General features: G+C 39.8%; 1 protein-coding gene and 1 long non-coding RNA gene across 9 annotated transcripts; one reads left to right on the top strand and one right to left on the bottom strand.

Annotated features, from left to right (window-relative positions):
• The first annotated feature begins 81,641 nt into the window (after window positions 1-81,641).
• On the top strand, window positions 81,642-109,544 carry Has2 (hyaluronan synthase 2). The gene is made up of 4 exons (XM_048457144.3): window positions 81,642-82,219; window positions 93,965-94,591; window positions 105,079-105,180; window positions 106,663-109,544. The coding sequence occupies exons 2-4, from the start codon at window positions 93,965-93,967 to the stop codon at window positions 107,590-107,592; spliced, it is 1,659 nt and encodes a 552-aa protein (XP_048313101.1). The 5' UTR covers window positions 81,642-82,219; the 3' UTR covers window positions 107,593-109,544.
• LOC125415025 (uncharacterized) lies at window positions 105,233-143,379 on the bottom strand. 8 transcript variants are annotated; one of them, XR_015735595.1, is made up of 7 exons: window positions 143,266-143,379; window positions 135,658-135,724; window positions 123,804-124,252; window positions 122,452-122,653; window positions 118,218-121,949; window positions 107,637-107,738; window positions 105,233-105,805 (listed from the first exon to the last, which is right to left on the bottom strand). It is a non-coding gene; the product is annotated as an uncharacterized LOC125415025 (long non-coding RNA). The 8 variants fall into 8 exon arrangements; XR_015735596.1 differs by lacking the exon at window positions 107,637-107,738; XR_015735592.1 differs by lacking the exon at window positions 105,233-105,805 and having other exon boundaries at window positions 105,877-107,738.
• Between the last annotated feature and the right edge of the window lie 800 nt (window positions 143,380-144,179).

Raw genomic sequence — 144,179 nt, 5'->3', positions numbered from 1 at the left:
ACAACTGCCAAACCTTACCAGTTGCCTTTCCATTTCTCCTCCTCACATTTGTTTGAACTCTATCTTCACCCCCACTGCAGCGGCAGGGTACCTAGTAGACTATATGCCCTTGAAGCACCCAAGCTATGCAATCAGATAAATTTTGAGGAGGATACTAAAGGAAGCAAAGTAACATTGAAAACTAAAATAAAAGAAGATTTTCTTAAGTAAGGTAGAATCCTCCATCAGAAGATGTTCTGTGAGATTGCTGTGAGGAGGAGTTACTGTCTTAAGTGAAGAAGCGGGTTAAGAAATAAAAGGCTTGTTTTGGGTCACCATGTGAGGGTATGGTCCTTCATGACTGGGAAGTCATTGCCACGGGAGCTTGGGTGACCGGTCATATCCCATTCAAAGCCAGGAAGAGGAGAAATTTGAGTACTAGTGTTCACGCTGATTTCTTCTTGTTCTCTCTGTGCATTCACTTACAGGATGGTGCTGCCATGTAGAACATTACATGAAGCCCAGGTTTCTACTTCCAGCATATAAAGAAAAAACAGAGAAATTACCTTATTTTTAATTCAATGTCATATGATTCAATAAAATAAGATGGTGGTGGTATATAAGCTGTATTTTTACTAGTAGTTTTGAGTCTTGGATGTAACTTACTAGTTGTGGTTTTCTTCTTCCCATCACAAACGCCCTGTACCTGTTTGTTTTGCTGTTACTTCAAAAAGACTCAGCAGAGCACATACCTCTTCAAGTATATCCATTCTGGGAATCTCGGTCTGTATTTTATTTCATAAAGATTACTATTGTAGTGGAGTGAACCTGAGACCTGGGAAGGTTGAATACCATATTGGAATTCTGCCTAAAGGATCAGGCAAGATTCTGCCAAATATTATTTATTGTTATCTTGTGAACATTTACGAAGAACAATAGGCTGGTAGCATAATTTGATGCTCCCACATTCTTTGGCATTTGTCTAAGCTTCTGACAGCCAAGAGTCACCTTTCAAGTTTTGTATTTGCAACCAGCAATTGCAGGTTTTGTGGAAAACTAAATAGAGCAGGATTGAAAGGTCATTTACACCTCCATGTGGATGAGCTTAAAGGGGAAGGAGCTGGACGTGGATGGAAAGGAGAAATCGTTAGCATTGCCAAGTAAAGGGCAGGGCAAAGGGGGAAATCCCTGAAAGTGGAACTGGCCAACATTAAACAATATCTCTCCAGCACTATGTGCAGGCCACACCATGCCTTGTGTAAACTCTTTAAAACATGTAGAAGAGTTTGTATAATACAACACTGTTGAGTCACCTTAGAAGGATAAAGGCTAACCAAGGAGGTTGGAGATTCCCTTTAGGCTCCAGCGTTCTACTTTGAGGATCTATCTGATCACTTTCTGCTTATGCGATTACAGGCAAGCAATGGAGGTATTTGGAGCTTCTATTTTCTAATTTAAAACTGGAGTTAAGACCTGGCAGCATATTTATAAGAGATAAAGATGAACAAATCTATACCAGGCTTCTATAATACTAAACACACTCAAGAATTCACTGCCACAGTAGATGGGGTGAAGGTGAATAAATGAATAAAAGTGGGAGAGGAGTGTCTTGGTGTAACCACAAATTTCATATCAGAGGGGAAATTCGGTTGCAGTCCCTAGACATCTATCTACTTTTATATGCAGCATATTAGACGTTCACTTGTATAAAAGATGTGGTCCCTTCCTTTATGACCTTTATGGACTTTAAGGAGTCATCGTGTAAACAAGACAGATGGTAATGAATGCTTCAGAAAATATCGGCAAAACCAAAGTCAGTGTCAGACAGGAAGTATGTCTAGACTGTAATTAATTAGAAATTTGGGAGGCGGGAAGTGACTGCATCATGGAGGGAACCACTCTATTTCTAAAAGGAGAGTTATGCTACCCTTTTAGTATATCCCCAGAGGGCTATACCAACCTTTGGGGATACAACATGCTCTCAAAAGTAATGAGACATTCAGTGTCTTTCTCTGATGCTCAAGAAGAACACATGAAGACTGAAAAGTTGGCGAGTTAGACAACCTTGGTCTGTCATGTATAAGGGACTCATCATCACTTATCAAGAGCATATAAGCCATGGATATTCAGGACACAGCTAAGGTGGGACAAAGCGTAGCATGCAAAGGGGGACTGGCAATCCTGGGTCTCTGCCACGGGCAGGCATGTTTTCTTTAACGCAGAACTCTCCTTTCTTTGAGGCAAAACTAAGCTGCAAGGGAGCTGAGCAGCTCATGAGCTGGTGGATACCCAATGGGAGTAGCTCCCACGCCAGATGCGGTTCTAATTGCTCTGCATCTAAGGTCCAGCTGCAAAGAAAAGCAATCAGAGGCATTTGTGTTTCCTATCAGAAATCAAGGACTTGGCACCGTCTGGATACAACTTCCTCATGAGTGGAATGAAGACGTTGAACTACGGTGTCACTACAAACACTTTCATTTCACTACGGCAGTTTAATTATTTTCCAGGTCCTTTTGAACATTTTCTCCAAATTAATTGTTGCGCATTGTCTGGACAACCCTGGATCAAGGAAACAATGAGAAATAAATAATAAGAAAAATGAGAAGAATTTTTTAATGAGCACAAATAATTAGAGTATTCAAGCTCATGTATTGTATTAATGACTTTGGGGTGACACTGAGAAAATTCTGAAGTCCCTGGTGCACAGAATTGATGCCAGGAAGGTAATTCTGTCTTCCTACAGGTTAGATGACTGGACAAGGGGCAGCAGTAAAAGAAAATGTACATGGGAAAAAAAACACAAAACATCAGAAAACAAAATGTTAATGAACTGAAAGCACCAAGAAACTTCTGTCAGCAAGTGTAGCTCTTTCCTGGATAATGTCTGTGTCTTCTATTACTGTGAAAAAGGCATAGTATCTGCAAGGACCCCTCAGAAGACGAGCAGATAAATAAAATATGAGGTGTCACTTTGAGTGGTAAGCTTTGACCTCAGACCCGGGAAGCCTGGTCTGCATCTTAGGGCTCTAGAAACACATTTGTTTTGCTCTGTGGTTTCATTTTTGCTATCTGATTTGCTGAGTCTTAGAGTAAAGACCTGAGCAAGAATGTTTTCGGTTTTCACGTATGCTTTAAAACGCAGTTCTCGAGGAATTAAATGAAGGTACTTTGGCCATCCGATGTTTACAAAGGAAATAATTAGGTCCTTCCTTATGAGCAGAATCTTTCTCCAGCAGTTCCCCACTAGGCATTGTTCCGAGGTGTCTAAGGTCATTTCCTTTCCCAGACAGCAACCCCAGGCTTATCTGAGATCTTAATCTTAGCCAAACACTCTCCCAAGAAGCCAGGCAGCTTCAGGTTCTCTATCCTTAGCCCCGGACTTCTGAAGAGCTTCTTCAAAGGCAGTCGGTTGCCACACCACATTTACAATAGTTGATCCTCCAGAAAGAATGATGAAGCCCAAAGAATAGAGTAGGCTTTATTGACTGAAGGAGCTGAACCATGCTTCATTCAATAAGGCTATTGAGAGAACAGAAGAGAAAAGAAATGAAGGAGTCTTTTGAAAAGTCTTGTCCTTGTAGATTCAGGATTTCCTCAAACTCACTCAGCTTAGCGAGACCTGAGTCCCAACAAGGCTTCTTATGTGTCTTAAGAGGGAGCGACAGCCACCGGATTTTGAAACAAAAACAAAAAACATACACCGATAAATATCAATATGCCTACTAATAAAGTTTTCATGGAGTAAGCACAGAGTACCTGAAACACTGAATGCCCTCAGTGAGCTCAGAAGTGAGCAACTCACTAGCTAAAATCACCTAGATCCCTCCATACCAAATAAGCTAATAAGACAACCCACTTCCTAGAAAATAGGCTTAGATATTATATACCTCTCCTACTGATGTCTCTGTTCATAATTACCAACTTAAAGTATTTCTTAAAAGTTGCAGCAGTAAATTCTTGACACATATGTGTGTGCTAAAATTAAGAATGCTAAGTAATCAAAGTGGAGGCAGTGAACTGTGTCTATAGAAGTCACACGGGGAACGAGGCTAACTGAGGCTAGAATGATGGACTGAGATGTGAGATTGCACAGTGTTAACCTTTCCCCTACAGTTGTGTTTCAATTGAAACAAGCTGAGAATTGACGCTGCCATTGCTTTGATTGGAGGTCTCAGTTTTCATCTCTATCTTCCACGCAGGGTGAAACCCATTTACCAATTTTGTGCATTCTGTCATGCTTTTATTCTAATGATTTCATAGGAACAGAATAATGTTTGCTAATAATAAAAAGCTGATTTGATAGCAATATTCCAGGCATTGCGTCTCACACAGATGTCAGGTGTCTTAAGTAGTCTAGGGTGTTGATAGTTTATAATTTAAAAAAGACACTGGAGGGCCAGCAAGATTTCTTGGTGGTTTGGGGAACCTGTAACTGAGCCCAAGGATGAGAGTTTGATCTCCAGGACTCACATGGAAGGAGTCTTGAAAGGTGTCCTCATATGTCCTCATATGCTCAGAATCATGTATACAGCCAACACACATGCACACACACACACACACACACACACACACACACACATACACACATACACCATTCCAGAAGCTTCTTCATTTCACCCGGTTGAGAGGTCTAATTGTCAGTGCAGTTACCCGGGGGGTTAATACAGACCCCGGATCTCAAAGGAGGGACCCTGATGGGGTTTGCCACATTAACTCAATCTTACGGACAGTTTTGCTCCCAAATCTGTCCCTTTTTTAATTGAGAATTCCCAGAGAAGGAATTTGCTTAGAGGATATTTCTGTGCTGGGTGTGGGAAAGTGGTTTGTAGAACAGATTGCCCCTTTTCAATATTTAGCTCGAGACATCTATGATAAAAGAATAATTTGATGAGAGTAGAATTTTATTCAAGAGATTGACTGTCATTGAAGTCTCCTTACTATATAAATGCATTTTTCATTTCGAACTCCGTCAAAAGTACTGCCTTCTGAAAAACAAGCTATGCACAGATTCTGTGGTGGGCATGTTCAGCATTTCTTCTTGAGTTCATTCTCCACCAAGTCCCTCCCCTTGCAGCTCAGGGTACCCGGCAAGAGTTGGGCAGGAAGAAATATAGGAGCCAGAGGGGTCAAGGACACCAGGAGAACATGCCCCCACAAACATCAACTAAGTGGGGCTCATAGGGACACACAGAGATGAAAGTGGGAATCACGGAGCCTTTCACAGGCGTGAACTAGGTACTCTGCATCTATGTTATGGTTGTTAGCTCGGCGTTTTTGTGAGACTCGTAACAACAGGTGTGGGGTATCTCAGACTCTTGACTGTTTCTAGGACCCTTTTTCTCCTACTGGGTTGCCTCGTCCGGCCTTGATAATAAAACTAGGTCCGTGCCTAGTCTTCTTGTAGCTTGTTGTGCTGTATTCAGCAGATGTCTGTTATTTTCTGAAAGAAAATGGAGGAGGGACATGGGGAAGAGGGGAGGGAGGGCTGAGAGAAGTTGAGGAAGGGGAAACTGTGGCATGTAATGAAAATAAAGCAAAAGGACACAAATATTATCACACAGGGAAAGGGGAAGCTTCAGCCTTTAAATCTGTTGATTTTTATCACTTCCTCACATAAAACGACGATCTCCCAGCAAGCGATGACATAGGATGACCTACATAACCAGGAAAGATGACTAGCCCGCACACAGAAAACAAGGAAAATAAAAATTCACAAAGGACAGTGGTTGTTGTTGAAATGGCTACTCTCTTCTGATCACTTAGTACAATGTAGTAAAAAAAAAAAAGAAATCAAAATGTAACTACTTCAAATGTAGGTAACTTTCTTTTTATCATAGTTCCTAAACTCCTTGCTTGTAATGCATTTCTGAAAATCCTTTTAATGCTGGGTGGCCTCTTAAAGACATTCTAAGTCATCCGTAAACTTCCTACCCTTTTCTGCCCAGTCCCTGCTCACATTTCATCCTGGTGAGCTTCTCTTGAGCAGCTCCCATCCCGTACAATACGGTTCCTACCCATTTTCCCTTGTTGACTTCCATGGTCACTTCAGCACCTTTGACCACCAACAGTCAGGTAATGGCTACCCATTTCTTTCCTGACTTCCCACTGGCCTCTAGGAAACATCATGGCATGGTGTCATTGACTCCCTTAGATGTTCCCAAGTAAATCTGGATAGTCAGATGCTAAATTGAAAAGATGTTTCAGCAGACATGAGATGCAGGCTTTCTTGTACATACACTACAGTGCTTATTGCTTGTTGGGACTATACAAGCTGGTGTTATTTTAAAAAAATGCTTAATAGAATCCCTCTTTTTCAAGGCCATGACCCAACCCTTCCTTTTGGGGATTTTCAATCAATCATTTCCTCCCTTTACTCTGAATCTAATCAATTTTAGCCTATATCATTTTGGGTTGAATAATGTGAAAAGGTGATGAAATCTGAGAAATTTCATAATTTCAATAAAAGAGGGACAGAGGAGTCTATATTTTAAGAATGGAGCATACAGTTGTTATGCCCAAATCGACGAAGTCCCCCGAAAGCTAACAAGGAGACTGAGTCCCACATGTAAAAGCAAAGAGCCTTGATTTTATGCAAGTTTGCAAACTCTGTCTCTTTGCATGTTCAACATGTTGAAATAAATGGGGAACCCCAAGCTCAGTTAGAGTTGGGTTTTTTATAGTAGTATAAGTGGGGGTGAGGCGTTTCTGAGGTTCAGAACCCCTGATTGGCTGACATTTGTCTAGGGGTGTCCTGGTGAGTGTTGCTGGCAGGTGATCCTATCTATAGTGGTTGGAACGTTAGGCATTTCCTCTGGATGGTCTGTTCTTGGGTGGTGCTCAGGTAATCTTCGTTTATGGTCCTTTCTGCAACCAGGTATTGCTTCAGGGTAAACTACTGAGACTCAGGCCTTCATTAAAATTATGAATGGCCCAGTCCTACTCTGGCAGGTGATAATGGTTGGAAGTAAAGAACTTCCTTTGGGAGATCTGTGCATAATTAGCTTATCACGCCTGGCTCCTACAACAGCCAGCCTCCATCCCGGTCCCACCTTAAGCACACAGCAACCAGGACCACTCTCACCTAGAGTAACCTACCTATCAACTTCTCAGTGGTACAGCATTGCCAGAAGGATTGAGATACACAGATGATGTCTTTCTCTCATACCTTAGAATTAAGATATTTGGATCTCCTCAACCATGCCAAAGGTTCTTTTCCACCCAAAATTACCTTTTAGTATATTTTAGCACCAACTCCTTCACTTTCAAAAGCATTTGTTTATTTTCATCATATCTTCTCATAGGTATATAGAAAAAGAAATCTCTACTGTATTTTCATTCAGCAAATAAGATACGTGAGAACGGTCATCTCCTCTAGGGAAGCTTCCTATTTTTTTTGTTAGAAAGTGATTTCTGCCTGGGAATGTGACAGGCTAGGGAATAGTAGCACAGTAGCAAGAGACCCTGTCTGTAACACACATGCACACACAGAAAGAAAGAAAGAAAGAAAGAAAGAAAGAAAGAAAGAAAGAAAGAAAGAAAGAAAGGAAGGAAGGAAAATAAAAATGAAGGAAGGAAGATATAAAGACAGAGGTAAAGGAAACCATTTCTGTTATATAACACGCAGTTTTAGTGCTCACCGAATCCTTTAATCCTCACCTACGAACACAGTGTTTCCAGTAATTTTTCTTAATGCTTTTATTAGAGTAATCACAGTTGAATAGAGACCTTCTCACCACTATGACTAATTATCTGACAGAAAGCAACTTAAGGGAGAATAGGCTTACTGGGCTCCAGGTTAGAAAGGATACAGTCCATCACGGCAAGGAAGCCATGAGAGCAGGAGCAAGTCACAGCTACGGTGGCAGGTTTGCAATGTTCACATCTTAGCAGGACAGGAAACAGAGAAAGCAGAGTGTGACTTGGGTATAAAATAAACCTCGTCCTGTCCCTGTCTTTGAGGAAGATTTCTCAAAGCCTGCACAGCCTCTCCAAACAGCTGCATCACCTGGAGACCAAGTGCTCATTCTCCTGCTGCAGAGAGAAGCATTTCACATGCAAATGCTAACACAATGACCATTAATAAAGGAATTCCTCACTCATACAGGATAAGCTCCCCCTACCCTGTAGTTCACTCAGGACCTAGCCTCTGCAGGCAAAACATCCATGTTTGCTGTTGCTACCACTGTTTGCTTTATCTGGAAGTTGAGGACTTATAAAACCTGAAAGGTTTTCTTAAGCAAAGTGAAGAGGATCACAGTCATGGTTCTTTCCAGAAAGTAATATAGACAACCAATTTGCTATGGCCAAGATCCTTTTGCATGATGTCAGCAGTTTACTCACTATTGTCTTACTGTTTTCAGGAAGAATATCATTTTACAAGGACCAAGAATTATATATATCTATAAATATCAACCATAATGTATAAGTTGTTACAAGGGCACTGTAGATAAATTGAAAATGCATTTGGTAGTTTCTTGATGTATAAGATATTATAAGGGCATTGTAAACTGCAAATGATTTTTTTTGCAGACTCTTGTTGTCTTTATTAATGAAGATGAAATGGTGGGCAGTGTGTAGATTTGATTGGCATGGCATAAGAACCAGTGCTGAGATGGTGTTGTTTTGGAATATAGAAACATAGATTCACGGTTGTAGGTTCTTTTCTGTTTTGTGGAGGGCTAGTTAGATTGTCTGGAGCCAACTCTGTGAAGATATACCATCTCCTGAGTTCCAGCATCTTTCCTGCTTTCTGGCAGTCATGAGGTGAGCCCTCTACCACGATGCTTGGCCTCACCAGGGGCACATAGTGATTGGATCAAGAGGACACAGATGCAACCTCTGAAGCTGGAGCCAAAATACATGTTTTTTTTTCTTTTAAATAGTTTATCTTGAGTAATTTGTCAAAAGAACAGAAAGAAGAAAAACATGTAAACTCTTCAATTTTAAAAATTCTTCCATATACTTAATATAATGATTTCTTGTTAAATATGTCTCTAACTTGTGTGGTAAATACACAGTGCATAATGAAGTCCACAGACAGAGTTTTTGCCAAATATCAAGCTAGAATTTTAAATAATAATAATGATTACATAAAGGACTATTGCTTTTGAGAACTCCCACCGAAAACAGGTACGTGGCAATGCTGTGCAGAATGACCAGAGAAAAAGATCTACTTTAGAGAGTAGAAGCCCTCATGCCTAAATCATGAAGAGTCCAACACAGATGGCCACTTAGAGGATCAAAATTAGAATCTAAATTCTAGACACACATCCAAGATGGGCCATCACAGATAACCAGTTTGCATGAAGAGTCAGAATGAGTTTCAAATCCCACCCATGCATAGGCAGTGAATGTCATGCACAGCCAAATCCAACACTCTGCAGGAGTACGCGAGTAATTTTTGGAATATAATCTTAGTAGCAAATAATCGGGCCTTTGAGTGTCATGTGTTTCCATGTGCATGAGTTTGTCTTTTATCTTCACAATACCCAGAAGGAAAGAACTGTGTCCAGTAATCCCTTCATCTTTGTAAGCCAGGCTGCTCACCTACCCACCTGTTGTTAGATGATTTGACTCTCTGGCATGGTCTTAAGACCTGGACAGTGTGAATGAAAGTTCCTAGAGAGAAGTGATGCTTTACCCCGAATCATCCACATGACTGACTAGATGATAAGAACCTCAAAACAGAGAGAGTAAAATGCTTTTATAGCTCCCTCACCTCACTCCCTAGTAGTCATTCCTGGGTCCCCTCTGGGTCTCACCTAACATCGCTATGATTATTGCAAAAAAAATCTTCCAGAATATATTGACTTAAGAGACCATTAATTTCCAACTGTCCAAAAGATGAGAATGCCATTAAGAGCTTCTGGGGGTGGGGGTGGTTTCCTCTTGCTGTGAACCTCAGATTTCTACCAATGCATTTAAAAATTCTAGATTGATGACTTCTCTTGTTCTGTAACTATAAAGACTTCAAAAATGTGCAGCACTTCGGAACACGGAATTTGTAACCTAAGTCTATATTCCCAAGCCACGGTCATCCGTGCTTGGCTGCAGAATAAGCTATCTTTTACTCCCTTTGATTTGTGAACTGTTTCATGGATAGAGAACCCATCCTGTGAGTTCCCGGAGAGCTAGGTCTAAACAACCAAACAACCAGATGCCCTGGACACTCACGTATTCTCCCTTCTCTCTCCCCTCCATACAGCGAGTGTGTCCATCTGTCCTTTGGAGGCAGCCCTCCCACCTAGGAAGACAACTTGTGCCTTGGCACCACCTTTGTCTGCAACCCAAACCCCAGTATTAACAGACCCTCCCACAACATCTTCAGTCAAACCTCCAGAGGAGCAAATCCCGAGAATTACTGAGATAAAACATGAAGCAGATGCCAGATGTCTGTGCCTCGTTCCAAATCCACTGACCCTTTCCAGACTGCAGACACCTACACCCTGTGTCTTCTGCTTCCTGGAACCCAATCAGCGCTCCCACCCTTCAGCTTGGCTGATTCCACGGGGGGGATCAGAGTGCAGCCTGCCCTTACTCACTCCTTCTGTTTTGCAGACTGAGAACCATGGGGGCTGCTTTTAAAGATACAGAAACTACAAATTCCTTCTGGGAAGAGAATCACCTGAGCACCTTAGAATTCCAGAAAGGTAAGGAAGACACGCAGTGCTCTCCTGGCCCAGACCCTTCCAGCTGGAAAAAGGAAGAATGTGCAAGATTGGAGCGGCCATCTCTCGATGTCCTTTGCTGTGCTTCTTCCAAGTATTGCCCATGATTCCAGGCACTGCAATTTGTCATTTATCTTCCTTACCTAGAGAGAAAAATAAACAAAAGCAACCCCAAAGTCTTGTTATATTTTAACCGTTTATCTGTGTTCTAGGTGTTATTTAGTAACATAAACAATTAGTTTTTAGAACTCAATTTTTTTTTTTGTCAATGACAAGCAAAATGTAGGAATGTCTTCAGTATTATCTGTTTTTACTTCTTTATAGGGAGGGAATTAGAAATAAAATCAAGAGTACAGAGAGATGAGAAATAGACAGAGACAGCAAACTTTCCTCCCCTTCCCTTTCCCTTCTGTTCTCTTCACTCCCTCTTGCCCTCCTTTCTTTAGCTATGGCTTCCAGACCTGGTTTCTGAGAACATCAGTGGACATGCTCCCCAGACACTCAGAGGAGAAGCCACCAGTGAGTGTTGTGCTAGGTGGAAATAGGGACATCCCATGTGCCCCTTCAAGAGTCAAGGTCTGCAGACTGGAGAGTCTATCTTTTTGTTTGGGGCTAGAGGATTTTACACCCCTCCACCTACTGCTGTCCCAAGTGAGTCAATGGACTTTTCTTCCCAGGCACAGCCTAAACACTCCCCACTTGGCAAGGATAGGGGGTGTTCCCACAATTGCTCACTGACCTTTCATCTCTTAAAGGAATGAAAGTAGCAACCCCGGACCCCTCCCATGCCGCCTGGGGAACAAAGCCTCCACACAGCAGCAAGCAGACAGAGTCATAGCCGCTGCAAACAGGACTCCCCCACTTGTTCATAATTCCTTCATCATGCAGTCCGCCCTCCTGCAAAACACAACACAGGAAACTAGGAAACGTGAGCGTTGCTGGCTGCCCAGCGTGTTTTCTCCTGGGGCCCCCTCTGATTGCAAACAAACCCATGTGCGCTGGTACACGGGGATCCCTTCGTCCTCCCAGTGACGCAACCACAGCTGAGGCGGGGTGGGTGTAGCAGCTGCAAGAGGCCACACAGCAGCACACTCGGGGTCTGGGTGGGATGACAGGTGGTTCCTCAGCTGGATGATGAATAAAGAAGATGCTAGCATGGCCCACACCCGCAAGCGAAAAGCAAACCTTGCTGGTCCCTGACTCAGTTCACAAGTCTTTGTCAGTCGCAGGACTGAGGGCTTGCTAGGAAAATCTTGGTGTAGAGGGTAGAAAGGTGGCAAAACCCATAAACCCTCCTCTGCAGGGACCTGGCCATCTAGATGGAAAAACAAGAAGGCAGAGAATGGTAACAGCCATGGAAGATGAGTCAGTCCTCCTAGGTCTCTGATTGTTCTCTTTTGTTTGTAACAGCATCTCAAGTGTCCTAGGCTGCCTTCAAACTCACTGAGCAACAGGGATGGAACCCAAGCAGACGCTCCCCTAACTGAGATACTTCACTGGCTAAATAGTAGATTTTATTAAAAGACACTCCTCAGGGCTCCCCTTCAGTACTGCCTATCCTGTGGACTTTCCTTAGGCTGCACTTGAACTTGGGCTGACATGGCTACTCTCGCCCTCTATAAATAAGATCTACTCCTTCCTTGGACAACACAGGCTGGTCCTCCTGACTGTGGTCTCCCTGCCTTCCTTCACTCTGCACCTGATACTCAGCAGGTGTTTCTCCTTGGTATTTCTTGCTTATCCTCTGACGTTTCATGTGTGCTTTTCTGTTTAATTTTTGTAAGTCTTTGTCTTCTAGTAGACTACAGTATTCTTGAAAGCAGACGGCTACAGCTTGCTCATTTAAACACTCTTACCTTCTACAGTGTCTGCTATATAACAGACAGAAGAGAAAGAGCTAGCGAGTCATTGTGTGAGGGTGCTGGTAAGAAGCACCCCAAAGTAACCTCCAGTGAATCATGACCTGTGTAACCCCCTCTACTAGGGCACCTAAAGAACAATTGACTTGCTTATGACCAATAGGTCAAAGGTTACAGAATGCCACCTGTATGTCTCTATGTGACAATTCCTTCAGTCCCTAAGTCTTGATTTGTGTCTGAATTCTTAGGGTTGACATTGTATGATTTACAAGCAATAAGAATCTTCAACGATGAGTTTGTTTTAGTTCCATCTGTTTTCTCATATGCTATGAGTTCATCTCATTTAGTAGATGTCTTGACCAAGTGTCGCTCCTGTTGTGAAATCTCCGCCTTTCTCTCCAGCCGAAACTATAACGTTAAACCTACTACGCTGATAGTAGTATAATCAAACCAACTTTATTTTGATTAATTTTTTTCATGATATACTTCTGGGTTCTGATACTTAACATATCTTTCTTATATGCAGAATTTCACAAGAAGTACAACAGTATCGTGTTTTAGAAAATACTGTTTTAATTTAATGAAATCAGTGACATAGTCCATATTCTTCCTATTGCCTTTTAAGATTTTTTCTCATTTCTTTCTTCTCCTTTTTTTCTTTATATTTTTGTAAAGAATGAGCAAGTATAATTTAGCTCTGTGGAAAACACGTTTTCTTTTTTTAATCATAAATGAGACCTCTAATTTGATCATCAATATATACAACAAGAGGGGAAAATACTTGAAGTTTTATTAGTCTGACTTGCAGTATTTATTGCTGTGAATCATGAGCACAGCATCTCTTATAAAGGAAAACATTTAATTGGTGTTTGCCTACAGTTTCAGAAGTTTTGTCCCTTATCCTCATGACAGGGAGCATGGTGGCTTGCAAGTAGACATGGTAGTTGAGAGTTTTACATCTAGATGTGCAGGCAGCAGGAAGAAAGCGACTCTAGACTTGGCAAGGGTTTCTAAAGCCTCACGGTCCGCCCTTCAGTGACCTATGCCTCCATCAAGACCACACCTTCCCATTCTTTCAAAGAGTGTCACTCCCTGGTGACCGAGCATTCAAATTTATGAACCAATGGGGGGCATTCTTATTCAAATAACCACACTTGATATTATTATAATGAATTCTACTCTTATCAAGAATTCTACTCTTGTCAGGCATAATAATATATCTCTATAATAACAGAACTCGGGAATGTGAGGCAGAAAGATCTGCTTGAAATAAACAGGAAAATCTCATCTCAAAAAAATAAATAAAAATTTTATTCTCAACTATATATTTGATTTTTGGGCGATAATCTGCTTTTTATTTCTGGTTTATAGATTCTGTATTTCCACTATGATCAAATATTTAATTATCCATTTCCTGTTTATTAGTTTACTACTTATTTATTTTCCATCTCTTTTCTTTTAATTTTTTGTATATATTAAGTAAAATCTACCTCAAAGAAGTACATTTATTATCTCTCAGATAAATAAAGAGTCAAACATTATTTTAAATCTTGCCAACATCATTCATGCCATCTTTTAAAGAAGTCTTGACAGAGATTTAGGTTATGTCCTATATCTTCTATTGTTTTAAAATTCAATACTTGTTAGAATTTACCCAAATATGAGTTCAAAATATTTACCCTTTTGCTTACAATACTTTAAAGGTTCTTAAACTTTACTTGGTCAAGTCTAAAAACGAATATGCCCACATTCCTCAATTCTGCTTGGTCGCTCTCTCTTGTCTCATTTTATTGTTAAACAAAGGACTTCGATTTTTAAATCCACAGTTGGTCATTATCTTGTATAGTTCATTATTTGTATTTATACCTTTTAAATAATTTTGGTTTTTGGTATGTCTTCTGTCAGTTCATTTCTTATTTCTGGATGCACGCTTTCTTCTACCTGAACTATTTCTATTACCGGTTTCCGCCCAGCGTTTCATAGTCTTCATAGAGATGAAAAAGTCTCTAAGCTTTGTTCCCATTTAAATTGTTTCTGTTTTTACAATGGTTAAAGAAGTTTAGGTTGGAATGCGGCTTCAAATGATAGGTTTGGAGGCAGTGGGTCATTTCAGTTGTTGATTTATTAGATTAAGTAATATTTGTGGCATTAATAAGACACATCTTAAGAAGCATCTATGAGGTCATTAACAGAAAAGTTTAGCTGAGCAGAGAGGCCCATCTTCAGTGCGAGCAGAGTCATCTGAGAGGCTGGAATCCTAAGAGAATAAAGTGAAGAAAATAAAGAGAAGAAAGAGAAGAAAACCAGTTTTGCATTAGCCTTTTCATTTTCTGCTGCCCAGTGCGTCATCAACCAAGCTCTTCTCTCCCTGCGATGTTTTCATCATGGTGCCTCTAAACCATGAGCCAAAATAAATATTTAAACCCTCAAGTAGCATTATCAGGTATTTGGTCCTCAGAAGGCGAAAATTAACTAGAAGATAAAATAGGTACTAGAAATGACAGTTTGGGTGTAATAAATATGATTTATGGTTTACAGGTCTTTAAGTGTAGGTAGAATGCAGAAGAATATAAGGCTACAGTTAAGAAGTCTGAAAATGCTGTAAACAGAGCACAGTGAACTGTGTTAGGGGGAGATCAGAAGGCCAGAACGCTGATAGACACACGGGTGGGGAAACAATGACTCTACCAAGAATTGGAAGAAAAGCCTGTGATGATACATCCTAGGGGGAAAAAAAAAAAACCAAAAAACGATCTGCTTGTGTCCTGCCCATTCCTGACAACTTGAACAAGATTTAATTGAAAAGTTATGGACTAAGTTATTTTGCAGAAGAAGTTGCAAGTGAGCATGACATTCAAGCTGGGTCACGGTGCTTTTTCGCTATGTCCATTAAGTTTATAATAAAATTCAAAGCAAAAGACAAAGTAAAAATGTGGGGGGAAAGTATGCTTTTGTGAATAAAGGTACATTAATACAGCTAAAGGTGCAGATGAATCAGAGGTAAACAAAGAAACCAGAATTCCTAAAGAGAAACCTGATACCTTGCTTTTGGCCAACCATAAAGTATTCTTCAAGCAAAACCCCACCAACTGAAGTGTGGAGGTCCTAAATTATAAGCCTATTTCCACACTGACCAAAGGCCAGAGAGTTGGAACGTAACTCTAGTTCCTTCAAGGTTTTTGTGCTTCTACCTCAAACAAATCTCCCACCCAACTGTAGACCAGAGAGTTCTGCTCGCTCAAGGTTATTGTCAACAGGTGTGACTAATAGCCAGACCTTGTACTTCATGAATAGAGAAGTAGATGCGTTCCTACCTCAAACAAAAGTCTAAGGTTCCAGTTCCTTTATGGAGATAACTTTGGATTCCACACAGGGAACACTTTGCCTACAGAATGTTTTGGTCTAGGGAATGTGCATGACTTGCTTTGTTCTAGCAAGAATGTTTAACTGTGGACTTAGCCTGCAACCTTCAGCTCGTCTGTTCATTTCCTTGTACTTGTTAATGCAGTCTTTTGTATTACTCCTAAGTCTTGAGGTCAGCGGCATTTTAAGCAGTTGGAAATTAAACATGGGCGAATTTCAGTACTCACTGGAATTCCCTTCTGATACTATCCTATGTGTTTCTCCGTTTTATTATTTTCAGTCGTGTCTTCACATTCTTTACTATATTTCTAAATCCCCATGCCTCTGGCAAGAGGTAATTTTTGTCAAGGCTGGTCCCGATCCTGAAGGCTACAGCTTGTGAACGTGCACATTCAGAAGGAAGGAAGGTGACTGAACTGGGAAAGGCGCTATAAGGACTCTTTGCTCTAGAATGCCTTCAGGAGAACTGTTTTCTTGCCTTCAGGGGCAAAGGTCCCCAGAGGCTACTGCACATGTGGTCCAATAGAGACAGGTTAGATCCAAGACTGATATCAGAACTTGGGGTTGTCCACAGAGCTGGTTTCTCACGCATGCAAAATTCAAGGGTTAACGAGACACCCAGGCTCACGACAGATTTCCCTAAAGCAACTGAGGCCAGGGAACAAGTAATAGCGTCAGATTTTTAACCTGAAGCTCTTGAGTGGTCTGTGAACAAGCTACAAAGATGAAGTCTGTGTTGAGCTGGATAGTACCCAGATATGGGAGATGCCAGGAAAATGGTATGTTCTCTGAGGAAGCTTCAGACTTTGCACCACGCCTACTCAGAAGAGGGACACATGGGCTCACAATAACAGAAATGGGGGGTGGGGGGCATGACTACTAAGGAGTTTGGATGTGTTTGACATGGAGCTGCAGAGTTTGGGATTTTCCATCTTCTGACTTTTAATATTGTTTGGAACTGTTTTTCCCTTGTTAAAAAAACCCTGTTGGAATATTTACTGTGTGACTTTGTTGGAAGTATGCAACATTTTTTAATGTGTGACTGTGTATTTGTGAACATGTGTATAGGTCCCATGGAGGATGGCAAATGGCATTGGACCACTGGGAGCTGGACTTATAGGCAGCTGTGAACCATAAGATGTTAGGTGCTAAGATCTGAAATTAGAGTCTCTGTAAATACAGTGAGTTCTCTTAACTGCTGAGCCGTCTCTCCAGTCCACGATCATTGGTTTTTAAATTCTGTAGGGAATCGTGGTTAAGAGATAGTCTCTGGTCTCAAAAAATATGTTGGGGGCTATTGAACAGCATTAAAACCATTAAAGACAATGGGCACGTTTTGAAATTGATTGGGATGATTTTACATTAGGAAATGTTTGTCAGGCTCTTGGGCCCAGGGGCAAAACGATGTGTTTGAATGTGTTGACTTTGTAGATCAGGTTGACAAAGGATAAATCTATGATGAGTAATTTCTAATGTCATCTTAGATGAATTAAGAAAGAGCTCATGAAGCATTTCTGAAGGGTTTCCACAGAGATTTTGCTAAGGAGTGAAGACGTGCCCTAAGTGTGAGGAACTGTCCCATGCATGGCCCTCTGGATTCATGACAAGCGAGGCAGGGGACAGAAGGAAAAATCAGCTGAGCCTAGATGTCCCTCTCTATGAATTATGGTCAGCAACGAGTAATGGAACGCTTCTATTGCCGCATAGTTCTACAATGTATATATTCAATTCAACTATGAGCCAAGATGAACACTCTTCTTTTTAGGTGTCTTTTGTCATGGATTTGGTCATAACATGAAAGAAACTAATGTTTACTTCTATTGGTGCTTACAAATTAGCACGACATGGTATTGCTGTCTCTAATGGAAGTCTCTAGGCTTTGATTCTTACTTGGGGAGAAAATCTGATCTCAGTCCAATCCACTTCCTTTCAAGGCTCTTTATCCTGATTTTTTTTTCTGGTTAATTTTCAGATCTTGGTGTTGGGTGTTGAATAGTTTTAGCAAAACATATGCACTGGTGATTTATTTATATTGGTAATTTTGAGATATATTATGTAAAGTGAATGCTTTTCTGAAAAATATCTAGCAACGTCTTCAAAATCTTTCAATTTCTTTTTCCAGTGACATATTCTATATGTCCCTGCTCCCAAACCTCTTTCTGTGTTCATATTAAGTAGCACACACACACACACACACACACACACACACATGCACACACACACACACGCATGCACACCCTATTTTCATTCTGTTCTCCACAGTTCTAACCTTCATTTTCAAATTTTCTTTTACCATTATCCCTCTTTGGTGACTTCTTTAAAATTTCCATCTATAAGTTATTATTCCTCTCAACAGTGACTATCTTACTGTAAAACTATAACATCTATGATTAAGTTGAATTTCCTATAATAGAGAACACACACATACAAAAAACAAAAAGCAGTGTTTCAATAGTATAATCTTATTTTTTTTGACATAAGAGTTAACAAGGGATTTGTGTTCTCTGTGCACTAGGACAGTTTTATGAGCGCAGAAATGTTACTAATGGGGGTATCACACCTGGCTTCTGAGAAGTTGGCCAACAGGCTCTGCATGTATCTAGTTGGCTGCTTAGCCACATGGACAGATTGATGTGGAAGATTAAGGATGTTTATGTTTTTCTTGTTTGTATGTTCTTACTGAAATTACCTGGCATGAGTGAGAAGGAGACATGAAAATGCAACAAACCTGCTTAGGAGTTTATTAGAGGAGGCATGTATAGGCCTGGGAAGTCAGTGTGCAGAGAGAGAAAGAGAGAGAGACAGAGAGAGAGAGAGAGAGAGAGAGAGAGCAAGATGGCATGGTGCATCCAGCTTTTAAAAGCTGCCTAGTACTGGTTTTCTTTGCTTTAGGTTTAAAAACCACTTATGAGTGAGTGCATGTGGTAATAATTGTCTTTCTGTATCTAGGTTACCTCACTGAAGATGATGTTTTCTAGCTCCATCCATTTGCCTGCAAAATTCAAGATGTTATTTTTTTCTGCTGTGTAGTACTCCATTATGTAAATGTACCATATTTTCCTTATCCATTCTTTGGCAAGAAAACCAGCCCACAAATCACAATACCAGAGAACCCAGACAACAATGAGGACCCTAAGAGAGCCATGCATAGATCTAATCATCATGGGAAATTGAAAAAGACAAGATCTCCTGAGTAAATTGAGAACATGGGGACCTTGGGAGAGGGTTGAAGGGTAGGGGAGAAGCAGGGAGGAGAGTAGAGAAAAATGCAGAGCTCAATAAAAATCAATAAAAAAAGAAAGATTTTTTTTTAAAAAACAAAAGCTGCCTAGCATGTACACACAAGGGGTTGACGTGGCCATTTCATACATAGATGATGGGGCTCACACATGTGCGCAAAGGCTTAGCTGAATCATAAGTGGATGATGTAATCCACACTGCATGTGGGTCATTGGGGTCCTTTAACATCCCCAGAGGCCATTAGGCACTTCTATCTGAAGGCTTGTCTGCACCTGCATGACCCCTAGAACCTGGAAGTATTAGCCTTATGTGGATGAAATCATTACACTTACATCTTTGCTTATTATTCAGAATAATCAGTAACAAAAGTAATATGAAAGATGATGAGGGATTCTATACATTGCTATCATAATGTTAACTGAATATGCGCATGTAAACATATATTTCCCTTTTTTTAAAAAAATGTCATTTGATTTTTGTGTTAGTTAATGTTCTATGGCTTAGACCAATACAAATGACAAAACAAAAACAAAATCAAACAACAAAAATCTTAAGAGGAAAAATTTATCTTGGATCCTGATTTCAAAGACTTCAGCCATAGTAAGGTAACTCTAGCACAAGTGCTGGTGATCAGATAGAGCATCGTAGCATCCATGAATACAGAATAGGCTAGGCATCTCATGGTGGTAGGAAAACAGAGTATGAACAAGAGACCGAATACAATTTGTGTTCTCTAAAGCTATACCCCAGGGATCCACTTTCTTCAGTCAGGCTCCGATTTTCACTATTTACACCATTTCTGCGTAGTTTATTAGTTCGTTTATGAATCCACTGGTGCTACTTCACCATGACCCAATTCCTTCCAAACACCCCAGCCTCTAAGAATTACACTGAGGATCGATCAAGTCTTGAGCGCATGGCTTTTTGGCTCACCCCAAAACTACTTTACTTTTAGATAAATCTAGGTTTTTTGGGATGTTTTCCTTTTCAATAGTTTCTTTTCTAAAACATCATTTTTTCTATATTTATAGCTATTTTAATGGAGTACAAATAGTCTTTGGAAACTTTCTAGGAGATGAGATAAAAGTAAGATTTGGAATGGCATTTTAAATTTTATTTTATAATGAATATTTGATAGAAACAAACGTCTTCTGAGCTTTCAATATTCAAAACGTTTGCTTGTTTGAAAACAACTGGAAAGTTGGTATTAATATTATTTCTAACTTCATATGAGGAATAAGAATTACAAAAAAATAAAAAAAATAAAAATAAAAAAAGAATTATAATATAAATTCCTCATAGAACTTATTTCCCGTATTTAGAGCCTAGTTGTCAAGACAACTACCTCCTAATTGGCCCTTTGGCAATGCATAGGGTCATCTACTCATCTGCCGTGTGCTTGGGTATAGACCATTCTGAGTTAAAGTGAGGGTGTAAACCAGTTCCACTGAGACATAGATTGAGGATGTTCTGTCATCCATAGGTAGAAAGCAAAGACTAATCAGTTCCATTTTCTTAACTCCCAGAGAAACTATAGGACTCGAACAGCCCCAACTTGACATTTAGTCTTGCTTTGCTTCTAACCCATGAGGATATGCTTTACATTAATGTGAACTCAGTAGGCTGTTAATCATGAATATTATCCCCAGAGTTTACAGGAGATTTTAGTAGATAATGCCTTAAAATAATCTTGTCTGCCATAATTCTGTAGCTGTAAGTCAAAGATGGTATTTCTTAGATTGTGTGTTATGCAATGTATCATAATCATGGAGAGTGAGGCTCCGTGGTAGAGTGCTTGCTTAGCATGCGCAAGGCCCTTGGTTTGATAGCCAGCATCAGAAAGAGAAAAAGGAAAGAAGGAGGGGAGGAAGCAAGAGAGGGAGAGAAGAAGGGAGGGAAAGGAAGAGGCTGATATAGTGCCTATTTAGGAATTTGAAAATCATATTGTAAATATCCAAATCCCATAAAAGAAAATTTATGCTCTCATGAAAATGGGACCACCCTCACAGAGTCTTAACTCTTAATCACCATTTCAATCTCCAAGAAATCCCTCTAGTTAGGCCAGCCTCCGACCAGACTTCTATTTTGATGTCTCTTGAGAGGCCATCCTTGCCATGGCAAGGTTTCTTCCCTATTCTTGTCTCTCTTCTGGGCCAATATCTAGTTGTAAAGTTGGATTGTGTTTCTATTTTGGCTACAAAACTCACATTTTTAGAGGAACTGAGATTTAACAATGATAATAGTGTAATGTACTTTTGGCTTCTATGTAAAGCATAATCCTCAATACTTAGTCCACTAAATACTGCCTTACTTATACGCCTTGTGACTCATGAAACAATAAATTTTTAAATGTGAGGTTCAAACCAGCTCTTTGCAGAATCTGAATTATCAGAGAAAACATTAGCATTTCTACCCTTGATATTTTAAAGTGTGTACACTCTTATTTTTTATAATCATATCTGTATTTTCTCCTTTTCTTAAATATTAGTTTTTGTCAGTTTAGGAAGAATAACTGGTCTTCAGAACAACTCATGTAGCTAAGCATTTGACTTCAATAATCTTTCCGTGTTCCTGTATGTCTCGTCCTTTGCTTCACTTTTTCTTTTTTCTTTTTCCTTTTAATTTTCCCCCTTGGTTTCTTACCCAGAGGCATAATACCTATGTGTTAATAAAAACTGCCTACACATTTCTTTCCAAGATTCAATTCCAATCATAACGCTCCAGGCATCTTAAACCACCTACCAGTATTCACGTTTGTAATGGAATCACTGAGACCAGCATTAGACTCCACTTGTGTGTCAAAGGACCCTGAACAGCATTATCTTTCTAAGTCCATAAAGTAGCTTTGTTTTATTAGCACTCATGCGATCTCTTCAGCTTCTCATTTTCCAAAGCATGCTTATAAAATGTTTCTCATAGCCAAGACAAAAAAAAAAAGACTTTGACAAAGCATCCTGTTGTGGGAATAAAAGAACTTTATTATTTGCCTGATTACACAAATGTAGACATTTCTAGGAAGAGGAAATCTTCATTTAAACATGCCCCTGTTGGATTGATCTATAGACAAGTCTATAGGGTTGTTTTCTTGATCAATGACTGCTATGGGAAAGCCCAGTCCACTGTGAGCAGTACAACCCCTGGGAAGGTGGTCCTGGATGGTAGCAGAAAGCAGGCTAAGCCATATGGGACAAGCCAGTGATCAGTGTTCCTCTGTGGCTTCTACTTGAATTCCTGCCTCCAGGTCCTTGCCTTGAGTTCCTTCCCTGATTTCCCTCAATAATGAAGAGTGATAACTTGAGAGTTGTAAGCTGAAATAAATCCTTTCTGTCCCATGATGCTTTGGTATCACAGCAAAAGACACCCTATCTAAGACAAGCCTGGAAAGGAAAAGATTGTGCACCCTCATCTGTATTCAGAGAAAATAGGGTTTTCAGGATATTGAAGAATCTGACTGTATGACCGATTGACAAGCAACACACTGGAACTCCATTTCAGTTGTAGCGAACCCAATTTCATCTTCTTTTACTGTCCCATGACTCTTACCCCCATTACAGGTGACAGTTTTAGCTTATTCAGAGTCTGTGGTATCTGTCTTGCATTTCTATTTGAGTAAAGCAGGTTCAGGATGCTGACATACAGGGCAAGGAAAGCGCTGGAACTTCCTGTTTGTGGCTTGGGCTTTAGACCTTATTAAGAGTTTAGTCTCCTGTATTTGTTTATTCAGTCAAGATGGCTCCATGAACCTGGAGCACAGATTCTGCCCCCACTTGTATTTTTGTTTATATTATACAATAACAAAAACACAGGTGTGTTTTTGGTGGGAAGTAGTCCAAGATCTTCCTCTTGAGTCCTTAATTGGAATTCACATAGGATTTTAAGTCTGTGTACTGTCCCAGAAAGATGGGATCAGCAGAATCCCACACATAAAACTGATGGAGAATTTCACAAGCTTACAAGTGCTAAAGAATCTTAATACCCTATGATGCTGGGTTTAAAAAAAAAAAGACAACGCAAGGATCACATCAAGACTAAACATCACCTCCTGACACAGTTCACTGAACTGAATATTGTGGTCCTTGGAGATCAGTTCTGTTCTCAATTCTAAGTCCATCCTGGGCTATTCTAGGTATGTGCTATCAGAGTGGCATATCCTGGGCTATTCTGGGCTTGTGTTAGCAAAGTGGCAGTGTTTTATATTCCAATGTACAGTAGCTCCAGAAAAACATAGCAAAGTCAAAGGTAATAAGTCATCCTGTTATTTACTTGTGTGATAAATATTTTTATGTCTTCTGGATGCAGATACCTATCACATTCCAGATGTTATGCCTAACACACATGATCCTAAGTTTTGCAGTTCAGACATGGTTTAGACCCCATAAATACTGTGTTTTAAGTCTTCACAACTTGATTCCATGTCCATTACCCTAAATCTTAAAAATGATGGCCTGCTTCCTTTCAAAGTTGTCAAGGTTATTTTCCAAAGAAGCTTTAAATTCAGAGAATGTGAGGTCTCCCTCCTTTATTATTTACCTGGACAAAACACTATCAACTATTCTAAATAACACTTCCCCCAAAGACTGTGGTGAGTGTGCAGTCCATTTCCATTTTACAAACTAATCTGTATTCAGTTGTCAGTCTTGAGACAGGTGACCCAGAGTCTTGCAAAACCATGCATCTCTGCTCTGGAGTCTGATCTCTGTGGGGGAAGAACACTAATGCAACCTCAGGTACAGACACCCCAGGAGAGGGTAGACCTGCTGAATAAATCATTCATAGAAATGGTGTGATACTTTGTTACCTATGAAAGTTATAAGCAAAATATGTGGGTAATCTTCTCAAAACACAGCGTCAAAATTAAACTGGATCAAAGATCTCTTAATATTCACACTGTTTATGAGTGCAGAGGAAACAAAAGGAACACTATGGAGGATCTACATACTTCAGGTTCACTCTGTGTAAATGGTAGGGCTTTCACATAAGTCAAAGAAAATATACTGGCCCATTATTCATGAGCCAATATGAAAGTCATAAGAGTAACATTAAATGTTCACAGTGTGTAATGATGAGCAAGATCTCTTTCTTAAAAGGTTTGTTGACCCATCAAGCAAGAATACCAGATTCATCCTCCAGCCTGGGCAAAGCCTCGAAGTGCATATCAGTGCTCATGCCACTGAATGTATGTGTGGCCTATGCTAGGGTAAGTACAGATACCAAAATCTGGGTCCACTTCTTGAAAACATTTTGGGTGTGAAGATTACATTTCTCGCGATACACTAAACAGTATAAAAGGTTTAAAAGGACAGTTATGAGGAAAGAGTGTGACGCTGTGTCAATGACAACTCTTGACATGAATACTAACCATGTCAAGGACACCGGTGCCCCAGGATCATGGGAATGGCAAGGCCTTACCCTGGTCTGAGGGTGGATGTTAATGAACTGGCCTTTACACCCACAGTGTAACTCACAGTTTTGCTGTGAGTTATGGATCTACTTCATAAACCTAACCTTAAGAAGTTCCTTTCAGAAATGACGTTGGGGTAAAGGTTTTAGTTTACATGACTGCTACAAGGTTGACCCCAGGAACAGCCCTCACAGGCACAGAGGGGAAACTATCAGGCCAATAGTGTCAGCTCTACCAATATTTTAGCCTGGACACGTCCCTGTTATGGGAAGCTGTTCTGAGTTACCAACATACCCATCCTTCATTTATTAGACAAGAAGATTACCTCTCACCAAAACCCAATTAATGACAACCAAAACTCCAAGCACTACTCAATGTTCCTTGGAAAAGGGGGAATTCTTTTCCATCCCCTTTCTGAGCAATAACTGTAAATTTCACATTAAAATAATTTCATGAAAGGAAAATTTTTATCTTAGGACAAACTAACTGTGGCCCAAATAATTAAGAAAGGCTAAGAATGCAACGTGGGTCAATTGTTGGGAAGAAATATTTTCTTAATCTTTCTTTTTTTAAAATAACTAAATTCCTTGAACTTCATGAACATTATCAAATGTTTTTGCAAAAGATTTGCACACAGTTTCTATTTTTAATTTAATGTCACAACTTGAAAGGAGAAATGCAGATAGAGTTTATTTATTGTTTGCTGTTATACAAACATTCACAAAAACGATAAGTAAAAAAGAGAATATTTGTGGGCCAGATATACAAATAGATGGCAAAATTATTTTCCTTTCTTTTTTTTTCCTTTTAGCTAGATTTCTTTGTGTAACAGCCTTGGATGTCCTGGAACATACTGTTGAGACCATGCTGGCCTTGAATTCATAGAAATTCACCTCCCTCTGCCTCTCAAGTGCTAGGATTAATGTGTGCACCAGCATACCTTGCCAATGGCAGAATTTCTGACCTAATTCCAAAGGAATTACTATTAGGGCTGCAGAGGGGAAATAGCACATGAATTAAGTGGAGAGTGGAAAGAAGTAAGGAGAGGGTTTTTCTGGCTCACACATTGTGTAATATTGTCCTGATAACTTCATGTCTTCTAGGTCTTTGTTTTATTTTTATTTAATTAATTAATAATTTGGGGGAGGGACAAGTATGCACATGTGTTTGGTGCCTGCTGAAGACAGAAGAACACATCTGATATCCGGTGCTTGATTTCCAGGCAGTGGTGAACTGCCTGACATGGGTGCTGGGAATGGTCCCGAGACACCTGGATGGGCAGCATGCCCTTTGAGCTGCTGAACCTTCCTTACATCTCCCTATAGCTGTGTTTTCCAGTCGAAAAACAAGGAGTTCACACTAAGTGAATAGTGAACCCTTCTGGTTTGGGAGGTCTTCAGTGCTATATAATCTAAGTGGAAGAAAAGTAAAACACTGTCATAAATTGTGAAAAAAGATATAACTGCTGAATAAATATTTTACCAACTTCTCTACCAGCTGATGACAAATGAAAGGGAAGAGTGAGCTTTTTTTTTTCATTTTCTTTTTTTTTGTAATTTTATTAAATTATAAAAAGTTTCCATTTACACCCCTCCTCCCAACGCCCTCCCACTCCCCCCTCCCTCTCCTCCTCCCTCTTTGTCCCCTAGGGAAGTCAGGGTCTCCTGCCCTGTGGGAAGTCCAAGTTCCTCCCCCCTCACTCCAGGTCCAGGAAGGTGAGCATCCAAACAGACTGGATCCCAAAAATCCAGTATATGCAGAGTGAGCTTTTGAGTTCGTCTTGGATGCTTGGAAAAATTTTTTGGAAAGAAAGAGCCCAGAAACACAATGAAGAAGGACAATAAAGACGGATCAAGTAAAATGGCTGCTTTGACAAGTGAATTCCTCTATGGGGAACCACATGGCTCTGGGATCATCATTTGTGAAAGCAAGAAACACATGTTGTGTTTCAGACAAGAGGGAATGGATTTCAGTTCAGCATCATAAAACCCACTCCTTGAGTGGAGAGAAACTATGAATCCCAAAGCAACCCTTGAAACAATAGTAGCAAATTACAGTCCTCCTTTCAATTTGATTTAATGGGAGTGCCTTGTGTTCTCTCTTTTGCCAAATCCTCAGCAGCTGGACATCGAGTCAGACATCAGTCTTACACCATTACACTCCACCTAAGAGTGGAACCAGCCAACAGCCGTTGACATCAATGCAACAAGGAAACTGTTGCTGATCCCTCCTCTGTGATGTCATCGTTCTCTTCTCATCAGAGAGTAATCTCAGATTCCTCTGTTATGCCTTAGTTTCTACAGCAGAAAATATTTTTTTACCATTTTGCATAAATATATCACACAAAGATATTTCCTTTCACCAAAAATCTTATTAGATGGTTCACAGAGCTGCCTCCCCATTACTGATACAAAATATCACCCTCTTCTCATTTTCCCAGTAATGGACACAGCAGAAAAGGCCTCAAGAAGATCACTGAAAGGAAGCCCTGTTCTGTTCTAAAAAGAAAGATCATAAAAAGTAAACTATACAATTAGAACAAGGTGGTATGAATCATTCAAATACCCCATCACAATGTATTTATTTGATGGAGTTCATATTTATAGAAAGAAACACTAGTCACTAAATAGCAGAAATACATTTACACCCATCTACAATAGTAAGTAGTTAAATGACAGGTTCAGTTGAGGCATGTCCACCTACTATTCCATGTCTACTTATGGAAGACATGATTCTTCTGGTGTGCCGTCCGGGCAGTGGCTCCAGTTACCTGGAGACTTCACTATAGAAAAGGATGGCTGTGGGTTTCTGAATAGGGCTCAGCACTGGGTCAATTTCACTTCTCTGCTTCTTACTTGAACCATATTTTTTCCCAGCCTTTTTTTTTAATCAACTTACATGTCTCTTTTTCCATTTGATATTTGTCAGTTTATTCTAGAAACTCATAATAGGACAGAGAAGAAATCTCCTTTTGCTCCCACCCTGAGTAAATTAAAAAGATGCCCAGACAGAAAAGAGTCCCCCTCCTCAATGGAAAAACTTGTCCAAGGCTCTTCCATTATCTCTGCAAAGTATTTTATCATATAACTATGGTTCCACATAACATAAAGATTTGAAGTAGGAGCAGGCACTATGCATACTAACTCCATTTTGTTCTCTGAACTATTTCATCTCAAAATAATTTCTTCTATCTTGGATATCTCAAAATCCATAATCCATCAGCCTAATGGCAATCATCCCATAAGGAACCAGGAATGACCTTTAGAGAGAGCAAACATGTCACGATACTGTTGAATTCCCCTCCAAACAACACGGTTTTTCTGAGCCAGCAGTCTCCTGCATAATTAAACCTGAAACAATGATGCACAAAGACCGACAGATTGACCATGACCAATTATGTATACCCCTTTACTCTGGCCTAATTCTTTCTCTGTAAAATCCTGCAGTTTTATACACTAAAGTACCGATCCAGGACCTCTAGATCTCTGTTTTCACCTGTATGTGTTTGCAGAGTAAATCCCTTTCTTGTTTAGTCCCATCTCATTTCTCTTATTAAGCTTTGTGTGGTAAGAAGACAAGTCTAGTCTACTAGGATCCTCTACCATACAGAAAGAACTCTTGTCTATGACTCTAATAGTGGTGACTGGTATTCTGCCTTGATCAAGAATTGAGAAGTCAGGAGTTGATCTGTTTATAGTGTGAGCTTTCCTGGATCCTAGATTTCAACCATATAACATCATCCATATGTATATACCATACCTTGACACTAGCCATAACCTATCTCCAGTAACATGTATGTCTGGACATGAATAGCCCTAGGAATACTGGGAAATCTATTCATTGTAGAGTGATTTATTCTTTGATGTCAGTGGAGAGTCTTGCATTACTCTTGCCAAGATTTAAGGAAGGAGAATTGTGCTAGCCTACATATTTTGACTCCTAGAAGAGCCTGTGTTTTTTTGTTCACACCAAAGAAGAAAGAGACCAAGAAAGAAACAGGAAGGTGTAATGGATAAATAATTCCAAACATCTTGAAAGACATGCAGTTTAGACCATGTTTTCGTACATTTCTTATTGCTACTGACTTTTATGGGGCTTATTACATTTTCCTTACTTCGTTTGATCTTTTATTGGAGAATGAAACTATATCACTTCTCTGCCACTCTGGCTCTGTCTTTGTTGGTAGAGACTCAAAAGTACCTGGAGGTGTGTGTTGCTGAAAGATGGAGGAGGGGTGTTGGCCTCTACACCCAAAGGAGAGATGTGTCACTTTTATCTGGTCAGCTTTGATTGTTATCCCAATTTCCATAGTGATATTTTCATTATTTGTGTATCAATCATGCCTTGAACAGTCTTCCTTGCTTCCAAAATCTCTAATAAACAAGATTTTCATCTTATGCTAAAATTTCACAATTACTACGAGATTTCTGTAAGTTTTCCCGTCTACATTCTCATAGTTTTATGACTTGAGGATAGTTCTCTAGAAGCCTTTATCTGTGATGTCCTTGTTAACTATTCTGGTGGTCATCTGCCTGCTTGGACTTTAGCTGATTGTATCTGTCTGGATAGCACCCCAATACCCATTCACTTAGTTGAACTTCTGCCTACTGCCAGTGTGCTGCTTGATAATGGCTTGACAGTTTGAATTTCTGCTACCTGATATTTATCAGTCCATCTGCCAATGGCCCAGTCATGTTGTGAAAGAAACTGCTATCATTTGCAGAACTGAAGAGTACTTAGTATTCTCTTGAACACTTTATCTGGATTTTCTTAGCTGGTGCCTACGGTATTTTTGAGATGACAGGAACAATTTTTGCCATGGAATTAAGAACTGAAAGAATAAAAGAGGATATGTGCCAAAAGCCACTCTTCTGAGACAGATATCTATCACTGGTTTTATTTAAAATAGAGCCAACAGGATACATCTTCAACATGTGTATACAAAGAAATCCTCGAAATACTTGGCAAGAATGTATTCTATAATGGAGGAGATAAGCTGTATGTGGTATAAACCCTATAATACATTTACTTTTGGAAAGCCATAAATCCTTAAATTGCTTATTAAATGAATGATTGGTAGTGGCTTGCCCATTAACCATTCAGGAAAAGATAAGAACTAAGAAGTTTGGAAAGAGTTTCCTTGGGGACACACTGCTTTCCTTGGCAAAAGAGAGGGAACAGGGACAAGCAAAAAAAAAAAGTGGATTTCACTGCTTGAGTAAATATAAAATTAAAAACTCTCAGCAGTGGTGTTTTTAGATCGTTGGGGCCTCTGCAAATTGAAATGCATTGAGAGTTCATTATGCTACTAGAAAAAAAAAACCATCATCCCTTTACTAGTCTTTAGCCACATTAATCATTATGATGAAACAAGCTGTGCTCTAGTGCACGGAATTCATACTTAGACGATTACAGTGGTACATGGCGGAATGATTTTAAGCAGTGGCAGGTGAACTCGTTTCCATGTTGACTGAAATGAATAAGCACTGACTCTCCTCTCTGGGGACTTTACTCTTGACACACCCAAACTTCTATATACATAGACCAGTAATGTGGAGATAAGGTCCTTCTACAATTATGTTAATATCAAAAGCCTCCACAAGAGCTGGGCATCGTTGCTCTTGACACTTATAAATTACACACGGAAGGAATTCTGCCGAGCCTAGAGGATCAAACTTTCCAGGAATTTTACTGCCCAAAATTGAGATAGCGCCAATCAAATGTCAGCTTTCTTTGCAACTACCTGTTCACAGGAAAAGGGAATGGAGATGTCTTTCAGTAACACAATGGTTCCATTAAGATAAGTGGTAGTTTTTTTTAATTATTTATCACTTTGCTCTATTTATTTAATATAGAGCAGAGAATCTCACATGAGCTAGAGCTAAAAGATGAATCAGTTTTTCAGCCCTAAAATCCATCACTATGGAATTTGGGCTGAGTCACTTAACACAACAAAACAATTCGACTTAAAAGCACTAGTGTCTTTCCATCTCTGATGTTTACTAGTCATTGACAGAATGTCCTGGGTATTGACCAGGCAGCTATAATGAGTACAGGGAAAAACAATGCTTCTCCCCAAAATGCTTAGGATGGGATAACCTCCATCTTCCTCACTCAGTCAATTCCTGACCATTCCTCCTCCAATCCACCCACTGCCAGAGGACTACCCCTGGCTTGTCTTTTATAATGTGCACTTCTCTAAATTAGATCATCACAGTGTTGACAGTTTCTGTCCACATAATAGACCTGTTAGCTTGAGTTGAGGCTTCACCCACACTTGGTTTTCAGGGTTTAATTCTCTTTTAGAAATTTTATTATCGGTATTGGATATAAACAATTTACCCTGTACCTTTTAATTGGGTTTCAAGAAAAAAAAAATCTCTTCTCTCTACCACCAGGAGGCAGTGTTGAAGTAGCTCTTGGGTGAAGAAGACAGTTGAGAGCTTGTGGGGTTCTTGGCTTCTGGAATCTGCAGGATTCCCCGTGGGAATAAGAAAACCCAGAATTCAAATATTACCAGCGTCTCGAAAAACAGCATCCCTAAAATATATGTGCATACTTGTGCTGGAGACCACTTTTTTTCTGAATATCTTTGTGGTTTCTAACATTATCTTTTAAAAGCATTGAAGTTTAATATCTCAGTATCCAACACAATTCAAAAACTACTTACTTCCCTAAATTTAGCTATTCCACGAGTCTTCTGTAATTAAAAGAAAGTGCTAAGTGGTCAAAGGATGTAGGGTGCTTGCTCTTTGATTTTTAAGAGACCCGTCCGTTTCAAGACTTTCAATTTGCTAACTGCTCTCATTTTAAATATTTTAGGTTCTTCAAACTAGCAAGTCTACAGATTTTTAGGTAGACACAAGACTTGAAGAAGGAAGGCCAGAGATCTCTTTTAAGATAGTGTCTATCTGTACTGGACTCTCACAGCAGTATTGTGGAATAAATTATCTTCACTCATATTTATAAGGCAAAAGCGAAACACAAAAAAACAAATAAAAAAAAGTAATTAAGGTCCCTCGGTCTAAACTGAAGGCTGTCTGGTTCTGCAGGTCACTACTCCAGTGAATGTTCTAATAACCCAGCAGTAACAGAACAGAGAACAAACTGTGGGGTGTAGCAACATTCTTTCCCGCCATCTCTCCGTTCAGGCCAGGTTCCCTACCACAGTCTATGCAGTGTTACCTGAGGATCCCAGATTGCTACCAGGGAACAACCCTCACCTCTTATTGTACCTCCTGTCTTTAAAAGAATTCTCTTTGCAGATTCACTGGTACAATATTATTGCTTTGTTTCTTTGTCTAACTCACAGTTTGGGTTATTGGGACCTTATCTGACATTAAGCCTTCCTAAACCTCTTTCACCCTTGATTTGAAATACTATCCCGTTGTTGTCCTAAATTTCTCCTCCCGTATAGTAAGAATAAAAACCATCAAAGCTCTCACCTTATTAGTTCCCAAAGCCTAAGCCCTGGAAGAAATCTGAAAGGTAATTAGAGTGTCAGTTGTACCCACAGGCCTCCGGCATGTCCTTAGTCCCACAGAGTCAAGAGACTGAGCAAGTCCAGGCTTGTGAGTCTTCTTATTGTTAAGTTTATGTTAGTCCTTCACCAATTATCACTTACCTATGCCTACATTTTCATAATAGCAGCCACAATGTCTGAATCATTGCAAAGACAGAACATTATTGTTCTTAAGATATAGGAACTAAAGATAAGAACCTTCTGAAAGAGAATTTGGTTATGGAGACCATTTAGATCACCTGATTTATTGCATCAAGGGAGGAGGATATTCAGGGGATGGGATGAGAGTTTAGACAGGGAGCCTTATAGCCCATCCTTGCCTTGAACTTGCCAATATAGGAGACTGATGTTAGAGTCCTCTTCCTCTCGCCTCTACCTCCCAAGTACTGACATTACAAGGGTATGCGACCATGCTTAGTAAAAATATCACTTATTTAAATCAAGAGACTCTTTCTTTACCTCGAGTGTTGGTATTTCTTTAATAAATTTTCTGCTGAATGCTAACAGATCATTGTCCAACAATAAATGTGCACTTTGCTTTATTGGCATTCCCAGTTTTGTTGACTAAGATGTCAACAAAATTGTCAGTGCTTGATAATAGCTAAAGGCTCTTAGAACATAGGGAAGACAACGTGAGTCAGCAACCCGACTCTGAAGAAGTCATGAGTGAGTGCTTTTTGCCAAGATAGAGAAACACGCGTAGCTGACATCTTTCTCATTGTCGCATGCAGTGGAGAAAGGACGTGCATGTGCAGTGGAGGGAGGAGGGAGTAACAGAATGAAAGTAAAACAAAGGTGGACAAAGTCAAAAGCCCTGCTGGGGAAAGGCTCCACTCAGCAGGAGAGAGCACCACCCCTTGATTGGGACTGGCTTGCTTGGCAATTTAGAGAACTTGAGGAAGGGGATTCAGGAAGGAGGCTAAAGGTAACATCCTTCTTCGGAAGTTCACAAGCTACTCAGTACAAGGATGACTATTGGACATTACGATATCCGAGTATTTAAAACATGGAGCAGTTTCTTAAGGGAAACAAAATAAGTCACACACACACACACACACACACACACACACACACACCTTTTTAAGGATCTCTGCCACTCCCTGCAGTTGTCATGAAAAGCGCTGAGAGAGACAGTCAAATTATAGCAGCCCCAAACTCTGGTCCATAAAACACCCAGACAATGTTGTTGGGAAGTTCAGCAGCCATATGGCTACTTAGCAGACATTGGCTGCCTACCCAACCAATGAAAATTCCTATGGCGTTTTTGTTTTCCTTTTTCTTTTTCCAAAATGGTTTGCTCTTCTTATGCAAGACCATCCTAGTCACTGACAAATTCAACGGTCACCCTGGAGGAATAGTACCTCTAATGCAAACCTTAGGGCAGAATATTCACCCCAGTAAAGTGGCTCTCCAGTAAGGCAGAGGCTTCCATCTTCCTACTTCAAAGGCAGTTGCTAAAACCTCTTCGAACTGGCCTCCCCTTTCTGTGTTCTGTTAATAGTTAAGCAACTGGTGGCAGTACAATTGACCATTTGTGCTCCCTGCAAGGGGCTGGTCACGAATGTGGCTTCCAAGCCAAAAGTAGGACTCCACCCTGAGAGAATTTGGCTTTAAAGAGTTTAAAAAGAAAACCTATCTCTCTGTTGCCAAATACTCTAACATAAACATGATTCTGCTTTTGAAATTAAGGTGGATCTGAATCAGATCAAAGTACTATTGCTTCTTTGTACCCTTACTTCTGACCTGCCAGCGAACAAGGAGGAAAATGCCTTACATTGCAGGATACTTACACCACAGTGTATTTAGACCACAGAGTACTCACTAAGCAGATGATCAAGAGGTCATATTGCAATAATAAACAACAACAAATAAAGGTAGGATCAAATTTCTGGAAATCCCACTTACATATATTTATGTATGTGTGTATATTAAGTATATATACTTAATATATTTTGATTTACTTCATTTATATAATACATTTATTTAATATATATTAAATATATCAAATATATTTATATACATTCCAACTCTTACGTGAATGAACATTTATCTCTGTATTCATATGTATTTCTATCCTTGGAAAAATTTCTTAACATTGAAGAAATATTTTTTAAAAGTATTTTTTGCCAAAGAGCATTATCTAAACTAAACTATTTGCTATATTCCATTACAAAAAACTTTTTAAAAAGTAATATTTTCAAGTATTTGGAAAGGAAAGAAATAAGGCTTTTCTGGGATCAAATTATTTTTAATTTTTCCATTTTAAAGTTTACCTATTTACTAAACATGTACATAGCACTTAAGTTTGCTAAGCCCCTTTTTAAGCACTGTGTAAATATCAGCATGTTTACTTACCCAACAACCTTATAAAATCTGTCCTATTATTAACGCATGTGACAAATGAGGACACTGAGAATAAAGAGCTCAGATAAGAGTCACTGAAAGACGAGTGGCCGAGCTGGAATACTGGCCAGGCCGTCTGTCTGTGTGTTCTGTGTTCTTTTCCTTGCTTCATCCCTAACGGAAACCTTGTAGATGAGGAACTTCAGTTGTAGATATTCAAGTAAACAATTTACTGGACATGATGTCTCACCCTGTAATTCCAACAAGTATGACACCTATGTGGGAATATCTTTTTGAATTAGAAGTTAACCTGGACTACACAGTGAGTTCCAAGTTAACCTGAACTACAGTATCAAACTAAATACACACACACACACCATATATATTACATATATATTACATATATATAAATATTATACATACACATATGAGTAATTTATAAATATATAGAACATTTATGTATAAGATCTATTTTTCATATATTTAAAATATATTTAATCGATAATCGATATGAGAGCTAAAGATAATGAAATAAATGACATATTCAAAATTAGAATAATAATTACTAGGTTCCTATGTTCTCAATAAATAATGAACCATGTGAGGGATGGCATATTTAAACTTTTATCTTTTAGAATCCAGCTTATTGTCATCATTCATAACACAGCAATCAGTTCCCGTTAAATAAATTATGAAATTCCTAGAAGCTACATATACAAAAGAAAATACTATCAAACTATTAAAATAACTGAAATATGCAAAATATGTTATTCAATATAGGGAATAACGTGATAATTTTATTTGTGATGTTATTGCAATAGTAATATCCACAATGATAAAAGAAATACTTTTGTTGTATTAGTATGCACATGAAATGGGCATGAACTAAAGGTCAAACCTGTATGTATCCAAAGCTACCTTAACAAACCAAATATATCACTACAAATTTCCTAAAACATTCAATAATTTTCTCAAAAAATCCCATTTTTCTACTTTGCATCAGATTGGTAAACATTACCTCATGTTATATTTTAATGACTTAAGATAAAACATTAAAAATGTAAATTCCAACATTGTTGTGTCCTAAAATAGTTACGACTATAACTGTTTGATTTCCCAGAACTACTTAAGAATAGTCACCTTTGAAAAAAGCAAATAAGACAAAAAGGCAGCCTACTAAATGGAAAAAGAACTTCACCACTCCCACATCAGACAGAGGACTTATCTCCAAAGTATATAAAGAACTCAAGAAATTAGACATTAAAATTCTAAATAATCCAATTTTAAAAATGGGGTGCAGATCTAAACAGAGAGCTCTCAACAGAAGAATTTCAAATGGCCAAAAAGACATTTAAGGAAATGTTCAACATCCTTAGCCATCAAAGAAATGCAAATCAAAACAACTCTTAGATTCCATCTTACACCAATTAGAATGGCTAAGAGCAAAAACACCAATGATAGCTTATGCTGGAGAGGATGTGGAGTAAGGGGAACACTCCTCCATTGCTGGTAGAAATGTAAACTTACACAACTACTCTGGAAATCAGTATCGCGGTTTCTCAGAAAACTGAGAATCAACCTACCTCAGGACCCACTCTTAGGAATATACCTAAGATATATGCTCATTCATACAACAAGGACATTTGTTTAATTATGTTCATTACAGTATTATTTGTAATAGCCAGAATCTGGAAACAACCTACATGCCCCCAAGTGAAGAATGGATTAAGAAAATGTGGTACATTTACACAATGGAGTACTACCCAGCATTAAAAAAAAGCAAAGACATCTTTAAATTTACATGCAAATGGATGGAAGCAGAAAAAGAATCCTCAGCAAGGTAACCCAGACCCAGAAAGATGAACATGGTATGTACTCACTCATAAGTGAATACTAGTTATAAAGCAAAGGATAACGAGCCTATAATACACAACCCTAAAGAAGTAACAAAGTGAACCCCAAGAAAAACATAAATAAATCCCCCTGGGAAGGGGAAATAGACAAGATCTTCTGACAAAATTGTGGGCATGAGGGTGGGGGGGGGAAAGGGAGGACAAAAGGGGAAGAGGAAGAGAAGAGAGTAGAAGGAAAGAGAACTTGAGGGAGCAGGATAGTTGAGATGGAGGAAGAACAGAGATAGAAATGAAGTAAAGAGATATTTTGGTTGAGGGAGCCATTATGGAGTAGTAAGAAACCTGGCACTAGAGAAATTCCCAGGCATCTACAAGGATGACTACAGTTAAGACCCTAAGCAATAGAGGAGAGGGTGCCCAAACTGGCCTTGCCCTGTAGTCAGATTGATGAATATCTTAAATGTCACTATTGAAACTGGTGGAAACAGAGACAGGGACCCACAGTGGTGCATTGGGCTGAGCTCCTAAAGTCCAGCTTAAGTGTGAAAGAAGTGAGGATATGAACAAAGAGGTCAAGACCATGATGGGGATACCTACTGAAACAGTTTACCTGAGCTAATGGAAGCTCACCAATTCCAGCCAGTCAGGGAAGGAACCAGTATAGGCCCAAACTAGGCCCTCTAAATGAGGGTGACAGTTGTATCGCTGAAGCTGATTGTGGGGCCACTGGCATTGGGTCCAGGATTTATCCCTACTGCTTGTACTGGCTTTTTGTGAATCCATTCTCTTTGGATGAATATCTTGTTAAACCTAGATAGAGTAGGGAGGGCCTTGAACCTTCCTCAAAGTAATGTGCTTTATCCTCTATGAGAAGTGGATGGGGGATGGAGTAGGGAGTAAGGTGAAGGGAATGGGAGGAGTGGAGGGAGTGGTAACTAGGATTGGTATGCAACATGAAAAAAAGATTGTTTTCTTTCTTAAGAAATAAACTTTTAAACAGGGGACTGTGTATGTCTCTGGCTTTTTTTTGCCTGCTCTTGGGACTCTTTTCCTTCTATTGGGTTGCCCTGGCCAGCCTTGATATGAGGGATTTTGTTTTGTCTCATTGTACCTTGTTTTGCTGTGTTTGGTTGTTGTCTTTCAGAGACCTGCTCTTTTCTGAAAGAAAATAGACAGGAAGAGTACCTGGGGGAGAAAGTAGGGAAGGGGGTTCGGAGGAGTGAAGGGGGAAACTGTGGTATGGATGTATTGAATGAGAGAACTTATTTTCAAGAAAAAGATAGATAGATAGATAGATAGATAGATAGATAGATAGATAGAGAGATAGAGAGATAGAGAGATAGAGATAGATGGTAGAGATGGATAGATGGTCGATAGATAGATAGACAGACAGATAGATAGCCAGACAGACAGACAGACAGATAGAGATAGAGATAGATAGATAGATAGATAGATAGATAGATAGATAGATAGATAGATAGATAGAGATAGATGATAGAGATGGATAGATGGTCGATAGATAGATAGACAGAAAGATAGATAGCCAGACAGACAGACAGACAGATAGATAGAGATAGAGATAGATAGATAGATAGATAGATAGATAGATAGATAGATAGATAGATAGATGATAGAGATAGATGGTAGATAGATAGATAGACAGACAGACAGATAGCCAGCCAGCCAGCCAGACAGATAGCCAGACAGACAGACAGACAGACAGACAGACAGATAGATAGATGATAGAGATAGATGGTAGATAGATAGATAGACAGACAAACAGATAACCAGACAGACAGACAGACAGACAGACAGATAGATAGATAGCTGACTGCAGCTTGACTTGGTAGAACAAGCTAGCAACCTCAGGTACTTGTGTGTGGAGAGATACAAATGCCAGGTATTGAGGCAGGTAGATGGCAATTTATTGCTACGTCTGTTCTTCAGAATCACATTTTGTCAAAATTTAAAATTAGTTTAAAAGGAGGGAGGGAGATGAGAAGTCATAGTAGGCAAAGGCTCTTTCCTTTAAACCTGAAGAACTGAATTCCTTAGAATTCCCATGGTAGAAGAGGAGAACCAATGCCTAGAAAGTGTTCTCTGGCCTCCACATATGAAGCATGGCATGTGTGTTCTTCCCCATACCCCAACCAATAAATAAATGTAAATAGAAAAGAAATAAAAAAACATCCATACAAATCCCAGACCATTTTTATTTTGCAGAAGGGTATGGAGATAGCTTAGTACCAGGCCCTTGGTTCAACTCCAAGTTAAAGGGGTGGAGAAAACAGTTAAGTTAAATATAAACTACTATTTACAGTTAAGACCTCTTCAGGTACTTGTTTCTTTAGACTCAGCTGTCCACATTAGGCTATAAACTACCTACAACTAAGAAAAATTTCAACTTCTTTCTATAATTGGTCACACAAAGTAAACAGGGGAGTTTTTAAAGTACGCTTTTAGCTTCAACTTCTGAATAGCATGATTAATTCATCGAGGACCAATATATGCTCGCAAACACCAGAAACACATGATGAATTCTTGTCAAAAAATCTCAGTGATTTGCTAAGGCATCCAGAGTAAGAACTGTGCAGAGGGGGAGATGATGTAGTTTAGGGTAAAAGCATGGACTTGTATCACACAAAAGCCAGGGGAGCTCCATGAAGTTATATAGAAAGAGGATTTAGAACACTGACTCTTTCATACTCTTAAGACATTGTTCTTTGAAATCCTTTGGGCTAAAAATGTTGGAAGACTTAAACCAACTGTCTAATAGACAAGGTGGAGACTTGTATAACGTCTCTGAACTAAGAAAATCTGTTCCAGGCTTTCAGTTATACAATAATAATAAAAAAATTATACTTAAGTCAGAGCAAGATTTCTCATCTCCAAACTGCAACCCAGTTCAGTCTGTTAGTTGGACATCACTCTATCTCACAAGCATATATATCTATCTCACAAGCATACATGTCTATCTAGAAGAAAAACACTAAGTCTTTTTGACTAGCAAAAGATAATGATATCCACAGATGTTATCATTTCTATTCATCCCGGCATATATTTAAAAGCCTGTTGTAAGCACGGAGGTCAGATGTTGAAGAATGTGCATGGTAATTTTGAAGATACACAGCAATACATGAGACTTCATTTCAAGCATAAAAACAAAACTCCATAGTCACCCCTTCTCCGAAAAGAAAAAAATAACTTTATGGAGTGAAAAAGAATGAGAAGAAGATAATGAAGCAAATAAAATGAAAAATCATCTAATGACAAACATGTAGTAACAAGAACACCTGAAACAAGAGATAAAATGAGGTGTGGAGGAACATATTTGTCATCCCATCTGCTTGGGAGGTTGAGGTTAAATGGTAGATCCCTTTTAAGTCCACTACTCAGAGACCAGTCTGAGAAGCATAAACAATCTCATCTCCAAGAGAAGAGCAATAGGCAAAAGAAGAGAAGGAAGAGGAGAAGGAAGTGGAAGGGGAGAAGGAGCAGAAGGCAGTGGATAAAATGTTTGTAGATTCAACTGCTTATAATTTTCCAGAATACATAAAAGAAATCAATTCACTCATTCAGAAAGTTGACATAACCAGAAAAGCCTATCAGAAACACTAGGGCATCTGAGAGTCAAACTACTACAAACCAAAACAGAGTCCAATTTCCAAATGGCCAGAGAAAATAGGGCAAAACTCTCTTTTTGAAGTAACCACACACACACACACACACACACACCTGACAACTGGCTTCAAAACAGATGTAATAGATCCCAAAAGACAATATATTCACATTTTTTTAAATATGAAAAGTAAATGTCCACTTAGTATTTTATAAAAAAGGAAAATCTGTTGCAAGTTTATAGAACTATAGACATGGCTCAGCAGTTAGGACAATTCATAAATAGTATGTATGTACTATACATATATCAACATAGTAATGATGAAGGGTTTAATTTTCTGTAGCGATACTGCACATAGCAAAAGGATCTCAACATGCAAAAGAGACTTGGAGAGTATCTAGTCACAGAAAGTTTGGGATATTCTACTCTTTGAGGTCAATACAGCGAGAGAAGCATGTGCAGTTTAGGGTTTGCCACTGCAGTAGTGCCTGCTTACTAAAGGTCAGGAACACTTCTCACCCTGAAGTTATGCAAGTACAAGTTTCATGTTACATGAAAGCTTTGTACTAGGGTGTGGGTCAAAAGCCGATGAGGAGAGGGAGTAGGAAGCCTGTACTGGTTAATTTTTCTAAAATTTAAAGGAAGAAATAATATCAATTTAATACCAAATTCCCCAGAATTCATTTGTTATAAAGCCTGACTAATGTATATACTAAATAATAACAAAAAATCAAGCATTAATGATCAATCCTCCTTGTAGATATAATGAACAATCCTCTTTATAAAGATTATGTTAAAAAAAACAACATAAACACTCCTCAAAAAAATACTCTTGAACCAAAAGCTAGAAAGTCAAAATACATAAGCAATGTGATATTTAGCACACAAATGTCTTCATGCTAGAACCTATAAATAAGCTCTACGTACACATTATGAGATTCCAGGATGGTTGAACACACAAAAATCTGTCAATGTAAATAAATAAATAAAAATGTAAATCTGTCATATAAACAAACTGAAAAAAAAGGATCATCTCATTAGATGATGAAAAATCCTCCCACAAAATACAACATCCCTTCATCATGAAGGTGTTGGATAGAGCAGGGCTTCAAGGAAAATACCTAAATGTAATAAAGGCAATACACAGCAAGCCAACAACAAACATCAAACTAAATGGAGAGATACTTGAAGTGATCCCACTGAAATCAGGAACAAGTTAAGGTTGTCCACTCTCTTCATATCTATTCAATATACTACTCGAAGTTCTAGCTAGAGCAATAAGACAACAAAATGAGATCAATGGGATACAAATTAGAAAAGAAGAAGTCAAACTCTCACAATTTGCTGATGATATGAAATTTTGCCTAAGTGTCCACAAAAATTCTACCAAGGAACTTCTACAATGTATGAACACCTTCAGGAATATAGCAGGATACAAGACCAATTGAAAAAAATCAGTAGCCCTTCCTTATACAAATGATAAATGGGATGAGAAAGAAATCAGAGAAATATCACACTACACAATAACCACAAATAACATAGAATATCTCGGAGTAACTCTAACTGAGCAAGCGGAAGACCTGAATGACAAAAACTTTAAATCTTTGAAGAAAGAAATGGAGAGATCTCCCATGCTCTTGGGTAAGAAGAATTAACAGAGTAAAAATGACAATCTTACCAAAGCAATCTACAGATTCAATGCAATGCCCATCAAAATTCCAGCAAAATTCTTCACAGAACCAGAAAGAACAATACTCAACTTCATGTGAAAATTCAAAAACTTAGAATAGCCAAAACTATCATACACAATAAAAGAACTCCTGGAGGCATCACAATCCCTGACTCCAAACTCTACTACAGAGCTACAGTACTAAAAACAGTCTGGTATTGGCATAAAAACAGACAGGAGGAACAATGGTACTGTATCAAAGACCTGGATATCAATCCACAGAGCTACAAACACTTGATTTTGACAAAGAAAAAAATGGAAAAAAGAAAGCATATTCAACAAATGGTGCTGACATAACTGGATATCAACATATATAAGATTGAAAATAGATCCATACCTATCACCAAGCACAAAACTCTTGTCCAAATGGAGCAAAGATCTCAACATAAAAGCAACCACACTTAACCTCATAGAGGAGAAAGTGGGAAGCATAATTGAATGTATTAGCACAGGAGATCACTTCCTAAATACAACCCCAGTAGCACAGACACTGAGAGAAACAATTAATAAATAGGACATCCTGAAACTAAGAAGCTCCTGGAAAGCAAAGGACATGGTCAACAAGACAAAATGGCAGCCTGAGGAATGGCAAAAGATCTTCACCATCCCCACATCGAACAGGGGGTTGATCTCCAAAATATACAAAGAACTCAAGAAATTGGTCATCAAAAGAACAAATAATCCAATAAAAATGGGGTGCATACTTAAATAGAGAACTCTCAACAGATAAATTTAAAATGACTGAGACACTTAAGAAAATGTTCAAAATCCTTAGCCATCAGAGAAATGCAAATAAAAACAACTCTGAGATTCCATCTTATACCTGTAAGAATGGCTAAGATAAAAAACACTGATGACAGTTTATTCTAGAGAGGTTGTGGAGGTAAAGGGAACACCCCTCCATTGCTGGTGGGCATGCAAATTTGTACAGATGCTTTGGAAACCAGTATGGCAATTTCTCAAACAATTTAGAAACAATATACCACAAGACTCAACATCACCACTTTTGGGTTTATACCCAAAGGATACTCAATCATATCACTGGAACATGCACTCAACTATGCTCATAGCAGCATTATTTGTCATAGTCAGAGCCTGAAAACAACCTAAATCCTCTTGACCAAAGAATGGATAAGGAAAATGTGGTACATTTACACAATGGAGTACTACACAGAGAAAAATAACAATAATGACATCTTGAAATTTGTGGGCAAATGGATGGAACTAGAAAACATCAGATTGAGTGAAGTAACCCAGACCAAGAAAGACGAATATAATATGTACTCATTCATAAGTGACTTTTAGACATATAGCAAAGAAAATCAGCCTACAGTTCACAATCCCACAATGAGGAGCCTAAAAGAGATGTACATGGATCTAATCTACATGGGAAGTAGAAAAAGACAAGATCTGAGTAAACTGGGAGTGTGGGGATCATGGGAGAGGGTAGGAAGAAGGGGGAGAAAGGGAGGAGAACAGAGAAAAATACATAACTCAATAAAAGCAATAAAAAATTACTATGCAGCTGTGAGGGTGAATGAGTTATGACTGAAGTAGCAAGTGTAGAAATAAGAAAGTGTCTATCACAAAGGATACTTTCTGCTTCATCCATTCATATAATGTTCCCAAACTATGGATTTAACCCAATTACATTAGAGGTTAATTGTCCCGCGCTACCGTCTCGCCAGCAAGAATGACATGGTACACTTAGGATCCTTCTGTAGAAAAGCTTTAATGCGTCTTGAGAGAGAGAGCATAAGCTTCCAAAGCGGAGATCCAGAATGAGGGGAACCCATCCTTTATATAGGAAACAGTCCTCGCTTCAGACGTGTCACTCTTGGATTGGTCCGCTGCCCATCAACTCAGATGACGCCTCGGGAGTAGGAAGGGACGCAGCAGTGGAAAGTTACCAAGCACATGCGCTTTATAGTCCCACTGTCTCTGCCTCCCCAATGCTGGGATTAAAGGCGTGTGCTACAACACCTTGAACTCACAGAGATCTATCTGTCTCTGCCTCCCAGGCATTGGGATTAAAGGCATGTACTACCACACCTTGAGGTCACAGAGGTCAATCTGCCTCTGCCTCCCAGGCATTGGGATTAAAGGCGTGTACTACCACATCTTGAGGTCACAGAGGTCAATCTCTACCTCTGTCCCTTGAAGTCACAGAGGTCAATATGCCTCTGCCCCTTAAAGTAATGGAGAATGTGGTTGCGGCCCTCCACAGTTAATGTGTGGCTTACCCCGAGAGGAGTGTTGATTAAACAGGGGCATGGGTGTGTTTTGTAGAACGTAGAGGATGTTGTGTTTCTTGCTCTTAGAAATAATTTTGTAGGTATATTCCTGATGTAAGCATTTATGTTGCTACAGACTTATAACTTGTCAGTTTTACAGTATATGTGTTAGAGTTCATGGAAAAGAGTATGATGATGCCAATGTCAGTTGCTATGGTTTCGCTGTTGAGGATTGGATTCATACTGTGTACATGCCAAGCATATACTTCATATTACATTTCACATCTATGATAGACTCTAGCATACTCTTTAGACCCAAACTTTTCTATTTCTAGGCTAACTGGAAGTGCTTGTGTTTTTCTTTTAAGTTTAGATTTGCAATTTCTCTTCCAGGTTCAGCACTGAAGAAGTGTGATTCTCCACAATACATTGATGTAGGTGCACGTTTGGTTCTGGCATCACTGCTCGGTCATTTTTCAACTGTTCCCCAAGGCCTATTCTCTTATCTCCTTCCAGTTCCCTCAGAAAAGCATTACTAATGCTAGAATCTAGACAGTTGCACAACCATTTTAATGTCAGTCTTGGAAGCTGGGCTTTATGCATCACTGGCTACATGCATGGATAGGGAGGTAAAATTAATATTCTCGGTGTTGTTTAGTCTATATTTCATTGGCTGACTGCCTAGAATGACTCAGGCCACTGACTGAAGAGTTACCCCTTCCCCTTCTTTTCTTAAAAAAAAGAAAAATAAATAAAATAAAGAGAGAAAGAAAGAGAGGGAGGGGAAGAAAGAAAGAAAGAAAGAAAGAAAGAAAGAAAGAAAGAAAGAAAGAAAGAAAGAAAGAACGAGAATGCAAAATCTGGAATTACTTCCTCCAGAGGGAACATTAATGGAGGACTGAAATATAAATTAAAAGAAGAAAGGGAATCCATGTGTCATTTGACTTTATATTGCTCCAAAAGAAGTTGTTTCATTCAGATATTGTTGCTGAATTGTTACCATGCTCTAATGATTTGCAATCTGAGACATGGCATTCCGAAGCAGTGCTTGCTTTACATGGAGTTTCAGTGCACAGTTAGCTGTTTCCTATGTTCTACAGCATCACAACATTGCAGGTAACACTGGTGATTAATCTTATTTAAGGCATTTCTCAAAGAGTTTTTAAGTATACCTCCTAAAAGATATAAAATTGGGAAAAACTGTAACTCAACTTTATATAGAACAACATATCATAACAATCTAATAAGTATGAGCATTCTGCATCAATATTTACATTAATTAGAAGAGAAGGATTGGACCATATGCTTTTGGAGCCGAAGAGATGGTTCAGTGGTTTGGAGCATTTACTGCTCTTCCAAAGAACCTGAGTTCAATCATTAGTACCCACATTAAGTAGCTCACACTTACAGGTAACTCAAGCTTCAGAGGTCCTGACAGCTTCTTCTGGCTTCTGAGACTGCTTGCAAGGTCTCTCTCTCTCTCTCTCTCTCTCTCTCTCTCTCTCTCTCTCTCTCTCTCTCTCTCTCCAAATGGCTTGAAACCATTCTGACAACCGAGTTGTAATGATTATCTTTTTTTCTTGACCTGTTATGTTATTTCCAGTGGCCCATGTTCATTTTCTTCAGAAGGTAAAGTTTTTTATTCTGTGTAAGCATCTATACCAGTGATTCTCATTGTGTGTGTCACATATCAGACATTGTGTAAATCAGATATTTAAATAAAAATTTGTAAGAGTTTTAAAATTACAATTATGAAGTAGCAATGAAATAGTTTTATGGTTGGGGGTCACCACATCATGAGGAACTGTATTAAAAGGTTTTATCATTAGGAAGGTTGAGGAAGCCATTCCTTGGGAATTTGAAGGTCACTGTGTGCATTTTGTAGCTTTATGCCCTCTGACTATTGAAAGAGATCCTCTTGTTTGAGTTCTCACTGTCCTGTTCTGCTGAGGCTTAGGGGTGGCTCTCCCTCATGCCTTAACCTGAAACTCAGTGTGAACTGACTTGAGGCCAGGCAGAGTTTAAGAAGTATTCCGTTGAAAGGAAGAAGATGCACAGTATTATAAACATAACAAAAAGTAAATGACTTCCAAACTAAATGACATTTACATCTGTAGACTCTAAGGAACCTAACCAGCTCACACAGAGTATACAAATTCCCTGAGGCAAGACGTTGGTTCTTTCATGCTGCTTCCATGACTCTGGTGACTTGCCTTTCTCCCTGGAGGTCTGCCTGCTGAGTTACTGCCTGCCTTTCTCACCTTATCTGATGCTTTACTCCATTTGATTTTGATGGATGCGGGGGACCTCTGCTCCCTGTTAGGGTTTCTCATGGTTTGCCAGAGTCCTCTTTCTTTTTTTATTTCTCTAGAGACCATCGTACAATTTAAAGGAAGAGGTCTGTCCTCTGCATCTGAAAATGCCTCTTTGGCCTCCTGCCCACTCAGCTTTGGCAGTCTTCTCCTCCCCTGTGGCCTCTCAGGATCCAGGGAGAAACAGTTTTACAGCATGGCTTGTGACATCAGGCCACCTGTGTTCAAAACCTGGTCATTCCACTTTTTTAGAACTTCAACTTCAGCCAACTTACTTCACTTTTCCTTGCCTCAGTAGCTGTTTTACCGAGCAGACCTAAGAAGTTCACATATCTCTTTTCTTTAGTGGCTCCAAGGCCATGATATTCACAGAAGGCTTAGAGTGATCCCAGCTAGGCAGAAAGTAATCCTCAAAAATTGTATTTAACCATTGAAAAGCCTAGGTCAATAATCCAGGAACAACAAAGCTTATAGTGTTTTGAAGTCTATGCATAAAAAGAAGCCTAGAATGTTACATAGAGCAGATGCCCACATCAGAACAGTAAAAATAACACCTGCAATAACAAAGACTCTCTTGCTGTAGAGGACAGGCAATGGAAGAACCAGGGTGGCCAAGGTCTACGTGGAAATAGAAGGTAACAGGAAGGAGTGAAGAACAAGTTAACTTGTTTTCCTCTTTAACATCAGCATCAATTATAATAGAAGAATACTGATCCCTTCCCACAACTAGGAAAAGGAACGCTATATGGTTAGTGCAAGCAAAATTTCAGTCAAGTTTCTTGCCTACTTCTTCAAAACTATACTACATGTCAAACAAAATAAGAAATCATATGATGGGTTGCTCTGATCATTGTCTGTAGTAACTCAAGAGAAATACTTTTGTCCGATGCAGCCCTGTTACATTCCAACAGCCATTCTCTACCATACTCGATTTTAAAATAGTCATCGTACTCCCCCAAATACTTTCGGTCTCCACCATCTTTCTATTCACAGAGAGGAATTGGGCATAAAATATTTTATACTATGATAATGATTTTACATTTGAGACTACCTAACCAGTTTCTGGAAGAAAGACAGGCAGTTTTCCAAAATGAGAGAGAAACGCTTGTCATCCTTATCCCTTGTGGCTGGATGGAGCAGGAGGTGGCCTTGAAAAGCAGCTAATCAAGATAAGCCCAAGACAGGCAGAGGGAATCCTTGAGGACACCAGTTGAATCTCTCCAATCAGGCAGAGCAGAAGGACATCCTAGCAGACATTAACCAGCATAAAACCCAGATGTTTTCACTTTAACAGTATTGAGTTGGCTACTGTGTCCTTTTCATTCAGAAAGCCACTGATAAAGAGCGATTGTCCTAGCTTGATGTCTAAGCCATGTTATCTATCACTTTCCTCTCCCCTAGTCCATCTGCAGGGTTCCCATAGAAGCAAATCTCTCCCCTATCCTGTGACTTTCCTGGGTTTCTTAGTAACTCCCCAGAGCTACGATATCCCTTATCTAGTTCCAGCTCCAGGGGGAGAAGCCGTGGCTCACAAAGAGCGTTAGTGATGTGAAAGGGAGGGAGGGCTATGGCCAGAAGTCTCTGCTCTAAATCAAATGCCTACTTCTCATTACTGATTTAATAAACTTGGACATTACACTGCTCGTTTATCAAATATAATCATCTAATTCTCCTGTCTGCCTACTTGACATTGTCTCCCAAGGCAAAATCTCAGTCGGGTAAGATCCAGCCAATGAGGAGCAGTAGTAGAAAGAATATTTCACAAATGTTTCCCTGATGAGACCCGGAATATGCATGAATCAGTGTCTAGAATATGTTCACAAGGCATAGTGGAGAGGAAGAAAACAATCCAAACAAAAGCAACACTCTAACTACCTGAGTGATTATTTCTGAATAATGCTGGTTTATGGAAATAAGTAAGAAGAGTTCATCCAGAACAAGGGATTCCTGACAGAATTTGCTAAATTTCCGACACAGGTTTGAACATGACCACCACAGCTCTAAAGATTATGGACATTTAATTCTAGATACTTTCTAACTTGTCCACGTGGATGCATCACAGAACAGTGTACGTAGAATCTCTTTAATTAATATGCTTAGTTAAATGGTATATATGTTCATGTGTGAAAGTGTGGGTGAATACCTGTAACTATTATTTTTAAAAAGCACTATACACCCACCATCACTCTTAATTTTCCATTTTCATTCAGAAAGGAAACGTGCAGATTTTCCAAAACCCTACACTTTCTATTTCATTAATTGATGTTTTGTTCCCTAATGAGTTGCAAACAGTGCTGTTGAAAGGTGATTGTTTTCTCAGTCTACAAAAGGCTGTGGATGAGAAAGAAAATGCTCTCAAAGAGAACCGATCAGTCCATGAACCTATTTACATTGTGTGTAGGTTATATGAGTCTGTCTACTGATAGAGGAGAGTGTGTAGGAGTGAATTTCCTTTTGAAACTAGTTAAAGAGAACATGGCTATTGTTGAGGTCTCTCCTGTCAGGGAAGACTGATCCAGGGAGAATCCAGTCTCTAGTTCTGACCTCTACAGTATGTTGTTTAACATGGCTAATGATGAAGTAGACTTGGTGAATCTATCACTAGAGCATGATGCAAGGCCTACTTGCTTATTGATGGTCCTTCACAGCAGTACTGTTTTATGGGGTCACACAGAGGGCTTAACTGTTATTTTTATTAACGACAGAAAGGATGCTGTTTTAGGCATCCTGTGTGGTTAAGGGCTGAGTAGAATGCCTGTCCCTTTACTTAAACACTTGCTACAAGTTTCTAAAATCTATCAGTAGAGTGTTATCTTTCTGTGTTTAAGAATAAGGCAGAGTCTTTTTCAGCATCAGAATTACAAAAGCTCTCCCTGTCAGTAATTCATTAAGCATCCTATGGTTATTAATCCTTTATGAGGCTAATCAAGTACAAAGTCTTATTACTGACAACCAAGTTTATAGTTCCATCTTGCTAATTGCCTTTAAGCCGTATGTAATTGAACAGAATAAAAAATAAGGATAATTATTATCACGTAGATTTGTGGTTGAGAGAATCAAATATACAAACATCTTTTGAGTTTGTATACCGAAAGATTGTTTGAAGGTCACGCTTTATCAGTCTTTGCCTATATATCAGCAGTTTCTTCTCTCATATAAACAATAAACAGCAACAAAAACAATCCTCCCAGGACACTTGTTTTCTGCAGCACCCCTTCACTGTGAATTTACAGAATAAGACGTCTCAAAAATGTAGCCTTTTAGTGGAGCAAAGCTGGGAGCAGGAGTGTTGTCCTCCTTAAGAAAGAGCACACTAAATGGTGTTCCAGTGCCAAATGGCCAATCCTGAAAACATATACAAGGAACATATGGACTCAGGTTATATTTGGGGGTATGTACATATATACAAATAGGTACATGCATGCAATAACCATCATAAAAGTGGCCATGAATTTGAAAGAGAGGAGAGGGGCTACGTAGGAGGATTTTGAGGGAGAAAAGGGAGAAACTTTAAAACTAAATTACTAATTTAAAAAATTAACACATAAAGTAGTCTTTAATTCTATTCCTCTATATTCCATTGATGTAGATTATACAGTTTCTACGATGTCTTCAACACATCCACAGTGACTTCCAGTATCCTAGGTCCAGTGAGTAACGATGTGCTTTTGGCTTATTTGACTTTCAGCCACCTTTGGTACAGCGATCACTCTTCTCTGAAATAATTTCTTTACATAACTCTCTGTGGGGGGCACTCCCTTGACTTTCCTCTTTACCAAGTGACTGACTCTGACTACTCTTGGTGTCTGGTATGTGTGTGTGTGTGTGTGTGTGTGTGTGTGTGTGTGTGTGTGTGTGTGTGTGTGAATTTGTTAAGACACTATTCTACACTCCTTTCTCCAGTCTTCCTTATCCTGTACATCTTTAAACATTGAACGTTCTAGACACCATCAATCCAGACTGGCCTCAAACTCATAGAGATCCCCTAGCTTCTGCCTCCTGAGTGCTAGGGTGAAAGATATGCACCACCACACCTGACAAAGTAAACATAAAAATATATTTAATATTCACAATACTTGCATATCATAATATTAAAAGATAAGCAATAATCACTAAATCTCTGCTTGGGAGTATACTTAAAAATACCAAAAGTATTAAGAGAAGCATGAGAATAGTTAGGTAAAAAGGTGTCATATCTAAGAGAAAGTTGGGGAAGCCATTGGGTGGGGGACAGAGAGGACTAAATATATTGACGAGAAGCTTTCTTTTGAGTTGATTTACAGAAGCATGTATTGCACTGTCAGAGTTTCATAGGCAGTGGCATAACCTGAACGTGCACTTTGTGTACTATATTGCGAACATAAAATATATTTCAAGATGAGTCAGGTGTGGCAACTATGGGCCAATGAACCAATAAAACTCCTTAGGTTGTTATGACAAAGTAGCTACGGGATGAGAATAAAGCCAGAACCATGTGTGAGGGTAGGCACGAGCCAGGCAGACAAGTACCTCATGAGCATTTGGATTTTGTCCTGGAGATAATGCCTCTTCCATCACTTCCATCAGTTCAAACTCTCTCTCATTTGCCTCCAGTTCTGTATCAGCGAAGGTCTAAGAGGAACAAGCAATAAAAATGAATGGCAATAAAAGTGTCATAACACTGGGGAAAGATGAGCTTAGTCATAGATTACAAATGTAGTGAAAACACTTCTCTCTCTGGCTATGAGAGCAAGCTATTGGCCCTGTTGGCCTTGGCCGAGGGGCTCAGGATACTGAGGCTGCTCTGGCTGGTACTGACCCCTGTGCATTCCTTCCCAGGTGTGACCCTGCATTCCTGCCAGCTCAGCACCATCTCTCTAGCCCCACCAGCTCTTCCAACGCTGGTCACTGAGGCAGTGTTGCCGCCTAGCAGGGGTTCACTCAGAAATCTCATTTTCCTCATCTTAATTTTCTACTCATTGCTACTGTTTCCCAGAAGCAGCTCCTTTGCAGTTGGAGTTTGCAAAAATGCATTAGGGAAAACAGAAGAGAAAGACCTGAAGTGGAAGCAAATTAATATGCAACTCCCAGAGCCTTGAAGGCACAGCTCCAGTCAGCTCCTCCTATCACCTCAAATTTCTTATTTTACCCGTGTGAAGCCACTAAGCCGTGAGTTTCATGTCCCCACCCCCTTCTCATGTCCTTAGCCTTCTTTCTGTGTTCTTTCTGTGCATACATAGTTTGGCCTTCCCTTCAGAGCTCCATTTAGGCTCAGTGGTACAGCACTTGCTCGAAGTACTCAGTTCAAACTCTAGAGCCCCCAAAACAAAACAAACAATACTCTTGAGTTTTGTTTATTTGTTTGTTTTGTTTTGTTTTGTTGAGACAGGATTTCTCTGTGTAGCCCTGGCTGTCCTAGAACTCATGCTATAGACCAGGCTGGTCTTGAATTCACAGAGATCCACTGCCTCTGCCTTGCGAGTGCTGGGATTAAATGTGCGCACCATCACCACCGGGCCAAACAAAACTCTTCATTTGATTAATATTTTGGCCATAAAGAGATCTTCTCAATCTAGAAGCTCATCTTGCCCATCCCATTCACCATTCTGCTTTCATGGTAAATTCCTGAACATGAATATTTAATCCATAAAGTGAAAATGAAGACTACGTCCTGTTACTTTATGTGGATTAAGATCTGTAAATATGAACAATTTAAAAACTGAGTAAGAAATCACACCAGTGGGTTAATTTTTATGGGTGAATAACTCGGTCATGAAACAGCTTGACTGCACTTGTGAGAAAACTCATTATAGCTTTAGAAGGTACATCTATTTGTCTTATTTCAAATTCTGTAGCAGTGATACAGTATCAGATCTGACCATCCATTTCCACCAAGTTTACAGTCTTCAGACTCATGTTACTGCTTTGCTATTGCTAGCTCACGGTTCCCTTTTGCCAAAGACATCTATCAAAAGGTCCAAGGTAACACTTGGGTACCTCTCAACACACCTACCCCGTGAACCGTCTCATGGAAGGCTATGGGAGGGTTAAAAAGAGAAGTAGAGTGGAGGCGGAGCCTATAGAATAAAATGGCTTACTTCATTCTGGCCACAAGTGAGTCACATTGTGTTATGGTTTGAAACCAAATGTTCCCACAGTCTGATGTCTGGGGGTTTGTTCCCTGGCTGTTGGCACTATTGTGGGACACCATGAGCTTGTAGGAAGTTAGGCCTGTCCGGCAGAGCTCTCTCTATCCAGGAGCCTTTGAAAGTTGCCTTGGAAGACACCTGTGTTCAAACAATCACCCCCCATCTATTCCTTCTGTCATAAGTGAGCTGCCTATTGTGGCAAACTCTTGGAGGTTTTTAAGGGGCAGTCAGGCTGGCCTCCCTCTTCTAATCTTCCTGCCTCTGCCCCCTTCAGCATGTCCTACCCACGTGTGCGACCACAAGCAGCCCAATGCTTTCACTTGCCTCCACCAGGTGTTTTGTCACCCGGACAGAACAGTAACTGACCCCTACGTTGATAGATAGGTGTAAAGGGCAGGGTAAGGAAGAACATTATTCCAGTGTGTGCAATGTTAGTGCAAATCAAACTGGAATTTGGTTATTGGGAAAAGGAGACTTGAGATCAGTTAGTAATGGGCAGCCTTGGCTGTATTAGCATGACATGGGTATCCAGATGAGGTATGATAAACCCACATTTGGGACGCCCCAGCAGGATTGCATGAGGAAATGACATTGGAACTCATCCAAATTGATCCTGATTTAGAAGCACATACATAGGTTTGTCTTCCCCACAAGACTTGGAGGTCTCAGGTCGTCTGCCCTCTACATGATCTATAACTCTTCAAAGGGCAGTATTCTGTATAGCAGACTGTTGAGACATTTTTGGTGGGCTGAGATGAAAGTAAGAGTTTTTTAAAAATTGGATGACAGGAAACTGTGTCATCATGGTGAACATTTTCACCATCTTGGATCTTCGGGAAAAACTAGCCTCAAGATTTTATCTCAACGGCAGCCTACACAAATACCTCTCTGAGGCATCTGTCACCTTGTAACCTTTAAAATTCTTCTTGCTAATGGCTGATCCACTTTTTACTCATCTCACCAAGTAGAACTTTGTGTCTATTCCTGTTCCAACCTCTATTCCAGGAATCTCAGCACAGTCTAGAGTTTTAAATCAAGCCGGCTTCCAACCACGGATCACAGCTAGATCACAGGTATTACGTAGGTAAGAAACAATGACTCAGGGAGGCAGCGGCCACGATTTGCCATCCTATCTTTTCAATTCTAAAATCAAGTGACTCTAAAACCAACATTTAGACATAGGTCATTGCAATAGCTGGTTCTCAGATGAATCATGTTAACCATGTCCGGATTTGTGGGGTTAAGTAAAGTTGAATATGTATATGACTACTTAAGCGAACCTAAAACCTGAGACAAATCCCAACAACCAGGGGAAGTTCTCTGACCATACCTCCTCTTGTTTCATCTTCCTTTGTCTGAGCAGCTTTGAGATTACTGTTTTACCCAGAAATGAAAGCCAAGCCTTCACAGTTATTTACCTTCCTGCTGGGTTTCAATTTAAGTTGCCGAGAAATGGCTCTCGACGTACGTATTAATCATGCCAAGGCTGGCCAAAACTTCCTTGGCTGCCACAAGCAAACAGTGAGTCTGGATATTGCTGGGACTTGATCCAGGGTGAACCTAGATTCTCTCTCACTCCCCGGAAGTATCTCTTCCTGTCTTCCAGCCTGGAGACGAGGAGGCAAGCAGACTATCAGTCACTTCACCCCAGTGTTTCTGAGTTGTCAGCTGAGTGTGGACGAGAGAAAACAGGCTTCAAGTTCTTCCTGGCCAACATGGAGAGGCCCGGTCCTGAGAGCAGACTTCCGAGGAGCCCTACAGCGTGTTTTCAAGTGCTTCACAACGAATAAGGATCTTTATCTTTTAAGAAGAAGAGATAACTGTCTCTGTCGTGTTTCTGGGCTCCACATGTGATGATTTGTGAGGAAGTGACAAAGTCAGGAGGTCAATCTCACTGTTTAGGACAGTAGAAACACCAAACAGGGCACACTGATAAACTCATAAAGTGAGGCTGCCTGAAGCTACTAAGAGTGGTGTTCCTTTCTATCAACAGGGACACTGTGAGCACTGAAACTTGCGAAGGAGAAAGAAGCAGGAGATGCTCATTTCTTGATACAGATTTCCAGAAATTATCAGTACAGAAAGTAAAATGCAGTAAACTCATGGATGGAAGTGTGTTAGCCTTATGAGACATAGAAACTGGCATCTAAGACTCAGATTATCACAGAACTGAAAAGACCCTAGGTATTGAATCCAACTACCTTGTTACAAATGCTGAGACCAAGATAAAGCTGGGGGGGGGGAGAGTTAGAAGGATCAGAGGTTTCAAACCAACCCCAGACACATTACAACACATTTGTAATATATTCAAAAATGGAGATGGTGGCTAGAGACCTGACACCAACTTCAGTATCTCTGTAAAACTAAAAGTTTATTGCCAGGTTTGGCAGAGACAAAGCTATATGCTACTTCAGACAAAGGTTTGTTTTCTTTATGGGATGACGTCAGTACAGCATGGCCCACTAGCTTCCTGTGATAACAAGCAGTCGATCAAAATAGACAAGTGATTTAGTGAAAAGAATGAGTTTAAATAAACTCTCTGGGCCCCAACTTCACCATAAACAAAATAGAAAATGGGGGACAGGGAACAAGATTGCTTAGCAGGTAAAGGTACCTGCTACCAAGCCCAGTTACTTGATTTCAATCTTTAGGACTTGTGGTAGAGGAAAAATCAAACTACCTAAGGCTGTCCTCTGATTTACATTCATATACTATATCACACACACACACACACACACACATACAATGAACAAATATATTAAAAATATTTTTAAGATTCTTGCAATTGATAAAACAACGTGGTAGATGCTGAGAAACAATTTGCTATTTGACTCTACATATGTTCAACAATAGTAGGTAATAATTATCAATGCCGTCAGTGCACATTATTAGCAAGACAAATTGGTAACTTTAAATCGAGAGTGAAACTCATTTCTGCCTGGATCACAGGCTCCTAGTAATGTCTCTTTTCTATTTTTAAATAAATTATCATTTTGCCAAACTATGCATTCATATATGTGTCTCCATTTAGCTCTTGCCTCCTGTAAGGAAATATTTTCCCAAGCATTCTTGTCCTGAATCACACACTCTTCTTAGATCTCCTCGCATCCCGTATACATTTGTTATGTGCTGAGTGTTTCTAGGTTGCCATGGTTTCTAATACTTTTAATCTGTAGACGATAACTTGATCTAAGAGGTTACCAGTTACAGGGAGGGAGGAGACATAGTCATTCCAGACTTGATCTACTATTACCACAAATGACCAGTCAAATTCATATTTCCTCTGCTCATAAAGTAGGAGCATTATAGATACTTGGCTAGTTTGCTGTGAGAATTCCACGGGCCCATACCTGATAAGAAACAGGTAATTCACAGTGCATCAGGTGTTTTAATACTTATAATTTCCTTGTTGTTTTTCTTCCTCTAGCATACCACTTTAAATAACACAATCCCTCCAGTCTAGTCAGCTCTCTCCTTCCTTGACATACAGACATCCTTATCTCTTCTGCTCTTTCTAGGCAATTTTCCTTCTTTTTCCTTAGATCACGAAGTTGTGGCAAATATTAAGAGACTTTTTATAATGTTGCCTTCCTTACCAGCTCTAGTACTTTCCCTATTTCCCAACATTAACTGCTGAAATCTTCTGATGAGCAAGATTTTCCAAAGAGGATGGTCTGAGTCACTCTTACTCATAATTGTAACCAGAGTGCTGAGCAGAATACAATCGATATGTATCAGGAGTGAAGCATATGGCTTTTGAATTTCGACTCTCCCACCTTTGGACTTCAGTTACTTAACCTTTTAAAGCTCTGTTTTCTTATCTTGAAAAATGAAACTGAATCCTCGATTCGTGTGGAATGTTGTTAAAATGAACTTTATGGCTGGTCATTATTATGGGCGGAACTTTTACACTGGCCTCCAGCAGAATGGAGTAAACCAAAATGGAGTTGTTGGTGCCAAGTTTGCATCTCAGTAAGTGGAAGCCATGTTGGTAATCTGGCCTGAGTAATGAGGAGAGAGATGTTGCTGAATTCCCAAAGCAATACTATTGCCATTATGGACAGGGCTGCCGCCACCTCTACAACACAGGGAAGGAAGGCTGAAGTTGACCGGTGATACTCGCTGTTCTCTCAATATTGAGCAATTCCCTTGCTTCTGTTCTTCTCCCCAAGAAGTGCAGACTGCTCTGTCATGCCTATTGGAGCACCTCATCCTATTGTGAAACTCTGTCCACCTCCTGAGTAATAACAGCAAAAAGAAGCGATAAAGTGTAGAAATTACATTTGCTGAAATTTTGCTTTGCAGAATAAAATTCAATGCTTAGCCTATAACAAAGGGTTGGTGATTTTTCATGTTTATTGACAATTGCAACCCAAAAGTATCAAATGCAGGAGGAATGATAGGCAAAATGAAGAGACACTGGAAATTAGATATACTTTATCCTGTAGGAGAAGAGTTAACGTGAGCAGCTAACTCCTAACTCAGGGCGCTCCAAACTAACCTCACTGTCAGTCTCTCAAACATGGCATGTCCTCTCTGTGCATACATGTCATTGCACCCTTTAGAAATCTATCCTTCCGTTAGATACAACGTGTATACAGAGCACATTGCTATCTACCTGCACACTCCAGCCATGTGTCCCCAGCGATGTCCTGCCCTGTTCAGAGCACAAGAGGTCAAGGGTCTCCTCTTCTTTCACTGCTCCACAGGAACCTGTTCACACCTCCCTGACAACACACATAGTTCCTCCATTGGCCGCCATGGCTTATCTCTGCTAGATTAGGAACATCCTGTCTCACAGCCACTTCCTTCTTTATCTCCTGTGTAGGGAACCCTGCAGGACTCTGGCCCATTCTTTGGATCTCATTGTGTAGATTCGCTCATTTGTCTTTGATTGCCCTTTCTTGATCCTTGCTGATTCGGCTCTTTACTCTTCTTACCTCTTGTTGGAATTGCACTTTTAGTTTCATTTCTTCAAATACACAATACCAAGGCAAACAGATTCTAGAGGGGCAAGGTTGCCTTCTATGTGATTATTGGGAGCGTTGCAAAGCAGTGTTAGGGACACATGTAAATCAGTAGCCTGGTCCTCAACAGTAGAGTCTTAGAATTGTTAAACATTTTTATTTTCTTTCTTTCTTTCTTTCTTTCTTTCTTTCTTTCTTTCTTTCTTTCTTTCTTCCTTCCTTCCTTCCTTTCTTTCTCTCTCTCTCTCCCCTTTCCTTCTTTTCTTTCTTTCCTTCCTTCCTTCTCTTTCTTTCTTTCTTTCTTTCTTTCTTTTGAACCATCCTGAAATAGGGTGCCTCTCTATAGACCAGTCTGACCTTGAACTTAAGACCCTCCTACCTCAAGCTTTCAAGTGCTAGCATTGTAGGTGTTTCCAGACTGAAATCACTTTTTCCCTCTTTCTCTTTTTCTTTCTCTCTCTGTTTATGTCTCCCTTTCTGTGTTTCTATCCCTTTTCTTTGAGTGGTGAGAAAGCTCTCACTATGTGTAACACAGCTTGGTCTCAAACTAAGGATCCTCATGCCTCAGTCTTCCAAGCATTTCAATTACAGGCCTCTGCCTCCACGTATTGGACTCAAGCATTTATTTCTAATGTTAAAATGGGGGGACACACACATATGCAAGTATGAGGGCATGATTGCATGTGTAAATGTTTCTTCTCTGTTGTTCTATTTTAATTTATAAAATACATATACATGTGTAATATATTCTGACTTACTTTAGAAGAAATGAAGGAAGCTGAAAGAGTTCAATGTTTATTTTAAGTATTGACATGATACCGTTCACCCAAATCTTCTGATACTACAGCTAAAACCTATGCTAATTTTAGCAGCGGAACGTCAGGTATCCTAACCTCTTGAATCAATGTATAGCCTTTCACTAATCCCAGGAAAGTCCAGAGTGGATTTTAAGTGTCTGTAATCTGTCACTGAGCCATATGTCTGAGTCTGTTCCCCTGAATCAGTGTTTAAAGACATGGTTGTCATTGACCCTCTGACTCTATGCCTGAAAAGTAATTCCATTTATCCTTTAGGAGACAGTTCAAATGACCTGCTACGTATTTTTTCTTTTTCTATCTGGCCCATGCATTCTGAGGAGCTACCCTCACTATTTCCACTGTGATCTGTTATACTGTTTTCTTCTATCACCTACTTCGATCCACTCTCATTTCTCCACAGCAGCACCTTCTCATATTTCTACCTACTCTTGCAGCTCTTGCAAATCCTTATAGAACCATGAATTTTTTCCTTATTTAGATATGAGACTTGGGCTATGGTATGTTACCATTTTGACTTATGTATCCACATTCGATGATCTTTTTGATATTTAAACAAGATTTTTGAGTAGCCAGCACTCTAGAGGGTAGGTCTTTTACTCTTTGTATGGTACTAATTCAATTGTTTAAGGCACCTCTCTCTCTCTCTCTCTCTCTCTCTCTCTCTCTCTCTCTCTCTCTCTCTCTGTGTGTGTGTGTGTGTGTGTGTGTTTCATGTGTGTGAACGTTTTACCTTATTCTTTGAGACAGAATCTCTCACTGAACCTGGAACTCACAAATTATTTAGCCATAGAGCCCCAGAGAGTCTCCTGTCCTTCCTTCCCCACCACTGGAATTACAGCCACACACTGTCATGCCTCACCTTTTATGTTCATTGCTTTTCATGTCTCTGTTTTTTTATTATATGGGATGCTAGGAATCTGAAATCATGTCTTCATGCTAGCTTGGTAAACATCTTATCAAGTGAGCCAAATGCCCAATTTTCTGAATACTTACCTGTGCTCTATCACATGACTTCAACGCAGTCTTGGTTCTGAACAAATGAGAAAGCTGTGATGTACATTCTGTTCCACTATATACTGTCAACGAATGCTGCTAAAGCATTCTAATTTATATTCTGTGCTTCTATGGGCTAGTTATTGCTGTGTTTTTACTATATAGATCAAGTTCTCTGATCTCATAACTAGAATGGTCTTCTTATGGAAAACAAAGAATTAAGTTTCCTGCCACTGTCCCTATGATTGAGTTTCATTTCTGGAGCTGTGATTAGGAAACAAGAACAGAATAACAAAACAAAACAAAAACTGAAAAAAAGTAACTTTAAGGGAGAAGAAAGAATATAACTGGCCACAGTTCCAGGATTTAGTCCTCTATTGTGGGGACGTCTATAGGAGCTTGAAGAGGCTACTTAACATCTACATAAAGAGAAGAGAAAGAATGGATGTGTTCTGTTGGGTCCACAGTCCTTCCTGGGACCAACCTAAAAGAACTCCTAACTGTGAGATGTAGGACATATGCGCATCTTACTCTTTTGCATGCTTTTGAGATTCTTTTCCTTTTACTGGGTTGCAACCCACTTTCAGGCTGTCATATTTTCCCACATCAATTAAGATAATCAAGATAATCCGTCAGAGACATGCCCTCAGGCCTAATATGTCTAGGTGGCCCATCATGTTTCAGAAGATTCCAGGTTGTGCTACATTGATAGTTAAAACTATCACAATACACTGTCATCAAATTTATGTGCTTTGTATTATGTTTGTTTTTAAGCTTTCTGATCTGAGTTTCTGATTTGAAAAAAAATCAAAAATTAAATCAATTTTGGTTTGGGATTAGGAGGTAATTTCTAACACTTTCTAAGGTGATCTTGAATATCCTTTGCACAACACATTTATTTGAAGCAACATTCCCAGTTCATCAACTCTGAAAAATGATTCCTAATGATATCCTGCTATACTCATAGATCAGAGCCTAGCATAATTGTCATCACCGAATTCATCTAGAAACTGATGGGAGCAGACACAGAGATCATAGCCAAACATTATGCAGAGCTTTGCTGAGTCCTGCTGAGAAGGGAGAGGAAGTCAGAAAGATCAAAGTCACCAGGAGAACAGGGTCCACAGAATCAAGTAAGCAGGGCTCAGAGGGGCTCCCCTAGACTGAGGTGGCAATTTCAGAGCTTTGCACCAGTCTGTGCTAGGTCCTCTGCTTACACGTGCTGTGGTTAGTTAGTGTGGGGTTTTTGTGGAACTCCTAACTGTGGGAGGTAGGACATATGTGCATCTTACTCTTTTGCAAGCTTTGGGGACGCTTTTCCTTTTACTGGGTTGCCTTGTTCAGCCTTGATATGAGGGTATGTGCCGGGTCTTATTTGATAATGCTTTTATGTCACTGGGATGTCTGCTCTTTTCTCAAGAGGAAAAGGAGAAGGAGTGGATCTGGGAAAGAAGGGAGATGGGGAGAAAGGACTGTGGAGGGAGGAGAAACTGTGGTCAGATGTAATATATAAGAGAAGAATAAATAAATTTTAAAAAAGAGAAAAGTATTGACTATTTCTATGTATTGTTTTATTGAATATCTAGCCAAGATTTAATCAATTAGGTAAAAAATATGTGCAGTTATCTCATTTATTATATATATTTATTTTAGCCTTTAATAAATGACAGTATATGTATACCAAAGAATTGGTTATAAATCAGTTTTTTATGGCTTATTATCAGAAAGTGTTTGACTTATATACCTAGGGTTGACAAGATTTCTGTAAGAGAAAAGGGACCATGACTGGTAAAAATTTTAAAAGCCTCGATCTATACGGTGGATGTCATAATTCCCATTTGCCTCATATGTTCGATACAAACATTAAATTGATGAACACGAGAAATTCTGTTAGAAGCAGTGCTTAGGCATATTAACTCTCAGCTAATTTTCATAACAATATTTCATGCCGGCTAACAGCCAGGGGTTCTGGAACATACTCTCTTTACTACATAGAGAGAACTTTATAAATTCCACCTCAATCACTAACATCCAGCACCCTACTTACATCGATAGATTAGTCTTCTTGTACCTCTCCTCTGCTAAGACCTTATTTTTGAACTCTCCCAAGGATCCTGCAAAATAACCATTTCAGGTCAGCACTTTCTCCAGTTTTAAATCTGAATGCTGAAAGGATTTACTCAGTGATTGACTGTTGATGTAAGATCTTTCAGAGGTGAAATTTGGTTTGATTTGAGGCAGTCTATTTAATTTATGGACTGAATCTATTAAAAGATGAACATTTATATGACTCACCATAGACACAGCAATAGGTTTCTAATTATAATATTGTCTCACATCCTCTAAAATGCTCATTTATTTCCTTTAGATTATTAAGTAACATGCAGTGTTAGTACTGCATTGCTTTCTGAGCATTTGGAACTCCTGAATCCTTTTTCAGGATGATAGAAATGATTTACATATCTATGAACATTGACAAAATGTTAGTGAATTAGACTCTGAGCCTAGGTGAAGGCTGTCTTCTGAAACTTGTAACCTAGCAAAGTTATTTTCATAGGACTTAAAAATATAGGCACAGCAGTTAGGACCATGAAGAATAAACTACGTTTGCAGCCTTTGAGTTTAACATCACCAATCGCTCTTCTGTTTGTGATTAGTCTGAATCTGGGCTTGTGGGGTATTTGAAGATCATCCACATGGGTTTGAATCTGTGATGATATACAGGTGACATGGTCAAATATTTCCCTAAAGAAAGAGGAAATGACCATAGATATCAAGAAAAAAATTAATAAAGAAAATTTGTGGAAAATATTAGCATTGAAGAACAAGTCTGCATATTATATCTTTTATAAGCCGTTCCCAATTAATCCACTCTAGCAGGTGAATTTTTGCTGCTGAATGTCTGCAGAATTTTATAACTCTACAATGCAACTTAACTCATGCAGTAGTCATGTGTACTATTACACAGGTTTATGGTTCCTGATAACAAGAGTTGTTGGTTTCCATTTTTGTATTGCTCAGGGTACAAGAAGTACTTTAATACATATCTAAATTACATTAAACGACTTCCTCAATAAAATGTTTGCAGGTGAAAATGCTTCATTCTTCTATGTTACAAAATGCATCTGCTCTCCAAAGGTTTGATTAAAGGGATTAGAGATCATTATGTAGCAGAAACCCAAACCAAAGGTTGAAGAGCTACTTCAAAACGAAACAGCTGACAATGAAGAAGGCATTCTAATCTATTTGGCTGACTCAGAACCCAAAGACTTCTCAGCTGCCCAAAAATACATAGTATGAAGATGCACTATTAGCAAGTAAGTGATCTTGACATGAAAATATTTTCTAAAACAGTTAGAAATATTATCTTTCTTTATGTGTGGGTTAAAATCTGATTTCTTCTGTCCAGAAATTCCTCAGTATAATTGGAATACTCAAAACTATTGAGATCTTATTCCTTTATTTGATTATTCTCTTTCAATTATATAATTTTAACATAATTCAATCATCAATTAGATTTAGATTTCCTTTCTTTTGCTGTTTGGTTTGTATGCTTTTTCGATGCAAGGTTTCTCTGTAGCTTTGGAGCCTGTCTTGAAACTAGCTCTTGTAGACCAGGCTGGCCTCAAACTCACAGAGATTCACCTGCCTCTGCCTCCCAAGTGTTGGGATTGAAGGCCTGCGCGTGCCACCATCACCCAGTTTACTAATTAGGTTTCTATTCTTACACAACTCTTTATCAAATGATGTCTTCAAAACACATTCTTCTGACAATATAAAAGACCACAGGGCGAATTATCAGAAAATCAATACATACAACCCAGTCCATTTTTCTGTGAAAAAAGAACCAAATGTTTTGAGTGTAACTTCCTCTTTATCACTTAAATTTATTTTTGAAGGGGAAACTTGATGGATTCCCCTTCAGTCTTATTTTATTTGCCTATTTTGTTAGTTTTGTGAAGCATATTCATATGTTAGTGTGAGAGACCACATGAATAGGCTCTCTTAAAATGCACATTTCAAGGGTCATTTGAAAAAGCACTACTATTAAGCTCAAAATCAAAATTCAGATAGAATTTTTTTTAGTTGTCTTTCAAACTTGCTTAGAGTTCATTCAGTAATGATTTAGTTCTTATTGTGGGAAAATCAAGATTTCTCAAGGGACAGCTGAACTTCACTGGATTAACTAATTCTAAATGGGGAATAAAATTCTTGCAGCATTGTCTGTCATCCAGGCAATATTTAAAAGTACTGTAAACTGCAGAGAAGCATCACATTTTAACTTTAAACTTCAATTGTTAGTAGTTTGCTACACAGCTATGGCAATGATCGGGAGAAGGACGTTGGGACAGGTGTGCTGATTACTGACATTTTCTTCCTTTTCAAAAGTCATATCACTAGAAAGCCTCTTATTCTGTGCCTTCCTTGGACTTATATAAAGTATGGGAACCTAGAATATCTTTAGTTTCCTTCCATCCCAGGGGCAGAGGCTTCCAAAATGCTAAGTTTCTCATCCCAATTTTGTAGCAATTATTTCAAAAACTTCCATTTGCATCCATTAAGTACTCTGCACATCAATTTTGTTGACTCCTGATACATTTTCTAAATGTATTAATTATAATTGTGCAAAAGGAGAGCAAATCAGAGCTGGAAAGATGGCTTTTTGGTCATGAGAACTTCCAGAGGACCCTGTTTCAATTCCTAGCATCCCCTTGGTGACTCACAATCACGTACCAATCCGATTCCAGGGGATCTGATAACCACTTATGACCTCTGAGGGTACCAGGCATGCACACAGTACACAGACATACATGCAGGCAAAGCATTCACACACTTAAGATAATAAGTAAATCTCAAAAGCTTTTAAAACTAAGAGCAAGCCTCTGTTTCTGGAGAAAGTAAAACACACATGATGTTCCCTAGTTCTCTCCTTGCCCAACTAGAAACCTTGGAAATTACATCAGACAAACTTGAGAGATGGAGAAAAGAAGACTGACTAACTAGGGATCCTGGGTTCTCAGGAATGGCACAGGAGTGAGTTTCCTACAAACACACACACACACACACACACAAACACAATCGTACACATGTATATGATACCATATCCATATGCATTCATGTGTATGATATCACAAACACATATGCACATATGTACCTGATATCATATACACACTGATATATGCACACATGCAAATGATGTTATACACATATGTATGCAATGTCATACACATCCACACATATATTTTCAAATCACATTGTAGAAAAAAGTTGGCCACTTAGAAAGATCATTTTATTTAGACAACAACAACGAAACCCTACCAAAGCCTCTTCCCTTTAGCCAGAGAATCAAGAAAAGAGCACCTAGCAAGACAGAAAGTATTCAGTAGAACCTTCTAGACACACAGAAATAGCTGTGACATCCCTCCATTTGTGCCAGCAAAATCCCCATGGGGAGCTAGGCTTACCCCTTCATCAGGTTAGTCTGAAAGATGCCGCAACTCCAACATCCTCTGCCAGCTTGCTACCAAAGACTTAGCAGGGAATCAGTAGTACCTGCCTTGTGGTGATGAGCCTTCATTGTCTGAGCTACCCATGGAGGTGGATTAGAGACCCAGGAGCCTCACCTTCACCTGGCAGTAACAATGCCCTACCTCAGCTCTCTGTTGGGACAGTATCTGTGAGAACTACTATAACACAGGACTTTACCATAGTCTCGATGAGTCAGAGGCTATGTTCCTGTCCTGTCTACTGTATCATAGCACAGTACCCCTTCCCAGACAGGACCACGTGACTGGAAGCCTACCCCAAATCCCAGCTGTATCAAGTAATAATAAGGAGAGCCTTCCTAAGGTGTCAAGCAGAAAATTCAAACTCTTACCCTCATCTGCCTGAGATGGCCTGTTCCCCACAGTGATGTCAGAAGAAGATGACTGTAACAGGATTTAAATGAAATTCATAATCTCTTGACATAATACCTCAAGTATCTGAGTTTCTATTTAGAATAACTCATCAGACCACAAGCTAGGAAGATCACAAACTAAATGAAAATAAAAACACGAATATTGACACCAAGAGGGCAAATATGTTGAATTCTCTCAGAAATAATTTTAAGGTAGTATTATAATGTTGCTTCTGTTATTTTAAGATGCTATACAATGCCTTATTATTAACACTATAAGGGGAAAGCTAGAAAGCCTAACCAAAGAAACAGGATATATGTGTTGCTACTGAGAAATTCAAACATTCTATATTTAATAATAAGTCACATCAAAGATTAATTAAAAATACCAGAACACTGAGAGTGTTGGTATACACTTTTAATTCCAGTACTAGAGAGGCTTATAGAAGAAGATCATGAGGTCTACTCCAGGCTAACCTACTTAGTGAGGTGCTTCCAAATATGGAAAAGAGGGAGACGGGGAAGAAGGAAGAAGGGATGTAAGACTATGAAATTTGAATAAAATCCTAGCCTAGCACAGATACATACAGAACATTCCACCTAGTTCACACAAATCTTTTTCCAGGATGTACTATGTGTTACATTATGCATTAAGTCATACAATGAATGTCACCAAATTTAAGACTGGAAAAATAATGCCAGATTTTGTGTGATTACAATGGAACGACCCTGAAAAATTAACATGTGTATGTATGAATTACAACACACATTTGAACAATGACTGTGTCAAAGTAGACTCCTTACATGAGAACTTTTTAAATGTACCTAACCTAACTATACTTCAAGAAAATAACCCTTACAATTAATTCCAGCAATTAGCAAAAAGACTTTACTAGAATGATTAGAGCAGAAAATGGGAAAACAAAAAGTTTTTAAAAAATCACAAAGCTAAGAGATAGTTTTTTTAAAAAGATAACAACAACTGAACTTTAGCTAGACTCAGAAAATGAAGGTGTTAAAATACTAAATATCAGAAATAAAAATATAGGTTATTATTGCTGCTATAGAAATGCAAAAAAATCACAGGAGATTCTCATGAACAGTTAAATATCAACAAGCAATTTTAAAATGGATACATTATTAAAAATAACAAAATTCTAATTAGCAAGTACTTTAAATCAATAAATTCAACTTGAAGAAGAAAAGCAATCCAGATGTGGAGCAAGTGAATATCAGCAAAAAGTTAGAGGCAATTCCAGTTCTTCTCACATTATTCCAACAGAAAATGAGGGAATACTTTTAAACGCAGTTCATGAAGCATGTCTCTGACATCAAAGCTAGCCAAAACAAAGGAAAACTACAGAGTAGTGTCCCTGGTTCATATAGACAGAAACCCTCTTCCAAGTTAATAAACTAAAAGTAACAACAAGTTAAAGAGATCATGTTCCACAATCAAATAAATTTCATCCCTGGAATTTAAAGGTAGCTTAATATATAGAAATCAGTAAATATGATGTATTACCTCAGCAAATTAAGAGGTAAAAGTCACATGAGTGTCTTATTAGAGGAAGGACAGACTATGCTTGACGAAACTAAACACTCATTCACGTCAAAACGTTTTTATCAATTGAGAGTAAGCAGGAGTACAGTCAACAATATGGATGAAGACCAATCAATTATCACTTTCAAGGATGAAAACTTACAGCATTTCCCAAGATCAGGCATACATATTTCCCATGACCACTCTCTCCACTTCTGTCCTGCATGTCCATCCAGAGCAATCAGGAATAAGCATCCAGAGAAATACAGAAAGCACCTCTGGATCAGGGTCAGAAAGAAAAGGTAAAATTAGTTATTGCAACAAGTAGAATGGACGGAAAACCCTGGATTCCCTAAAATAGCTGAAGGTAACTCAATGAAGTTATAAAGATATAAAACCAGCAAACCTCAGAAGTATATCTATGGACAAGCAGAGTCTGAAAGGAACTGAGGGAAAGAACTGTGTTGAAATCGCACCAAAAGGAATAAGTTATCTAGCAATAGATTTAAAGAGGGGAAAGACCAAAAATAGCAAAATACTAAAAAAAAAAAAAACAATAAAATGTGAACTGTCAGACATAACCTTGTTCTTGAACCAAAGAGTTACTACATGAAAGATGCCATACTACCTCACGTGGTGCATAAATTGAATGTTTTTTTCTCACACACACTATTTATTTATTTATTTATTTGTACCTCAGATTGAACGCAGAGCTTCGGGCACAATATGAATGTACTCTGCACTACGTTGCGCTCCTGCCTACTCACTTTCATCTTTTCCTGTCCAGGAATGTGAAGACTCACATGGACTGAAAACAGCAAGTCAGTCTCGAATGAAAGGACAAATCTGGAGGCATCAATATCTGATTTCAAAATGTGTTATGAAACTGCACTGGGGCTGCCATTAAGACAGTCATATGGATCGATGGACTAAGAATATAAAGCCCAGGAACAAATGGTCATGTGTACACTTGACTGACATTGACAAAGCTACCATGAAATTACAACGAGAAGACAGTATTTCCAACAAACATCCTTGGGAAAACTTGATATTCACATGCAAAGAATGAAATTGGTCTCACATTACACATAAAAACCAAGCAAAAAATTGAATAAGGATTTAAATGAAAGACATGCAACAGAACAATTAAAAGACAATATTATAGAAATCTTCACAATGATGTGTTTTTTTACATTGATTTCATGGATCCTGCTATAGATGAAAGCAATAACAACCTGAAATAAACATATGAGATTATCTCCAATTACAAAGCTTCTGCACAGACAATGGAACACTTCACATATGGAAACTACACTTGTGGAATGAGAAAAAAGTTTGCAAACTATATACATAAGGGATGAATCATCATATATATGAAGAACCACAACTCATTAACTAAAGTATGATATCTTCCTTTTAAAAATTAGTCAAAGATTTGAAAGAGGTTTCTCCAATGAAAGCCCTCACTGTGTCAACAATATATGAAAAAGACTTTTATCACCAATCATCACATAAATATAAATCAACACAATAAAATATAGAATTTTATACATATATAAATGCACACAGATGTTCCTGAAACGGAATGAAAACAAGAACACAGGATCTAAAATGTGTGGATGGTTTCTGCAGCAGCGCTGTAGGGAGTTCACAGTGCTATGCTCTTTTATTAGAATTGAGGAAACAGCCGAAGAAGAAACCCACTATTTTAGATACCTACATATTTTTATAAATTTATCTTTCATATATTACATCCTGACCACAGTCTCCCCTTCTTCCACGCCTCCCACTCTCTCCCTTAACCCTCTCTTCTCCCCCAAATCCATTGTTTCTCCATTTCCTTTCAGAAAAGAGCCGACCTCCCAGGGATATCAACCAAACACAGCAACACTGTGTAAACAAGTTACAATAAAACTAGACACATACCCTCTTATCAAAGCTGGACAAAGCAACTCAACAGAAGTAAAAGGGTTCCAAAAGATAAATTTAGATTTCCTAAAATATTCTTACTACCCTATTGCAATTTAACGGACACTGTGCAAAGCCACTCAGTTGAGTCTACAGCTATCTCCTTTGCTGTCTTAAACTCTGGGTCAAATATATGCATAACTACACATATCTTATTCATTTAAGAACTGTCTGTCTGAAATCTGGTAACGCGGGTTGGTTTGCCTGAAACTTTGTGTCCTGTCTCATTCCCCAGGCTGAAGACAAGAGTGATGTGTTCTCTTCCTTTTCAAGTTTTCCGAAACAGCACATCTTGGAGGCATATGAACCTGTGATGAGAACTCCGGGTGTCCCCGCCCCAGCAGGGATCATTACAACTTGACAAGTCCCAACAAAGCAGTAGTGATCTTGTGATGAGTAGCAAATTGCTCCCTCAAGCAATGGAACTTTCTCTGGAGTAAGCTAGTCCTCCTACAGACTGATCTGAGACAACAATAGGAAGCTCCATCAAGACTGCTGGAGGAGGCAGCTGTGAAAATCCCTTGCCTTCATCCTTAATTCTTCCATACATATTCTTAAAGGTCACCTCGGTGTTCAGAGGATGGGACATAGGATGTTGTCCCTTGTTTCTTCCCTGATGATCAAATTGAATAATAAATCCTTCCTTCAGGAAGTGGAGGAGCAGTGGATCTCGGGGAGAGGGGATCTGGGGGCCTGAGAGGAGGGGAGAGAGGGGAAGCTGTGGTCTGTATCTATTGTATGAGAGGAGAATAAAGGAAAAAGTCCTTCCTTACTTCATAATCGTTCCATGTTTCTAATTGACATAGTCGTCGGCTAATATTCCCCCAATAAAAGGTCAGATCCCTGCACTGGGACTCTGGGAACACTATAAATTGCTAACAATTTGCATCAAAACTTAATGGGGTCAGCCATTTTGGGATGTTGAAATATCTAAGTTCATCTATCAAAATGAGCTAATGACACTGACTGTTGAAGAATGTTTTGTAGTATACTATTAAGGTATCTGTGTGTCCAATCTACCTATCATTTATCTATCTATCTATCTATCTATCTATCTATCTATCTATCTATCTATCTATCTATCTATCATGTTCTATCCATAGTATATTAATCCATCTACCTATCTGTATTTGGTTTTTTCTGTTGTTGCAATTTATAGAATACCAGAACAAAAAACCAAAACTTAGTGGAGAAGTGACTTATTTTACCTCCCATTTCCAGATGCCTCCTGTTTGCACACAGCTCAAAAATGGAGTCTTGTGGAGATAATCCTGGACATTCTTGAGAAAGCTTCAAGAAATCAAGACAAGAGCCTTTGACCTCAGTTTCTTCAAAAACATGAATAGTTCTTGGATTATTCTTTTGTGCCCCATCTCAGGCACGGATGATAAGAATGAGTTTACTTCAGATTATTCATTACAACTGGCTAATGGTATTTGTTCATACTTCTCTACGGAAAAACATGTTTTTACCACATGCAGCTTGCCGGCCAAATGTGGCTTGCTCTTATGGTTGGATACTCATGTGACTCCACTTAACCCTTGACAAATAAATTGTCTGATACTCTGAATAAAGTTGGCTATTGCATGAGACTTTAGTCTGCTTCATCTGTCAGCTTCATTTTCTTAGGTCCCACAACCTCTAGAACAGTAAACAGGCTTCCATGGCAGTAGCCAGCATCATGAGACTGGTCTGGTGGTCAGGGAGCAAAGAAAGTAAGCAGAAAATGGGGCAAACATATAAAACCTCAAGAACCATGTCCAAGTGATGCACTTCCTCCAGCAAAACCTGACTCCTTAAGGTTCTATAACCTTTCCAAACAATGCTTTAACTCAGAAGCAAGTGTTTAAATATATGAACTTATGGACGATGCTGTCTATTCAAAACACAATATTTTCTGTTTTGTTCTTTTTTATGTACAAGACAGCACGTTTTATATTGACGATGAATCAAATACTATTGCTACTAGTAAACTATATGAACATAGTAGATAGGACATTTATTCCTTCCTGAAATGAGTTTTCTAAGACTTTCAAAAAACTTCAACTGTGACTAAATAGTCAAAAAAGCAAAACCAGTCTTAAGCATCACTCAACCAATGTTTTAGAGGTCAGTAAATAAATAGCAGGTTATGTGGAGTATCTGCTAGCATCCCAACAGCTGTGAAGCACCAAGTGGGGGATTGAAGATTTCAAGTCAGCCTGGGCTACAGAATCCCGGGATCTTATCTGAAAAACTCAAAGGATAGAGAAATTTCTCAGTCGTAGTGCACTTACCTAGCATAAAGCATGGTCACAATTTAATGCCAAGCACTGCAAATAAAAAGGAAATCATGGAGTATTTATTCTCCAAATAGTATGCTTCTGCTGTTAAAATATGGGCCTCTTACTTAAATAGCTACTCTTAAAAGCCTTTTTTTAAAACATTAGAATTCTTTTAAATTTTTACAGTTGTTTGTTTATTCTCTCTCTCTCTCTCTCTCTCTCTCTCTCTCTCTCTCTCTCTCTCTGTGTGTGTGTGTGTGTGTACAGCAACTTTGTGAAAATCAGAACAATTTTGCTGGAGTTGGTTCCCTCCTACCATGTGGGTTCTGTGGGTTGAACCTTGTCAGCAACTACCCCTACCCACTGAATCATCTCCCTGGCCTCTTGCAGAGGGATTATGTATGATAAGTTAGTGGTAGGAAAAACATGATTTAGGTAAAAGGTTTCCTATAACTTAGATAGACTTGGCACGTTTTAATACAGCAAATCACTTCTGCTCCTCATAGTTGTTGCTGGTAACTGTTGTTTTCTCGAAGATACTCTTCTGCCTTTCAACAAAATAAATTCTTACCATGAGCATTTCTTTAACACCAAAGAAAATTATGCGGTCAGCATTTGTATCCCTTAGGATACCTGAGTCAAAGCCTGAAAAGTATTATGTATTTAATAATTATTGACCAAAGAAGCTAATGAATGAACTAGTGATCACTTAATACCTGTGCTCGAACATTCCAGGAGGCACAGTGCAACAATTGCAATCAGTTAAATTTTGAAAGAGGAAATAATAAGCATTGAAATAGTAGGGGAAACGCCATTTGCTGCAAACAATGTGTGTGCTACTTTGATCCTCCTAACCATGCTATGATAAGATAAAGCTGATATCTCTGACTCCAACTTGTACCTGAATACTCCAGGACTCAGGGAGAAGATTACTCTGGAGTCTAGGAACTCTCTAAGTTCCTCCATTTGTCCAGGTTAATGGTTCCTTGTTCTGTTATCTTCTGGTGGAAGAACAAGCAAGCACCCACGGAGAGACAACCCAGACTATGTCTCAGAAACTGCCTTGATCACTACCCTCTGGTGCAATAAGGGTACTAACCCTGCCCCCAAAGCAGAACCTGCTGACTGTATCAGCTCCTAAGAAGCCACCTCTCCAACACATCTCAATGCTGGTGAATTTTCTTGTGCATTTCAGAGGAGACTTTGAAGTCACAAGTTCTCTCAAATGAGTATTTTAAACTTTAAACAAGGAGGTTAGGAGGTTCCTATGCTTCCAGGGAGACTTGGAGATTGTTGATCTGGCCAGCTTCTTTGGCATTTCACACTTATTGTTAATGCTTAGTAGGTTCTTCATACTCACTGATGATGCTTAGTAGGTGCTTTCAGAGGAACTCTCTGTAGGCACTGAAAGTCAGATATGCAACTTTAAAGTCTTCAGAAAGAACTGACCAACTTTTTTTATTTTTTTTAAAAAAGAAAACAAACTATCTTTTTTTAATTTTACACATCAATCCCAGTTCCCACTCCCTCCCCTCCTTCTATTCCCTCTACCATCCATCCCTCGGAGGGGGAAAGGCACATTGCTTTGCGGAAGGTCCAAAGCCTTCCTTATTATATCTAGGCTGAGCAAGTTATTCATCCAAAGAGAATGGGATCCTAAAAGGCCAGTACATGCAGTAGGGATAAATCCTGGTGCCACTGCCAGTGGTCCTGCAGTTGACCTCAGTCATACAATTGTCACCCACATTCATAGGGTCTAGTTTGGTCCTATGCTTGTCCTTCCCTGTCTGGCTGGAGTTGGTGAGCTCCCATTAGCTCAGGTAGACTGTTTCAGTGCGTGTCCCCATCATTGTCTTGACCCCTTTCCTCATAAATTCACTCATCCTATTCTTCAACTGGACTTTACTATCTCAACTCAGTGCTAGCCTCTGTTTCCATCAGTTGCTGGATGAGGGTTCTATGGTGACATTTAAGATATTCATCAATCTAACTACAAGGCAAGGCCAATTTGGGCACCCTCTCCACTATTGCTATGCTAAACATTCTCATTGTAATGAAAAGAACAAATGCATAGGGACACTGTCATTTTTAAACATCTGGTGTTTTTGACAGCACTAGTAATCACAGTTAACACTTATTTCAGAACTATCAGAATGTTAAAAGAATATCATTGTATATCCCCCAATTTATATCCCCCAATGTACTTTGAAGGTAAACTTTCACTTCCATATCCAATTTACACAGGGAAATTAAGGCTTAGGTAGATTAAGCAATTCTCTAAGACCATGTAAAGAGTAAGTTGAGTTTAGAGCCCTCACTCTTCACTGGCTACCAGCTTTCCTGAGTGATCTCAGTGGATTAAAGTACTATCTGCTAACCTACTGGCTACAAGGACTTCATGGTGTCAAAGACAACATAAAGCCATCATCAGGAAATGCTTCCAAACTGGCAGTAGCATCTTGCAAAAGAGGCAGTGTTTCAATGGCCGAACAGTGGTAAGGACAGAAGCTGTAACTACAAGCAGCCACGTGGAAAAGGCACAGGGTTTTCCTCCAACCTTATTGAAATTTAAGCTCCCAACCTTCTGGAGTGCATAATAGCTACTAGAAGGCTTTCCAAATTTTCCAAGCATATTTCCTAGAGCCACTAAAGGTTCTGATGAACAAGGCGGGCCTGATGATTTGAGATAACCGACATTTGTTAAAGCAACCAAGAACATGTACTGAAGACCATCCCTGACTTCTTTCAAAAATACGAATTTCTATTTCTTTTCACCTTTGACTCCCAACACTACTTGTCTTTACCCTTAAAATCGCTCTACATACGTAAACTGCTTAATTAAAAGTCTGGCCATTTTTATATGAACAAACAACAGGTATAATTTTTGAGAAACCCAACAAGAGTAAAACCAACACCCAAGTGTATATTCATGCTCAGATCTCATGCCCACGATGACTTGATGGATGATAAATGTTGAAGTGCTATGAAGAAAATTCTACAGACGAGACCATTTCTGGAGCTCAGGAAAATATAACTTCTGTGAAAAGCACCGCCATTTCTTGCTTTCATTATGAAGTCACCCTGATGGTTAGGAAGTGATTAAAGCTTGGAGTGGCACTTCTTAAAGGGAGTTGGGTTGGCAGCTGTAATGCTTGCCCTTAGGTATAGTTGGAAGGGTGATTCCCATAACTGGGTGTGCACCTGGCACCTTCCTTCCTTAAAGGGCGGAGACTTCAATTGACACTGTTAGGCCAGATGCATCACAAATTATTTTTGCCACCTGAATTTGTTTCTCTCTCTCTCTCTCTCTCTCTCTCTCTCTCTCTCTCTCTCTCACACACACACACACACACACACACACACACTCACTCTGTATGTGTGTGTGTGTGTGTCTGTCTTTTGTTTGTTTTTTGCTTGTTTGCTTTTTGAGACAGGATTTTCCTGTGTAGCCCCATCTGTCCTGGAACTCATTTTGTAGATAAGGTTGTCCTCAAACTCAGAGATCTGCCCACCTCTGTCCCCGCCTCTGCCCCCACCTCTGCCCCTGCCTCTGCCCCTGCCTCTGCCTCCTGAGTGCTGGCTTAGAGTTTTCTTAGTCTGAAACTTCTGCATGATTCTAAAACTGTGAAATCAATACCCAAGTAAAGAGAATGTAATGAATTCTTGGAGAACCTGACATCCCCAGAATTCTCTAGAGAACCCAGTGTTGCCTAAAATTTCTTTCAAATTTCTTTCTTACCCCTAAATATTTAATTCCAAATTATGTCTGAACAGGAAAAGAAACTGACTACACATCATTAGAGAAAATGACAGCCTGTTAGTGTTTTTTTTCCTTTTCTGAAAAAAAAGATTAGGCACATATCACAGTATCACGGTCTTTTCAAAGGTGCCAAACTGTTTCTCTTGGAATGGGACTTTTAGATTTGTGTAAACAAGTTTGAAAGGCAGTAGAGGGCTTCTGAAATCATATGCTAATGTCTGAATGTGTGAGCTATTTGGGGGACACGTTCCCTTTTTTAAGCTAAAGAATAAGGAAGGTTCCTTTACCCAAGAAAGTTAAGTAGCTATAATCTCAACTAAGAGATAAATTACTATCTAACAAATTATTCATTCAAAACAAGACATTTCTAAGATTTTCATGAGTGAATGACACAACACAGAATTTCTAAGGGATGTTATTGATTTCTTTTTATTTATTATTCTGATTATATATTGGCAAATGGCTGTAAATGTATCATAAGAACTGTTATTATAACATTTTAATGCAAGGTACACAAGCCAAATCAAGCTCACAAACCCACCCATGCCTTACACATTTGGCATCTGTGGTGACAAAGTCTGAAATCTACCCTCCCTGTGACATGTACTTTATTCAACTATTGCGGTACTAAAGACTATATCTATGATGTATATACTTAACATTTCCACAGCATATACATTCCAAAATCTTCCCCTCTGTTATTATATGTATATTGCAGAGGACTCCTTACTAACAATTTCTGATTTTGTTCACTTATTTAAGTACATAGCCTTCTTGATTAACATGATAACTCTTAAGGGTGCTCTTATCCTTTTCTGTAGCCAGCATCTGAAATGTCCAAGTGAAAAAAATGTCATTTGTGTCACATAATGGTACTTCTAACCAGAAACTTAATGAAATAGGAATATAAAAACTATTAATGTTTATCATGTAAGTTACCATATAATCTCTCGGTAATTAAAGTAGCATGTCAAGACCCTATGTCATGACACAGGGATTCTGTCTCCATTTAAAATAAATGACTCAAGACTGGAGATATGGCCTAATGGTTAAGAGCACTTGCTGCCCTTGCAGAGATCACTGGTTCCATGCCCAACACCCAAATGTCAGCTTGCAACTGTCAGTGACTCCAGTGAAGGGTGATCAGACACCCTCTTTGGGGTCCCATGTGCACCAGGCACACATATGTACATGCAGGCAAACACTAAAGCACATAAAATCAGGGCAAATTTAACACCTGTAGAAGCCTAGGATGGTCTTGAACTCATGTTCTCCCCAGCGTCAGTTGCTCAACTTCCTAGAGTGTGAGAGTGTGTCACCAAGACTGATTTGAATTGCTTACAGTTTTGGGTTTAACATGAGTCATATAATGGATTGGAGCTGGTTTCTTCTTCCCTTATGGAGAGGGCACTGATAGAGGTCTAGACTGGGATGGGGGAGAGGGAGGAAGGATGGATATGGGAGCAGGGAAGAATATATCTCAACTAAGGGAGTCATTTTAGGGTTTACAAGAGACTTGATTATAAAGGGGATACCAGGTCCAAGGAGAGATCCCCAGATTGTTCTCTGGACAGAGGAGAGGGTTCCTGAACCAGCCTTGGCCCATAACCATACTGATGAATATTTTGCTTATCACCATAGAACCTTCATCTGGCGATGGATGGAGATAGAGACAGAGACCCACATTGGAACACTGGACTTAACTCCCTAGGTCCAAACGAGAAGCAGAAGGAAAGAGAACGTGAGCAAAGAAGGCAAGACCAGAGGGAACCTTCATCCGATGATGGATGGCGATACAGATGGAGACTCATATTCGAGCACCGGACTGAGCCCCCCAAGGCCCAAATGAGGAGCAGAAGGAGGAAGAACATGAAAAAGGAAATCAGGACCGCGAGGGGTGCGATCACCCACTGATACAAGGGGACTGATCTAATGAGAGTTCACCAAGGCCAGTTGGACTGGGACTGAATGAGGACGTGATCCAACCAGATTCTCTGAATGTGGCCGGATTCTCTGAATGTGGCTGGCACAGGGTCTTTCTGAAAAGCCACTGACAATGACACTGGGACTTGGTTCCTCTGCATATACTGGATTTTTGGGATCCAGTCTGTTTGGATACTCACCTTCCTGGACCTGGAGGGAGGGGGGAGGAACTTGAACTTCCCACAGGGCAGGAAACCCTGACTGCTCTTAGGGATGGAGAGGGAGGAGGAGAGGGAGTGGGGGGAGTGGGAGGGTCTTGGGAGGAGGGGTGGAAATGGAAACTTGTATAAATTAATAAACTTTGAAAAAAACAAAACAAAACAAAAGGCATGCGTAGTGGTTTTGGGATTTCCATCTCTTTCCTTTATCATTTTTAAGATCTTAGAAAAAAACTCAAAGAGTCTTCAGGGCCTAATTTGAAATGCTCAGTGATTGGCAAATTTGCAACTCTGCTGTGATGACCTCTTCAAAGACTATGCTGAGGAGAAAGGAAATCCCCCTCTACCTGTCTCAATAAAGCAGCATGCATGTTGATCTCTTCTGATATGTTCAGTCTACTTTCTTGGGTGTGAAAGGTGCTTAGGTCTCCCACAATCCCACTGCCAAGTTCAGTGGACACCACTAACATAGAAATAACCTCTACAGTTGTTTATTTCTGAATTAATTATAGAACTGTTAAGAGGAACAGTTTGGTAGTCAGCTTTCTATGTGATTTTGGAAACCCCCGGTATCAACCAAATTGGAAAATAAAATAATAATGATAACAATTAATAATAATAGTAATATTAAATCAACTCTGAATCAATCATTTCTCATCATTACTGAGCTTACACTTGTTTTAAAATGTGACCTGAAAAGAGCTTTGTTTTAATTCTTACTGAATATTGTTAGAGACTTTGACTTAGTTTAGGGTTCAGAGAGGAGGAATTTCCCAGAAGCGCTCCAGTCCGTTGGTCCCTAAACAGGACATTATGGGGCAAAGAAGAGGATTATTAGGCGAAGATTCACTTCTCGGGGAGGAAGTTCGCTGGTGCAGAGTAGGGGTGTAGCAGCTCAATAAGGCTGCACAAGAATCAGGCTTTTTATGACACACAGCTCTGGATATTGGGCTCATTTGCAGAGGATGGGCTTTCATGTCTGCTCTATCTCTTCCATTAGTCCTACATGCAGATCCTTGGGTCCTTTGTCTTATTAGCATCTTAAGTGTCCACTCTGGACTGCATTGACATCTGAGCCAGAGATACAGGCTGGTTTTACAGTGCCTGGCATGGGAAGGGGGTAGTGAGGAGTGGAGGAGAGTGAAGGGGATGGAGTAAGGAGATGCGGGTGGGCTGGGCCGACTCCAGATTTCTATTCTGTCAGCCTGTTTTCATATATACTAATTTTTTAAAGACCGTTCAAAGCCATCTGGGTCACACTTTTAACTGTATCCTCTGCTTCATCATTGTCGTGGAAAGCATATTGATTCTAATGGAGAAAGCCAAAAGTTCCCAAATGTGTGTCATATTCTCTGGGTCTTTTTTTTGCCATAAAAAGCATTAAATATTTCCTACAGCCATGCTTCATTATAACATGCTGACATCTGTGCTCATAGTTCGAGATCTCATTTTTTTCCGCGACAGTTTGTATAAAATCTTAAAATTAACAAGGAAAGCACAAAGTCACATACCACTGCATTTATTATATATGAGATAAAATAGTATTTTTTTCAATCCTTGCAGGAACCCAAGGTTCTTCAAGGCTAGTTACATCAGTACTAATGCATTATGATTTTATCTTCCCCCTTTGATGCCTGGATGCACAAAGCAGTGACTAACCTGCCAGATTTTCAGGGGAGCAGGTCAAGGCCCAGAAGTGACCCCCACACACACTCACAAGCAAAGAACAGTGTCCTTTGAGAAGCCCTAGATGAAGTAGTGCAAATTCCTGACCCAATGTCAACCCTTGATTTTATGAGTTCTTTCGACTCTATGTGAAAATGTGGGAAACACATGGAATAGCCATCTTCCCTGTGCTTAATCACCATGGTTATTGGTTGGGTACTGTATTGGACACCTTGATCCCGAAACATCGTTTTTACGTGAATGAATAGACAGACTACTATTGTGTCATGTTTTTATTCATTTCTTTAAGTATTAAACTGGCTATCATTCTGTAGGTCAGGTTGGCCTTGAACTCAAATCCCCCTGCCTCATCCTCCCAAGTGCGGGGATTATGGTTGTTTACTAATAATGTTCAGCTTTAAGGATTTATTCTAATTCAATAAGGCAAACCTACCACCACAGTGTCAACGACAGAAGGTGTCTGCTGCTGATGGAAACGCTGAGGATCCAGGCAAAAATGTCTATCTGGGAAATTCGCACATTCAATTGATGCGAAAACCTTCAATATTTGAAGATATAGTGGATGAGCTTGAAAGTGATGCTAATGACTGAATATGTTTTTTTTAGTGGTGGAAAATTAATAATTTGAACATCTGAATAACCCAGTAAACCAATAGGTTTCAGTATCGACATGTGATACTGCCAAGGCTAGCTTGATTCATGATCTTTCTGCTTCAGACTCTTAGTGTCTAGGACAATAATGACAACACACAACACCAATCAAAGGACATATTTTAGTTAGCAAGTATTTAAGGGGCGGAGTACCCAAAGTTCACTTCTGATTCTGTAGATTAGGCAGTGAAACCTCCCATGCTGTCTAGAAAGACCATTAAAAACATTCATGCATTTCAAATGGCATAGATGTGGAAAGACCAACTTTGTTTTCATGTAGCTCTATCAAAGCAACAGCTAAATCCCAAGCAAATGGTAGAGTACAGCTTTCTTCTGTAAGACCAAAGAGTAAATGCACACACACACACACACACACACACACACACCAAACACACACACACAAACACACACACACCAAACAACCAAGACAGAGGCAGAGAAAGAGAGATACATAAATACACCTTTATCACGACTTTTTCTCCACTTGCAACTATGGAATTAAAGATCCAGAAGACTGAAGCACTTCTATGATCCCACAGACATCAAATATCAAAGGTGTAATTTGAACAAAAGGACTCTTATTGTGAATCCATTATCTTCTAGCTTTAAAATGTGCTAACATTTTCTCTCTTGCCTCGGTGGGGGAGGGATGGCAGAGGTTCACAGATGCAGAATCCGAGTTTATTTCAGCCCACAGCTGGAGGACACGCAGAATTGCTTTATGGGTTATGAACTACAAGGTAGAAACAACACATGTGTTTTTCTTTAATAAAGAAGCTCGGTTTTACAGGTGTTCTGTTGCATGATTTGATAGCATAGGGGCATAGGGTTGGCTTAGCATTACTAAAAAACAGATAGGGCACCCTCATTTGCAGATACTTAGGCGGTTAGAGATTTAGAGATGGGGGCTATGGGGCAGAGACTTGGCACCCTACAATTTCTACCCTACTCCTAACTCAGTTTAATTTACATTATAAGTCATCATGTAGAGGTTGGGTAAGGCTTTAAAATGATAACTTACCATTCCCCAAACCCTGAAGAATCAGGAAGCTCAAGTCTGATTAAGTAAGATGAAATTGGCTCTGAAATTTAAGCCAGTCCTTGCAACAGATGAATCACCTCAATCAGAAGCTGAAGTCAAGAGAGTTGTTGGGGGAATGAGGAAGTGGCCTGAAGTCACCCACCAAAGCAATGCTTCCCAGAGGTGAAATGACTGGGTGTTTGGGGGTGGGAGTGGGGGATTGGCTTTGCTGACCCAAGTCTAAGCAATAAGCTGACTGTCTGACACTGTAGCAGAACTCTGCAACCCTAATCACAGCACCCTAACTCCACACCTGTCCGATGTGCTAAAAGCGTCATTATCAGTTCATTCTGCCTTTCGGGTTTTCCTCTGGACTTTGACTATGGCCCAGTCAATTGGTTCTGATCTTATCAAGAACCAATAACTCAGTCACCAAGATGCAGTAGACTTAGAAAGAAGTCCACACCAATGACGAATAGAAGGGAAAGAAAAGAAGAGGACGGAATTAAAGAAAAGGAAGTAATAGACAAATAAGGCTTTACCAAATTACTTTAGTCTACTTCTCAAAGACCAAGTTACTGCGCAAATGCGCTCTCATTTTTTCCTAAACAGCGCCACCTACTGTCCATTTTAACTCATTGACCTTTTTTTTTGCCTTTTTACCTTTTACTTTGGGTGGGGGCGGGGGCTGGGACCGCAAGGATCAAAGAAAAAGAAAGAAGGGGTTTGGACGCCTGCAGATTTAACCGGGGGGGGGGGGGGGAAGAAACGAACTGTGTAGGTTTGGCGGCATTGAAACTTTTTTTTCCAAGTATTTTGAAATCATTAAATTAAAGGCTCTCAAGAAGCTAAAGTCACTTCAGCGGTCTTTGGAGATGGCTGCTTCCCTTCCTTACACGTTCTCAGGTTTATTGTCATCATTATACGTTTCTTTAGCAAGTGTGCCTTTGGCATGTTTTCATATCTGGAAATCACAATTAAAAGAAAATTTAAAATGTTTTATCTTTTCATTCTCAGCCCACCCACAGCGAAAACTTCAGCAGCAGAGAGGCTTTGACGCTTGCCTTCAGCCTAGAAAGTCTGGGGTTGGTAGAAAGAAAGGGTTAACAAATGGCAGACTGGTCGCCCTCTTTTTAGCTTCCTAGGCAGTTTGGGGAGGTTCCAGGTAGCGCGGGGGGAGCGCGCGCGCGCGCGAGTACGTGTGTGTGTGTGTGTGTGTGTACACACACACACACACACACACACACACACACACACACACACACACACACACGCACCCCGTTATCCTGTCCAGGGCAAGTGATTTAGCGGAAGAGAAACATTTGGACTAAAATAAATCTCTTATATGCGAGAGGGAGTTTATCCAACCGAGGGAATCCTTTTAACCGAGACAGACTTCAGCAGTATTTGCAAAGCAGGGCTCCCGCTCTGCCGCGGGAGGAAAGGAGGTGGGCAGCATCTGTTCGCTGCGTTTCTCTGCACACGTTAACAATCAAGTTAATTGAATTCATTGGAGTTTAGAAGCGGCCTCTAGCTCTAAGAGGGCTTTGAATGGCCAATTTCTCTCTCGTCCCCCCCCCTCCCCACTCCTCCCCGCCTCCCATCCCGCCCAGTCCCTCCCCCTTGGGTTCCCAGTTCACCCCTCCCTCCCTCCTCCTCTACCCTCTCCCCCACTCTCTCCGTCCTATTAAAACACCCACCGGCTCACTAGTTAGGACCCCCTTAAGTTGGAGGAGGCAGAAAGGCAACAACAGCGAGGAAGGAGAAGTCAAGGCGTCTGGAAAGAATTACGCAGTCCTGGCTTCGAGCAGCCCATTGAAAGGGGGACTTGAACCAGCCAAAGACTGCTCTCTCCAAGCTGCGCTTCCTAGGTTCTGCTGAATCTTCACTGGGCTTTTAGGTTGACGTGAAAAGAGAGACTTTGCCTTTTCGGAGGGAGGGGTATTGGAGCAAGTAGCAAAACAGGGGGAAAAGTTAATTTATTTTTGAAAGCACGTTTAACAAAACGAGTTAGAAGATTTCAGTACCACGGAAATAATAAGAGAGATAGTAGTTCAATTTCTTCTCAAAGAGGGGAGAACCAAACATTTAAGGCTCCCCCATTTTTTTTTAAATGATGTTTTTAAATTTCTTATTTTTTTTGGCCGGTCGTCTCAAATTCATCTGATTTCGTATTACCTCAATTTTGGGACCTGCCTTCGACGACCCTCCGGGACCACACAGACAGGCTGAGGACGAGTTTATGAGCAGGAGTCGGACAAGGTACGTTACACAGGCGCGTTTGGGTGAACTGTGAATGCCCTAGATAGATCCGGGGCAGGGCAGAAATTATCCACAGAGCCTAAAGAAAAAAAAATTACCTCGTTTCTATAGAAACATGTGAGGCCTGAAGTTTTCTTTTTTTCCAACCGACTGCATATTGCCAATCACTGTCGAGTCCCGCAGCGTACCCTGGCTTTTATCATCTCTGCGCTTTAGCCAGAAATCTGCTGCCTCTCAGGGCGCGCAGGTAACTGTGAAGCGGAGAAAAGCGGATTGTCCTGAGATGTACTTTTCCACTAGGCGTCTTCCGGAGCGTCAAAGGGGCTCCGGAGCTAGAAAACAAGGGTTTCCACTGTTTAGGGAAAATGCATTCCGTAAATATCCTTACCTTCCCACCCTTCCCTTTTTCCTACCCACCCACCCACCCCTGCTACTATGTGTGCAGGAACACCCTAACACAGTTCTGTGTGTTTTAAGGAAAAGAGCTTAATTTTGGCTTGCACTGAAAGGGTTAAGCGATCCGGGCTTGTAGCCCTGTTGGGCAAAGACCCCAAGGAAGAAAAGTCCTGCGCCACCTCGTTGCTACCATCCTGGTTCAGCCACTCCCCCCTTTTCCAGGGCCTCCACTCTTTCAGTTTCCAAACTCCATTAAAGTGTCAGGCGGGGTGATCCGGGCTCAGTAATGCTGCGGAAGTCTTTCTCAGGCTAGGGGTCCTAAGGCAGGCGTTGGCATTCGCCACTGGGGGCGAGAGGAGGACGCGCATCCCTCCTTGCGCCCGGCGGTCCGCCTGAAGCTCAGAGGCAGGGCGTGCGCAGGGACAGCCTTGCGCTCAGGCAGCTGCACCCTTTCCCGAGCCAAATACGACGTGGCACGGGGCACGCTGGCGCTTCTTTCCTCTGCTGCAGCTGGGGACACCGCTGTGTGGGGAACTTGAGAGTTCTGTCCCTAGACCCTTGCCCAGGGTGGGGTTGACGGACCCCGGGAGCAGGAGTGGAGAAGGGAGGGGAGCCAGAGGCTGGGTTGAGACGGGATAATCAACACCTTGGGCGGAATTCGTCACGGTGGTTCCCGCCCAGAGTGAGCCAGGGCTTAGAAATCGGTCCCGGTGAACCAGAGGGCAGATCTGAAAGGAGGGTCTGTGCAAGGGTGAGAACTTCGCGGCGACAGAGGCGGTTTCCTCCGACCTAAGAAAGACAGCCCAGGGGAAACAGCTCTGAAAGAGCATTAAAGCTGGGAAGGGCTGGGAGCGGAGGTGGTGTCTGAAGATCAGGGCTTAGGAGACCCAGGTCATATTACACAACCCTAGGTGCCAGTTTCCGTCAGCATTGCTCTGGACATCCCCAAAACGCCAGGGCACACTATCCTGACTTAGGTACCCCTAGCCACTAGGGAAGCCAGCTGCAGCAACCGCGTCCAGGCTTGGAACACGTAGAAGCCCAGCCTGCCCCTCCCCGCCCAGCTCACTTCATTACCTCTTGGGACCCTCCCTTTGCTGCCAAAGGAGTCTCTGCGGCAGCTGCACAGAAACGCTACACTCCTTCAACCCACATGGCTGGGCTGGGATTGCATTGATGTCACACCCTGGGAGGGGTGTCTGTGATGCAATAGATTTGGAGACTCTGATTGGCCAGGAAGGATTCCCCACCCCCACCCCACCTCAACCCTGCACTGGAGGTCAGAGTATATATATATACACACACACACACACACACACACTCAAGGTCTGCTTAGTGTAAAGCGAAGGAAACCATTAGATTAGCTTCCTTGAAGTGGTGTGGCACATACTCGGGAGAGCAGCCTCCCTGCCCATTGTAGATTTCAAGGCTTAACCTGGGATTTCCTAATAAAGAGAAGCATATGGTGGAGTGCCTTGGAGGTGTTAAATCTGGTTGTGATTTGTTTTTAACAAACTATTTTAAAAAATAAATATTTGAATAGTCGATACGTATTTGATCGTAGAATATGATGTTTTTAAATTGAAAGATGCATGTCCGTGGAATGAGCTAAAACAAGTATCCATGCCCAGCAGCCTATTTACGAATAATGTTCACATTTTGAAAAACAATTAGGTTGAAGATAACTCAAGTTTTTAAATTGTTGTCTTTGCCTTCCAACCTACGCAAGTGACTCATTCATAAATTTAATGTTTACCTTTGTCTAGATAAGATTAGCTATTCAAATAAGATCGTGTTTCTGAATACAAGTTATCTTCTCCCAAGAGTTAGAGACATAATGCCCAGCTGTAGCATATATATTATACTTTGTGGGTTTACAATTTCAAACAAATCCAAATCCTATGTGGGGGTTCTGGATTAAAGCCTTGTACCTATTCTTCCTCTCTTACCAGAGTTAGATGATTAAACACCTGCATTGTAAATGTATTGATTAGATGCAGTTTAATGAGGCTGTTTCTATTATATCTAAAACCAAATCCAAACTTTACCGAATAAACTCATCAGTGTATACAACTCTAAATATATAAAACATTGGTGATTAGCATTAAATGTGAATATCACTCTCCAGGAAGTAAATACTGTATACAGTCAGCTGTTGTCCGGGAAAACGGGACTTGTGCAATGAATGACTAAGAGATAGTTACTAGAAAGTAAGGTAGCTTGCGGTACCCCTTTCTGTTGACTCTGTAGAGTATAACTTCACAGCGATTATCTTTACCAACTAAGATTTTTTTGATGTCCTGATTACTTTCTTTCTCTCTATTTCTCCCTCCCTCCTTCCCTCTTTCTATGTTTTCCTTCCTCCCTTCCTTTTTTCCTTTGATGTGGTCTCACCAGGGAACCCAGACTTATCTCAGTCTCCCAAGTCCTCAGAACCACCACACCTTACTGTAAGATTTTATAAAGCATTAGCTCCTTTGATTTTTTTCAAAAGTACATGTCTTTCTCTAAATATTTCCTAACTTGGGCACTGTGGGGAAAGCCTTTGTTTGGGATCTAAGTGGAGATCCCCTTCAGGAAGTTGTTATTACACAATATCATTTTAAGTCTGAGAACGAGTAACAGGGAGTTGAGTTTATTAACTACTTGCATCTTGCACGATGTGCAGTTCACAGATTAATGTAGTGGGGAGTAACCTATAGGCTCCGTGTCTCCATGTCTTTCTGAGTTATTTTCATTGTTGCATACCCAGGCTGTGTTCTTCTAGAAGCTTCAAGGATAGAAACTGAGCTCTTGGAAGTGGCTGTGTTAGCTGAACAGGGATTGCTCCCTGCATAGAAGATCCATTGCCATACCCAGGCTGTGTTCTTCTAGAAGCTTCAAGGATAGAAACTGAGCTCTTGGAAGTGGTTGTGTTAGCTGAGCAGGGATTGCTCCCTGCATAGAAGATCCATTGCCATACCCAGGCTGTGTTCTTCTAGAAGCTTCAAGGATAGAAACTGAGCTCTTGGAAGTGGTTGTGTTAGCTGAACAGGGATTGCTCCCTGCATAGAAGATCCATTGCCATACCCAGGTTGTGTTCTTCTAGAAGCTTCAAGGATAGAAACTGAGCTCTTGGAAGTGGTTGTGTTAGCTGAACAGGGATTGCTCCCTGCATAGAAGATCCATTGCCATACCCAGGCTGTGTTCTTCTAGAAGCTTCAAGGATAGAAACTGAGCTCTTGGAAGTGGTTGTGTTAGCTGAGCAGGGATTGCTCCCTGCATAGAAGATCCATTGCCATACCCAGGTTGTGTTCTTCTAGAAGCTTCAAGGATAGAAACTGAGCTCTTGGAAGTGGTTGTGTTAGCTGAACAGGGATTGCTCCCTGCATAGAAGATCCATTGCCATAAGTTGCCAGAGCTTGACTTTCACCATTTTCCCTGTCACAGAAACTTCTAGAATGAGTACCGACTTGCTCCATATGGTTTTGCACTATTTCACAGAGACTGACATTTGTGCTGCACTTTACCACATGCCATTTTGACCTAAAGAGTAAGTTTCTAAGCCCAGCCCAAGTATTGGTAGTCAGGAAGATTGCATGTCAACTCCTTGGGATTTCCCCCTCCACTGCGAACGCAGTGCAAGATGGCGCTATTCAGGAGCCACTTGCAGTATAAGAAGAATGGCGTCCTAGAAGTACATGATTACAGTTGACGGTGAAATGGAGAGAAAGCTGAAGTCTGAAGTCCTATTAGTGTGAGGAGACGAGTAAATAGCTTTGAATTCTGATTCTGCCTCGTGGACTCCAGGGTCTTTTGGTAGGAAAACGGAGGTGAGACTGGGCACAGCAAGGCAACTTCAAAGAGAATGCAGGACAGAAGGGTAAGAGAAAGACTTTGATGTGCTCCACTATGAAGAGTTTGGAGGGCTTCAGGTGGGTATTTCTAGCTCAGATTTCTAGTGCCAACAGGTAAGAGAAGGAAATCACATGATGGACATCAAGGTGAAGGAGGGCTTGAACTCTGTCACTCCGTGACTGCTAACCCAGAAGCTTTTGGTACTCTAGTTGCAACTTATATCAATGAACTCTGAATGTTGTCCCAACAACACACCAGTTGACTTTATATATCTTTAGGTCAACCGGAAATACATTAACATTTGGGAACCAATAAATTTTAACCTTTCATTCACTAACCATTTTTTGTCCATGGCTAGCTGGCAGAAAGCTATCATGCAGACATTTTTTATTATAAAGAAGCAAGTTTCTGAAGGCATAAGTCACAAACAATCCCACACCAATTTGGGATTATGATTAATCGGATGGTTATTTATTTAAAGGGAAAAAACTTACAGATCACCATCCCAGTCAACAGCCCTCTGTGCGATCAGGAAAGGAGTCTAGTAGCTGGAAGTGGAGCAGGAAGCAAGAGAGCGAGCACATGGCCACTGCTGCTTTTTAAAGCAAACGAGAACACGCCCAAGTGGGCTGGTGTCTTAAAGGCTATTGGCTGAAGGAGCAGAAAGAGCTCCTGCAGCACCTCCCCCCTTTGCTTAAGTAAGATAGTTCTAAACCCAATTTAAAACAATATATATTAGGGGCTGGAGAGATGGCTCAGCAGTTAAGAGAATTGCCTGCTCTTCCAAAGGTCGTGAGTTCAATTCCCAGCAACCACATGGTGGCTTACAACCATCTGAAATGAGATCTGATGCCCTCTTCTGGCCTGCAGACAGACACACAGACAAGAGTATTGTATACATAATAAATAAATAAATAAATATTTAAAAAAAAACAATATATATTAGGAACAGATATTAAGTATAAGATTAGAATTGCGATCATCAAACAATATTAAGCAAGGAACATATGCTAAATGTTTTAATAAACATTCTATCCTATGGAATCTAAGTCTTGTATAGGAAATGTCTTGGCTAGATCATAAGAGGATGGTAACTATGACTATCTAATTTTCAACCCTATCAAAGGCCTGAGAAGGGAGATAATATTACTAGGTGAAATCACTTGTCAGCACCAATACTCCCAGTTCTAAAGATTGTACTTAGCATATAAGGCCTAGGAAAAAATGAAGCACTTATAAAATATTTAAATGAATTTATGGTAAGAAATGGTTATGTTGCTGTACAGATTCTATATATTGATAGTGTCTGGAACAATATTTTCAGTAGAGAAATATTCTTTAAATCTCCGTGTTGTAATATGATGGTATATTGGTCACAAGTTAGAGTCTTTAATGGATTTAAAAACATAATGAGGAGGAGAGGAAGCAGAAGTGGACTTTATAATTATTATTCTTTATTTGCATTAAAACTGACTTGCACAACAACAGTGACTAAAAGAACCATTTTTTAAATATGTACCGTGTTTCAAGCAAAGCATTTTATATGTGCTCCATCCCTCAAAATGGTGTTATTCACGAGTCTTTCTTAGACCAGGAATGAAGGAGTGGATACCAACAAGAATTTTCTGCCTATTTTCATGAAGTGAATATGGTAAAGCCCATGGAAATGGAGGACTTATTGTAATCCATGTTTATCTATGATACTGATGCCAGCAATACCATGAATGAATTGAATGAGTCTTAATGCTATTTCTCAAAATTTGAAGTTCCATTATATAAATTGAGCGGTCACATAGCGTCTTTACAGAACTTTCAAAAGTTTGTGTAAAGACAGACAGTTGCTATAAAACCAAGCTTGTGTTGAATCAACTTGTTCTAACCCCTTATTCTTCTGTTCTGTTTATCATTGCCACATTTTATTAATTGTTAACTAACAAGTAGAATTGGCTTACAAGGAAGGCAAATGAAGATAATTAGGTCATTATTGGTAAGAAAATAGCACTATAAAGATTTATTTGAAGGTTATTTCTTTTTAAGTATTTAAATGAGCTTCTCTGTCAATCTCATTATCTCCTTTGCACTCCATATGATAAGTCCACTGCATAGCTTAACAAATTGAAGTCAGCTTATCTTATGTACCTTATTCAAGGTTACCCAATGATTAAATGGAGGAGCTGGGATTACATCTCAATTCAATCTGTTGCTTTTGGCTAAATTCTATGGGTGAATGACAAAGCTGGGATTTGAACATAACTAAATCTGGTATAAAACTTTTGCTAATCTAGCCAATGCTTCATAATCTCTCCAGATGAAGAAACAACACATATGCATACACACACTCACACACACACACACACACTCACACATACACACACACACACAAAATCACAACCACAATCACAAGTCATTAGAGCTAAGATATAAAGCTGTGTGAGGACTAATGAGCACAGTAGGAGTATAGGGAATAGTCTTTTGGGTGCATAAAAGATTATCCTCCTATCCCTCATAGCCCTGTACTCATAAAGTTGTTCAGATTGCTCTGGATACTCTTGGAGACCATGCCTACCTCTGTCTCTATTATCTTTATTGCCCCCAAATCTTCTAGAGCAGGTCTGGGACTTCTCACAGCCATTAAACTGTACACACTGGGAGGTACCATCTGACCTACTGTCTGCTGTTTTTCCCAGATGCTCCCCAGAACAAATGTGGAAGGACGCTGTGTGAAGTCTATGGGAACTCAGTTCTCAACATGGTACTAAGACAAGAACAGCTGATGTCCTCTCTTCGCCTGATCTTTGTGACATCAAAGGTCGAGGGTGAGGATAGGCTCTGATGCTTTCTGACCCAGGCTTCCATGTGGGGGAGAACGACTACAAGCAAAGCTTTCTGTCTCTGCCACAGGTGGCAGCACTGGAAACAGTGGTCTCTTTCTCCTGGTGAGACAGGAGTTCTGCTGCTGGCAGTAAAATTGCACTTGCGTATCTTATTTGGGCCAGTATCTAATTTGGAAGCAATACTGTTCTTTATCCCTTTAGGTTGAATGCATATGGGGAGTATACAAGCCCAGAAGTTTTTGAATATTGCCTGACTGCATATCTGAACCCATATGATTGTTCATTCTCGACACACCACAATGACGGGGACATATCTTTAAGTTCTCCTATAATCTTCCCTTATGCTATACAGGTTTATTTTCCTTTTAGCTAGAAACAAAAGTCTTCTCATAAGGATTCAAATTTTTCTCAGCAAATGCTTTCTGGATTTAAGGCACTGTGTGGGTACCACGCCCAGTTTGTAACTTTGGGCAGGTAATTTCAATACTCAATGTCTTGGTTTCTTTGTCATACACATGCATTCTTATATGTGTTTAATAATATGTTTGCCACCTCAAGGCATTAAGATGAAATAAGATCATGCCTTAAAGTAAAACAAAAGCCTTTCTTTTCTACTTAAAGCCCAATAAATGACAAATGACTATTAGCTGCCAATACATAGGGGGTAATGATAATGACAATTTTGATTACATTCACTCATTAGAGTAAATACTATCTGTAAATTAGGCAGTGTTTTATGTCATTACATACATTGGTGAAACAGCAGATAGATAAATATCTGGATGGGCAGATGATAGATAGATAGATAGATAGATAGATAGATAGATAGATAGATAGATGGATAGATGGATAGATAGATAGATGGATGATTTGTGGATGAATAGAGATGTGAGCCTATACTGCATTAGAGTAATCCATTCTCTTACAGTTTGTTTTGACCTACATTTCTAGGGAGAATAAATGCTATTAAATAGCTGCTGTCAAATCCAAGTACAGTAGCAAGCCAAAAGTCAATGGGCTAAAATCTGATCCTACCACTCTCCAAAATCAAGTTTTACGTTTTACATAGTCACAGAATGCAAATTTCTAAATTATCTTCCTTGGGATCTAGGCCTGAAATAACCCAGCTTCTCTAATTCAAGAGAAAAAGCACATAGACATGTTCTTCTTTTAGTTGGAAAGTAGGTTTGTGTAACGGAGTGTTTGAATTAATGATTGTCTTAGAAACTTTATACATATGGTGCCCACATCTATGAAGTTGCTCAGAGCAATTAAAAAACCATACACACACACACACACACACACACACACACACACACACATCCTGTGTGTCTCTCTCTGATCCAATGCATCCACTTGGCAAAACAGGCTTTACGATGTGCCTTTTGCCCTTTGGCCCACTCGGAGATGTTCTGTGCATCTCTCCCAACAGTACTGAGCTGTAGCAGGATTATAAAGGTTCAATTCTAACCGCGTTATTGCAGTGTGTTAGCAACTTTCCCAGGCTTCAAAAGGACATTCTGGAGACGCCTATGATGTAAGAGGGTGTTCCCTCCTCAGCTGTGGCCAGCAGATGTTGTGTGACCACTCTCTACATCCATGTATGCTGATAAAAAGCAAGGAAAATGTGAATAATGGAAGAGCGGCAGACTGTTCTTTTGCTGGGGATGGGGATTCTAAACGCAAGCTGAGCACACACTTAAGCTTCTCCCTGGCAAATGATTGGGTCCCTTTGAAAATGTTTCACTCTTATGAGAATGACTCATGTCTTGGAAATGACAAGCTCCAAGTCTGCTGCTTGCAGCACCTTTAGGCATTGGTTAATGTGGCCTCCAGGAGCATTCAGCATCCTATTAATTGTGTTTATGAACACAGGATGCGGTCCCTGCTCACCACTCACTGAAAACTCTGAGGCTCACTCTCTTCCAGTGGACTCAGCTTTCCATTTGCTTTAAGGCTGCTGTTATCTGATTCCCATACCATGCATCGCGTTGTCTTGTATAGCCGCTAGAAATGGAACTCACGTCTCTCTTTTGCTCTGAATGTTTTTCAGCTTCCTAGCCAAGAGGCCCTTTGAAGGAGGCTGTGTTTCTGGCTTGTAGAAATGCCTGCCACTCTATGTCACTTTGTCCCTCCGCACAGTGTTTCGAAGAATCTGCTGAGCATGATCATTTCCATTTAACAGAAGGAAATGGTGTCTACAAGGCGGAAAGATAGGCAGCACCTTGGTCTCTGGCCTCTGTCGCATGACCTTGGTTATACTAGTTAGGGTGAATGAGATCCAAAAATGTATACTGCTCAATTTAAAATAAAACAAAACCCTGTGAGTTAGCTATTGCTGACGTGGGTCCATGCATCGACCTTGATAGGCGAAGGAGTGCATTCCATATTTAATGCAATGACCAACCTCTCCTTTTATCTTGGGGTGATATACCCCAGAATTTTGCTGATACGTATTTAAACCATAGGAAATAAAGAAAGATTGGAGGAAGACTATCTTCTTTTTTTAAAAAAAAAAAAACAAACTTTCTCTCTTCTACTAGAAGAGGCATACCTTGAACTTCCACAGGTCACAGTGTTGTAGCTTCACCACATTGTCTGTGGACAAGGAAAAGAAGAAACAGTTTTGGTGGATAGACCCATCAAAACTTCTGAGAAGTCTAGTGCATACCCAGGCAAGAATGATTAGATGCAAAAGAATGTGAAGATAGCCGCACAGTTGCTAAAACCAAGATGATACTGCTTCCTAGGGGATACTCATCTTTACAGTTTGGTAAGGATTAGAAGACTATAAATAATATCGGAGAGAAGAAGATTTATAGAGATAATTGATTTATCAAATTTTTCATTTAAAATAAACTCATTCAGTTTCTAAAGTTAGCTGGACTACAAAATTATTAAGTATTAATAATATGTAAATATGATACATTCCCAAAGTGGGTGTGAAAACCAACAAAGGAACACTGCATTTATAACAATTATGCATCGTATGGTAGTTCATTCCTAGAAGGGAATAATGCTGTAAAGTAAGATGTAAAAAGGTTTATGGACAAAAATTTCAATGCTAAGTATCAGAAATTGTTTAGGAAACATAGGGAAAAAATGGCTCTCCAGTACTAAATTGTTTAAAACCTTATTTAGGCAGAGGTGCACAGGCTCTGGACATTCACTGTCCAGGTGACTTGGCAAATTCCAGGCTGGTGATAGACCTTGTCTCAGAAAGAAAAAAGTGGGATGGAAGGTAAACAGCAATGTTGGCATGCCCAACCCTGGAGCTTGTCTTCTGGTTTCTACAAGCATGCACATACAGGTGCATATGGACTTGCACACACAAAATCATGCTCACACACATATCCCCCACTCAACAACCTTATTTGACACATGCAGAAACTAGGGGTGAAATGAGATTTAAAATAGGCTTAAAATCTGACCTCCTAGATTTTTTGATAGGGTGGATTTTCAGCTCTTGGAATCCAGCAGAATGTTTTCTCTTACCCAATGTAACCAGTAATACTATGGATTTTGTTCTATGATGCTGCTGTTGCTTGTCTGACCTTCAGGACTGTCAGGAGCACCTGATACTGGTGGGTGGAAGGAACAGACAGACATATGAATAGAGTAGCTTGGAAAGATCTTTACAAAGGACATCTAGGGGTAATGAATTTTAATGTCAAAGAGAGATTTGAAAATGTGAGCATTGTCATGGAACAGGTCTTAAATAGCAAGCATATGCACAAACAAAAACTGGGATCCAGGGAAACAAGACGTTGCTTGCTAGGCCATAGCACTAACAGATAAACTAGTCCTAGTACACAGTCTTCCTAATCTCTAACCTCATCCAGCTTGGTGGAGATGTCAGCCTAGGGATGCGCACGAGAGATGAAATGAAGTCACACTTGGGAAGGTCAGCAGAATCTTCTTTGAATTTCCTACTCATCAGTAATTAGGAACCAAAGAAAGTATGGAACAGGCAAAAAGATTGCTTTAGGAAATTTTAGTTTGATGCCTAGTTGTTGCTCTATACAAAGGGAGGTAGCTGCCTTGGCCAGAAGACATAAGACACCTAGAGCAATGCATCCAGGTATGAGTTTAATGCATTGTGGCATTTATGGCCCTACCTGCTCATTTGATTCTTGAAACAGTCTTGTGCTCTCTGGGTATCTTGACTTGAAGATAAGCCCTTGTGGCAACATAGCAAGTTAAGTGAGAAACTCAATGCTATACTTACTGACTGTTGCATAGGGGAGGGCCGTGCTGAGTCCCTTTCCTAGTTGAGGAGCCGTTGGCTACTGGAAAATAAAGACTCAGTTTTCATCAGGAATGCAGACTGTGATAGGTTGCTATGCTCCAGTGGATGCTTCCACATCTATGTACCCATTGGCAGTACTAAGTGGACTAAGAAGGTTAAAAAATGTTTTTAAAGTCCATAAAGTTAGGAGGGGGACATGGCAGTGGCAGGACGGGGAAGAGTTAGAAAGGAGGGAATAGGTAGCAATATTGTTCAAATCCATTGGATACAAGTATGAAATTATCAAACAATAATCTAAAATGAATAAAAATAAATGGGGATCCCTAAACGCTCCTTGTACAGTGCTCCCTACCACACATAATACCTGTATGTGATAAGCGTGGGGCAAGAATGGTTAACCACAAACAAGTGTCTCTGATTACATTACAGATGCATTGTGAGAGGTTTCTATGTGTCCTGAGAATAATTGGAACCACCCTTTTTGGAGTCTCTCTTCTCCTCGGAATCACAGCTGCTTATATCGTTGGCTACCAGTTTATCCAAACGGATAATTACTATTTCTCCTTTGGACTCTATGGTGCCTTTTTAGCATCACACCTCATCATCCAAAGCCTCTTTGCCTTCCTGGAACACCGGAAGATGAAAAAGTCCCTTGAGACCCCCATTAAATTGAACAAAACCGTCGCTCTTTGCATCGCGGCATATCAAGAAGACCCTGACTACTTACGGAAATGCTTGCAATCTGTGAAAAGGCTGACCTACCCTGGAATTAAGGTTGTGATGGTCATCGATGGGAACTCGGATGATGACCTGTACATGATGGACATCTTCAGTGAAATCATGGGCAGGGACAAATCAGCCACCTACATCTGGAAGAACAACTACCACGAAAAGGGACCCGGGGAGACAGAAGAGTCCCATAAAGAGAGCTCACAGCATGTAACCCAGTTGGTCTTGTCGAACAAGAGCATTTGCATCATGCAAAAATGGGGCGGCAAGAGAGAAGTCATGTACACAGCCTTCAGAGCCCTGGGACGAAGTGTGGATTATGTGCAGGTAGGTCCGAGCATGCCTGCCAGTGCAAACATACGTCGAAATAAAGCAGTTGTTGTGTCTCCCTAGTCCTATGCTATAGCCCATCTTTGTCCCTTCTGAACACAGTGCTCCTTTCAGTCCTTTGGAAAACAGCATGACTGTTGAAAGTGCATTTTGAAAGACAGAAAAAAAATCTTGTAAAACTGTTGAGAACATCTATGAAAGTGCTTCCTTGTCCATGCAATTGGTTAGAAATTGGGATTATTTGGACAGGAGAACCTTCCTTTCATCCTCTTCTTTTTCCTCATTTCTCCTCTGTCCCTCTGGATTCTGCCAAATAAAACCTAGTCCACGCTGTTTAAACACACACACACACACACACACACACACACACACACACACACACACACCAGCAGCTGCCCTGTAAGAAAATAGCCTGTACCTGAGTGGAAAGGTTTTGAGAAAAGCTGCAGGCCTTGGTGTGTAGACGCAATAAAAGGGGAGTGGTAAAATGGCTTTGATTTTAAAAAGAGCAAGACCTGTAAAATTGAGAGGGAGAAAGGAAAAGGAGGGGCAAACCGTCGTAGAGGGAGCAAAACCAATGTAATGTTTATTTCACTCCCAAACAGCATTACCTCACTGCAACTTGACCTTTGAAAGAGTTTGGGATGATGTGTGCTTGCTGGAAAATTAGGCAGACTGTGTCTCTCCTTAATTCCCTTCTAGCTCTCTGTAAGGTTTCTCCTCCCTTGGTTCATATTGAGTATGTGGCAATTTTCTCGTTTTAATTTGCTTTCGTCTCCTTTAGTTAGATTTTGACCATGACGAAACCAAGCATTGAGGAGTGTGTCTGGTGTAGGGAAGCCACTGGAACCCTTCATCCTCATAGAAGTGAAACCCTTTTTTTCTTGGTTTTTTTTTTTTTTTTAGAAGTGGGATCCTATTGTTCAGGGGTCTTTATTAACACATATCGTGTTCCCAGGTCTAATAATGAGATGGGATTAAGTAATGATTTTAGGGTTATTGTCTGAGGATCTAAATCACAGGGATTGTTAGCTATTGATTGCAAAATACCATCTCCTTGAGCCTCAGTTTACCAGATAGAATAAACCAATCTTAAAAGTATTTTAAAATAATTAGATCAAACAATACATCCCTAGGGCTTAGCAAAAGTTACAAGGTTATTACACACATAACTAAACATTTTATTATAAATGTGTTGTTTATTATAGTACCCTCCAATTTATACTAAAATATACAGTATGCACCATCTATTGTCATGGGTTAATTTCAGATAGTGTGGGAAGAGTAGGAGGTATTTTACTGATTTCCATTTGCATATTCATATAATTTTTGTGGAGTCAGCATTGGTCTCCTCTCATTTGTGTCTTAATTTCTCAGTGGTCGAACTTTTGCTATGAAAGGGAGTTTCAGTTATTTCTGGACATTTGATGCTTACATGCTATAGCTTCTGGTCTAGATAGGAAGACGATAAGATATTTCCCAAGAAAGGTATGACAGATAGCTTAGAACAGAAAGAATAAAGCTTTGTGCTTTAAATGAGAAAACATCTGCTTTGATATTTTGCCTTTAATTCTAGTTACATTGGTCAGTTCCAAGGAAGACATCATTGTGCGCGTTAATTCTTTCTTTTTCTTAACCTGCTCCTCCCAAACCCCCTTCTCCCATCATTCTTGTTTTGATCTTTGTTTGTTTCCTTGACTACTTTACGCTGTGCTTGTCCAGGAAAAAGTCATAAGGAATAGGAAAGGATGGAATAGCCTTTCTGTTGGAGTCTTTCTCAAGACTAAACTTTCTAAAAGACTGACCCCAGCAGCTGCTGGTATCTAGGCTTTGAGGCCTCCCGAGACTCTTCATGCAGTTGCAAGCACACAAACAAGAGAAAAAATCATTTAGTATCCCAAACCTGAGCGTTCCTTCCTATGCCATTCCCCAAGGGGCCTCCTAACCTTACTTGACTACAAAATGGCAGCTACTTAAGGTTCAAACTCAATACTGAATGATCTGATTTTCTCTTATGACTGAGCACAAGTATGGAAACTATAAAGCAGAGGCCACATTAAGGCAGGAAACAGAGGGGTGCGGAGATGGTGGTGACAAGGTATTGCTGGAGATTGAATTTAGTGAGCAAGTGCCTTAAGGAGAGTAGGGTGCAATGGCCCATGGGTAAGACGCAGGGAATGGAGGTCTAAGGAAGAAGCTGTGACCATCTGTGTGCTTGCTAGACAACACTGACTCACCATGGAGAGGTGTGGCCAAGACATTTGGTTTCTAGTCACAGCCAGTCTTTAATGCTCCTCAGTACTCTGTGCACTTGATTTGGGGTTTCTGGCTTATTGTTCTCATGACCTATTATTTCATATCTTCACCATCCAAACTCCTCCCTGTGTAACTACTAACAGATGACCTCGCCTCCCACGAAGGAGAAACCCAATAATACTGAATGTTCTTAAAGCCTTCTTTACCCTCTTTTGTGTATCCTGTTTCAGTAACATCCAATCTACTTGGCTTTCTATATCAGTGCTCTCCTTTATAGTTAATCTCCAGGAACTCTTGAGTTCCTCTGGTCTGCTCAGGAATAAGGCCTCAGAAATTGTGCACTCTCCCCTTTTTTTTCTTGACTGACTACTGTCCTCAACTTGGAGCCTTTCAAACCTCTACCTCTGTGCCAGAGGACTGATGAAGTCCTGGTCCAGGGAAAGGTAGTGTAGTAGAAGTTTACCTGCGATGGTGATGGTTGCTCTCAGAGATAGAACAGTTATGAAAACAGAACAAGAACATAAAGTGAGAATACACAATGAAAGGAAAATAAACCTTATGTGTGGGGAGGGGAGAGTAAGGAAAGGATGGATGGATGTAGTTTATAATGAAACCAGTTGCCTCCCCAAACAGAAAAAGTCTTGATTACATTCTCAAAAAGCATACTCATGTTTGCTATCTCATTTGTTAAAGCAGCATACATTTATAGTAGTGTATATTATATTTTTGAAAATAACAATAAACAAAATTAAATGATCTGAAGAAGTAATTGACTAATGATGGATAGATCAATTCTTTCTAATATGTAGCATTTATGTTTTTCCTGAATTTTCCAAAGTTCAAGATTGATTTAATTTTTTATTAAATTTTTACATCACACTAGCAGATGGTAAGACATATTTTGATATCCATATTATTTAATTGTTTATTCATGTCTCTTATCTTTGAACATTTCCTAATATAACAAAGGGACCATCAATCTGAAGACAAAGAGAAAAAGCCCAAACCCCATGATATGTCTGTTAGGGTTTTCCCAGGTAGAAAGAATTCTATAAATATGAACATGGTATAAAAGGAGAATTACAAGTGGCAACTTTATCACTAATTTAACCTGGCTTCATCATAGGCATTCAGATTTCTTTTGATTATTAGTTGTTTGGTTTTGTTGTTTTGTTTTGAAACAGGCTTGCTCTGTGTAGTCTTGGCTGTCCTGGAATTTACCTGTAGACCAGGTTGTTCTTGAATTGATAAAGATCTGCCTTTCCACTGCTTCCTGAGTGCTGGGGTTAAAGGTGTGCGCCACCATGCCCTGCATCTGTGTGTGTGTGTTGGGGGGGTATCAAGATTTCTTTGAATGGGTAAAAAAGATATATAATTCATAAAAAACCTTTGTTCATCATTCTCATGAATTATATATAAACATGTATGTATATACATGTATTCATGTATGTAGGAGCAAATACACTATGAGGTACATGTGATGGTCCTCCAGTGTCACGGCTTATGGCTCACGGCAGTAGATATCAGGCGAGCTGGCCCATAATTTTCTCCAGTGTCCACCTGCCACCTTGTCAGAGATGTGTATGCTACCATATCCAGCCTTCTGTGAGTTTTAGGGACTGGAACTAAGGTCTTCCATTTGCTGGAGATTTCTTTACCTATTGAGACATGTCCTTATGGATTCTATAGTCTACATTTTCAAATTTTTCTGCCCTTTAAACATTTATCTCTTTTCTCCAAATCAATATTCTAAGTGTTTTGGGAGTCATATACATGAACACAATGAGAAAAAAATTATGTTTAAGCCAATGCACGTGCCTTAACTGGAGTCAAACAAGGTGATTCTTTGCTTTTAGTGTTTTAATAATTATCTTTATATTCATTTAGTGCCATAATATCTATATTTTTGTTCTTTTTGTTGATAATTTAGTTTTTAAATTGACCCCAAGTATAGAGGTTCTTGTAATTTAAAATATAAGAAATCTATTATATGCCTCATGGAGATGAGTTTTCTCCAGGCCATGAATTCAGTGTTAATACTCAATAATATTCCTTAAATTAAGAGACATTTATAAAAAGGTACAAGCACACACAAGGTCATGTATTGATCAGGTATATACCTATATAAAGTTCTCAAACAACTACTAGTAAAAATGTTAAAATAAATGGTTAAAAATATGATCGGAGATACTTAACCCTGGATTTCTGCTAGAAATAGTTTAATAACTGTTAATCTTGTTTATGAAAAATTATAGAACACAGATATCACAAATAATGATAACTGCTGTGTGACATTTGCCTATTTTCAATTCTGTGTAGAAAGTCCAAGAAACTGAAATATTCCCATGACAGCACTGAGAACAATATATGTGAGAGAGAAGGTTGAGAGAAGGTTGAAATAGGAATAAGGGGATGCAGGTCTGTTGTTAGTTTGCTTGGCCACAGCTGAATCCATTTTTACTGGTAGAACTCATGATTGACAAGTCCTTTTCAGAGCAAGGCTGAATTTAGTACCATTTTCACTCTTCCCACCTTCTGAGAGTTTCTAGCAAAGCACTGAAAATCTACTAGAGTGAGGTAAAAGACAAGGCCCAAGTCATATCAGCTTCCTGTATCTGTCACTATCTTGGTTCTCATTTTCCCTTTATTTCTTGAGGCAACAGATATGATAAATTAGGTTTAACCATTATAATATACATACCTCTTAAAGCATCACAGAGTATCCCCCATAAAGATGTACAAATTTTGTTTTCCAGAATTTCTTCTAATTCATTTTTTGTTCCCCATTCGCCACTACCCCTCACCACCTATCAAGTAAAAAGCCTGCACACAGCAATGCCTGTCGCTTCAGGTGGGGCAGAGATGAACAAATCCCTGAAGGTCATTGGATGGACAGTCAATCTAGCCTAATTCATGAGCTTTAGATTTGATGAGAAACCCTGTCTCCAAAAATAAATGTGAAGATCTATAAAAAAAGATACTTAGAGCTCTCAGGCCTTCTCATCCAAGCACATGCATGTTCACAGGCATCTCCACACACTTGTACACCCCTGCACAAAGAAGTACATACACATACAACATATCAACAAAACTCAAAACCATAAAGAAGAGAATAAGAGCTGGGCCTGGTGTCATACATCTGTAATCTTAGCAGAGGGAAGGCTGAAGGAGGATAGTGTATTTAGGGCCAGCCTAGGCTGTATGGTGAGCTCTTCTCTTGAAACAAACAAAAACACATGAAGGGAATGAGCAAATCTCAGGATGGGACCCTTAAATCAGGGTTATATTCAAGTACTCAACTTTGGAGAACAAAGCCGATTGAAAAGTTAAAGGGATCAATATCTATCACAGCCAAGCCATGTATTAATTATGGTCAATACAAACCACTCTTGACATTTTGCACTTCTTTTCACCAAACTATAACTCAACCTAAGATTTTTTTCCCCTGTTGGCTTTAGATCACGGTGTCATCTAAATTTGTCAGGTGTTTGTGAAGCTCTGGGTTCCCTTTGCTTCAGGGGTGGGGGGTCATAATTTAGCTAAACTAACTTTAACAAGAGCTCTCTCTTGGAACTAGAGACAAGAATTTATATCTCTGAATTTTGTTTGTTATACTTCTTCATGTATATCATCTTTATTCATTACTTACTGTGAGTACCCATTACTAAATGATTTATATATATATATATATATATTATCTTATCAAGAAACCATTCTGACAAGATATGATAAGGATAATAGCAATCTATATGTTTGTCTTGAGGGACAGAAATTTAGAAAATGAAGCTGAGGGGTTCAAGTTAAGAACCTGGCCCAAGCTTATGTAACTGGCAGACTGTAGATTGGGAATGGTTCTATTTTCATTCTAAAATCTTGTGTGGTGCTTTTGTTTGACCCCTTATCCCCCTCTCTGTCTCTCTCATCTTTCTTCCTTTATTTTCCTTTGGTTTTGGAGACTAAACCCAGGGCCTTTGCTTTCTAGGTGAGTGTTCTACCACTTTGCTTTCCCTTGTGTATTTCCTGTGGCGAATCATTAGAGGAGTTCAGGGAGAGTGGCGCCATCTTCTGTCTCCTCATTTTTAGCCATCTGTGAGGGGTTTTTGCTGTTGTCTTTTTCTATTGGTTGGGATAAAGGAGCAAAATTTCCATTTACTTTGTCATTACTTTGTAACAGGAACCAAAACCCAATTCCACACACTCTAGAAATAGTTGAATTGTCTCAAAGTTTAAATGAAAAGTCAAGGTTAAGATGAAGAGTCAAGATTAAAATGGAGGTTCAAGGTTGAGATGAAGGGTCAAGATCAAGAAAGACTTGAATTGGAAAAGCAAACACCAGAAGAGGTCTTGATTTCTTTTCAACTTTTATTCCTCATGAAAGTTAACTACAGCAATTTCAGATTTCCGCTTGATGTGCTGGGTTTACACTACTCTTTGAGATGGAATATGAACTACAGAGGAGATCCATTAGTGGAGCTGAAAGGAAAGACCTGTTTAAAAGTCCGAGTGAAACATAGAGACTTTGCCTTTAGACTTGGGTCTTAGAATATGAAAGGCATTTGGTGGGCAAGCATTCTTGTGAGGAGCTCCATTAGATTGTCCTGAGGTTCCCAGCTGTTGTAGATAAACTACAGTCTATTTACATAAGAGATCTTCTACATGTAATCAAGTCTTGTGTCTCTTTTCATGCTTCTCTATATTGAACACTCTCCACAGAGCAAAGATATTTTAGGTTTGGGTTCCCTTAAGAAGTAAATCTTTTAAGGATTACTTACTACATTATACTAATGGCATACACTGCTTTACAGTACATGCAGAGTTTATGGATTCATGCTCTTCCTAATGTACTGTGATTGTGATAAGGTCAAAGCCATGCACTAGTAAGATACAAGACTCAGGAATTTAGGTTTCTTGGTTCTGCAAACGTTTGTTCTTAGAGTAGACAGTCTTGACTATAGAAAATCTCTATAGTAGTTTATATTCTCTGCTATACGAGTCACCATTCTTTGTAGCATATGGAGAAGAACAGAACCTATGAAAAGCCTGCATTAAGTAAAACTGGGATTTAAAACATCTCATCTCAGTGTTGCTGTTACTTTTGCGAAAGCAGAGCCTTTTCATGCAGCCACTTACTTTAAGCCCAAGGTTGGCAAGCATTGCTTGTAAAACACTGGAGCATAAATATTATGTTTTGCAACTGTTTGACCTTATTGCAGTGTGAACACAGTGGAAGATAACAGGTACACGAACAAGCGTGGCTGGATACCGCGGGCAGTGAAATTTGAATTTCATCTAATTTACGTACATGACAAAATATCCTTCTTTTCAAATTCAAACACATAAAGTCATCTTAATCCTTTGGCAACATACAAACAGGTGGCAGGTTGGTCTTTATCTAAAGCCCCTAATTTACCAATCCCAGCTTAATATTAAGGAGAGATAGAGGAGGCATTGTTAACTCTTGGCTGAAATGGTGGGAGTGAGAAACAGAGAGGAGAGGATTGGTCTTTCAAGGGTTAAACTGAGGTGGTTGATTCTCCCCAATAGTGGGTTGCACATTGGAACATTAATTCCCCTTACTTTATTCAGAAGTTGTTATTCCTCTTCATTGCTGTTCTCTGCTGCTGAGAAATCTCTTAACTAACAATTATGTGCTTCAGCTGTTCCCAGTCATACCCTAGCATGGACAAAGACTTGATCTGTGCCCTGGCTCCTGTGTGCAGATCACATCCTATAGCTTTTCTCGATGCGAGTTTCAGTGACTCATAAATGTCTGCTGTATGTCTGTCCTAGGTTCTAATCTTGAGCTAGGCAGCCAAAATTCGTTCCGTACATGTTCTTAACTGGTGAGGAGAAAACTAGGCACAATGTCTTGTTAGATGAATGATAAGGACTAAAGCTGTATTCGTCACATCTTATTAAGTAAATCTTCTTGTGCCCCTGAGCGTACAAGCTTTTTCCAACTGGCAAAGGCCAGGTTTCTGGTTGGCATTGAGTCACTACACAGAATCCAGACACTGAAATTCTTTAAAGCTCTTAAATCCTATGATAACAAACCCCTTCCCGGGAGATTTCTGAGAACTTTTCCGCCAGATATAGCTAAGCTCACCATACTAACAGCCTCTCACAGAGACCGTCTGGAGTTCTGTTTGCAAAATGGGAGGGGCCGATTTAAATATGATGAACTTCAGAGATTCAGTTCAAGTTCAGTCATTTCAAAGTGGAGGTTCCTCTTGCTTGCTCATGCTCAGATGCAGGCGGGGTTATTTGAATATTACTGTTGGATTTCTCCCTTCCTGTTGTTTTAAGCTTATTTTAGCCTTTGGTTTACCATTCCTGACTTAAGTCAATAGAGGTAGATGTGTCCTTAACTTTGGAGGCTAGAGTCTAAAGGTGGGCTGGACTTGTGCCTTTACCTCTGTCCCCTCGGCCCAGACCTGCAGCCCAGCCTGTAGGCTTAGGAAAACTTGTAATAAACAAGCCATGAGAGAGACAAAGTTACTTTTTGGTTGATTTTCTGTAGCTTACTCAGGCTTGGAACACTCAGGCTTAAAACTGTTAGTGAAGTCTTGTGTTCTAGAATGAAAAGCTAAGACATTCGTCAGCCTATTTTGTCCTCTTCAACATAAATGACTATATTGATCCTAAATGTAATTTTCAAAAAAATCAACCCAACAGCATAAATAAGCACAACAAGAATAATGGACAGACTTTTCATTTGTAAAGGAGTGCTTCCACTTAGTAAAATAACAGCAACAAAACATTTAAATCCATAAATTAAGTCCAAATTCATTGTAATTACTTAAATCTGAAGTGATAAGATTGCCTACATTATTTAAATCCATAAATTCCAATACTGCATTCAAATAACTGTTTCCAGCAATCTTCATTAGCAAGGAATCTTTTCAGAAAAATAGCCATTAATAAAATTGAAAGAAATAAGTTTTTAAAATGTTGGGATTCCTTAGAAATAGGATGAGTGGTTCATACTACATATAATAAATGTCTTTAGCTCCTGAGATTCCATGCTTCTATAACTTATTTATTTTCTTTGATTATTTTCAAGGAAATTTGGAGACTTTGAAAAATTGCCCATTTTGAAGATAAATATGGTTATATGATTTTTGATATTGTTAATATACTCTGAAAATGCATTTTAGGTGACTTTTGTACCTGGGCAAACATTGTAAAGTATACTCATATAAACTAAAATGGCTACAAAGCTACTGGATAATATAATCTGATGAGCTCACCTGCCAACACCTCACTCATCTTTGATCAAAAAGATCATTGTACTGCAATGACTGTAAATAGGATAAATTGTTAGTTAGTACTATGAGGTGAGCCAAACTTGTTGGCAGAAAGCAGAATGCAGGATAAAACATTAGGGAAGGGAGGATTTACTTTGCCTCATAATTGGAAGGAATATTTATTCATCATGAATGGGCAGACATGGCTGTGGGTGACTCTGTTATCATGAGAATTTGCTGCAGCTATTGGCTCCCCTCCTAGTGGATCAGGAAGTAGAGAGGACAGAGACCAGTCTAAAAATTCCATCTCCCAGGATTCTAGCAAGGCTCCGTCTCTTAAAGGTTCCACAAACTTCCAAACCAATGCCACTAACTAGATGTCAAGTGCACAGAGAATATCACGGAGGACATTTCCCATAGAAACTGTAACAGGCTGTCCAGTGGTTCATTCCACAACCACTCTGGTCAAATTGCATTTGTTAGGGCTTTACTGCATTTAATAGAAAAGAGTACTATGTCCCATAAATAAGTGTCGCAGTGCTCTTATCTGAGATGATTTCGCCTGCTGTAACAAGAAATACCTAAGACTGGGTCAAGTGTAATGAAGTTTCTTTGGCTCTCAGTTCTAAAGACTAGGAAGCTCAAGGGTCCCCTCATAGAGGCTTACTACAGCATGATGAAACAGCAGAAATCCAATCACAGACCAAGTTCAAGGACAGCTGAGATTAGTCAGCAAACTGGCACAGGCTCCTTAGTCATGCTCAATGGCCATTTGAGCTAGCCTATCTCACACTACATTGATCTCGATACAAACCTGTCTATGTGGGGCCTGATAAACAGAATCCTCTGTCACACTCGTCACCCCTTCTGACAGCAGGTTTGTGACAAAAAGGCCAAGAGTACAGTATGGAAGCTCCTCTGGGACTGAGGGCCAATCATTCGTATTCCTTTTTATGTAATTTCTGGCTTTCTCCTTTGCAGGTGTGTGATTCAGACACCATGCTTGACCCTGCCTCATCTGTGGAGATGGTGAAAGTTCTAGAAGAAGACCCTATGGTTGGAGGTGTTGGGGGAGATGTCCAGGTACATGGGGCTTCATTGTTTTTGTAAAGACAGCTTTAATAGCACTCACGTATCGATTCATTCAATGTTTATTGGTTCAATGTTGCATGGTCTTGGTGCTGGACACGTGTAAGATTTTCTTTTCAGACTTGAAATAATTTGGGATGTCTATGCTCAGCCTTGGGTATATCACATGTGTTCTTGGTGACTGATAAGTTACATATAACATAAATGCACAGATGAATAAGAAACAGCAGGCAACCTCAAGCCACAAATTAATATTCAATACTATACTAACATATGATAAAGCAGTCACGTAGCCACAGAAGTAATGAAATGGAAGTATATTCAGGAACAGATGATATATTGTACAGCTCTGGATTTAGACATCTGGCCATGCTGTGGTGAGTTAAAATTACAAAATGAAAGGTCTGAAGAGATGGTTGAATTGGTAAGAGCATTTGCTGCTTTTGCAGAGAACCTGGCTTCAGTATCCAGCACTCACAAGATGACTCACATCCATCATAACTCAAATTCCAAGAACTCTGTTGTCGTTTTCTGGTCCTTGTAGGCACTGTATACATATAATGGACGTCCACACAGGTAGAAAAGCTCTCGTGCACATAGAAATTGTAAAAAACAGAAACTGAAAAACAAAGATTAAAAAGAGAAATAGTAATTCAAATTTACACTAGTAAGAGTAAACAGAGACAAAAATTAATATTTCCCAACATTTATTAGTAATGGAGAAACAATTATTAATGACACAATACTGAAGTTTCTTGGATAGAAATGCAAGTATGTGAAAATATGTAAGGGTAAAATCAGAATTCCTTGTAAGTATAGTATTCAATCTTAACACCAGATGAGGAGTACAAAGAAAATAAACCTCAAAATGGAGATTTGTACTGTGACCCATGTATGCATGCTTGTTCCTAAAGTTGACAATGAAACATCATATTAAGGCAAACAAAGAAATAGCCTGGTGGTTTAAAAAGGAGAGATGCATACAAAATTCAGATAGAATTAATTATTTGGGGGATTATTTTTATCCCTTGGAATTAATGAATGGAAAAGGAAAGTGAACGCATAAGGATTAAAAACTGGGACGTTAACCAGATCAGAAGAATCCTAGTGTAAACCTGTTTCTTCCACGAACACACATGAGCTGAATACCCAACACAACACACCTAGGACCTTAACTCTTGCAATCTTAGATGGTAATTTACAAAAACACATCTGGGAACATTTAAGGATTGATTATTGATGCTTAAAGTTATAACTAAGTGCATTAATATGCATACATGTACACCCAACCAATCAAGCTTATTTCATTACACAAAACCCAAGAATACAAGATAAAAGAATATCAGAAAGAAGAAGGAAGCCAAAAGAGAATCACAGAGGAACAGATTTCATGCCAAGCAGTGATCTCAGTATACATTGGGGTTTCTTGGTATTATTAAGCTAAAGCTAACTTTTATTTATTTTTTTAACTTGCAGATTTTAAACAAGTATGATTCCTGGATCTCCTTCCTCAGCAGTGTGAGATACTGGATGGCTTTTAATATAGAAAGGGCCTGCCAGTCTTATTTTGGGTGTGTCCAGTGCATAAGCGGTCCTCTGGGAATGTACAGAAACTCCCTGCTGCATGAGTTTGTAGAAGACTGGTACAATCAGGAATTCATGGGCAACCAATGCAGTTTTGGTGATGATAGGCATCTTACCAACCGGGTGCTGAGTCTGGGCTATGCAACAAAATACACAGCTCGGTCCAAGTGCCTTACGGAAACACCTATAGAGTATCTCAGATGGCTGAACCAGCAGACCCGTTGGAGCAAGTCCTATTTCCGAGAGTGGCTGTACAACGCCATGTGGTTTCACAAGCATCACTTGTGGATGACCTACGAAGCCGTTATCACTGGATTCTTTCCTTTCTTTCTCATTGCCACAGTCATCCAGCTCTTCTACAGGGGTAAAATCTGGAACATCCTCCTCTTCCTGTTAACTGTCCAGCTAGTGGGTCTCATAAAGTCATCTTTTGCCAGCTGCCTTAGAGGGAACATTGTCATGGTCTTCATGTCTCTCTATTCAGTGTTATACATGTCAAGTCTACTTCCGGCCAAGATGTTCGCAATTGCAACCATAAACAAAGCAGGGTGGGGCACATCTGGAAGGAAAACCATTGTTGTCAATTTTATCGGACTTATTCCAGTGTCCGTGTGGTTTACAATTCTTCTCGGTGGTGTGATTTTCACCATTTACAAGGAATCGAAAAAGCCATTTTCCGAATCCAAACAGACTGTTCTCATTGTGGGAACCTTGATCTACGCCTGCTACTGGGTCATGCTTTTGACTCTGTATGTGGTTCTCATCAATAAGTGTGGCAGGAGGAAGAAGGGACAACAGTACGACATGGTGCTTGACGTATGATCTCGCGATGATGTTTGCAGTCGCACATGGGGACACACACACACCTTAGCTCCTCCAGGGGTTGTACAGTATTGTGGCATCTCATAGGAGACATATCACTGCTGCTGGGACTTGAACAAGGACATCTGATGGGTTGATTATTGATTCTGCCAAAGTAAATTGATACATCAGTAAGAACAAACTCAGATTTAACCCGAAATTCCTAGGAACATGGGATGACTTCTTTGTTTATGCACTTTTCCCTTACTGTGCATCCACCTGACAGTGTTTGTTCTATATACCTCACTAGCCATGCTCTATGTGGGTGACCATGGAAGAAAAGGATTCTGAAAACTCAAGGGAACATTTTTTCTCAACCTATACAACCTAACTTATGGACTGTTTTGATAGATGATTTTCTTTCTTTTTTTAAGGAAAAATGTTTGTCTTTAACTCTACCAAATGAAACGCCAAAGGAAAGTTTAAAGGCCACTGGCTATGCTGTATTTTGATATAATTGTACTGTGTTTTTACATTTTGTATGCCATTTTTTAAAACAAATTTCACATCATAGTCTATATTTTACTTCTCTGCCAAAATACACCTTTCTTTTCTTTTTTATAATAAAATAGATTCTAAAAAATCCATACTATAAAAATTAACCTGCCCAAAATGTGAAGAAACTTGGTTGACCGATGTTCATGAAAGAATAAAATGATTCTCTCTTTCTCTACCTTTTACAATTGAATAGTTTCTTTCTGTGAAAACATGTAAACTTTCAGTATTCTAACTTTTTATTTCTTCTAGAAAGGGCCAAGATACATGTCAGCTTTTAAGTAATAATACATTATTCACACGTGTACAAGAGCAAATCACTAAAGTTGAGGCCAAAAGGGTGGAAAAGTGCAATTTTTGATTATGATTCTTTTTCAAAAGGGAATGCTAGTCTTTGAAAGAAAACACTGGGCACCTTGTACTGAATAAACATGAACATCAAAAACTGGTCATCTGTAAAGATGAGGACAGTATTTGTGTAGGCCTAGGAAAATAGAAAGCTGGAAAAAAATCTCTGTGATTGGGACAACTGCAATGCAATTCATCAAAAGTTTTATTCTGTGGCCTGTATGTGGCAGACCATAACATACACACATTAGATGCATTTCCCCTGTTTAGTGTCCGAGTTTGCCGATTCACACTGCATGGTGACGATGTTTACTTGAGTGAATTTAAACTAATATAAAACACAATTCAGAACTGGCACATTTATGTTCCAAGTGTCCTCTCTACTTCTCAGGAAGGGTATTTTTCTGAATTGTACAGGTGGTCTTCTCGTCTCTTCTGTACTTGGCCTGCCTAAAATTATCCACATGTAGAAATGACATTAAGAGGTAATTATTAGTATTATTAAGAATGGGTCCATACAGAAAAGGATGACCCAGTTCCTCCAAACTTGACTAACTGAGTTATTACGGGGCCTCCATCATTCAATTTGACTTTTCACATGCTCTCTCTTGCCTTGTGGCTGGTGCTGTGTAGACCTGTATCAAGCACACACTCAGAACACAAGAATAGCTGGATAAAAGCATTGCGGTGAGGCAGATACGGAACCAATGATCTGCTTCCTGAGTATGCAGACTTCTCTGTTACATCTGAACTAAAAAGGCGCTGCATATTCTACCTTGTGAGTTCGAAGAGGTTTGTTCAAGTTCTGAAAAACTCAGACTCTCACTGCATGGACAGCTAGTGGAAAGCAAACACACCATGACAATAAATGAGACTAAAACTTGAGTTTGCCTTTTTTAACTATTTATGTTCTAAGTTAAGCTTTGATAACGTTCAAATGTCAAATTTTCTCATTCTTATAAAAAGTTGAATTAATTGCCTTGTATTTATTTTAGCAATTATTCAATGTATTTCCATTATAGGATGTATAGTATAATTGTTTTTTTGTAAATAAAATATTTTTGATAAGATTACTGTCTCTTTTTTCTAAGGGAGGGGGGCTTGCTTTCCGGGCTGTAATGGTATAAATCTAAAACTGGGTGTATAGAAAAATATCATGGCTGGTTAAATATAATATGCCATTTAATGATTCGTATACTGGGTGAAACTTTTCCAGATTGGTATGGTTTGGAAATCTGAAAATCCCCAAAGAGATGGAGAGACCATATTAACTAACATAGTCTTTGTCTCTGAATTCTTCTGTTTCCTCCCTAATTGTCCAAATTATAGAAAAATTTTATCATATTAATTTGTCCTAACTGAAAAATAATCAGAGGAGTGAAGCAAAGCAATAAGCAAATTTGATAATCATTGTATTACTTATACTAAATAACACAACTGTAAAGTAATTAAAATCGAATCACATGGGCAACATTGCCAAACACTAAACATGCTCTCAGAGATTATATGAGAATATTGGAGAATGTCTCACTTGAGGTATTCATGACCATTTTGTACAGTAGCATCCCAAGTTTGTAAAGAGCAGTGTTTAGATGTGGTTATATCTAATTATGGCAGTACGACTAATTTATGTTCTGTATATACTTTTGTATTCTTCCAGTACCGTAAACATGTATTGTCTTTACACAGGAAAAAAGATAATAAATATCATTTCTTAAAAAGTAGGTTGGGGCATCAAATAGCATTTCCTGGCTTGAGAAATTTTGATGGTTAATTGTTCCATTTTCCCAGTTATCATTGAGATTCATCTACCTTTCTAAATTATTTTATTTTATTTCTTGGTTTCTAAGAATCCTTCCTTTTTTTGGTAACACCACCGTGTAGCTAGATTCATCAGATAGTATGGTTTCAGTAGAGACCAGAGATATTATTGATTCTAGTCCCAGGAGTTCATTGCTAAAGTCTCTTGGTGCTATAGTAAGGGTTGGCAATCTTGTAATTGTAGAAAGATGGTCTATATTTCTGATGTTGATGGCCTAAAGGTATGTCATGAAAATTCTCACCTCTGTTATCTTAGCACAAGGAGTCATGAACAGGTGATAGGTTAAATGACCTCATGAGTCTGTGGTCCAGTATACTTTGCTCATGAACATTGGAATTTGGAGTTTTGGGATAATGTGCATATTACAGACTCTCTTTGTGATAATTTTCCAACCAACGCTGCAAACAGTAAGAAACGAAAGACTGTTCTTTGTCATTGGCATTACCAAAGCAGTTACTGAGATAAATTTTCCTGCAGTTCACAGATCAGAGCAGAAGTCACTGGCCGGCGCTTCTGCTTTCTTTCCTGTGAGAAAAGGATAAGAGACCTTTCTCTGCCAATTACCCATTACTTTCCAGTTCAGCCTCAATCCAGTTGACAGTACACAAGTAGCATGAGTCCACATTCTTTGCCAGAATAGAACATGGATGTTCTTGTCCCCGGCTATCCCTTAAAACTGCATGACCCAGGCATCTACTGGGCAAATTTATAAATATCTTAGCATTTTGATTCTTCAGACTCCCATGGGAACAGCCTATTAAGCTCTGATGACAATATCCTAGAGACACCTTAGCACCATCACCCCTCTGTTCTCAAAGTCATTCTAAAAGACTATGAATCACAGGACCATGTTTGTCATAGAAGCAGCTCACTCTTTGTGATCAATTTTCTGTATTTCCCTCACTACTATGAAAAAGTAGCTTGCATATTGTGTGTGTGTGTGTGTGTGTGTGTGTGCATGTGAATAAACTTGGAAAAGGAAGGATTTATTGTTGGAGTCCAGCCTCAACAGGGTTCACACATTCCAGGGTTAGAATGTGGATTAGAAATACTAGGCAGAAGGAACAGAGACAAAGCAACATAGAATAGAGTGAGGAGGGCAATTCAGCAAATACTGAATTCATCCATGTTTTTTTTTCACATGCTTATAGACGCCAATCCAAAAGGGGGAGGGAAGAGGGCAAAATACTGCTTTAACACGCCAGAAAGAGCAAACAGGGTTACTATATATATATATATGTATATATATATATATATATATATATATATATATATATATCCAGCAACTATACCCTGAGTTAAACCTATTTGTTTAGGCAGGACATGCAGTGACCACAACTTCGGCCAAGTATCTTATAGATAGCCACTCCCTGGGTCAAACCTCCTGCCATATCCTTGAAGGAGCAGGAATAGGCCTGAATTCTTTGACCTTTGGTCAAATTTAAGTGGATCCACCTTTGTGAGACCTCTTAATACCCAAAATACCAAGTAACCATACCCTAGGTCAAGATATCTTGTTAGTAGCCACACCTTAAAACAGACCTCTTTTCAATGACCTTGAAGGAGCAGGAATAGGCCTGAACTCTCTGACCTTTAGTCAAGGCAAACCGGATCTACTTTTGTGGGCTCCCACATTTTATTTTCCCTCACAGTCCATCACATGGTAGAAATATGAAGCAACTAGTCAAATTATCTTCAGTTAGGAAGCACAGAGATGGATTCCAGTGGTCAGTTCAATTCACCTTTTTTTTTCCCATTTAGAAGGCAAAGAAACCCCTACATGATGGCACCACACACATTCAGGATCTTCATTTTCCAGTTAAACTTTTTCAGAACTATACTTACAAACACGTTCAGAAATATATTACCCTGGTTATTCCAGGTTCTATCACGTTGACATCAGAATCTATTATTACACCGTCTTAGGAACTGTGTCTATATCCAGTGTATGATGATATCCAGAATAAAATTCAATACTGACCATTGGCATCTGACAAAATAAGGGTTTCAGAATGTCCAAAACAGTGGGACAATATGAGGAAGGATATGATACTGGTACCCAATTGTAGGAGAAAGGCTGCTTGTTTGTTTCCTGTCTGCTCGGCAGCTCAGACCCAAAATAATCACACAGAAACTGTAATATTTAAATCACCCCTTGGCCCATTAGCTCTAGATTCTTATTGACTAATTCTTCTATATTAATTTAACCCATTTATAGCAGTCTGTGTATTGCCACTTGGCAGTGACCTACCAGGTAAAGTTCCGTCCAGCTTTGGCAGTGCTACATGGCTTCTCTCTAACTCTGCCTTTCTTTCTCCCAGCATTCAGTTTAGTTCTCCCCACCTACCTCTATTCCCCGCACAGGCTCAAGACAGTTTCTTTATTAACCAATGATATTCACAGAATACAGAGGAAAATCCCACATTACTCAATGAATTTTAGTTATCACTCCACTTCAGTGGTTCAGTGTCTTATTTGACACTTCAGTTGTTAGAAGAATATATCCCTGCTGCAACTTTGGTAGAGATGTTATTAAGATTTAAGGGGAAAATCATTCGACATTCAGAGAAACTCTTCAGATTTGCGTCACTGCTGTATTTATAACTGTTGGGAGACACTCAGATTTTTTTCATGATAGGGAAACTTAGGGCTTTCAGTCTTCCTGTGTACTTCCCTTCAGCCTTATTATCACTATCCTTGGCTTACCTCTCAGCACTTTGTGCTTATCGACACAGACATTTGCCTCTTATCCATTTTTGCTGTTCTTTATTTCTTTTTGAAATAGTCAATGAAAGGACCTGTCACTCACCTGCTTAGAGGGCTATATGTGCTATGTTCCATAAAACTGAATAGATTCACCACTGTCTCTTTTCAAGACTGCTTGCTAAACATACCTCTTCCTTATTTTACACCCAGGCATTCATATTGTGTTATCATGACTGAAGCCTCCCTGCCATTTCTAGGAGACACATAGCATTTTTCAGAGGACTCTGTTTTTGGGTTTTTTGTTTTGTTTTGTTTTGTTTTTATAAATCTTTCCCTACCTACTTCTTCCATGTCTCCTATTACAGATGCATTCCTTGGGGCAGGGAGACCTATAGTCAGTTGTTTTCTGCTTATTAACCAGTTGTGTAAAGATAGGGGCCATTTCTTAAACAGATGTTGTTCATTCTAGCCTTCCATCCACACAATGAGATACTATCTTCATATGGCCAGAAGTGATTTTGAGGATGTTTGTCTTTGGACCTGGTTACTACTTTCCCATTATCTACCCCAAGATAAAAGAAGTCTGTTCCTTATAGCCAAGGATATAGGTACTGGGTTATGATTTGTAGTCAGCATTAACTTTCCCTAACTAGTGCTTTGGCAGAAGACACTCAGAAATCGGGGAGTACAAAGGGAGATAAGAACTTTGAGAGACCTTCCCCTGGAAAATGACTGCCTGAGGCTGCTGGTGTTGCTACAATCCCAGTAGGTGGCCACTGTCCAAGCGGTCCAAAATTACTTCTGGGCATATAGAGATGATATCTCACTGTGTGGACAGAAGCCCAGACTTCATGAGGTTCGTTTGAGAAAGTGTCTCCATGGGAATGACATTATCTGGCAAGGGGTGAATCCAGTGATGCTGTAGGTATTCCCCATGTTCCCTCCTCATGCTTGAGTCATTTCCTTCATAGACAAGATAAGGAGGAGCCCGTAGAATTACAACGAGCTAAGACTGCATCTATAAAGGCTGAATTATTTCTCTAGAGTTGATGTAACCCAGCTGAGTTTCCAGAGTCAGATAAATATGGGGTTTTTCCCAGCCATAGTCTTCCTCTTTCTTTCCTTCTACCACTGAGAATGGGAACAGATAATAGACCTTCTTTTCCACCCTACACCCACTGATAAAGCAAACTAGTTTACGTGTTGCTACTTAGAATAAGCTGGTAGAAGGAAGGGAGACTAAACTTTAGAGGGCAGATTTATAGGAGATGATCACAGCAGCTCAGCCACTTTCCATTCATGATACTTTGCTTAGGCAACTTTATAAGGCTTCGAATGCCTTCTCTGATGACTGTATCTCTGAGCTTTAGTGACTTCAGATCTCTTCAAACAGTTGCAGGATAGTTAGTGCTACAACAGCATGCTTTGCCAAGAAAAGAGTTATCTGGAGGGCGTCACAACTGCTCACTTGACTAATGGAAGCCTCTGCTAGAAATCTCACTAAGGTTTGAAAATATCCCCTAATCAATAGGAATGATGAGGCTGGAAAACTTGTTCCCACATTGAGTTGGTCTGGGTCGAGGCAGTTATGTTTTGTTAGCCATTTACCATGCTTTTGAAATATGATTATTTTCCAAAATATGATGCTTTACTGTATAAGATGTCTTGTTATTATTTTGATCTGTAATTAACTAGCCATTTTTGCCTCTTTTGAATGTCTGACCCAGTACTGTGGTAGTCCTTAGATGTTACATTCCTTCTGCTTCTAGACCTTGATATATTATTGTATTTCATTAGCGTTCATGCTAGAGAAAACAAAGAAGAATTAACTTACATGAAGATAGTAACTAATCTACACATTGAAGAAGATAGTTTGATTATCCTATCTGTGCTTAATGTCCCTTATTAAAAACAAACAAACAAGCACCCCCCCCAAAAAAAGTAGCTGTAAAGTTGCTCCTGCATAGTGTTCATGAAGCTCAGGCCATGGAAGATAAGAGGAGAGGAATAGAGTGTCAGTCCCACGCACTAATCAAATACAAGTCAAGAGAAACAAACCCGATGAAGTAATGCAATGGTGGCTACTGAAACCAACTGCATCTTCCACGAACTACTTAATGATGCTCCACATTCCGGAAGTGTCTGCCTCAACCCCTTCCTGCATGGGTGGGTAGATGCTATTCCTTTTCAACAGCGTGACTTTGGCTTAACTTTATTTGTAGGCATAGGGGGTCCCACTTAGACTATCTGTCTTTACATAGCATACACCTGGAGGACTTCGATCTTGATGCTGTATTCTGATTTTGCTTAGGCTGTTTGCTTTTTGTTTGTTTGTTTGTTCTTTGAACTGTCTCTCCATTGCCACATCTAAAGATTTGAGTTAGCTGCCTATGATGTCTGTAAAGTCCTTTCACATAGGCTTCATTGCATCTTCTTTAAAACACCAATAAAGCAAGCGAGGACTCTGTAGGCAGATACTACACAGGTGAGGAATAATGACTCTATCATTGTTGACTCTAACTCTGGAAACAAATCTCTAAAGTCAATCGTAAATATTTACATATATCTCACATTTGTTCCCAAGAAACATTCCTTGAGATAGAATTCACCTCTGTTTTTACAGATGGTTTAAAGTTAAGTGCAACCAAAAAACAACAACAGAAAAAAAAAAACCACTTGTAATTTACTGAAGGGGACACTAATAGATGGAAGATGCTTTGGAAATGGAGGCCTCAGTCTATTACCCAGGGTTTCTGGAGATGAAAAGGCCCTCCAGATTAGCGCTAGTTCAGACAAGGGGCTACTGGACAGTGTCTCTGTAATCCCACAGGGTGTACCAAGCAGTAATTATGTGGAAGTTATCTTAGGGCTATTGTAAGTGCACAGGGAGCAACTGAGCGTAGGTATTTCCCTGGGAAATTCCTGGGGAAAAACTCAACTGTCATTCAACACTTGGCAGCAGGAGGGAAGGGTAACTGTAGCCTAAGGCAGAGAAGCAGGCACGGCATCTCCTGCACTGTGCTCATCTCGCTCTCCAAGTTGGGAACTTAAGTCCAAAGGCCTCGCTCAGGGCTCCAGACCCTCTGTGTCTCCTGGTTTGTATCTTCTCTGCAGCCTGGCAGCGATTTTGCTGAGGATTGTTGTAACACTGGAGCCAGGGCCTCAGGGGAAAGGTTCCTGTTCCTCACATTCCTCTTCCCAGTTCCATGCAACATTTGTCCCTTTCATTAGAAAATTGTCTCTTTACAAGATTTCCCATGCTGTCCCTGGCAAGAGTGAACTTCCCCAAACACTGGAAAATTCATAACTACAAAGCCTATTTCATTGCTTCCTGAATTGCTTCCCAGGCATTATTTTCTCTTCTTGTCTCAACAGATTATATTATGGTACCAAGTTTTAGTACCTCCCAAGATGACATGCCTGGTATTCCCCAACTGTCCACAATATCTGGTATGTGATATCCAAGCCTCTGATACATTCAAGGTCTTCAGAGAGAGCTCCACTGAAATGCTTCACTAAACTTTCAGAGGACATATGGGGCAGTGGGTGTCTCCAACAATACGTGGTACAAATTTGCATGATGCTTCCCTTTCTCTTCAGAACCAGTGTGGGACAGTCATTTGTATCCTCTAGACAAAACATTTGTTTTGTGAACACACTCCAGAATCAGTAGGTTAGATGTCAGAGGAGCCAGAGATACTGCCTGCTGTGGCCTCTCTTTGTCCCTACATTCTCTTGAATTCCAGGAGACTGTACTGAGGATCATTAAAACTCTACATTTTACCAACTGTTTTAAATCATGATGCCGGTGACCCAAGGCCATAGTGGGCAGAAGACAGGCAGACACACCATGTAAAGAGTGCTTGGGTATAGAGCTTATTTAGTTGGTTTTTTGAATGGTATAAGAGTAAGTGGTAAGAGGGGAGAGAAGAGAAGAAAGAGGAAGTTGAGAGAGGCAGAAGCTGCCTCTTCAAAAGAGGGATGGACACACACACACACACAGAGAGAGAGAGAGAGAGAGAGAGAGAGAGAGAGAGGGAGAGAGAGAGAGAGGGAGAGAGAGAGAGGAGGAGGAAGAGGAAGAGGAGGAGGAGGAGGAGGAGTAGAAGCTACAGAAGGGCGAGATTGGGGGAGTGGGCAGGGCTTGTCTCTTAAAGGGACAGGGAACAGGGTACCCAGGTTACAGGTTACAGGGCAGGCCAGCAGATTACAGCGTTCCCACCTTTCTCGTATAATAAAAAGGTGGGGAGTTAGGTACCACAGGTTGATGGGATGAAGCATCAAGTTCTCAAGACTTCATCTTGCTTGTTTGTGGATGTAGGAGTCTTGGGGTACCTGAGAAATCTGGGATGCTGGTCACAGGGTAGCTGATTGCTCCACTCCTGTCCAGGATTTGTGATGTGGAGCTGTCCAGTGTATCTTGGACCTGGTAATGTGTTGGCAGAGCAGAAGAGAAGGTGTATTTGACCTATTTAAGATGAATCATTCAATTTGGCTCCCCGGAACTCACAAGAATTCTTTGAGTTTGTGAAAACAGAAGTTTTAGACATGTGTATTGCATAAACAGCAGCGTATTTATGCCAGAATGACTGTGACATATATTTTTGTACAATGAAGAAGCTCTTTAAAAAATTACCAAACAGAATTTCAAATCTGAATCAGGCAGCAGTGGTAGCATTAGTACTCTGACAGGATTAGATTAATAACTTATTAGCATTTCAATGATGATGTTAAGACTATGGAAGGCAGCATGACAGTGAGATTTGATAACTTGCATTTGTCCTCAGACCTTTATTACTTGCAGGCACACACCTTATTAACTTGCATTTGGTATCTTACAACATTCTTTAATTAGAACATGAAAAGAAGTTAAACTGAAATTTGTTTGGCGAGGTTGTCCTTTTTAAACTGACAAAACCTCTCAGCTGTCAAACTGCATCAGAAATCTTTAAGAAGGATAAAATTTTACTTGAGTTATTGATTAGAAAAATTACAGAGAACTTAATCAATTAGTTACCTAGAGACAATGCTCAGACCTGCCAAGGCTGTGACAGAGAACTTACTTGATTGGCAACCTAAAGATACTCCTCAGGGTCCTCCATGATCATCAAGTGCAGCGTATCAGGACTGTATTTGTCTTCTGCTGTTTAGTGCAGGGCCTTTCAGGTTTTAGAAGATACTGTGGGTTAGGAAATCTGTAAGAAGATAAACCCACCTTGCCCTACACAGCTAGGCTGCCGTTGATTCCTCTTTTCCTTCGTCCACTGTCTGGAGATCTTCAGTTTAGATAAAAGTCAGTTTAACACAGTGGTTAACGCTTTCACTTGATGAAGCAAATTGAGGATGGGTGTTGTTTTGTGCCCATTTGTCTTCTGTCTTCTTTGGGGAAAATGGGGTGCTGTTGCTAGGGGCCAGTCTGTTTCTCTGTTACAAAAAGTCTTTAATAATTAAAAATTTAACATCTTCTTTCTAAGGCAATAAAATTCTTTGTTAAATAAGGTCAGCCAATCAGTTACTATTCTCTCTCTCTCTCTCTCTCTCTCTCTCTCTCTCTCTCTCAGAGAAAAACCCACAAGAGATTCTTTTCTCCAAGCAAGATAAGTCATTCTACTGAATACAAGTTATTAATGGCAGCATGATTATAATACCCCCCATCTGCTACCCACAAAGGGGAACTGAAAATTTTTACATGCAACTTTTCATGTAAGACAACTGTGGATTTGAAGAGCGGAGTAATAATTCAGACAGATCCCATTTCTTTTTCCTCTTTACCCCCATTCTCTTACTAGTCATGTTTTGTAAATCTGTCCTAGTCGACATGTGACCATGAACAGCAAAGTGAGTTTGGTGTAGTCCTTCAATCTATAATAGGTATCTCTTATTATACTTGGGGGGGGGGAAGAAAGAGAGAGTATTTATTTCTGATTAATTCTATGTGTGATCTGCTTGCCACCTCTGTTAATTTATAATCCCATTATGTGAATCCTTTATGCTGTTTGTTTGTAACCACGTATTTCCCTCCCACTGTCATCCTTCCAGCAACACTTGCCACAGTTCTGGCCACCACATAGAGAAAAGCTTGCAGGAGAGCATGCAGAGGAGCAGCGGGACAAATGAAGAGGCTGTTGCATCAATCTAGCTTGCAAGGGGTCAGGACCAAATGGATCATTTGTATTCCAACTACAAAGGCAGAATAAACAGCATGTTGTGGAATATTGGAAAAAGCTGTGGAGAGAAAGAGGTTGAAATTGTTGAAGGCTTGGTGCTTAGATCCTGGTACTAATGAGAGGAGGTGGAACCTTAGGGGTTATGCAAAGTGTAGAAATTGGGGTCACCAAGGGTGTGCTCTCGAAGGAGATATTCCATCTCTGGCCTCCTTTCTTACTATTTGTTTTGCTTCCCAATCTCCATGAGGTGGGCAACTTACTTTATTACATAACTATAGCAATTATGTGTTGTCATGCTACAGATCTTCAAACTAAAGGCCAAGCAGCAACAGACTGAAGGTTTAGAAAGTGTAAACTAAACTCTATTACCCTGTGTATTTTGTCAGAGTGATAGAAGACTGACATAAACAATCACCAAGCTAAATCAAACCAGAAACATCCCCTCTGTCCAAAGTGCTCGCTCCCCAAAAACCACTTAAGGGCAAGCATTCTCCCCAAGGTGCTCTTATCTATGAAGCCATTTGAAGGGCATTGCAGGGAAAGCAGCTCAATTCCATGATGAGTGTTGCTGGAGGTCATGCACTTTTCAGACAGGGTACAGCAGAAAACTATGGATGCTGGAACCTGTTCCAGGAGAACCACATGGTTCTCAGCATAATAACGTTGGGAAATCACACATGTTATCAGGTTTTGGCACTGCATAAAATGCTCACCAAAGACATTTAGCTTTGGAAAATTACATGTAGGATTCTTGTTGGGTAAAACAGCTCAGAGAGGAAGCAAATCCCCTTTTTGAACCCTCTACCAGAAAACCCTACTCACGTAGAAAGCAAAGTGAAATTGCTTAAGGGGAGGGGTGGATTTGATAGACAGTAATTCTGTAGCTGGTCCTGAATCATACTCGGCAGAGTTATGTATATAAGTCACAGGTGTCGTGGGGTGTTTAGAATTGGCACAGCAGAGCAGGGGAGACAGGAAGGAAAGTGGGGGAAAAGGAAAGTGAGGTGACAAAATAGAGAGGGAGTGAAAGACAAGAGTGAAAGGGTGTGACCCTTGCTCTTTTCTAAGTAATTGCACAGATAATTCAGAAGTTAAAAATCCCCAAGAAATTGATCACTATTTGGTAATCAGGGGGAATACAAGAGCCCTCAAGCTTTCTTATAATACTTCTTTATACTTCAGGATAGTTTTCTATGAGGTTTAGGGAGCTCCCTTGTGGGACGACAGTACCAAAATATTAATCGTAAAATCACAACACAAAATGTTTAAAACCAAAACTTCGAGCTCAGACAATCTAAAGCACTTGCAAGGAATGATTTGCAAATTGCAGGATATAGTTCACAGAATATTTTGAAACCACTTTCCAGTTACATGGGGAGTTGGAGACAATAACAGGTCAAATGAATGAGGAAATCCCTAAAATCCTTTGCTCCTACTTGAGTGTGCTCAAAACAAACTTCATGGATTCAGGGCTGTTTTGTAGGCCCACGGAACTAACTGTATTTCACAGACCTGAGCTGGATGTTGGGGCCAGAATTCCAGAAACTGTAAAAATAAATACGTCAGTCATAAGAATCCCAGTGGAGTGGCTTGAACTGAGGAGTTATAAAGAGGGAGACAGTGACAGCGAAGAATATGTGGCAGATGGGAGGAACGAACACTGCTTAGGGAAAGGGGCTTTCTTAAAGGCACCTATCAGATTTTACATTTGGACTAAAAATAAATTAGAACATCAAATCAAGGAGTCAGCTGCCTTATACATGGAACACAATGACCTGGAATGCCTAATTAAGGCCCCTAAACTTCTTCTAATAAAGAGGAGGGTCCTTGGCAATCAGTCTCCATTGCAAAGCTTCTTCTCAAACTTAGCACCCCCACCGGTTTTGCCGTGCTGGTTTTTATTTAAGCCTGGCTAGCCCCCCGCCTCCCAAGTTGAAACTTTAAAGGTTGCTTCTGAATCAATTCTGTCATGCAATATTCACGGTGCCAGTTTTAAGAAGGGTGGGGAAAAAAATAGCAAAACGAGAAACTCCTGGAGCCTAGAAAAGCTTGGCTCAGGTCTATGCACATAATAAAAAATAACAAGGAAGGGAAAAAAAGTATGTGTTCTTATAAAATACAAAGTCACTGCTTTTATTTGTCACCGAAACTCCATTGTCAAAAGTCAGGGCACAGCTGCGACTTACTGGATCCATGAGATATTCATGAGGTGAGCACCCGGGGTGCATTATGGGGCTCGTGCCTGCCTTAGTTTTTCATTTCAACACCTAGGCTAAATACCCGAGCAGGGCAGCCTCACTCAGTCAGTCTCAGGACATAGGGACTGTGTTCCACCACCCTGGGTGTCCAGCTTCTTTTCCAAACCCATTGTCAGAACAGCTTGTCCTCCAGGCAAATCTACTTAACCCAAGAGGAAAAGAGAAGGCAAAATTGCAATTACTTTTTTTTCCGTTTTAGAACTCTGATTAGCTCAGGCTCCAAAAGGCAAAGGAGAGATTCCCATATCCCAACTCTTGACCTTTGCTGCAGTTCAGGCTCCAAGATTGGAAGGGTTTTAAATCAGAGTGCCTCCACCCGGTTTGGAGAGTGTCTCAGAAATCTCCCAACAGAATCGGATTTCACGTTCACACCAGCCCATTGGGATGTCCTGTGATGCCTTGTCATCTATGGCAGTCCCTGGCCTGTGGATTTAGGTGGCATGGTGCCAACTCTTCAATGCCTTGTGGGTTTCACGATTAAGTCCTATTTAGATGCTCCGTGTGGAGGTTTTTGAATAAAAGCTGTGGGAATCGAATTGCCTATGGTTAAATTTCAGCTTGTCTATTTAAAAATTGTACAACCTCAGTCTAGTCATTTAACTCCCCAGGATCTCTCTCCTCATCTAATCAGTGGAGATAAAAGAACAAACACTTGTTGAATGTATGTTCTCTGAAATGTGCTCAAAGCCCTGCATGCTTTCAAACCTAATCTTTACAATATTCCTATGAGACGGGTAATCTTATCATAATCATCACTCCCAGTTTAATTATAACAATAGAACACAGGGCTATCAAATGACGTGCCCTGGGTGAAATGAGTCGTATATTGAGCAGGGACTTCAATTCAGAATGCTCAGCTCTATGTCTAAGCTCCGAGTTTCACCATCCTGCTGCATTGGTCTTCCTCGGGTGGAAAAGAATATTTATTCCCTGCCCCCTCAGAGGGTGATGGCAATGCTTATGCGAGGACCAAATAAAGCACAATAAAGCACTGACCAGACCACAACACTTGATAGACTGCTACCTGCGATTATGACTGTGAGCGGCAACCATGTGATGGATATGAGAATTTGATGATCTGAGCAAAGGCACCTGAGAAAATGCTGTTCATTCTTCTCGATTCTACGTCATCATCTTGAGGGAAGAATCTCTAAACATTTCGTCACCCTGAACAGAAACCCGCGACTGCAGACAGCTCAGGGTGGTGAGTGGCTGGAAGAGTGGAGCTGTGCCAAGGAGAGGGTGCACGGCGAAGACCAAGGGAGGAAAAGGGAGAAAAGATACTGTTATAATTTAAAAAAATCGATATATGTGTGTACATATGTGTGCATATATAACAAGGCACTGTTATATATGCCCGGGAGATATTTTGGGAATTGGGAGAGGAAAGAACAATGATGGTAAGGGCTGGAGATACAGAGCTCAGTGGTGGTAGGATGCTTGTCTAACATGCAAACAGGCCTTGCTATGCATCCGCAGTTCCCCATTATGGAGCTGGATGGCGCATGCCTTTACTCCTAGCTTTTGGAAGGTGGGAACCAGAGGAAGTTCAAGGTCATCCTCAGTATACAGTGAAATTGTGACCGATCTGCTTTAAGAGGGCTTATCAAAAATAATTTGACCTAAACGTCAAAGTCAGCTACCAGGTGATTCACAAGCTGTTTTTTGTTTGTTTGTTTGTTTGTTTGTGTTTGTTTTTGTTTTTTTGTCTTTTGAGTTTTATTAGCTAAGCTTAAGGAACCACAAATGAAGATTTTTCTGAGGTAAGGTGAGTCTTTGACACACATAGCTGAGGTACTGCAGTGGTATTCAGGTACTGTTTGTTAAATAAAAATTGAAATAAATTGCAGCGTCCCTAAAGTAGGAATCACACTCACTTTCCCGCAGCATTCTGTCATCTAACAAGCCTGTCATCAAAATCATAGATGCTAGGCATGGGCTCCTGGCACCTTTCACCACACACACACACACACACACACACACACACACCCTAAGTCAAAGCAGAGAAGTCATTCAGAGAGACTGTGTGTGTGCTGGCTGAGGCACTCCAGAGCTACGTTAGTGGGGGAGGCAGCTGTCCAGGAAGCCATTAAACAAGGACACAGACTCGTAATTCCAAACAGTTGGGACTCTGTCCTTTTAAATACCCCTCAGCTCCTCTTTTCCTCTCTAGGTAAAAATAGCTTAGTTGCCAAGAAACCTCTAAGTGGTGAAACATGCCCGCCTTAACCCGACATATAAATTTGTTGTTAAATCCAACTATAGATGCTGGTCTTTCAAAGCTTCAACTTACCATCGCAGAATATATGATGGCTACACATAGTATCATGAAATGTGCCGTTACTTTTCAATGATAAAAGAAAAGAGCACACTTACCACAAAACTTCTAGGATCATAGGTTGTTCTTATCAAATCTCATGTTGGAGTCCTGGGAGACTCTATCTCTCTGGGGACTGTATAGTTCAATCTAGGTTCAGAGCACTGTTCTGCCGGAAACTCTGTCAGTGTTTTTAAGGAAGTTGTACCGAAGGTATTCATAAGTACAGTTCCTTCAATTTATAAGTTGAGTCATGTCACCCGAAGCATGGATACAAGTGTTGAAGTCCTAACCCTATACTTCCTAGTGTTTACCTTCACTGGAAATGGGGAAAAGTTGAATTTAAGCATACATCAGTCTACAGTAGATGGGACCTTGATCTGACTCAGCTGGCGTCCTTGTGCAAGTAAAGCAAGGATATGAAAAGAAGAAGGTTGCATGACGACGCGGGCTGAAGTTGGAATCCACAAGTCAAGGACTTCCAAGTCTTACCACCAGCCGGGAGATTCTGGGGAAAGACAAAACAATACCCTTCACAAATCTACCAGGGAGCACGTGGGTCTATCCATACCTTAACTTTACACTTCCAGCTTCTATGACTTTAAGAGGAAAGCATTCCAGTTGTTTTAATTCATCTAGATTTGCACTATTTGTCATATCTTCGCCTAACATCACTGCGATAATAAACAACTCAATTATGGGAGGAAACAAGTATCACCTCTAGTTTAGAGGTTGCACACTACTCTATCTGGTTAATTTTACTTCTCTAGTACCCACGGGACTCAAAAATAATTCAACGAATCGATGAATTAGTGAATGAACATACGAACTTAAGGTGGTATCTTCACCTCGGTGCCCCCATACCTATTTACCACCATCTAAATCAAACTGGGTTTCAATCCTTGCTTCTTTTCCCCAGAAGACCTCTTGGAAACCTTCTGGTCATATTTTGTAACTTTTTCAGACATTAGTTTCCCTGAGACGGGGACAGGGCTTCCCAACGTCTAGCCTCTGTAAGGTGTGGTTTGTATGAGACACATATTGAGTAGCTAAGAAATGGCTTCATTAGATTGAATGAAACCTGTGTAATGTTTATTTCCACCATCCTATTTTTCTTTCTCACTCAGCTGGGCCCCATAAGTGAAACCTCATAACTTTTCTGATGACCGTGAAAGTCAAGATGTTCAGGACAACTGCTGACCTCTCTCCAATACATCATCATGTTATGAGAAGCAAAAGAGAGAGAATGGGGCTGGGGTCTATTTAAAAAACCTTTGAAGACCAATGAGTGAGCCCTGACTGGATTTAGTTTGAGACATGGAGACAAACTATATACTAACTAGAATAGAATCAGAACATCTAGATTGAATTTTGTTCATTAATTTATTGGGTGTGCTAAGAGTCTTGTCATTTAAGGATAAGTTGTATTTAGAGATATATAATACAATGAATTTTTTAATTAGTAAGAGAACAAAAATGATACAATTTAAACTACCTATTGTTAAATTCAGATGTGTTGAAAGAAACATAGATATTCTTCTTTTCTCAAGATATAGTCGCAAGCAAAGAAAACAAAATATATAAAATATAATCTGGCAAGTAATTGGAGTGATGACTCAGCATTAGGACTGTTCTCTGTGTAGAAGATCCATGTTGAATTTCCAGTGCAAATTTTAGGAGGTTTACAACTACCTGTAACTCCAGCTACCTGGAGCTCCAACCCCTTCTTCTGGTCTCTTCAGGTACACATCTACATGCTCATATATACATACAAAAACATATACACACGAGCAAAAAAATGAGGTAATAAATATAATTTAAAAACTAGAAAAATGTATTATATATCTAAATATAAAGATAAAAATACGAACAGTTTAGACTAGAAGAAATTCCTCTATAAGCAGGGATGGGTGAGTAGTTCTTTGATATGATACCCCCAAAAAGAAAAGAAATGACAAACTGAACCTAATGAGAACTTCTGATATGAGAAAGTCACCCTATGGCAGAAACGACGAAGCAAACTGCAAAATGGGAAAAGAAATTTGTAGAACATGTCTGAAAAGGGTTTGTATCTAGAACATTCAGTACCTAACAGTAAAAAAGAACATTGCCCATTAAAGTGAAGGCAAAAGACATGAAAGTGGAGGACCAACATCACTGGAAAAAGCTTTGATACTGAATAAGCTTTGAACATTGTTCAATGCTGCTGTTACCAAGGAAATAAAAATTATGAGCATATCGCAAGGTCACTAAAGATCTCAATGTAGAACTGGAGCGAAACAATGCCAACATCCATAAAATCCTGGTGAGCACACAGAAACTGCGGCTCCCACACTAAGCCTGTGGGAATATCAAGGGCTACAGTCACTTTGTGAAATCACACTGAAAATAAAACAACAACAATAAACACGAAAACATTCTTATCATCTGGTTAATCAATGGTACTTGTGGCCCTGTATTTCCAAGAAATGAAATATGGTCTCATGAAAACTTGAACACAGTGTTAGCAGCTCTACGCCTAGTAATTACCCTCTGAACACAAGTCAAATTGACTTCCAAGGACCATGTGATGAAGCAGGATGATATATCTATGAGTAGAATATTACTCAGCAATAAAATAAGTAGCTATTGATATTTATTTATTTATTAATAATTATTAATATTTATTGATATTAAATACACGACTTGGATGCGTATCAAGAAAATTATAGTGAGCAGAAAACTACATTCTCAAAAGTCATGTGCCAGATGTTTGCATTTCTGTAGCATTCTACAAATAACCAAACTACAAAGAGAAGAACCGAGCAGTGATTTTTCCGGTGATTTTCTTTGGAATTTGCATGTGTACACCCTTTCAGAAGTGCAGGTGATGTAGACACTCTGTTTTCACGTAACACAATGATGCCAGAAGTCAGGTTTGCATTCTCTAGGATTGTTTTTCAAAGGTAGAATTAAAGAGGGAACCATGGCATAGAAAAAATGAATTGAGGGTTTAGGACACAGAAGTAGCCAAGGGTATCCCACAGTCAGCGTCAGATCTCCTGGCTCTCAGGACAGGTTCGCTTTCAAATTCCACACAATGGATTCTACAGGTGACTTAAGTAGCCTGTCTGCTTTATATTACTATCTATAGCCCTGGCAACGTTGGAGCTTATACCACGACTGTCATTGAACCTGAGTTTGGACCTATCCACGGATTCAGTTGTACCGTGAAGTATGATCCAAAGCCCACATGGGAGACGTGAATCTGGGAGAAAGTTTCAAAGTCTGCTACTGGATACAAACATGACTTTACAACAGCAGATGTTGTTTAAGAAACAGTTCCCTGGACAGAAACCATCACGTGGACCATAAGTCGGAAGAGCTGCTAGGTCTGGCTGTGGGTTGAAAGGCTCTGATGCTGGACAAAGCATCTTCCCTCTGGGGCTCAGTTTTCACATCTGTTAGAAGAGGGCACAGCTGACCAGCTGGTTTCTAATAGCTGGACAAAGTTTAGGTTTCTGAGTTTGGTTTTATTACAAATGATCTTTCTTATAAGGTTAATTTTCGAGGTCGCTCAACAGCAACAGCAAGACAGGGCTGGGGCAAGTGAACAAGGATGAGTTCAGACTCTGACAAAGGCTTAAATTGGCTCTGTCAATTACTGACAATGTAAATTTGTCCATCTTGCAGACTTTCAAAGAAGTTTTCCTTCTCCTGCATCATTGCTTTGTTACTGCCACATGTCATAGTCTGATAAAAATGCTGGTAAATGTTATCATAGAAGTTTCAGTCTTTCTGTATCCTCTCTTGTATTTACCCTTTCTTTTCCATCTTTATATGCCTATTCATTGGGAAATTCTCTTTGGTATGCATGACTTGGACATATATTTTCTTGGTAGTAAGGAAGTAGGACACAATTTACTCACTTTGAAAATATATAGCAATTAGCATATGGCTGGTAAAAACTTTTAATCACAGGAACATAGTCTTGCAAAAATAACTTCACATTTTCCCTGGTCTAAGCCCTTCATTAAAATTTATTCTGAGTTTTTATGTATTTGTTTTAGTCCTTACCTCTGCACAGTTATAGGAGTGCAACTACCCAGCAACTGAGAGTTATGAGAACTAAGTCAGTTATGAGAATGACTACAAATCATTTGAGATTTCAAAGTATTGTCACACGTATCTCACATCTTCTCTCTCCAAAACACCTTATGAGCTTGTGTTTAAAAGGCTAATGAATCTATTGTACAACTAGGAAGAATAAAGCACAAAGACACTTGGTCTCTATACCTTAAGTATCATGGAAGCTTTAATTTATTAATTTATTTAGTCAAATTAGTTCATTTCTGTTGCACTGACTGGTTAAACTAATCACCAGACCAATGTTCCTTCCTGCTTGTTTTCACAGATACTTCCCTCCTCACTGTGTCCAAGAATTTGAGTTCTAGTCAACCATAGAATTGAATAGAAATATTGGATGGCATTTATAGATCTGATTCCTGGTAAGATCATTTATGTATTATAAATTTGCAGCAGCCAACACTATGCTATTCTTAGCAATAATTTCCCATGACTCATTTATCCCTGGTTCCCCTCTTCCCAGAATAATCTTCACCTTTTTTCTCTTGTGATGTCATGAAAGCTAATGACTTTCAATAATCCATACTTCAAGGGTCACATCATGTGAACACTCTGTGCTCCATAATTCTTTCTAAGGAATTTCTAGAATATACCATTACTAAATTCACTAAATCAGCAATCAGGATTGCATATTGCACTTTTTGGTTAAATTGAAGGAATGTTTTCTTGCACATTGGGTTCTATCCAAATCATGTTACCATAACATATGAACATAACACGAAGTTGAGATTGAAATGGATGAGAACACATGGGATTTTGAGCACCAGCCTCTTGCCAAATAACTTTCATGGTCCCAGACATACATACACAAGTTGCTAGGGGGAAAGAAACAGTCTGAACCAGGTGTGAAGTCTATGAACATACCTACCTACCAGGCAATATGTGCCCATCTGTGTAATAGCTGAATGTTGGTAACCAATAGGGGTAACCAATCACTCATTCTCCGGCTGATCCAGCCCCACTGGAGTAGTGTAGGAGGTGGTTCTGTCTATGTGTTGCTTTCATTGGTTGAATAAAGAAACTGCCTTGGCCTTTTGATAGGGTAGAACTTAGATAGGCTGAGTAGACAGAACAGAATGCTGGGAAGAAGAGCAGAGTCAGGCAGACATCATGGTTCTCCTGCCCGAGATGGACACTAGTTAGACTCAGGCTGATAAGCCACAGTCAAGTGGCGACACACATTAATGAAAATGGGTTAAACTAATATGTGAGAGTTAGCAAATAAGAGGCTAGATATAATGGGCTAGGCAGTAATTTAACTAATACAATTCCTCTGTGATTATTTCTGGTATAAATTAGCCGGGCCGCTGGGACAAACAAAGGGCCTGCTCCTCTTATAACACTGGAGGTGATTCATGCCTAGCACTGTAAATCCAGAAAGAAAAAACAAACAAACTAACTAACTAACAAAACCTATCCCTAAGGGAGACATAGACCCTATAAGGGAACTTACTGCTCTTACTCAACTTAATAGACAAGGCAACAAATTATCTTCTAAATCGTTATACTTGTGTTCGCACACAAAAATTTCTTTTAGCCTTAATCAGAAAAGTCTCTGTAATGAATAGTGGTGGACACAGACTCATAAATACCAATGATGCTAAGACTAAGTGACAATTAAGGACTCAGCCCTACACAAGACTTTTATACCTCTCTTTCTAAGGCTCAGAAACATTGTGGAAGATGTTGAAAGAATGTAAAAGTGTAAAGATAGTGAGAAGGGCCATGAATATCTTTGAAATAATTTGCTATTATGAGCTCACAGCAGTTGCAGTTATTGGTATCAAGCCTGTCCCTGCCAACACTCAGTTAAGAATCAACTAACAGATTCCAGGAGAATCACTCTATTTTTTTATGTTTCCATCCTTGAGTCCATCAGACTTCAGTGGGTAGTTCCAAACCCACCATCAGACAAATGGCTTGATTAAGCTCACTGTGTCACAAAACAAAAGCTCATAAATATGAAAGAAATTTTGAGCCATATTTTCTGACAAAGATAGGAAAAATGTGTTATATACACATATGAAATTGTCAAAGAACGCAATTAACTTAAAAAGTGCATAGTAAGTCTTTTTTCCTGTGCAATTTAATTTGTGATCATATAGTCAGTTTTCCTTACAATGCGCCTTGATTATATCTATCTCCAACTCCCATGTCACTCCCACACACACCCTCAATATATCCCCACCTTTTTGTCCCTTAATTTCTTTCATTTTATTATTTCATGAAAAATCCACTGAGTTCAAACTGTGCTGTCTGTTGGAATGCTGACTGATACGTCAGTTACATCTCATGCAAGTCTTCTGCAGGTGCCAGAGCTGGAGTGAGCTGAGTATGACAGCCATGTTTTATGAGAAGAGAGTGTTTTCTGTATTATATCAAAAGAGCATGTTTCTTAGCTCTTTCTCTATACCATGTCTCATAGTCTTTCTCTTCCCACTTCCTCTGGAACATAGTAAATTGCTACAGGATAATCAAAATCCACAAGTTGGATGGACTAAATGATAAAGTATGCAATGAATTTTGAGTACATAACACGAGTTTGAATACCCAGTTGGCATCATTCTAAAGTCCAAAGTAAGTGTGCTATCACTATCTTTCTTCCTGCTAGGAGTCAGACTACTGTTCCCACTCCAGACCTTATCTCCTCCAGTTGGCTGCTTTCTAAGCACTAAGAGGAGTTCACACAATCACTTTGCACTAATTCATTAGCTCTTAAATCCAGACAAAGTGAAAATCAAATTGAGTCCTGGGTCATTTTCTGTGCAGTCTGACATAGCATTTATTCATGACCCCCTGTTCCACTGCATCAGTTCTGCCTAAAAAACAGAATGTGTGTCTGTCTTTCTGTCTCTCTGTCTCTCTGTCTCTCTGTCTCTGTCTCTGTCTCTCTCTCTCTCTCTCTCTCTCTCTGTGTGTGTGTGTGTGTGTGTGTGTGTGTGTGTGTGTGTGTAGTTTACAAAGCTGTCATAATGATGAAATAAAATAGTAGTCACAAATTGCCTACCTCTAAGCAGAGAATTGCTGAGCAAATGTTAGCTTCCTCTCTGTGTGTTTAAGTCAGTGTGGAGTGGGCTACTTTCTCAGTGCACATACAAACTTAGTTCCAAAGTTTGAGGAAGACTGTGTGACTATCCCAGAAGTCTGCAGTTTTCCCGATGTCCTGTGCTTGAATCCTTCAGTTTCTCTACAAGGCCTCTGTAGGGAGAATATGGATATGAACTATGTGGGTGGTCTCTTATTTCATCAGGAAGACAAAGAATACTGTTGATTCTAGACATGACGGGTTGAGGAAATGGCCATTATGTCTAACTCCTTTCTAATTTATACAGACTTGCAGCTTTACAGGACAGATTAATAGCAGTTTAGGATGGCTTCCGCTCTATGCCATGGTCGTTAGTCTGCGTGTTGATTCTCCATGCTGGTAAGTGACACAAATTTCGGGCTCTGCAAACTCATTTCAGACTCTAAGCAGCACTGCACCTAGCCAGAATGGGGGAGATGTAGTTAAACAGCTGCTCATGTGAGCAGGATTACCAAGAGCAGTTGACAACCAGCCCAGCATGACTCACCAGTGTGAGGCTGCCAAGAGGATAATTTGATCTGGGGCTGAATGAACAGGACTGCAGTGTCTGTCCAGACCGGGGAGGGCTACTCCCTTGTCTGCATGTGAATCAGACCACACCTACCGTCTTGTCGGTTTTGCTTACCCCCACCCCTATATCTCCTTATGGCAGTGTGTACACACTGAAGTAGAGCCAGCTATGAGAATCATCAGTTAATATTTACATTAGAAACTGAGCTCTTTAGCTTAGTTCTAGCATAGAATTTATAACTTAAGTTGCTGAAGGCGGGGGTATTGACATCTTTGAGAAGAGCAAACAGATCTTTTGTCTGTCTGGTGGTATAAACAAAGTAGATACCTTCTAGTTCTACGTTGTCAAGACAATAGATCAGAATCTAAATCTAATCTAAATGTAATCTAATGCCTCTTGTGTAAATTGTGGAAATCTCACTCTCCAGACCTAATTCCAATCATGTTTAAATTCTTGTGAACAGGAGAAGACAGACTACTGTTACTCAATGTCAGGTTCTATATTTGGGGGCCAGAATGTTCTCTTCTTGTGTTTCCGTCCAACTTCAACCTACCAGATGAAACCCATAGATGTATAGATGTAGAACATACTCCTCTCACTAGCTCTTAACAGTACCTAGAGTTATGGCTTCAGACATCAGACTGTGTAGAGAACAGAATAATGCATGGATGAGAAGAACCCTGATATTGCTAGGAGATAACACAGCAGAATTTAAACAATAATCAGGGTCAGCAGAATGAAAACACACGGATGCGTGCTTGGATACGAGGTGGCTATAAAACATAACAAATTACCATCCTTTTCCCCTTCTACCCCAGCTATTAATCTGAACAAAGGACTGAAAGAGCAGCAACTGCCAACTCAATCTGACAGTGTGAGAAGCCAGGGCCAATTTTCACAGATATGGTCTGCAAATAGCATTTCTGACCAGATCTCACTTTTTCTCAAAATTAGCAAAAATAAAGAAAAGTAGAACAATTGTCCAAACATCAGAAACCATGGGTTCAACAAATAGGCAGAAAGGGGAAATATTCTGAAGCCTTACAGGGAGAACCTACTTTTTAAAAGTAGGTTTTATATCTATTTATGCTTTCATTTTCTCTCTCCCTCTCCCTTCTCTCTCTCTCTCTCTCTCTCTCTCTCTCTCTCTCTCTCTCTCTCTCTCTCTCTCTCCCTCTCTCTCTCTCTGTGTGTGTGTGTGTGTCTGTGTGTGTATCTGTGTGTGTGTGGCGGGGAGGTAATGGTATATCTCTGGAGTTCAGAGGACAACTTGATGGAGCTGATTCTCCTCTTCAACCCTCTATGTACCAAGGTTAAAACTCAAGTTTTTATGATTTGAGGTTGAAGTCCTTATCCTCTGAACATCACATTCATTTCAGAATCTACTTTTAAAATGTATTTCATGTAGTCAGCACAGGAAAATTATAACACAAGTTAATTTTTATTTAGTTTTACACACTAATTATACAAATGATCACTTTCTTATGACATTTTCTTCCTTGCATATAATGTTTTTGATTACATTTATCCCATTTCTCTCTTGTGTTCTTCTTTCCCACTGCATGTCCTCTTTCTAAATATACTCGGAACAACATTTTATGCTTCAAGGATGAACAAAATTGTACTAGAAAAATATTGCAGGGCTCTGCCACTTCAGAATGGCTATTCTATCTCTAGAAGGTCATTGAGATGTAGACTTCGTGTCTGGTTAATTTTAGTGCATGGTGTTTTTTTACTTGCAAGTTTCTATAATAAAGTTAATTTTAAGAAGATATCCAAATATGGAACACTAGGCTAAAGGAAAATGTCCCAGAAAATAAATAACTGTTACAGTGTAGAGATGCTGTAGAGACGCTCACATCTCTGGGTGTGAGCAGTGCTTGGTTTTTCAGGACCATTTTTTTCAAAAAGAATGATTGTTTCAAGAATTAATATACATACTGTCTTTGCATATTTCTTTTAGTTCTATTGAGCTATACATTTTTCTCCTCTCCTTCCCTTCCTCCCCTTTTTTCCTCTACACTCTACTTGATTCCCATGCTCCCAATTTACTCAGGAGATCTTGTCTTTTTCTCCTTCCTGTGTAGATATATGTATGTTTCTCTTGGGGTCCTCTTTGTTGTCTAGGTTCTCTGGGGTTGCAGACTGTAGTCTGTTTTTTAAATGTCTAAAAGTCACTTATGAGTGAGTATATTTTATATTTGTATTTCTGGGTCTGGGTTACCTCATTCAATAGGTTTTTTTTTTTAAGATCCATCCATTTGACTGCAAATTTCAAGAAGTCATTATTGTTTTTCTGCTGTGTAGTAATCCATTGTATAAATATACCACATTTTCCTTATCCATTCTTCAGTCAGGGGCATTTAGGCTGTTTCTAGGTTCTGGCTATTATGAATACTCATGCTTCTGCATTGCATAAATGCACTGAAACTAAAGTGAGCAAAAACTGCTTGTGCAGAAGGCTTACTTCTCATGTGATAATGAGAGATTGCTTCTCTGTGCAGTTGAGTTACTAAAGCAAACACCAATTAGAAGTCACACCAAAAAAACCAAACACTTCATGCCCTGTTCATTGATGATTCATATACAAGATGCTAACTGTAACATGAGGGCCTGCTTGTTGGGGTTTCTATCCTGACCAGTTCCCACAGCCAGCAAGTCCCAAAGAAAATTACACAGAGGTTTTCATAACTTATAAACTGATTGGCCCATTAGCTCAGGCTTTTTATTAGCTCTTGTAGCTTGTGTTAACCCATTATTCTTATTTATGTTAGCCACACGGCTCAGAACCTTCTTCAGTGAGGCAGATCACATCCTGCTTCTTTGGTGATCTAGGCAGGACTGGGGAAGAGTTTTCTTCTTCCCAGAATACTCCTGTTCTCATTGCCTCACATCTACTTCCTGTCTGATTTTCCAGTCTATACTTCCTGCCTGGCTAATGACCAATCAGCGTTTATTTGAAACATAATTGACAGGTACAGAATTGTTCACACCAGCTAACAAAAAGCAAAATGTTTACAAAGTCTACACAAATAAGGAGAGTGAATGTCAGGATGAATTCTAGAGGAAAAAAGAGAATCTGAAATTCTTACTGTGAAGTATAAAAGAAAGCTTGGCAGAGATATATGCAGTCCACAGGAACCTTCATAAGGGTTCTTATTAGTGTAATCTACATATGGGTTCCATATAACTACATGTCTATATAAAATATTTCCATATATTTTTTAAATGTTCCTATAGTTATGTGTGTCTATCCCACTCTCTAGACTAAGAATCTCATACAATGTTTACCAGACAGTCAGAATCTTATTACAGGCATAGAATAGTAAATACATGGTTAATTGAACAAACACAATTGCCAGTCTGAAAGCTAAGAGCACACCTCACATTCAAATGTTCAAAATGTTTGAATTCCTTCCTTGATTATTGTGGAATTACTGGCTCCCTACACCAGGCAGGTAGAAAACTGACTGAACATGAAATTACCAAAATGATTATCTATAGGCATTGGACAATAGGTCGCTTAGTGTTGTGATATGAGATACAAAGACAATTCAACTCTCTCTCTCTCTCTCTCTCTCTCTCTCTCTCTCTCTCTCTCTCTCTCTTATACCTGTAGCTATGTTTATGTTTAAATTGAGCACAAAGACAAAAATTTTTCCATAAAGAAAATCCAGACCTAGCTATCATGCTGGGTGAGTTAAATCAGTCCTCTTACTACAACTGAAAATCCGAATGCCTTCCAAAGGCCCACATGCTAAAACAGTGGTCACCAGACTGTGAAACTATTGGAAGATGACGGAGCCTATAGGAGGCAGAGTCAAGCAGGAGAAAGTTACGTCATAGGAAGGACTCCCTGGAAAGAGATAGTGGGATTCTGATGATCTCTCTGTCTCTCTCTCTATCTCCTTTGGATCTGCCTGTCTCTTTGTCTTTCCCTATCCTTTCCCCAGTCTTCTCACTCCACTCTGCCTCTTTCCCTTTTTTCTTTTTCCTAGCTTCTGTGTTGGACAACCCCAAACCCCTGTGGTTCTGTCACAAAGCTCTCTCTTCGCAGTTCCCTCAAAAGCAGGACATGGTTTGAAATCTTTGGAGTCATTAGCCAAAATCATCTTTTCTTCTTTATAAATTTGCTTTTCAAGTGTTTTGCCACAGAATGTTGACACAACATTAGGGGAGAAATAACACTTACCCTCAAATTCTCTCATTTTCTTTTTGATAAGGTTCATTTTCTAAACAGCATTTCAGGCCAATATAACCTTTTAATGATAAATAATTTATTTTCATCAGCATATAATTACATCATTTCCCTCCTTCCTTTCCTCCCTCCAACTACTCCCATGTCTCATCCCTCCAGGCTCTCCCATGTCTCCCTCCCTACTCATTTCCTCTCACATTCATGGCCTCTTTTTCTTCAGTTACTGTTGTTACACGCACCCCACCCTCGTATATAAAATGCACATTTTCACATGTCTTGCCATGTATATCATTTCTACCTTGTCTCAGAGATATTATATGGAGATAAAAATATTGAGAGTTAGGCCCCTATGTCTGAGACAGACATATTTAGAACACATGACTGATTATTTAAGCTGAATCTAAGCTGATAATTGCTTCCTATGGTCTAGATTCCACACTACCAGAAATTACTACAGAAGCTGCCAAAAGAGGAAAACAGTTAGTAGTTATATCCTGGCATGATATCTATGAACCATAGCAATGACCAGTCTGGCAGGGACCCATAAAAGTGCAATTGTAGCATGCACAGATTAGTGGTAAACAATAGTGATCTAATTGTACTTAAGGCCCACTCCACAGGAAAGAAATCACGCCTGATACTAGAAAACGAGCAATCACACAGGGAGAATGAGGTAATTGACCTTAGGAGAGAATCTATTACTGTCACTTTGCTAGGGCAGCAGAATTGCTTAACTAGGATGAATGTGGGATCAGGGAAGAATATATTTCAACTAAGGGAGTCATATTAGAGTTTACAGGAAACTTGATTATATATGGGATCCCAGGTCCAAGGAGAGATCCCCAGATTGTTCTCTGGACAGAGGAGGGGGTGCCTGAACCGGCCTTGGCCCGTGACCATACTGATGAATATTTTGCTTATCACCATAGATCCCTCATCTGGCGTTGGATGACGATACATATGGAGGCCCGCGTTGGAGCACCGAACTGAGCCCCCCAAGATCCAAACGAGGAGCAAAAGGAGGAAGAAAATGACGAAGGACTGCGAGGGATACTATCACCCACTGATACAAGGGGTCGGATCTAATGAGAGTTTACCAAGGCCAGATGGACCGTGACTGAACGAGCATGTGATCCAACCAGATTCTCTGAATGTGGCCGGATTTTCTGAATGTGGCTGGCCTGCAGTCTTTCCGAGAAGCCATTGACAATGACACTGGGACTGGTTTCCTCTGCATATACTGGATTTTTGGGATCCAGTCTGTTTGGATGCTCACCTTCCTGGACCTGGAGTGAGGGGGGAGGAGCTTGGACTTCCCACAGGGCAGGAGACCCTGACTTCCCTAGGGGACAAAGAGGGAGGAGGAGAGGGAGGGGGGAGTGGGAGGGCGTTGGAAGGAGGGGCGTAAATGGAAACTTTTTATAATTTAATAAAATTACAAAAAAAAAAATAAAAAGACTATAACTGGACACAATGCAAAGGTCAATGGACTGTGGAAGGCCCAGCTCCAGCAGTTACAGCTGCACTTTAGCTCCTGCATCCAGCTCAGGCAAGATTGTGGAAGAGGGAGCAGAAAGAGTGTAAGAGCCAGAGGAGCAGGAAATCCAGGAAATGTGCTGTGAGACTGTTTCTCTTAAAAATGGTTACACAGCAAGACCTGAAAAATGACAGTCTCATTAGACACCCTGACGTGGAAGGAAGAAAGTCTCACAGGGTCCCATCCTTAGACTACAGGCAGCCAACGACTGCTAAGAGAGAGAGAATCAGCTTCACCCAATGACGAGTCCCCTGATGGATTGTCCACTACAAAGTGGTCATCCCTGAAACCATATACACACAACTAACGGACAAGGACTCAGCAGTTTCTATTTATTTTCTATCTTATCTGTTTAGTTTCTATCTTATTTGTGAGTGTGTGTGTGCACAGCAATAATAATAAAAGAAAAAGAGGTTATTGATTTGGCAGTGGAAGAGGAGTACATGGGAGAAGTTCGAGGAAGGGGATATAGTAGGGGCTAGAAATAGGAAAGGATAGAAAGAAAAATTAGAAGTGACATAATTATGTGTTCATTAAAAAATTTAAAAAACAAACAGAGCAACAGCCAGAAATCACAAACAGATTGATAGTCCTCACAAAGACAGATATAAAGAACCATACACTATGATTCCATACTTAGTTCTAACACACTGATTCCATTTATACAGAATTCTAGAAGAGATGATTGTAATATTCAATGAAACAAAACAAAAGTCATAGCTCCTGGGGACTGGAAGGAGGAAAAACTGACAGGACAGCGGTGCTAAAAGCTTTTGTGGGGACCGGATTGTGGTTCCATGAGTTCAGGCTGTCATCAAACTCACGAGTCATCAAACTCACACTTACAGAAGAAATTCATCATACATGCCACGTGCTTTCTATTTTCTATACATCTCAAATAAAATTAAAGACAACAGTCATGTTGAGAGACGATGTGCTCGAAATAATGTGGCAAAAAGCAAGTAGCTCTGTGTTGTTAAAAGTATTTTCATTATCATAAAAAAGAGTAAAATTTGGCATAAACCTTCCACAGCGAAAATGTGCACAGTCATACTTTTGAAAGTACTCACTACCTCCGTGCTTAAGCAATTAAAATAGCAATAGTAATAATCTCATTTTCAATTGCCCATTTTGAAAAGATTTTTAAAAAATACTGTCTAAAAGTGTGTGGCCTGTGAAGTCTTCTATAAATGCAATCTGAATAGGGGGACGTTGACTGAGAATTTTGCATAAATACTCATAACCTGAGCTCAGGGAGCTTGCGATTGGAATCTGTGTTGAGGAAATGTTAAGAACGTTGAGAAACATACTTGTGGAAAACCTCATTTTTCACAGAATTCTTTCCAATTGGAAAGACAGAAATAACCTAAATATTCGAAGACAGAGGCATGGGAGAGTAATGACAGTTGATACGAATGCAATGCTTGTCACTAACCTAAGCACGACACGTATGAATACCTAAGCCTATGAGGGTATATGTGGTTTTAACACCTCTGATAAGCACCAGAAATATCAATATTGCAATTCATATTTAAAGCAGAATAGAGGCAAACACGGTAGAATGCTACTTTCTTTCTTATGTAATCTTTTTATTTTTACAAAACAGTTTCAAGGAACTACACTCTTAGGAAGAGTAGACACTATAAAGGCTATTTCAAGGAAGAGGCTGGGCTTCAGAGCAAACCATGAACATGGTGAGCTTTGAACCTGCTAGAGCTCCGCAGTTGTTTTGAGCAGCAGCGCATTGAGACATACATTGATGGTTGCTTCACTTCACAGCTTAGATCATCTAAGTTATCTATGTTTTATGTATTTTGTTCCATTTTTATATTTGCTATATGTTTTCACTTTTTTCATGAAATCCCCAACTTCCCTTGCATATGTATATTCATATTCTATTGAAGTTTAATTTGGCACTAAAAAAAACTATACAAAGAAAATGTGTGCCTAACTCAGTACTTCATTGTTAGGTGCTTTATAAGAACTGGGCATTATCATCAGATCTATTACAGGCCAGCTGGGGAAAAGAGAAAAACACAACTGCATAAAAGGAGGAAAATAACAATAAAATAACAGCGTGCAGAAATCAGTGATGTAGCCAGAGACAGCTTGGAGGGATTAGGGAAGGACTGAAGTTAAGAGTTTGGGATTTGAATAATGTTTGCTTCCCTGGAGAGCAAATGTCTCCAGGGAGGTTCCGGAGGGGTGTGTGTGTGTTGGGGTGTGCCTGTAGGATTCTCCTGGATCTCTAGGAATGAAGAGATAAGGTGACCAAGATAAAGTGGCTCCTGAGGCAAGGCAGGGTTTTTTCTTCTGTTTCTGAAGAGGTCTGGAGATAAAATTAAGACCCAGGCGGGCAGGGAACTCACAAAGAGATAGCTAATCATCTTCTCAGTTTACACTAACTGCACAGTAGCAAGAAAACAGCTAAAAGAAAGAAGGAACAGGGTAATCCCCAGGCTGCTAATGTTTTGCAGGCTGTATTTTAGGCTAAACAGCATTCAGAAAGCCCCTGCAAGTACTGATTCAGGCAGTCTTTGCCACAGTTTTATAGGCAGAAGGCTACCATTCCTGCACTTAGATGGAGAAAGTTAAAATATGGAATTTTCCCAAATGTTACAGATTTTAAATATGAAGGCTTTGATTGTCCAGGGGTGAGAGATCGGCACAGATAAGCAGGGCACCACTGAAATCTCAAATTAAATTAAAGCTAGTCTGTAAAGGGGAAGTTATGTTCCCTCGGAGCTGAAATTGCTCCGGTTAAAGATAGCCAAGACAGGATATCTCATTCAGGGTTGGGAAAAAAGAGAGAAAATTCACCTGGAACAGGGGAATGAGGATAAGCCTCTCCCAGGGATTTACACCTAAGTCAGTCTAGACAGGTTAGATCAGTGGTCCTCAACTTTCCTGACATTGCGACCCTCTAATAGAGTTCCTCATGTTGTATGACCACCAACCATAAAATAAATTTCATTGCTACTTCATAACTGAAATTTTGCTACTGTTGTGAACTGTAATTCAAATATTTCTGGAGACAGAGTTCTGCCCAAGGGGTCGTGAACAACAGGCTGAGAACTGCTGGCCAGATCCGTGGAAAATTGGAAATAAGTTTTCAATTTTAATTTTTACTTAATTAAATCTGATTTGTATGATTTACTTGTAATATCTTTGTTTAGTTTTCCCATAGCCAACACACACAGAACCTTTAGACTTACCTAAGGATGTCAATTTTTGACCTCAACCATCCTCTGAAATGTAATCACCTGCTTTCATTGGTCACTACAAAAGTTGCCTCTTAGAAGCTATTGGAAAAAGCTGATGAAATTTAGAGTTGCCCACGGTCATTTCTAATCATCTTTAATGATTAACTTTATCTTTGGGTTGAAAGCTGTTGTATGGAGCCTCCTTCTAACCACTTTCTTGTGATCCCCTCTCTGAGTCTTTTATCCAGAAATCTAATATATTATTAGGGTAGAAAGCAAAAGAGGTGCACTGTACTCTAGCATCAGAAATACCAGGAGCAAGATATGATCCTAAGGACAGTCCCAGCCAGGTGGTGGTGGTGCACGCCTTTAATCCCAGCACTCAGGAAGCAGAGGCAGATGGATCTCTGTAAGTTCGAGGCCGGCCTGGTCTGCAAGAGCTAGTTCCAGGACAGGCCCCGAAGCTACAGAGAAACCCTGTCTCGAAAAACCAAAAATAAAAATTAAAAAAAAAAAAGGACAGTCACAGTGGAAGCAATAAGAAAAACCATCTGATGCCAGAGTATATGGTTTTTAGAACTCATAAATGTGTGATATCTCGTTACAATCTTATCAAGTTGCAATCCCAATTTTCCCATCATTCTAGTACTTCTGTGGTCATCTTATTTTTTTTTTTGTTACAGTTGATGTCAGTTGCTCCATTCATGCCCTTACTGTCTGATCCCCTCTGGTACTGATTATGCTATTTGGTTTGGCACAGTTTAACCTCACTGAGAAGCATGGTGAGTTTTTATGGTAATACATATTGCATTATTATCTCTTTTCCTCTAGGAATATTAGATCTTCTGGATAAAAGGCCTAGCTGGGTTTAGTGAAAAATGTCTACCGGGCGCTTTGAATATGCGTCCTCGTAGACGCTCGTGGGAATCGTGATCAATCTTCTTACATTCTCTCCAAAGTGGTAAGATGAAAAGTTTGTTAGGAGAAGTCTCTGTGAAACAGTGCTAGAGGTCACCATGAGGGATTCTAAGCATCACCAGCTTTTTAGAATCACGTTAAGATGCAAATACTTAGTGAATGATAAGATCATATAATCTCAGAGGAAGAGAGGAAAGTACTAATTGAAGGTTCTAGAAGAGTGGTAAATGATTCTCTCTCTCTCTCTCTCTCTCTCTCTCTCTCTCTCTCTCTCCTTCTCTTCCCTCTCTCTGGTGTTTATGTGTGTGTGTGTGTGTGTGTGTGTGTGTGTGTGTGTGTGTGTATGATACAAGCATCAGGGTAAAAGCAAGGGCAAGGTAGTTGAATTAGGAGGATTCTGAGTTTGAGACCATCCTGTGCTACACAAGGAGACAACCACCCTTCAACCCTAATTCTCTAACCTACCCCCACCACTCTATGAAATCCAGGCTATCTAGTATGTTTTGCCACATTGTAATTAAGCCGAAAGAAACAGATAAGGCAAACTGAAAATGAAGCAAGCAGAATAGGATGGCTCATGATAACCATTGCCGTAAAGATGGCTCCGAGGGATCAGAGAGAAACAGACAACAACAATAAACGCCAGACCCTCATTAGCACCCATTATCTATTCTTCTCAGTAGCCACACCAAAGCCTTTCCCTCTCTTCAGTAAGAAAAGTGAGAATCACTATTGGAATAAAGTTCCTGAGAGCCAGAGGGGAGGGAATGATTAATTACACACTTACCATGTGCCAGGCAACTCACTAATTGCTGAAGAACCTTAAAGAAGGGATGCCAGTCTTGGAGGACTAACAAACACTCTTTGGGTTCTAAAATGTTGTGGTAGCACAGAACTTTCTTTAGAATGCCATTTCTGACTCGAGTTTTCTAAAGCGTTAAGTGCAATATAAATATGTCACTCCCCAAGACCCTGCTCCAGAAACTGTGTGTTGGGTTATTTTTCTGGTGGAGGGAGACTGGACAGTTGTCTTTGGAAGATGTGTTGGAAGTATTAGTAATGGAAAAACAAATTCATTCAAGAATTGAGTCCTTGGGAGGCTTTTGTGAGTTGGTTAGCACCACCTTATGGGAAGTATCAGGGGTGTTCAGTGGTTCTGTGTCCCTCACAGAAACACTATTACCGACAGAAGAAGGGTTCTTCATTATAAGGAGATAATACGACAAACCTCGTTTTCTTTTTTGCTACTCATTTTAGAACTGAAGCTCTAACTTGTCATAGATCTTCTCTCCTATCTTACTGCACAGACAGGTACTGTTGGTCAGAGATTAAATGTTTCAGAAAAAGTCAACAATCAAAAGCCTCACCAATGAGGTCTAGCTAAAATACTTTTCTGTGTGTGCACTGATTGGTTTTAAAAAAAGCTTGGGATGGAGACCCTGAAGGCTCTATAAATGATCGTGACTGTAATCTGCCTTGGGTTTAAAATACTTCCCTGTGACAGGCTGTATCTTGTTGCCTCCCAACACAAATACCCCGACCAGCTGTTTCTTTCCACTTTCTTCGCCCCTAAATGAGTAAATACGAGACAAATGGCTCTTTAGTCATCCCGTTGGCATCTAAATTCTACACTGGTCTCCCTCAGTTGGAAAAATATTTGGTGTATCCCAGTTCAACCTGCTGCGCTCCTATTTACAGTCAGAAAACACAGGCCACTTTCTTAAAATATCTCCCAGTGAGTTAAGCGCCGGGTCCAGGAATACTGTGGGCAAGGGGTTAAGCCAAACTCCAGTTCTTATCTACTGCACATTCAGGTTTCCTCTTTAGCCCTGCTTGACCCTCTTAAAAAGCAATGGACCTTCCTAGCAGCACCTGCCTTACCAGTAAAATTGCAACCTACGAGTGTCTGTTTCATTTCATGGACACCGAGGAACTTCAGCTTACCTTGGTCAGGGTTGACATCTAATGGTGGAGAGAAGGTTCCAGGCCCTTCACAGAACTCTCTTTGAAGCTGACAGCCTGTCTAGAATAAAGTATTTGGCATTTACAGTCTCCCCCTGACGGGTGCAGTCACAGATAAAATAAATAAACGTATGCAGGCACTCTTTCTTCCTTATCTTCTGCCAGCAGCAGTTTTCAGTGTGACTTGCTTTCGAGTCTGCTAGAGGCCAAGGAAAACCCCCTAGTCTAGCCAGAAGAGGGGATGGTTGTTTACATTGTGATGGAAGACAGGATAGGGTCCTTAAAATAAACTCTGGTTTCCTTCCTTTCTTTATCTGCGGAGAGACTAAAGCGGGTTTGCACAAAGGGCTCTTCGAGCCGGCCGCTCTGTTCTGTAGAGGGTCTGCCATGTGAATTGATTCTTTCCTCTGAAACATAATTAGAGCACAGTCATCTCTGTCTTTCTTTTTTTGACCTTTCTTCATAGTCTGTTCTGGATGGTGCAAGCACAGGGACACGGCCCTTTGTTACTGAGGCTGCAGTGATAATGGTGGGATTTAGGACTAGTTGGAAGGGGACTTTTGCTTGCTTGTTTGACTCTCAGAAATATATAAACTCTGGTGATGCATTAAATCTCATCAATTCCAACCATGAAAAATGATTGGAAAGTTGTGTGCACACTGTTTCATTTTAAATATATTATACATATTTGTTTTTATGATTTCTATATATGGGTATGTATATGTGCGTGTCAATGTGAATGAGTGCCCCGACTATGTGGAAGCCTGCAGAACCCAAAACACAGTGTCGAATGTCTTGGGGCTGGAGGTACAGGTGGTTGTGTACAACACATGTGACTGGAAACCAACTTGGGTTTTTTTTTTTCTTAAGAATAGCAAGTGATCTCAATATCAAGC

Source organism: Myodes glareolus, chromosome 19 (genome assembly GCF_982192425.1).
Source record: "Myodes glareolus chromosome 19, mMyoGla1.1, whole genome shotgun sequence".
NCBI classification, from domain to species: domain Eukaryota; kingdom Metazoa; phylum Chordata; class Mammalia; order Rodentia; family Cricetidae; genus Myodes; species Myodes glareolus.
Note: the sequence above shows the minus strand (reverse complement) of the source record. Positions and strands in the feature narration are given on the sequence as shown.

Coding starts and splice junctions, on each gene's coding strand:
- Has2 (XM_048457144.3), top strand. CDS start 93,965: ATGCATTGTGAGAGGTTTCTATGTGTCCTGAGAATAATTGGAACCACC. Junction 94,592..105,078: donor GAAGTGTGGATTATGTGCAG/GTAGGTCCGAGC, acceptor TCTCCTTTGCAG/GTGTGTGATTCAGACACCAT. Junction 105,181..106,662: donor GTGTTGGGGGAGATGTCCAG/GTACATGGGGCT, acceptor TTTAACTTGCAG/ATTTTAAACAAGTATGATTC.